We start from the raw sequence: 144179 nt of genomic DNA on the forward strand, positions 1-144179 counted from the left end.
ATTCATAGGCTACACGACCCACCTTGCGGATAATTTTATAGGGTCCAATGTATCTAGGACTTAACTTCCCTTTCTTTCCAAATCTCATCACCCCTTTCATGGGCGACACTTTTAAAAATACCCAATCATCAACCTGAAATTCCAAGTCTCGTCGGCGATTGTCCGCATAAGAATTTTGGCGATTTTAGGCTGTCAACAATCGGTTTAGGATCACCTTGACTTTTTCTACCGCTTGCTGAATCAATTCAGGGCCTATTAGCTATACCTCTCCTATTTCAAACCATCCGATTGGGGATCTGCATTTCCTTCCATATAAAGCTTCATACGGAGCCATTTGAATACTGGAATGATAGCTATTGTTGTATGCAAATTCAATAAGGGGTAAGTGACCATCCCAACTACCACCGAAATCCAGCACACATGCTCGTAGAATATCTTCCAAGGTTTGAATAGTACGCTCGGCTGGCCCATCAGTTTACGGATGGAATGTCGTGCTAAGCTTCACCTGGGTACCTAGACCTTCTTGAAAGGACTTCCAAAACTTGGCTGTAAACTGTACTCCTCTATCTGTGATAATGGATAGTGGAATACCATGGAGTCGCACAATTTCCTTGAGATACAACCTGGCATAATCTTCCGCTGAGTATGTGGTTCTGACGGGAAGAAAATGAGCTGCTTTCGTCAATCTATCCACGATCACCCATATATAATCATACCTGCCTCGAGAACGAGGTAATCCCACGATAAAATCCATATTGATCACTTCCCATTTCCAAGTAGGGATTTCCATGGCTTGCAATAATCCTCCTGGCTTTTGATGTTCGATTTTTACTTGTTGGCAATTTGGACATTGGGCTACGAATTCTGCTATGTCTCTCTTCATGTCATCCCACCAATATATGAATTTGAGATCATGATACATCTTGGTTGCACCTGGGTGAATAGAATACCGAGAATAATGGGCTTCTTCTAGAATTCGTCGGCGCAATTCTGCGACATTCGACACACATAGCCTGCCTCGGTGTCTAAGAATTCCATCTATGGAAACTTCAAATGGGGACTTCTCTTTTCTATGAGATGTATCTCTGTACTGGCACATTGAGAATCTTCATATTGCTGATCTTTCACTTCCATATCCAAGGACGAAACTGTGGGATCATTGATGTTGTATCCCGTATTTTTGCACGTTGGATTATTCGTAAGCTAATCGACATAAGTTCAAGGACAAAATTATTTTGAGACAAGGACTTTTAATCCCCAATTTTAATAAGTGCACGATTTGCTTGTAAATTACAATTAGTGTAGAAATATTAGTGGAGATTAGGGATTAATTAACCATGATTATATTATTAAGTGGGGATTAATGATTAATTAAGTTAATCAATGTACTAAATGGACGCTACTACAACATGGCCGAATCTGATTGGTCAATGCCATAGTGGGACACATGTCATTGTGGCTGGTGGCATATATAATCTTGGTGATGACTCATTTAATCAACTTCATCTTCACAATGTCATTTGAAGCAAGAATTTCAGATAGCCATGGCTGCTCTTGAAGCTCACGGCCAGCCCTCTTCAAGATAATTAAATTACTAATTTTCATCTTGGTTTGGAGGTTTTATTTATTAGAGTTTCGGGAAGGCTTATCTATAGTTCATCCTATTCTCCTTATTCAAAGAATTAAGGTAAGAATTCAACAATCTTTTTAAATTAGTTCATCTTCAACTTGGTGGAGATTTCACCTTAAGTTCTTCTTAGTGTAGAAATAAAGGTTCATGTAGTGTATTTGAGGATGATCTGGTTGTGTTGAAGGGATGGAAATATAGTTATAAGTATATGTATGTGTCGTTGTTCTTGTTGTTCATGGTGGTATTATACTCTTTTCCATGTATTTGTGATCTTGCGAAGTAAAGGTCGAAAATTGTATTTTCGATGTTGTAGTTCGGTGGACTGTTTTGAGCTTGTTATTAAAATGATATTGAAGTAGTTTTCTTGTATATGGATGGTAGTTGATGTTGTTGTCGTGTTGTTGTTGATATGGCTCATAAATTTGGAAGAAATAAGTGTATAAGGTATCGTATATGAAGCGTATGTTGGTCTGTTTGGTGTATAATCTTAGATGTTAATGATTTGAGTTGAAAAAGGATTAAGAGAGGTTATTGGGTTGTTGTTGGTTTTGTTGATTGAGTGGTGGTTATTAAATATTAGGGGAAATGCTTTCCGTTTCATTTTCGAACCGAATCATCATTGATGTACACAATATACGAAAGCCCTCTAAAGTTGTGTACGTATTCCTATGGTTATAGGTTTGGCATACTATTTGTGGAAAGTTCGTGATTAAGTTGAGTTCCTAGGACGACGTAAGGTATGTAAAGCTAACCCTTCTTTCTTTTTGGCATTATCCATGTGAGACAAACAGACGACGAATGTATAAACTCCAACGAAGCTCCTATTCTTAGAGACACTAAGATGGCTAATGTTCTTGATTTCCAGAAGCTATTTCATTATGTCCTGATGAGTGTCTATGATTCCTGAAGATCTATTTGATATAATCCATAGTGATATTCGAGGGGTACTTGACATGATTGTTGTCTTTGATTCTCAAGTGTTAGTTCATTCTAATTATTCTATTGAGTCTCAGATGATGATTTAGTTTGCATATGGTTGCTCATTATTCTGCTCGTGCATGTCGTTAATATATCTTTCACCGAGTCCCGGGCCGGGTATGTTTTCGTGCACAGTTTCACTGCATTGTTCACCGAGTCCCTCACTAGAGGGACGGGTACGTATGTGTATATATGATGATATGATTATGGCACCGAGTTGTCACGACCCAACCCCGTGAGCCGTAACTAGTGCCCGAGCTGGACACCCGTACACACTCACTTACCAGAATCGGCATACAAATGGCTAATCCAGATTCGGCATAGACTGACTTATACAAATACAAAGGTCAGATGTCGTCTTAAGCGGTCACATATAACAATGTATCGCACAGAAGCCTGTAAGGCTGTCGCAAGACACATCGCCCAAAACATATGCATCCGTATACATACATACAAGCCGTTAAGGCTGTCACAGCAAATGAAACCACTTAAGACGCAAATCACACAGACATAACTGAACAATATCGACCCATGACCCACATACATGTCTACAGGCCTCTAAGAGTAACAACAAAATTATATGACGGGACAGTGCCCCGCCGTACCCCTAAATAGTCATATACACATAAATATGTACAACAGAAAGATCTGTACCAAAAGTATGGGCTCCGGAACAAAGGAGCACTTCAACACAGCAGAATGAATATCCTAAGCTGGCGGGTCACTTACGTGCGCGTCTATACCTGCGGGCATGAAACGCAGCCCCCGAAGAAAGGGGGTCAGTACGGAATATGTACTGAGTATGTAAGGTATGAAGTACAATATAGAGGATCATAACTAAAATAGAACTCACCGGAACACGTATGACTGTTAAAAACATCAATACACTTGCCTTTTGAAATGAAAATCATGCATGTCATCATCATATGTCATATATACACATAACGTGCCCCGGCCCTCTAGGGAGGGACGCGGTAAAATCATGTATGTCATCATCATATATCGTATATACATATAACGTGCCCCGGCCCTCTAGTGAGGGACGCGGTGAATAAAATCATGTATGTCAATATCATGTATCATATATGCATGAATGTGCCCCGGCCCTCTAGTGAGGGACGCGGTGAATAGAGTCATCATATGCCGTCCTGGCCGCCGCCCAGTCATCATATCATCATGTCATCATATCATATATATATATATATATATATAACATGCCCCGGCCCTCTAGTGAGGGACGCGGTGAACTATGCAATGGAGTACGCACGAGAACATACCCTGGCCCGGGACGCAGTGAAAGATGCATTGAGGCATGCGCGAGCAGAGTAGTGAGAAACTATATGCACATAAATCAAACTTTAAGACTCGATGAATAAGTACTCAAGACGACACTTGAAGGATCACAAACACGTTTCGGGTCAATCCGAGTTAGTATAAGAAAGTTATGGACATTTTTACTACAGAACCTCTACGAACGTTTTCCAAAGCAATCCAAGACTGAATACAAAAGTTCGAGATATTAATGCTTACAGAACCCTTTAAGGGACGTGAACTCTTTATGCTTTACTCATTGTTCAACCATACAATAAGCTCAACCATACCGAGCGTATCCATGTCAAGAAGTGAATAAGAATCATAGACAAATTCGGAAACATATCAAATAGAGCTTCGGAATCATAGATATGTATCAAAACCATATGAAATAGCTCATGGAAATCAAGAATATTAGCCATCCTAGTGGCTCTAAGAATAGGAGTTTCTTTGGAATCATATATATACGTCGTCTGTTAGTTTCATAAGGATCATGCCAAAAGAAAGAAAGGGTAAGCCTTACATACCTTGCCCGCTTCCTATGCTAATCCGAACTTAAGTCTTTGGCTTCGCAAGATCTACAACAATATTAGTGTATACCAAACATTAGCTATAGATACTTAGAAGTTCAATCTTCAACCAACACTTTATTTGTAGAAATTTCGGCAGCATTTCCCCTGTAAATACAACTAACCCCGAGAATCCAACTCGGCCAAATCATCAACAACAAATTCGAGAATTCGACTCGGCCAAATTATCAACAACAATACCAACAGTCATTCTAACAATATCAACAATCAATTCAAAACGCATTCCAACGTTAACAACTTCTTCCTACAAACTTCGACGGCGTTTCATTCATGTTCAATTCATAATTGCTTACATATTCAAGTACTAATCCGAAACCATTCAAACAATATTCAAGAACGCTTCAAACAATCCGCACAAAATTCAAAATAATCTAACCAATATGCCACTCCACCCGAAACCTTCCAAATGCAACAAGAACAATAACAACACACTTCCTTCTTTCAAATTCATGAACTACACCAACAATTCACACACTAACAACATTATTTTCCATAAATACAAGAAACTACATTCAAATTACATTGGCTTCTAAAACAGCCCACAACAATTTCAACTTCAACTTCAACTTGAATCATTAAACTCTCATTTCCATCATAGAGTCCATGACAACAACAACCAAAATACTAAGTAAAATTGATTCATTCTCTTCTACACTACACAATATCCACACGGCCACAACACCATATATACACGGCCACAACATAGCACCCATATTTTCATGAATTTCATCCATTTCTACATACTACAACATACACAAATCATCCATAACATATAAAAAGAAGATTAAACCTTACGTTTTCCGCCACACTTCTCACTTGGCTAGGGTTATGAATTTGCAACAAGGAGTGGTTTAATTGCTCCAACAACTATCCCACGTTAAAGAGGACCTTCCAATTAGTAGAAATTCTAGAAGAAAATCATTTTTGATCAAGATTTTCAAGGGGTCAATTTCGGCATGGCTTGGCCGAATGGCCTTCTTTTGTTTTGTCTCCAAGTTTCTTGAATTTTCTTGAGTGATGAAGATGGTAAATGATCAAATGGGTCATCTTTATTTACTTATATTAAGCTCCCATGTGGGCCTTGGCCCACCCACCTTGGACGGCCACTTTGGCCCATTTATTCAAGACCAATTTTTTTTTTTGTTTTGTTTTGTGATTCATGAAAAATTATTTTCCTAATTCCAAATTTGCCCTTAGCCTTCCTCAATATTACCATGAATCACCTTGTGAATTTTCCTTTTTACCCCTAGCCTTCCTTAATATTCCATACTAATATTACTTACAAGCAACTTGTGCATTAAGGCAAAACCGGAATATAGCCTTGTCTTTAACTTATCGTAGTTAACTCGGAATGTCCCAATGTACAAAATACGGGATATAACACGAGTCCCATGGTGGGCCGAGTATGGTATATGATGACTTTATTCACCGAGTACCATAATGGGCCGGGTATGGTATATGATATAGACATGCATGATTCTCATCTCGTAAGGCACAGGTGCATTGGTGTTACACCTCGGAAAATTTCCCGTTGGTACGCAAGTAAATGAACTAATGATGTGTGCGAGGAGTGCGAGTGTATAATGTTTCATGGGAAATGTATGTGAAGGGATGTGGATGATTAGAATGAAAAGTCGATAAATGAGAAAAATTGAAAGTTGGCAAAACTGCCCAGTGGTCGTATATTGCAAAATACGGACCGTAAAGTGCAACACGGTCCATAAACTGGCAGTCATAAACTGCCATGCAAAAGCTTCAGCTTTCTGCCAGTGGTCGTAAAGTGCAAATACGGACCGTAAACTGGTATACGGTCCGTAAACTGCCAGGTCGTAAACTGGCATGCCAAACTTTAACTTTCTGCCAGCTGAGGAAAAGGTATAATACGACCTGGTGGACGAACCGTAAAGTGATTTACGGCCCGTAAACCATGGTCGTAAATCACCATGCATGCAGGCCAAAGTCTCTGGTCCTGCTTAAGCTTAAAGACGACCACGAGGGACGGTCCGTAAAGTGGAATACGGACTGTAAACCTCCATGGACGACCACTGTTCACCCAACACAGATTTTCCAATTCATTAAATATGAGGATCAAGACTTATTTTATTTCATTACAACCTTACACCACCTCTCTCTATAACTTCTCTCTACATTTATTATATGAGTTTTCAAGGATTATAAGCCATCAATAACATTAAGACAAGTGAATCAAGGATAAGAAAATCATCAAGGATCATCCAAGTCAAGAAATCCAAATGGAGAAAAACTAGGATTTTGCTCAAAGAAGAGTATTATCAACCAAAGCTTGTTCCTAGAACTTCTAAGGTAAGATTCATGATTTTTATAAGATGTTTAAGGTATTGGAGAATTAAAATACATGGATTGTAGAAAATGTGGTCAACTAGGTCATGAATGATGAATAGTGACATTTTGAGAAATAGTTTGAATTGAGTTATGAATGTTGTTGTGTTGTGATATGAATGTGTTATAAATTGTATTAAGATCATGAACTAAACACTTTAGACGAATGGACGAAGATGGGTGTTATGACCATGAATGTGGGTGAATTAGAGGCAAATTGAGGAATCTAGACAAGGTGGATAATGTGAATGACTAATGGCCATTGTTATGATATTAATGAAGGTATAAACGCTAGCATTGGAAGGGAACGTGCAAGTGTAGAATAGTTCGACGGAAAGGTATGTAAGGCTAACCCTTCGTTCATAAGGCATGGTTCTTGGCCAAATTCCTAATTCCTCTATATGAGTATGTTGTCTTCACATGGTTGACATTCCGAGCTCATAAGCTCACGACCCTTGATATGTACTATGATTATACTATGTTCCTCGTATGACGAGTTGTCACGACCCAACCCCGTGGGCCGTGACTGGTATCCTAACTGGATACCCGTACGTAATTACCTACCAAAGTTGGCGTGCCCAAAAAAACTAATTCACATTAGCTTTACACGGATCCATAATAAAATAAAATACAGCGCGCGAGAACATATACATACATAAGCATACATAGACTTACACTTAAGCCGTTAAGGCTATCATAGCAGACAGAATAGCAAACTCGTACATACCTACCTGAACAGTGACAACCCATAACCCACATACATATCTACAGGCCTCTAATCGGACATACAGAATCAGATGACGGGACAGGGTCCCGCCGTACCCCAAGTTACCATACATACAGAATATATAAATGTCAGAAGATATATACCAAAAGTACACGCTCCGGATCAAAGGAGCTCTCCCAAAACAGCAGAATCAGTGTCCTAGACTGGCGGCGTATCACCGGGTGCGTCTGTACCTGCGGGCATGTAACGCAGCCCCCAAAGAACCGGGGGTCAGTACGAAAAATGTACCGAGTATGTAAAGCGAAAATATAACAAATATAATGATAGTCTGAACCAGAAGCACAGAAATATAGCGGACAGAATCATAATCCAAACGGACGGGCAGAAATGTACCGGACAGAATCATAATCCAGCCGGACAGACAGAATCATAATCCAGACGGACGGACGGAATCATATTCCAGACGGACAGACAGAATCATAGTCCAGACGGACGGACGGACGGAATCATAATCCAGACGGACGGACGGAATCATAATCCAGACGGACAGACAGAATCATAATCCAGATGGACAGACAGAATCATAATCCAGACGGACGGACGGAACCATAATCCAGACGGACGGACGGAATCATAATCCAGACGGACAGACAGAATCATGCATGTAGAGTCATACAGAGTCATATGCTTATACAGATGCAGATAGCATATACATACATACATACAGATCCCGGCCCTCTCATGAGGGACGCGGTAACAGAACCCGGCCCTCTTAGTACGGGACGCGGTGGACAGACAGATCAGATCATATGCCATCCTGGCCGCCAACCCCATACACACATCATAATATCATATACAGATGTAAACAGATCCCGGCCCGCACATCGAGGGACGCGGTGAACAATGCAGTGGAATATGCACGATAACAGAACCTGGCCCGGGCACAGTGAAGGAAGCGTTGAGGCATCCACGAACAGATTAATGAGAAACCACATACATACAGATCATCATACAGACTCAATGGAACTGAAATAGGCCAAACGACAGGTCAAATCAAAGTATTCGGACAGTATTCAAAATACGCGTCTATATATCACTTGGGATGGCACGACAGATTATTACCAGGATCAGATTTCCAGATGTCAAAAATATTTTGTCAGATTTATGAAAATAGCCATAACGCTTGCCATATAACGGATAGAATATTAGTCCAGATGTTGTCTGAGAAAATCGGACAGAAACAAGGTAGTTAAAGTTATATAGAAAGTATCGGGCTTTGTGGGCCCACCTCGGACCAACTCGAGGCGGCGTACGTAAATTACAGATAATAGACCTTATGAGGTCGTCCATAATCATTTAGAAGCATACCGACTCCGTTTAGGAAAGTTGCATACATAAAGATTACTTTAAGGGCAAGTTATAAGAAAACTGATTCAATCTTACTGAAGGAAATGGAGCGGATTTCAATCTCGAATTCCGAAGAACAGAGTCGTATCTAAGGTTCGCTGCCGAACCTATTACGTCTCGAACATGCCTGAGAATGAAGGGGTAGGCTTTACATACCTTATTCGCTCCTTACGCCTTTCCAAATTCAAATCCCGTTTCGTCCGAAATCTGCATTTGGTCATGTTTACCAAATATTAATCATAGGGCCTAAAGGTTCAATTTTTGCCAATACTTGTCTACGGAAATTTGGGAAGTATCTCCCCTATACATACAACATCCCCGAGATTCAACTCGGCTCAAATAGCAACAACCAACCCAATCAACAATGCCAACAATATCAACAATCCATTAGAAATGCATTCTAACATAAATTGTCTTCTTTTTCAAATAATGCAACAACTTCCAAACCAACTTTACACTTTCAAGTCAATATCAACCTTCTCATATTCATTTACTAATCAAGATCATTACAATACAATTTGGAAATATTTCATATCATTTCCACAAAATATTCACAAGGTATACAAAATATACAAACTTTCCACCAAAGTCATAATTCATCCAAAACTTCTAATATTCAACCTACCTATCCATAACATATTTCCATCTTCCAATTTCATCAACCATAATCATAATTCACATCTTAACAACTTCATTTCCATAATATCACAAAATCATTCTAAAGTGACATAATCTTCTACATTCCAACTTCAACCAAAATTCATTCAACTTTCATTCCCAATATAATTTTCACCATAACCACAACTAAAATACAACATAAAATTAACTCATTTTGGCTATACAATATTCACATGCACACGGCTACTTACACACATATAAACACCATACAAACTTCCATACTTTCATGAATTCTAACCATTTCTACATACTACAACATAAATAAACCCTTCATACCACATAAAAAGGGATTAATTCTTACATTTTTCTCCTTACTTCTTCACTTGACCAAGGTGTGCATTTGATGAACCAAGGGTTCTATCTTCCAAAATAATTACACCAAGTTGTAGAGGACCCTTGAATTAGTGGGTATACAACAAGAAAATAATTTTTAGAACAATATTTCATGGGGGGAAAATTCCCCCATCTTGGCCGAAATGGCCATGGAGTTTTCTCCTTGTTCTTTCTTTTCTTTCTCTCAAGTTTTCTTGAAACTTCTATGCTTTATGACTCATCCAAGGCTCTTATATTAATTAGCACATGGAAATTTAATTAAACCATGGGTTGGGCCTCACTTGGCCGGCCACCCCTTAAACATTGGGCCTAATATTTTTTTTTCATTTTTTTTGGGCCAACTCGGTTGGTCACGAGTTGGGCCTAGCCCACTGACCGTTCAACCTTAAAACGTCCATATCACCTTGTACCGATGTCACCTATAGGCGCACGACCTACCGTTGGAAAGCTATTTCAATTATCTACAACTTTTATTTCTGGGCGTTTTCCAAAATTCCAAACCTATAATGCCGATTTTGTCCCTCCAAGTCAGGTCATCCGAAAACGTTTTCTTAAAAATATCCGTTTGGAGGGCTTCCACTTTGATTTGGCCCCAGGGCCCTTCACGAGTTGTGTTTAACTTTACATATGCGATTCATATAACTTGTCACATGTCCCAAAAAAATATTGACGTGTGGGCCCCACCTCGACTTACAAATAATCCAACGTTCGAAAATACAGAATATAACATCCTCCCCCATTTTAAAACATTCGTCCTTGAATGTTCGACTGTCCTTATGAAGTTTCATCATATTTCGGGGAGGTTCCTTTCTCTCCTTCAAAATTCTTTTCAATGTTACAATTACCATCAACATCTTTCACCCCTTGTCACACTTCTCGGTTACTTACAACGTTATCATAATCCCATGTCATATCGAACAGATTCATAACTAGGGTCAGACGCACAGAAGCATACCGGACAGATCCATAATCAGAGTCAGATGTATTGAACTATGGCGGACAGATTCATAGTCAAATTCAAACGTATGGAAGTATGTCAGACGTTCCGTGATCAAAATCAGATGTACAGAGATGTATCGGACAAATTCGTAATCAGAGTCGAACGTACAGAGGCATATCAGACAGAAACGTAATCAGATCCAGAAGTACAGTCAGAGGCATCATAGACAAAGCCTCATCAAAGTCAAAGGTGCAGAAGTACAGTCAGAGGCGCAGAAGTATAGCAGACAGAATCTTGATTAGAATTAGACCACTTCCACTAAGGCTTCAGTGATTTACAAAAATTTCCCTTGTCGACGTTTCATTACTCACCCTGATCGTTGTACCACGAGTTATTTCATCAAAGTATCCAATCAAATATAACAAATAAGTTTGTATCCTTATGGAACTCTACTCACCCTGTACAATAGCCCTTAGGCCCTTTCTTACTTTCTTATGCATACCACTTCCTTATCGTTGTTGCGCTGTTACAGAGGTACACTTACAATATTTTCCTTCACCATATTTCTTAGATTTTTATTTGGATCCCCTTCTTATGCCTTTGATACATAACATTCCCTTATTGTGTCTCATCGCAAAAGTGCAATCACAATATATCTATTCGCAATGTTTCCAGATCCTCATTCAGACTCTTTTCCAATTTTTTCTTACTCGATCTGCGTGACTCCTATAAGGGTACTGGCTACTCCACACATTCTCTTTTTCTTTAGGTTACCCCAAATTGCCATTCATAGCTTATACTTACATTTGTGAAAATTTGTATCCTTCCCAGGGGGTCACCCATCCCAGAATTGTTGTGGCTCCAGCACGCTTAACCCCAAAACATTCATGTGTTTTGATGCGTTAATGCTAATATAATTGCGTCGACTGCCCCACACGACCTTTGTCACGTAATTTAGGGCCGATCGGGGTCTTAGTAAATTTTCGGAAAGTTTTCATAACGGGTCCCACTCCGGTCTAAACCATACAATTACCATGTTGCCCTTCTGAATCTTCAATTTTCACTTTCATCTGGGATTTCTAGATTCACACTGGTGGCGGGGACATCTCAGTCGCCCTTGTTTTTAACCACTGGGTCTTTAATCCCTTTTTAATTTATTTTTTTCCGTTGTCGTCATTGAATAATATTCTACAGAAATCATACACACATAGGAAGCTCAAGGAAACTCATATACTTATAAATGATCAATCTCGGGTCTGACCTGGGGAGCTGCCGTGGGAAATGTGTCCATCATCATCATCGTCTGTCTGCCCCCCACTCGTCTGGCTCCCGCTATTACCTGCATCCGAATCGGAGGAGTATATGTAGCCCGGCAATTCCTGGTTCACTGATGGCCAGGACAAGGGACTGGAGTAGGGCGTAACACTCTCCGGGGAGGCCTGTCTGACATAGTGCTCCACCACGGGAGCTGCTGGCATGTCCTCGGAAACCTCCACCTCCGGCATCCCAGAGGAATGCTCTAGTGGATCTGTATCGTAGATATCCTCTTCTCTGGGAGTAAGGAACTCTGGAGGTATCGTCGCTGGATCCTCCGAAGGGTCTGTCTCAATCGAGTAGCTGGGGCTCTACTTACTCGGTCCTGGTAATATCCTGGGGGCCTTCTTAGCACCCCCATCCACAACGTCAGAAGCTTTCCTTTTCATTCTTTATCAATCCACAATCACCTGCAGGAAGAGGGTCAGAAACAATTTCCCAAATGCTGACACTGTTGCTCGTTGGAGCCTCGCCGTAGATACAGCAATTCGTAGGAAAAGAAACATCCTAACCATACGGCTCTATCGCACGATCTAAGATTCAAAGAAAGGGTAACATCCTAAATGTCCTATAGCCTCCTGTTTATATATGTGACGCACAACACACCGATAAACAAGACTCTACTAGACACGGCCTGTAGACATTCCGAGGACAAACCGCTCTGATACCACTTCTGTCACGACCCAACCCCGTGAGCCGTGACTGGTATCCTAACTGGATACCCGTACGTAATTACCTACCAAAGTTGGCGTGCCCAAAAAAACTAATTCACATTAGCTGTACACGGATCCATAATAAAATAAAATACAGCGCGCGAGAACATATACATACATAAGCATACTTAGACTTACACTTAAGCCGTTAAGGCTATCATAGCAGACAGAATGGCAAACTCGTACATACCTACCTGAACAGTGACAACCCATAACCCACATACATATCTACAGGCCTCTAATCGGACATACAGAATCAGATGACGGGACAGGGCCCCGCCGTACCCCAAGTTACCATACATACAGAATATATAGATGTCAGAAGATATATACCAAAAGTACACGCTCTGGATCAAAGGAGCTCTCCCAAAATAGCAGAATCAGTGTCCTAGACTGGCGGCGTATCACCGGGTGCGTCTGTACCTGCGGGCATGTAACGCAGCCCCTGAAGAACCGGGGGTCAGTACGAAAAATGTACCGAGTATGTAAAGCCACCCCGATTCTTCTTTTGGCATGTCCTAGATGTACTAGGATCGGATTCACGCCTCGGAGCATATTCTGCTCATCGGAATCCGCGTATGAAATTGTCACATTTTCGTTCAATAGAATTGAACCCTTTTAGTATGCTTTAATGAAAAATTATGCAAAATTTCTCCAAATCACTTAGGAAGTTATGGAATGCCCTAGGACCTCTGTAGGTGACCCCATAAGCTTAATACACGTAATTTGAGCCCGCCGCTTTGGTTGTCCCGAGGTGGGCCAGCTATTTCCGATTTTACCCTTATGTTCCTTTGTAACTTGATGTCAAGCAATTTTTAAGGAAACGTCTTATCTACTTTTCCAACTACTAATGATGCTTATTCGGGGTACTATATTGAGTCTCTGTAAAGGTACGATATTTTGTATTGCATTTAGTTCCACTATTCCCGCTTTGCTCTCTTATTGTACTATTGCCTTATTTTCGAACAATATAAAATAAAACGTTTTAACTATCCTTTTAACTACTAAGGAAAATTGTTTTAATGATTCCCTTGAGTCTGGTAAACTATTTTGGAATATGAGAATGACCCCAGAAGAATTATTCTTCCGTAACTCATTATGATATACGACATACACCTACTATGATTCTGTCCGACTTCATTGATTTGATTTGTCATTTTGATATGCCTCATTGAGTCTCTGGAAATCTGTGATATTTTTTGTTGCATTTAGTCTCTCACTACTCCATTCGTGGATGCCCCAATGTATCTCACACTGAGCCCGGGCCAGGATATGTTGTCAAGCATATTCCAATGCATTGTTCGCCGTGCCTCGATGTGAGGGGGCAGGTATATATGTACATGGGTTTTGGAGTATGTTGTGCCATGTACACACATTCTGATATGATATGATCTGATATGGCCATCTGATATGATATGATATGTTATGTTACGGGGTTATCCCCTACTCTGTTCCTTATGTATGGTGGCACCAGCGTCGGGGGGTGGCCACGTTCTGTTTCGCCGAGCCCTTGGCAGGGGCCGGACATGATATGGTATATGTTTCTGAACACACTCCTCATGTTTTGAAAATATGCATTTGATACTTCGGATGTCACACTCACTTCTCTGTAAGTTCTGTTTCGGTTATGATCTTGTTCCGTATTGGGACCAGGTACGACATATGTTTTCAACAAATACTATTTATAGTTTATGATCAGCACTTTGCTAATCTGTACATTTTGTCCATTTTCTGTACCTTCTACTTTGATTATGACTTTGTTTACTACGTTCCGTGCTTTACATACTCAGTACATATTTCGTACTGACCCCCTTTCTTCGGGGGCTGCGTTTTCATGCCGCGCAGGTACAGAAGACAGATTTGTTGATCGCCTGCCTAGGACATCTATTCTGCTATATTAGGAGCGCTCTTTTGTTCAGAGCCTGTATATTGGTACAGTCTGCCGCTATATTATATATATGTATGCGATTCAGGGGTATGACGGGGCCCTGTCCCGTCTTATGATTTTGTTATGATCTGTAGAGGTCTGTAGACATACTTGTGTGGGTTCTGTATATGTTTGGGTATGATATGATCTGTGACAGCCTCATCGGCTTCCATGTACGGTGTCGGTTCATTTATGGTTATTATTAACGCCAAGCGACTTCTATATTTTAAAATATTCTGTCGTTTGTTAATTTAGGTTATTGGGTACGTTTGAGTGTCCAGCACGGACACTAGTCGCGGCCTACAGAGTTGGGTCGTGACACGAGTAAGTCTATAATGTAAATGTAACGATAATGATGAGGATAGTAATGATGATAAGAGTAAAATGAGATTAGAGATGCTTACGAGCTATGATATATGTATATGTATGCCTATGAAGGGCTATGATAAGACCCCGAGCTTATGATGTCGGGTAAGACTATATGTATATGACTATGTATAATGTATGTATACGATTACGAAACGCGCGCACACCTCTGCAGATGGTACAGATAACCTTGATGCCTTGGTAGGGCCAGGTATGTATGGCCTTGAGCCTTGGTTGGCCAAGCATGTATAAGACACCGATCCTATGAGGTCGGGTATGCTATGTAAATGCTATGTATATGAAATGACTATGTATATAATATGAATATGAATGTGACAAGACTATGTATAAGAATACGAATAAGGACATGTATACGAATATGAGCACAAGTATGGTACGAGTACTATTATGGGATACGGATGATGACGTAGGTGTACTAATACGTATGAAAAATGGAAAGTCCTACGAAAGGCAGGTAAGTACTATGATGATGATATTACTGTCTCCCCTCCTATGTTATTTCATATGATATCTATTATGCTTCTATATTGATGTTGATCATGCTTTACATACTCAGTACCTTCTTCGTACTGACGTCCTTTTGTTTGTGGACGCTGCGTCATGCCCGCAGGTGCACAGGGAGACAGACTTGATCCATAGCTGCTTATTCAGAGATTGCATAGCAGAGCTCCATTTCTTTCGGAGCCGTAGTTTTTGGGTACTTATTCTTTTGTGTATATAATTATGGGCATAGTGGGGTCCTGTCCCGCTCATGCGATATGTCATACTCTTAGAGGCTCGTAGTCATGTGTATGTGGGTAGAGATGTTCGGCCATGTCGGCCCATGTTTTGTATATCTTTTGTTAGCCACGTCGGCCTTGTACTTATGATGTGGCACAGATTCCTATGATATGTTAAATGATGATGGTCGTCTAATGGGATCAATATGATTAACGATAAGAAAAGCACGAATTGACTTATGGTTCACCTAGATGTTATGTTATGTACGATAAGGGGGTGCTCGGGTGGGGTAGCACCGGGAGCTAGTCGCGGCCCCCTAGCTGGGTCGTGACAAAAAGTGGTATCAAAGCAGTTCAGTCCTAGGATGTGTCTACGAGCCGTGTCTAGTAGAGTCTTGGTTATGGGTGTGTTGCGTGCCACACTTATAAACGAGAAGCTGCGGACATTTTAGGAATATATGACCTTCTTTCTTCATAAGAATCGTGCGATAGAGCTATGATGTAAGAAATTCTTGTTCCTAAATCGTGTGTTGTGTATTTCAGAGATGCCTAAAAAAAAGGCTACAGCAGCCCAAAAGGGCAAGACGGTGGTAGAAAAGCGGGCTGAAAGAGCACCGCCACCGGTAGTAGAGGAAGATGAGTCCCAGAGTGCGGCTCAATCTCAGTCCTCCCAGACAGTGCCTATTACCGAGGAGCACATGGGAGCCTCAGCCCCAGCTCCAGCTCCTCCACCGAACTCTTCGGGCCAAGAAGTGAGAGAGGCCATTAATTTGTTGACTCAGTTGGTTGCGGCCCAGACTCAGAGGCCAAGCGCAGGGCAAGGTGACAGGGCTGTTAGTGCAAGGGCCCGTGACTTCATTGCTTTGAAACCCCCAGAATTCTTTGGGTCGAAACTGGAGGAGGATCCCCAGGAATTTATTGATGGTATTCTAAGGATGCTCCGGTTGATACATGCTTCAGACACCGAATCGGTGGAGCTAGCGTCATATAGATTGAGGGATGTCTCAATCCAGTGGTATATGAGAACGCTTGAGAAAGTGCTGGGAGTTCAGGACCAGTTTAACATTCGAGGACGAATGTTCTAAGGGGGGAAGGATGTTATACCCCGTATATTTATACGCCGAATTATTCGCAATCAAATCGACTCAAGTTAAAGGCAGAATCATTTTCGGACACGAAATAGAAATCTTTAATTTTCAATTTTAATTAGAACATAAATTGTTTATAAATTTTATTTAGTGTAAAAATATTATTGTATATTAGGGATTAATTAATTGTGATTAGATTACTAAGTAAGAATTAGTGATTAATTAATTTAATTAAATCTTGTGGGCCCCACACGAAAAAAATAATAATAAAGGGCTGCCACGTGGCACCAAGTAGGCTGCCATGTGGCACAAATTGGTCAATGATTGGTGGCAGCAATGTTTCCGCATGGGAGGCTTCTTATAAAAGTGAAATTGATGATTTGTTAAGTTGTGCATTTTATCTTCACTTTTAATTTTATTGAAAGGAAAGAAAAATATGAAGCATATGGCCATGGCTGCTACGGCCATGGCAGATCATCATAAAAAAAAAATGTTACTTTGAATCAATTCCAAGGTGATTTACAAGTTCAAGGAGGTAATAGCAACATTGGATATTGAATCGAGGAAGAAGAAATTGCGAAATTGGAGCAATTAAGAGTAGAAATTCCTCCGAGAAAAATAAGGTAAGATTTTCTTGTTTTATGGTGTAATTGTGTTAATAGTGTTGTAATGGAGTTATTAAAATTGGATTGGACGAAATTGGAATTAAGAAAATGCATGAAATCGATGTTATAGGGAATTGTGGGTTGAAATGAATTTAGAAAGGTTGTTGGGTTGTTAGAATTGTTATGGGCTGAATTGTGAGAATTACATATATATATATTTCTGTTGTTGGTATTTCTGTGTTAACAGGAGAATAATTGGAATTTCGGGTTAGGCGAATATATAGGGGAAATGCTGCCCGATTTTCATTAAATCCTTAATAATGAAAATCCCCTAACAAGGAAGTATAAGTTAAAGAATAAGTTCTATAGACGATGGGCTACGGACTTCTAAACTAGAAGGTGTAGATACTAACGATAACGTTACTCTTGTATTAAATAGGCTAAAAGAGCGACAAAGCGAACGGGGTTGCGAATAGTCGCTAACAGGTATGTAAAGCTGTCCCTTCTTTGTTTTGGCATGTCTTAGATTTAAGTGATAAATGATATGAGCTTTGGGTAATTCTATTCATAAGTTTTGAGTGTGATTCATGATTCTTATTCACTTCTTGATGTTAGAACTCTTAAAATGATTGAGCCTCCCTCTTCAGTTTTCTATACGTTGGATAGTAGTCGATACATATATAAGCTCCTATTCTTGGAAACTCTACGATAGCTAATGTCCTTGACTTCTATAAGCTATTTCATACTATATTGACATGTGTCCATGATTCCTAAGGTTCTTTTGATATTATTTATGATGACATTCGAGGGATATTTGATACGATTGTCGCTATTGATACTCAGGTGTTAATCCGTTCTTCTTATTCTGTTTGCGTCTTGATAATGTTTTAAATTGCATATGGTTTCTCACTACTCTGCTCGTGCATGCCTCAATATGTCTTTCACCGAGTCCCGGGCCGGGTATGTTATTGTGCACAGTTTCACTGCATTGTTCACCGAGTCCCTCACTAGAGGGCCGGGTACGGTATATATATATATATGATGATATGATGATATGATGATATGTTATGGTGGGCAGGAGGGCATATGATGACTTTATTCACCGAGTCCCTCACTAGAGGGCCGGGTACGGTATATATATGTATATAATGATGATATGATTATGTCACCGAGTCCCATAATGGGCCGGGTATGATATATGATATTGACATGCATGATTTATGTTCCAAAGGCAAGTATTTTGGTATTCTGGACATTGTACTTGTTTTCTGTACCCCTTATTTCAGTTATGATCCTTTTACTGTATTTCATGCTTTATATACTCAGTACATATTCCGTACTGACCCCCTTTTTTCGGGGGGCTGCGTTTCATGCCCGCAGGTACAGATAGTCGGTTTGGTGACCCTTCAGCATAGGACTTCTACTCAGCTATCTTGGAGAGCTCCGTTGTTCCGGGGTTTAGACTTTTAGTACAGATCTTATAATATATATATATATATATATATATATATATGTATATGTTATCCAGGGGTACGATGGGGCCCTGTCCCGTCATATTTCGCTATTCGTACTCTTAGAGGTCTGTAGACATATGTGTGGGTTGTGTATGAGTTCTGTTCAGCCGTGTCTATACGATGTGCTGTGGTATGATGTTCGTCTATAGTGGCAGCCTTGTCGGCTTGCATATGATATTGATATGTGATGGCAGCCTTGTCGGCTTGCGTATTATTTCATGATATGATCAGTTGTGACTCCTCAGGAGATAGTGTATCTGAACATGCATATATGATGACGCTATGAACCTTCAGAGTTCTTTTGTAAAGTTCCATATTGTTCGTAGTTTCAGTTTGACTATATTTGATAGGTACGTATACGGGTGTCCAGGTCGGGCACCAGTCACGGCCTACGGGGTTGGGTCGTGAAAAATATGAATAAGACTATGTATATGAATACGATTATGGACGGACGCAATGTAAATGAGTACGGATACGGATATGGATTTATGTAGAAAAATACGTGCTAGAAATGGAAGGTCCCCATGAGAAGAAAGTAAGTGCTTATGATGATGATACGATTATCTCCCATCTTATGCCTTTTCTTATGTTGTGTATTATACTTCTATATTTATATTGATCATGCTTTACATACTCAGTACATTCTTCATACTAACGTCCTTTTGTTTGTGGATGCTGTGTCATGCCCGCAGGTGCCCAGGGAGACAGACTTGATCCATAGCTACATTTCTCAGGGACTACATAGCGGAGCTCCATTTCATTCGGAGCTATAGCTTTTGGTACTTATTCTTTTGTGTACATATTATGGGCATAGCGGGGTCCTGTCCCGCCTATATGATATGATATACTCTCCTTAGAGGCTCGTAGACATGTGTATATGGTTAGATGTGTTTGGCCTTGTCAGCCTTTATTTTGGATTTCATTTTGTTAGCCTCGCCGGCTTATGTACATTGATACGGGCATAGATGTCAATGATGATATAAAGGTATTGTTGTCCAATGGGACTAGTATGATTGACAAATAGAAATGTATGATTTAGTATGTGGCTCACCTAGATATAAATGTAAATGTATGATAAGGGGTGCCCGGGTGGGATAGCACCGGGTGCCCGTCGCGGCCCTCCGGTTGGGTCGTGACATAATATGACGCTACCATCCTATCACAATAGCCCACAATAACAACGCCTCACAGGGCTACAACACAATCGCAAGAAAATATGGCCACACACGACCAAAACATTAAAAAGAAAGCATTACATACCTTAAGAAAACGGTGTCTCATCTTAAATCTCTTCCGGGGGTGGAAACAATTGCGGATACTTGGATATCATATTTTCTTCTGCCTCCCAAGTCATTTCTTCTCGGTTATTGTTTCGCGACACGACTTTAACTGAGGCTACCTCTTTATTTCTAAGTTTCCGTACTTGCCTATCTAATATGGCAATGGGTACCTCTTCATAAGTCATCTTTTCCGTCATCTTACAAGGTCCAATGTATCGGGGACTTAATTTTCCTGTCTTGCCGAATCTCATCACACCTTTCATTGGTGATACCTTTATGAATACCCAATCATCAACTTAGAATTCTAAGTCTCTCTGACGGTTGTCCGCATAAGATTTCTGGCTACTTTAGTTTGTCAGTAGTCGCTACCTGTCACGACCCAACCCCGTGGGCCGCGACCAGTACCCGAGCTGGGCACCTATACGTACCCGATACCCAAATTAGCATATTAACAGAATAATAATGTAATAATAGTATCAGTGGACGCTACAGAATTTAACAGAAAAGCAGACTTGGCACACATAGGCCGATAAGGCCATCATAGAACAAAGTATCCCAAACATATGTACAGAACCCACACAGATGTATCCACAGACCTCTACAGAACATATCATAATCATAAGACGGGACAGGCCCCGTCATACCCAGAACAAAGTACCTATCCAGATAGCAGTGACAGACTGTACCAAAAGATGGGCTCTGAAGAAGAGAGCGCCCCAAAATAGCAGAAATGGGATCCTAAACGTGTGGATCAGCGAACCTGTCATCTGTACCTGCGCGGCATGAAAACGCAGCCCCCGAAGGAAGGGGGTCAGTACGAAATATGTACTGAATATGTAAAGCGGAATCACAGAAGTCAAATCATAATGGTTACAGAAAATGAGTACAAAATCCAGAGTGTCAAATGCATATTTCCCAAAACAGACAGAATGTGTACAGAAACATATGTCATATCATATCCGGCCCCTGCCACGGGACTCGGCAGACAGAACGTGGTCACCCTCCCGACACTAGTGCCACAATACAGAGGAATCACAAAAAGGGGCGTGGCCCCGTATCGTATAATGTCATATCAAAATGGCCATAACAGATCAGATCAGAATAGGCGGACATGGCACATCATACTCCACAGACCCATGTACGCGTATACCTGCCCCCTCACATCGGGACGCGGCGAACAATGCAGAGAATTACGCTTGACAACATATCCTGGCCCGGGCTCAGTGTGGGAAACATTGGGACATCCACGAATGGAGTAGTGAGAGACTAATGCAATTTAAAAATATCATAAATGTTTTCAAAGACTCGATGAAGCGTAGCAAAGACAAACAAATCAAATGGAGTCGGACGGAATCATAATAAATGTATTTCGGATATCATAATAAATTACAGAAGTATAACTTTCCCGAAGTCATTCCGAGTGTCAAAATAATTTATAATATTTAACAGAATATTTAAAATAATATTCGTTAAGCGATTAGTAGGGTAATTAAAACATTTCTTTCAAAAATCGCTTAAAAAGGAAGCTTTAGCATATTAGGGGCAAAACCGTAAATAGCGGGCCCGCCTTGGGACAAACAAGACGGCGGGCTCAAATTGTGCCCTCTAAGCATATAGTATCACCTAAAAAGGTTATACAGACATTCTATGACTTTCTGAATCATTTAGAGCAAAATTGCATAATTTCAGAAAAAGCGTATCAAAATGGTTCAATTCTAGTCAAGGAAAAACTGAAATTTTGTCTTGCGGATTCCGAGGGCCAAGAGGTCCTTCGAGGCCCGGATCCGACCCTAACACACTAGGGGCATGCCAAGGGAAGAATTGGGTTTGCTTTACATACCTTTCACGCTCCTTAAGCCTTTCCAAACTCACTTCCCGTTTCGTCAAAAAACTGCAATTGGTCAAGTTTACCAATTGTAAGCTATGAATACCAAAGTTCCAACTTAATGCATATTTGGCTACCGAAATTTCGGCAGCACTTCCCCTATACACATAGCACCCCAAGAATTCAACTCGGCTATAATTCATCAACAACAACCCAAACAACAACATCAATATCAACAATAAACATTAAAAACACAAATATCCTTCAACTAGTCATTTTTCTCACAAGTTGACATAATCTTCAATTCAACCCAAACTTTCGAACTAACATCATGATTTCACATCCATTATCACTCAAGATCATCACAATATAGATTTAGAGACATTTCATATCATTTTCCTTAAGATATACACTCGATATACATAATATACAACTTTCCACCAAAATCATAACTTATGCAAAACACCAAATCTTTGGCATACAACTTCATAACAAGTTTCCAACTTCCAAATTCATCAATGATCATCTTAATTCACAACCAAACAACTTCATTTCCTTAATGTCGGAAAATCATACTAAAACGACATAAGTGTTTACATTCCAATTCAATACAAACTTATATCATTCTAACTTCATTTCCATGCCAAGCATTACAACAACACTCCAATACACTAAACAAACTTAATCCATTTCATTCCCAAGCCAAATATACCACACAGCCATATGCTTATTTTTCCATATCAACTAAATTCATCCAACTTTCAATTCCCATATGCATTTCATCACAATTACAACTAGAATATAACATAAATTCAACACAACTTGGCTATACAACATATATATACACACGGCTACAAGCCATATACCAAACCCACATTGCAAACTTCCATTTTTCCATACAATCAACACATTTCTATATACTACAACACAATCAAAACTTCATAACACAATAAAAAGGTAGAAATTCTTACCTTTTCTTCAAGTCTTCTTCACTTGAACTTGTGTTCACTTTGAGGAATCTAATGCTTCCCACTCCAAACCAACTATACCAAGATGCAAAGGAACCTTGACTTAGTAGTAAAACAACAAGAATTGAATTTTTAGAACAATATTTATGGTGGCTATTTTTGCACCTCAAACCCGAAATGGTCTTCTTTCTCTCCTTCTATTTTCTTTGTTGTTCTTATCTCTAATTTCTTAAGTCTTCTATGGTATATGTAGTTGAAGTGCTTGGTCACATGACCAAGCACATGACCAACTAAAATTGGGCTTGGATCATGGCCTAATGTGGCCGGCCATACACCCCTTTTTGGGCCTCACTTACAATTCAATTTATGAGCCCAATAACTTATGGATCGTATTTTATAATTCCCGAAACTAATTTCCAAAATTCCAAAATTACCCTTAACCTTGTCCCACACTTTCATGACTCTATTCTTTCATGCATAACTCCTACGTTCAACAAAATATCAAATTTGACCTCGTATCTCAAGAATCCATTATTTATCGAATTTTTCCAAATGTGTGAAAACACGGGATATAACATCCTCCCCCCCTTTAGAACATTCGTCCTCGAATGTAAAATTAATCTTATAGGGATGGAAAATACTTTGGGGGAGTTCATGCTTATAAACGACACATGTGACATACGATTGATATTGAAATGAAATTAAGCAGGAATTTAAGGTTACCTGTGGGCATAGGGAACAGATGAGGATATTTCTTCTTCATTTCCTCTTCGGCCTCCCATGTCATTTCCTCCCTATTCTCGTTCCGCCACAGTACCTTAACAGAGGCTACATCTTTATTCCGGAGCCTCCTTACCTGACGATCCAAAATAGATACGGGCTGTTCCTCGTATGATAGTTGCTACGACACCTGAATATCATCCGCAGGGAAAATTCTGGAAGGGTCACCAATGCATCTGCGGAGCATAGAGACATGGAACGCCGGATGTACCGCTTCCAAATCAGATGGCAAATCTAACTCATAGGCGACATTTCCAACCTTCCGAACCATCTGATAAGGCCCAATATAACGCGGACTGAGCTTACCCTTTCTGCCGAACCGCATCACGCCTTTCATAGGCGATACCTTCAGAAATACCCAATCGCCTACCTGAAACTCCAACGGTCGATGCCGTTTATCCGAGTATGACTTCTGTCGACTCTGGGCTGCCAACAGTCGCTCTCGAATAAGTTTCACCTTGTCCACGGCCTGCTGGACCATATCTGGGCCAATCAACTCTGTCTCGCCAATATCAAACCAGCCGATCGGCGATCTGCACTTCCTGCCATATAAAGCCTCGTACGGAGCCATCTGGATGCTGGAATGGTAACTGTTATTATATGCAAACTCAATCAACGGCAGGTGATCATCCCAGCTGCCTCTGAAACCAATAATGCAGGCCCGCAACATATCCTCCAGCGTCTGTATAGTGCGCTCGGCCTGTCCGTCGCTCTGAGGATGAAAGGCTGTGCTCAGACTCACCTGAGTCCCTAGACCCTCCTGAAAAGACCTCCAGAAATGCGCCGTAAACTGGGCGCCTCTGTCAGAAATAATAGATAGAGGAACTCCATGAAGCTTCACAATCTCCTTAATATAGAGCCTGGCATAATCCTCGGCGGAAAAAGTAGTCCTGATGGGAAGGAAATGGGCTGATTTCGTCAGCCTATCAACAACGACCCAGATGGAGTCATACTTCCGTGGAGTGCGAGGCAAACCTGTAATGAAGTCCATATTAATAACCTCCCACTTCCAAGTCGGAATCTCCATTTCCTGCAATAGTCCACCCGGCTTCTGATGCTCAATCTTGACCTGCTGACAATTAGGACATTGGGCGACGAATTCTGCAATATCCCGCTTCATACCGTCCCACCAGTATAAGCATCGAAGATCATGGTACATCTTCGTAGATCCAGGATGGACTGAATAGCGAGCATAATGTGCCTCGCTCATAACCTGCTGCCGAAGGCCTACAATATCCGGTACACACAACCTGCCTCTGTGTAACAAAGTGCCGTCCGGTGAAAACTCGAACGGAGTCTCCTCCTTATCATAGGCTGTGTCCCTGTACCGAGCTAAGACAGGATCTTTATATTGTCGCCGCTTAATATCGTCCCTGATGGACGACTCAGAAACCCCTCGAACAGAAATCCGTGTATCTCCAGAATCGGCCAGACGAACCCCGAGACTAGCCAACTGCTGAATATCACGTGCTATCTCTCTCCTGTCTGGCTGTAAGTCAGCCAAACTGCCCATACACTTCCGACTGAGCGCATCAGCAACAACATTAGCCTTACCCGGATGATACAGAATATCCACGTCATAATCTTTCAGAAGCTCCAGCCACCTCCGCTGCCGCAAATTAAGCTCTCTCTGTCTGAAAATATACTGGAGACTCTTATGATCAGTATAGATATCCACATGAACGCCATATAAATAGTGTCTCCATATCTTCAGAGCATGAATCACCGCTGCGAGCTCCAGATCGTGGGTAGGATAATTCTTCTCATGCTTTTTGAGCTGCCGGGAAGCATACGCTATAACTCTGCCGTGCTGCATCAATACACAGCCCAACCCCATGCCAGAAGCGTCACAATAAATAACATACCCGTCCGGTCCCTCTGGAAGAGTCAGGACTGGGGCTGTAGTCAGCTTCTCCTTCATCAACTGGAAGCTCCGTTCACAAGCGTCAGACCACTGGAACTTATCTCCCTTCTGAGTCAGGCTTGTCAAAGGCGCTGAAATCAAAGAAAACTTCTCCACAAACCTCCTGTAATAACCTGCTAACCCCAGGAAACCGCGTACCTCTGTGGGCGTCGTAGGTCTGGGCCAATTCTTCACGGCCTCAATCTTCTGTGTGTCAACCCGGACACCATCAGCTGCAATAATATGCCCCAAGAAAGCCACTGAAGACAGCCAAAATTCACACTTAGAAAATTTTGCATATAATTTCTGATGCCGGAGTACCCCTAATACCGATCTCAAATGATCTGCGTGCTCCGCCTCAGACCGAGAATAAACCAGGATATCATCAATGAATACAATTACAAACATATCCAAGAATGGCCTGAATACCCGGTTCATCAAATCCATGAATACTGCGGGGGCATTAGTAAGCCCAAAAGACATAACCCTGAACTCATAATGCCCATATCGGGTCCGGAAAGCTGTCTTAGGGACATCGGCCCCTCGTACTCGTACCTGGTGATAACCGGATCGAAGATCTATCTTCGAAAAACACTTAGCGCCCTGCAGCTGATCAAACAAATCATCAATCCTGGGGAGGGGGTATTTATTCTTTATAGTTACCTTATTCAGCTGCCGATAATCAATACACATACGCAGCGACCCGTCCTTCTTACGCACAAATAATACCGGGGCTCCCCAAGGCGAAGTACTGGGTCTGATGAAGCCCTTATCCAACAAATCTTTCAGCTGCTCCTTCAACTCCTTTAACTCTGCAGGCGCCATTCTATACGGAGGAATAGAGATAGGCTGAGTGTCTGGGAGTAAGTCAATAGAGAAGTCTATCTCCCGCTCTGGAGGAAGACCTGGAAGCTCGTCGGGGAAAACATCTGGAAACTCATTAATCACGGGGACTGACTGAAGTGTCGGCGTCTCTGCGTCCAAGTCTTGTACCCGTACCAGATGATAGATATAACCCTTTCTAATCGTTTTCTTTGCCTTAAGGTATGAAATAAACTTACCTTTCGGCGATGCTGTATTACCAGCCCATTCTATAGCTGGCTCCCCGGGAAACTGGAAGCGAACCACCTTATTCTGGCAGTCAACATTAGCGTAACAGGAAGCTAGCCAATCCATACCCATAATAACATCAAATTCAGTCATATCTAACTCTACCAGATCTGCCTTAGTGTCACGGTCACAAACAATTACGGAACAATCTTTATATACTTGTTTCGCTACAATAAAGTCCCCGATCGGTGTGGCTACCTCAAATGGCTGTATAGGTTCAGACATAATACCAATTTTTCTAGCAACAAGGGGTGAAATATATGATAAAGTCGAACCTGGATCAATTAATGTATACACAGACCGAGAGAAGACCAATAAAGTACCTGTAACGACATTAGGAGATGCCTCCTGATCCTGGCGACTAGCCAAAGCATAAATACGGTTCGAAGGACCGCTAATACCAGAAGCTCCACCACGGCCTCTGCCGCGACCCGCTGGCGCTGGAATACCCTGCCCCGTAGGGCGCATAGCCACTGACGAAGATGAAGACCCAGCGACTGATCCGGTAGGCTGCGCTGCACCACCCGAACTACCCTTATACGGGCAATCTCTCACAGAATGGCCCTGACGACCACAAGAAAAGCATGCACTGGTGGCTCTGTAGCACTCTCCCGTATGGTATCTGCCGCAAAAAGAACACTGAACCCTGGGTGGCCTCATCTGACCAGAACCCCTATCTGTCCGTGAACCTGAAGCCCTGGAGCTCTGGCCTGCTCCTGAATACCCTGGGCTATCAAATCTGCGACCGGTAGGCTAGGGAGGTGCGCTCTGCGCTGGCTGAGATGAAAATCTGCTAGGCTGTTGCGGCTGTTGGGGCTGTCTGCCCCGAAAATCACCCGATGACCTGGCCCTCTTGGGCTGTCTCCGATCCTGGCCCCTGTCAGGCTGGTGTCCCCCTCTGCCCCGATCCTCCATGCCCTGGGCGTGGGCCTGAATACGGGCAATGTCCATACCGGGCTGAGCAGCCAATACTAAACAGCTATTAACAAAATACCGGTCTAGCCCCATAATATATCTGTGCATCCGGTCCGCCATAGTAGTCACCACAGTAGGTGCATATCGGGCCAAAGAATCAAACTCCAAACTATAGTCCCGGACACTGCGGCCCTTTTGCCTCAATAATAAGAATCTATCAGATCTGGCTCGTCGCAACTCTGGGGGCAGAAAATGTCCAAGAAATGCCTGAGAAAAATAGCCCCAAACCGCTGGGGGAGCGCCGTCCCCTCTGGATAGCCCCCATGACTCGTACCAGTTTGCCGCCACATCATATAACCGGTACGAAGCTAACGCGACTGACTCTGTCTCGGAAGCATTAATCAAATCTAGAGTGCGCCGCATCTTCCTGATAAACTCCTCAGGATCCTCCTCGGGCTTTGTCCCGAAGAACTCTGGAGGACTACAAGTCAAAAACTCACGGGCTCTCGAACTATCACGCCTGACTGCCCGGTCACCTCCCAGTCCATGCCCCTGAACCTGCCCTGCCACAAGTCTCGTCAGCAACTGGACTGCCTCCCTCATAGACTGATCCTCAGTGCCTGGCCGTGGAGCTGGAGGCTCAGGTACTGGAACTGCGGGAGCTGGCGGTGGAGCTGCCCCCGATCTGCAGCTACGGCTGCCCCTATCTCCTCCACGAGTGGCGGTGTAGAAGAGCCCTCTGTCTGGGGCAAAGCCTCCGGAGCAATATGTGCCTGGGCCCTGGTAATCCTCTAGACCCGGCTAGTCTCTCCCAAGGCTGCTGACTTGGCCTTTTGGGCCGCTGTTGCCTTTTTTGGAGGCATATCTGCAAATATAGCCACTCGTTAGGGAGGGGTCATCCTGATAACACAGCTCTATCGCACGATCTAAGATACAAAGAAGGGTAGTATCCTAAATGCCTTGTAGCCTCCTGTTTATAGGTGTGGTGCACAACACACCGATAAACAAGACTCTACTAGACACGGTCTGTGGACAATCCGAGGACGAACCGCTCTGATACCACTTTTGTCACGACCCAACCCCGTGGGCCGCGACCAGTGCCCGAGCAGGGCACCTATACGTACCCGATACCCAAATTAGCATATTAACAGAATAATAATGTAATAATAGTATCAGTGGACGCTACAGAATTTAACAGAAAAGCAGACTTGGCACACATAGGACGATAAGGCCATCATAGAACAAAGTATCCCAAACATATGTACAGAACCCACACAGATGTATCCACAGACCTCTACAGAACATATCATAATCATAAGATGGGACAGGGCCCCGTCATACCCAGAACAAATTACCTATCCAGATAGCAATGACAGACTGTACCAAAAGATGGGCTCTGAAGAAGAGAGCGCCCCAAAATAGCAGAAATGGGATCCTAAACGTGTGGATCAGCGAACCTGTCGTCTGTACCTGCGCGGCATGAAAACGCAGCCCCCGAAGGAAGGGGGTCAGTACGAAATATGTACTGAATATGTAAAGCGGAATCACAGAAGTCAAATCATAATGGTTACAGAAAATGAGTACAAAATCCAGAGTGTCAAATGCATATTTCCCAAAACAGACAGAATGTGTACAAAAACATATGTCATATCATATCCGTCCCCTGCCACGGGACTCGGCAAACAGAACGTGGTCACCCTCCCGACACTGGTGCCACAATACAGAGGAATCAGAAAAAGGGGCGTGGCCCCGTATCGTATAATGTCATATCAAAATGGCCATAACAGATCAGTTCAGAATAGGTGGACATGGCACATCATACTCCACAGACCCATGTACGCGTATACCTGCCCCCTCACATCGGGACGCGGCGAACAATGCAGAGAATTACACTTGACAACATATCCTGGCCCGGGCTCAGTGTGGGAAACATTGGGACATCCATGAATGGAGTAGTGAGAGACTAATGCAATTTAAAAATATCATAAATGTTTTCAAAGACTCGATGAAGCGTAGCAAAGACAAACAAATCAAATGGAGTCGGACGGAATCATAATAAATGTATTTCGGATATCATAATAAATTACAGAAGTATAACTTTCCCGAAGTCATTCCGAGTGTCAAAATAATTTATAATATTTAACAGAATATTTAAAATAATATTCGTTAAGCGATTAGTAGGGTAATTAAAACATTTCTTTCAAAAATCGCTTAAAAAGGAAGCTTTAGCATATTAGGGGCAAAACCGTAAATAGCGGGCCCGCCTTGGGACAAACAAGACGGCGGGCTCAAATTGTGCCCTCTAAGCATATAGTATCACCTGAAAAGGTTATACAGACATTCTATGACTTTCTGAATCATTTAGAGAAAAATTGCATAATTTCAGAAAAAGCGTATCAAAATGGTTCAATTCTAGTGAAGGAAAAACTGAAATTTTGTCTTGCGGATTCCGAGGGCCAAGAGGTCCTTCGAGGCCCGGATCCGACCCTAACAGACTAGGGGCATGCCAAGGGAAGAATTGGGTTTGCTTTACATACCTTTCACGCTCCATAAGCCTTTCCAAACTCACTTCCCGTTTCGTCAAAAAAACTGCAATTGGTCAAGTTTACCAATTGTAAGCTATGAATACCAAAGTTCCAACTTAATGCATATTTGGCTACCGAAATTTCGGCAGCACTTCCCCTATACACATAGCACCCCGAGAATTCAACTCGGCGATAATTCATCAACAACAACCCAAACGACAACATCAATATCAACAATAAACATTAAAAACACAAATATCCTTCAACTAGTCATTTTTCTCACAAGTTGACATAATCTTCAATTCAACCCAAACTTTCGAACTAACATCATGATTTCACATCCATTATCACTCAAGATCATCACAATATAGATTTAGAGACATTTCATATCATTTTCCTTAAGATATACACTCGATATACATAATATACAACTTTCCGCCAAAATCATAACTTATGCAAAACACCAAATCTTTGGCATACAACTTCATAACAAGTTTCCAACTTCCAAATTCATCAATGATCATCTATTATCACAACCAAACAACTTCATTTCCTTAATGTCGGAAAATCATACTAAAATGACATAAGTGTTTACATTCCAATTCAATACAAACTTATATCATTCTAACTTCATTTCCATGCCAAGCATTACAACAACACTCCAATACACTAAACAAACTTAATCCATTTCATTCCCAAGCCAAATATACCACACGGCCATATGCTTATTTTTCCATATCAACTAAATTCATCCAACTTTCAATTCCCATATGCATTTCATCATAATTACAACTAGAATATAACATAAATTCAACACAACTTGGCTATACAACATATATATACACACGGCTACAAGCCATATACCAAACCCACATTGCAAACTTCCATTTTTCCATACAATCAACACATTTCTATATACTACAACACAATCAAAACTTCATAACACAATAAAAAGGTAGAAATTCTTACCTTTTCTTCAAGTCTTCTTCACTTGAACTTGTGTTCACTTTGAGGAATCTAATGCTTCCCACTCCAAACCAACTATACCAAGATGCAAAGGAACCTTGACTTAGTAGTAAAACAACAAGAATTGAATTTTTAGAACAATATTTATGGTGGCTATTTTTGCACCTCAAACCCGAAATGGTCTTCTTTCTCTACTTCTATTTTCTTTGTTGTTCTTATCTCTAATTTCTTAAGTCTTCTATGGTATATGTAGTTGAAGTGCTTGGTCACATGACCAAGCACATGACCAACTAAAATTGGGCTTGGATCATGGCCTAATGTGGCCGGCCATACACCCCTTTTTGGGCCTCACTTACAATTCAATTTTTGAGCCCAATAACTTATGGATCGTATTTTATAATTCCCGAAACTAATTTCCAAAATTCCAAAATTACCCTTAACCTTGTTCCACACTTTCATGACTCTATTCTTTCATGCATAACTCCTACGTTCAACAAAATATCAAATTTGACCTCGTATCTCAAGAATCCATTATTTATCGAATTTTTCCAAACGTGTGAAAACACGGGATATAACACTACCGAATAACCTTGATCTTTTCCACCTCTTGTTGATTCAACTCCGGACCTATAAGTTGTCTCTCTTCCACTTCAAACCACCCAATTGGGGACCTACACTTCCTTCCATACTGGAATGATAGTTGTTGTTGTAAGCGAATTAAATAAGAGGCAAGTGATCATCCCGGCTACCTCCAAAATCTAGTACACATGCCGTAACATATCTTCCAAGGTCTGAATGGTACGCTCAGCTTGTCCATCAGTTTGTGGATGAAACGCTGTGCTAAGTCCTACCTGAGTACCCAAACCTTCTTGAAAGGACTTCCAGAATTTAGCAGTAAATTGTGCTCCTCTATCTGTGATAATAGATATCGGGAAACCATGAAGTCGGACTATCTCCTTAAGATATAACCTTGCATAATCTTCTGCTGAATATGTGGTTCTAACTGGAAGAAAATGAGCTGATTTCGTAAGTCTGTCAACAATCACCCATAAGGAGTGTCACGACCCGTCTAGAGGGCCGCGACGAGCACCCGGTGCTAGCCCACCCGGGCACCCCTTAACTTACTTTTATGCTTACATCTAGGTGAGCCATACAGTTAAACATATAAATCTATTCATTCATCATACTAGTCCATTTGGACGACAATGCCTTTATATCATAATTGGCATCTAGGTCACCTCAAATGTACATAAGCCGACAAGGCTACCAAAAGATATACAAAATATAGGCCGACAAGGCCGGACATGTCTAATCATATACACGTGGCTACGAGCCTCTAAGAAGGGTATAACATATCACATGAGCGGGACAGGACCCCGCTATGCCCATAATTATGTACACAAAAGAATAAGTACCCAAAAGCTATGGCTCCGAATGAAATGGAGCTCTGCTATGTAATCTTCGAGAAAGCAGCTATGGATCAATCCTGTCTCCCTGTGCACCTGCGGGCATGACGCAGCGTCCATAAGCAAAAGGACGTCAGTACGAAGAATGTACTGAGTATGTAAAGCATGATCAATATCAATATAGAAGCATAAATAGCAACATAAGAATTAACATCTAATGGGAGATAGCAGTATCATCGTCATATGCACTTACTTGCCTTTATTCACATTCATATACATAGTCATATCATATTCGTATTCATATCATATACATAATCTGTACATAGCATTTACATATACTTAGCATATTCGTAATCATATTGATGTCATATACATATCTTTTATATAGCGTACCCGACCATGCAGGATCGGTGTTTCATACATACTTGTCCAACCAAGGCTCAAGGTTTCTCATACCTAGCCCTACCAAGGCTTCAGGGTTACATCTACCTAGCCCTACCAAGGCTTCAGGGTTATCCGTACCCTCTGCAGAGGTGTACGCGCGTTTCGTAATCTTATACATACTTATTTACATATCATACCCGGCCTTATGGGCTCGGGTTCCATAATGGTCATACATAGATACATACACATATTAGCTCATAAGTATCATCACTATTAACATCATTATCATCATCTTCATCATTATCATTATAGTCATCATCTACCTTAATAGGACTACTCGTCATACGAGGAACTTAGTACAATCGTAGCGTATCAAGGATCGTGAGCTTACAAGCTCGGAAGATCAAATCATTTGAAAGAAAACATACTCGTATAGAGGATTTAGATGTTTGGCCAAAGAACCATGTCTTATGAAAGAAAGGTTAGCCTTACATACCTTTTCGCCCAACTACTCTATCACTTGTACGTTCCTCTTCAAGGCTCACGCTCTACCTTCATTGAAGTCATACTATCATTAGAATCAATAGCTAGCATATATGACTAAAGCTAGAAAACATCGGACAGCATCTCCTCTATTTATACGACATTCCTCCATATCGTAATTCAACTACCAAACGTCAACAATACATTCACCATATCACAACAATAGCCTTTAGTCACCTACATTATCCATATTCTCAATTCACTTACAATTCTCCATATTCAAGATCATAACACATGATTTCGTCCATTTACAAACAATGTCTAATTCATGATCTTAACGTCATTTATAACCCATTCATGTCACAACACAACAACAATCATGATTCAATCCAAACTATTTCTCAAAATGGCACTATTCAACATTCATGACCCGTTTTACCATATTCTTCTACAATCCAAGTATGTCAACTCTCCAATACCTTAAGCAACATATAATTATCATGAATCTTACCTCAGATGTCGTAGGAACGAGCCTTAGTTGATAATACTCCACTTCGAGCAAAACCCTAGTTTATCTCCATTTGGATTTCTTGACCTTGGATGATCTTTGATGGTTTTCTTACACTTGATTCCCTTGATTTATGTTGTTGATCACCAAATATCCTTGAATTCTTGTGGAATATATGTAGAGATATGTTTTATAGAGTAAGCGTGTGAAGTGGGAGTGAAATAAAATGAACCTTGGTCCCCTTATTTAATGATCCATTTTCAGCCCCGACCAAATATACGGACCTACATACAGTCCGGTCCGTATATATTGTACGAACCGTATGTTTGGTTGTACCTTTGGTCTAGAGACTTGAGCCATTCTGGGCTGATTATACGGTCCCAAACATACGGCCCGTATAATTTATACGGTAGTATGTTTGGCCGTATAATCCCCAGTGATCCCGAAATTCGTTTCGTCGATTCGTTTGATCTCCAATCCTTGTGGAACCTTCTTAACACTTGTTCAACACTTCAATACCAATCTAAGTGACATTATCACACTTCTCCAAGACATCATTAAGTTCTTGTTAACTCATTACTCACATTTCCTTTCCAATACTTATCAAATACTTTGCCTTATCTTAGCCAACTTTCTCGTCTTACATCGGATGCCTTTAAAATCTCACTTAGGGTCATTAAACGTCATTTCTTACTCATGGAAACATCATACACTCGTACTCGTCACCAGTTCATCTACTTGCGTACCAACGGAGGATTTTTTGAGGTGTAACATGGAGTCATATTTTTGCCGAGACTGAGGCAAACCCACAATGAAATCCATGTTAATCACTTCCCATTTCCAGGATGGAATTTCCATCGCTAGCAATAACCCTCTTGGCTTTTGATGCTCAATTTTGCACTTGTTGGCAATTTGGACATTGAGCTACAAATTCTGCTATGTCTTTCTTTATTCCATCCTACCTGTCACGACCTAACCAGAGGGCCATGACAGGTACCCAGTATTGGCTACCGAGCACCCCTTATCATACTATCTATCGTTCAACCTGTACTGTCACGACTCTACCAGATGGACATTTATCATACTTGCGTTTAGCATATTAAGGGATTTTATAAATGCAAGACAAAACGTTGCCTCAAACTGTTGCGTATAATATCACACGCAAGTCGGTCAGGCTATCGTAGTGTAGTTTAATGCCAAACGTAAACCATACTAACATAACTGGACAATAACCACCCATGACCCACATACATGTCTACAGGCTTCTAAGAGTAACAACATTGTCATATGGCGGGACAAGGCCCCGCCGTACCCCTAGATAGACATATATATACAACATAAGGATCTGTACCAAAAGTATAGGCTCCGGAGCAAGGGAGCACTTCAAAGTAGCAGAATGGATATCCTAGGTGTTATATCCCGTATTTTGTACATTCAGATATTTTGAGATAATCGCGATAAGTTAAGGGCAAGACTATTTTTTTTCCGATTCTATTCTAATACACAAGTTGGTTATTAGTAGTATGGAAATATTGAGAAAGGCTAGGGGTAAAAAGGAAAAAAACTTCAAAGAAGGTTCATGATAAGGCCACATATGGCCGTGTAGGTCCCACCCATGGCTTGGCCAATTAACTCAAGCCATGAGTGGGGGCATGTGTCCACCTTGTATTTGTAGGAAATAAGTATATATATATATATATATATATATATATATATATATAGAGGATTGATAAGCAAGACATATTCATCTTCTTTCACAACTTAAGAAACTTCAAGAAGAAGAGGAGAAGTGTTCGGCCATGGTTGGCCGAATTTGGTACCCTTGGAGTTGATAAAAAAAAATAATTTTCTTCTAGCATTTCAACCAATTGGAAGGCCCTTATTAACGTGCAGTAGTTGTTGGAGCAAGCAAAGCATTCATTTGTGCAACTCATAAACCCTAGCCAAGTTGAGAGGTTAAAGGGTAAAAGTAAGGTTTAATCTCCTTTTCTATGTGATAGGGATGAGTTGTGAGTGTTGTAGTAAGTAGAAATGGATGAAATTCATGAAATATATGTGTGTGGGTTGTGGCCGTATAGGGGCTGCCTTGGTAAGATGTGATGAATTGATTTTATTTAATATTTTTGGTTGTTGTTGTTGTGGATTCCATGATGAAAATGAAGGTTTGATGGCTTGAAATGAAGTTGTAAGCGTTGTGGGTTGTTGTAGAAGTTAATGTGACGTTAGCATGGTTTCTTATATTTGTATGAATGATGTTGTTAACGTGTGGTTGTTGGTATAATTCATGAACTTGGAAGCGAGGAATGTGTTGTTGTTGTTCTTATTGAGTTTGGAAGATTGTAAGTTGGGTTGTTGTGGTTAACTTGAAGGTAAATGAAATGCCGTCGAATTATGTAGAAAGGGTTGCTAACGTTATAATGCATTTTGAATTAATTGTTGAAGTTGTTAATGTGGTTGTTGGTATTGTTGTTGATGATTTGGCCGAGTTGAATTCTCGGGGTTGGTTGAAATTATAGGGGAAATGCTGCCCAAATTTCTGTAGGTGAATTGCTAGCTTGGAATCAGATTCCTAAATATCTATAGCTAATGTTTGATATCTTCTGACGTTGTTGTAGATCTTAGGAAAGCCGAGAATTAAGTTCGGATTAGCTTAGGAAGCGGACAAGGTGTGTAAGGCTTACCCTTTCTTTCTTTGGCAAGTCCTAGAGGTAAGTAAGATACAGTATGCAACTTAGGGTAACTCTACTCTTTAGTTCCGAGCTTGTTTACGATTCTTATTCACTTCTTGACACGAGCATACTTAATACAGTCGAGCTTATTGTAAAATTGAATAACGAGCAAAGCATAAAGAGTTCCTATTCCTAAAAGGGTTCTATAAGGATTAATGTCCCTAACTTTCATAGGCAGTCTCGGATTGCTCTGAAACGTTCATAGAGGTTTCTGTAACGAATAACGTCCATAACTTTCTTATACTAACTCAGATTGACTCGAAACGTGTTTATGATCCTTCAAGTGTCGAGTAGTGTACTTACCTATTGAGTCCCAAAAGTTGATTTATATGCATATGGTTTCTCACTACTCTGCTCGTGCATGCCTCAATATGTCCTTCACTGAGTCCCGGGCCAGGACACGTTCTCGTGCGCACTCCACTGCATTGTTCACCGAGTCCCTCACTAGAGGGCCGGGACACGTTATATGTATATGTATATGATGATATGATGACATGATGATATGATGATACGGGGATGGCAGCCAGGACGGCATATGATGACTCTATTTACCGAGTCCCTCACTAGAGGGCCGGGACACGTTATATATATATGATACATGAAGTTGGCATGCATGACTTTATCTACCGAGTCCCTCACTAGAGGGCCGGGACACGTTATATATATATATATATATATGATATATAATGTTGATATGCATGATTTTCATTTCATAAGGCAAGTGTATTGATGTTTTTAACAGTCATACTTGTTTCTGGTAAATCTCCATTTTAGTTATGATCCTCTTTACTGTATTTCATGCCTTACATGCTCAGTACATATTCCGTACTAACCCCCTTTTTTCGTGGGGGGGGGGGGGGGGCTACGTTTCTTGCCGCGCAGGTGTATACAGATGAGTAGAGGGTATTGCTAGAAGATGTTCCGGCTGGATTAACGAGCTCCATTCTTTCCGGAGTATTGTCGAGTCAGAGTATCTACGTTATGGTGTATAGCATGTTAGAGACTTTGCAGACGGAATCACGTATATAGGATGTCAGTCTTGTAAGCGGCTCTGCAAGCCGACGTACCATTATGCATTATGTTACAAATTCCATATGATTACAGATTTTACTTGACTTGAGAACTACGAAAAGAATGGTTTTGAGAAGTTTTTATTATTCATTTCATTTCGTAACTTAAAAGTCCAGTGAGGTTATGAACATAACGAGAACTAATGGGGTTCGCTCGGCTCTGTGTAAGGAGTCTGGTGCCCATCATACCCTATCAGGATTGGGGTGTGATAAATTGGTATCAGAGCAGTTCGTCCTAGGGGTTGTCTGCAAAGTCATGTCCGGTAGAGTCCTGTTTATGGGTGTGAAGCCGGCCACACTTATAAACAGGATGCTGCAGGGCATTTAGGAATTATTGACCTTCTTTCTGTCTTAGATCATGCGATAGAGACAAGTCATAGGAAATGAGATTCCTTGCACTAACCTTTGATCTCAGCAGAAGCACAGTATCGACTGGAGAAGGTGAGTGATGATATGGAAAGTCACAGGGGTAAGTTTTGATATTTTTATTCTTTTACCTGAAATTGGGAGCCCTGGGTGGCTGGGATATGTCGTATATATATATGCCCGGTGAGGCATTGCTGGTAATTGCTGCAAGCAGGTTTTGGATAGTAAGAATTGTAAAGGAGACTCTTCCAGAATTTTTCAAAATCAGGTCAATTAGTTTGGTACACCTAACAGGAAGAAGCGTGGAAAGGAAATTTCGTAAATAGACAATAAGTGGGATGCGTTGTTTTAGAAGAGTTATGGACTTGGTATGGCATGAAGAATAATTGCGAGAAAGACGATTAGCAGTCCGAAGGATTAAAATGGGTTACATTCGAGGTTTAGTAGGAGCAAGGTCTGTTGGGGGATTCAGGGAAAGTCGACAAATGAGTTTTATTGTAGATTATTATATAGGAATGATAAGTGGAAATCCAAACAGGCTGATACCCGAGTATTTATAAGTAATGGCGACGAAGGTGTGTTCCCTACCATCAGGAATCTGGAAATCCAGGATGAAAGGTAGCCATACACACAGGCGAAAGGTGAATATTGGGGATTGAAAAGGCTAAAATAGTAATTGTTAAAGGAGAGAGATGTGTTACGAGAATGTCTCGGAATATGTTAAGACTTCAACTTGCTCCAGATCATGTAATAAAGGTCATGCGGGGAGGAGGATGCGAGTATATCGGCATTAATGCACTGGATTTCATCGAAGTTTCAAGGTTAAGCGTTTTAAGGTGAGAGAAATATTAGGATGGGTGACCCCCCTGGGAAGTGTACTAAATGTCCTATAGATTTAGACATAAGAGGCAAATGAGAAGCTAGAGTAGCCTAAGGGAAATTAGAGTATATGGAATGGTTGGAAACCTTAAGAGGTCGCGTAGGATGAGGCAGACTAGACCGGTGAAGAGAAAAGAAAGTGCATCACAGCTCTGGAATTAGGATGAGTTTGAATAGCGTTTGGAAATATTTTGTAGGCGAGATGGTAGTAATTATATACATATATGAATGCGTATGATATACCATATATGATTGTATCAACGGGTATGGGTACCCCAGCAACCGGCGTAGTGGTATATTGAAGGCATTGATCGAACAGGGTGATAAAGTTCAAGTGACAAAAGAACGTTACCAGGTAGGCTGATGTTATCATCATCACAGGTGAGAACTGCAAAGTCCTAAGGTAATGACATCTGGAAAAAGGGTAAAGTGAGTATAAGGAAGCTAAGGAGATCAAATGTCGGAAAAAGGTGAAAAGTAAGAAACATCCGTGAGTGAAGCCTCCGAGAGGGACGACGGGCAAAGCACGAGACTTTTTGGAAAAAAAATAATCGAAAGTGGGCATGTGAAAGGGATAAATGTGTAGTCATATTGACACGGTTGCCTCGGACATGGAGAAACCCTCCAAAAAGATGACTTAAGAATAGAACGGATTTGCATGTTTAAAGGAATATTTCACGAACTTCGGAGCTGATACTGCAAATAACAAGAGAAGAAAGGTGTTCGAGGAGAAAAAAACCCAAGGAAGGTGAAGGATGAAAGTAGGAAAGGTATACTAATAGGTTGGTCAAAGGAAGAGGAGAGCATTTAGGCGTAGAGTAACTAGAAATCTTTAACCATGAGAGTAAGAAGGATACTTTAACGAATTAGCAGTAGGAAACCGATTACTCACCGAGATAAGAACAAAGATGATGAGTCAACACGACTGATTAGAAAACTAATGGCATAGAATGAGAATTCATGTGAAGACCGAGGGATTTGATCTTAGAGGAAATGGAATGAAATACAAGGAACGAGGATAGAAATAAAGGTTCGATGAACGAGGACAGAGAGAGTGTAAACGGTAAGAATTCTGTGCCAAGAGCAAAAGTAGCAGGACGCTCGAAAAGCATGGATGCACAACTGCAACACAAACACGTAGTTAAGAAGAATTACAAGTAAGTGAGCTAAATGGGCGAAAGGACTAATAGTGGTTGGAAGGGTATGGAAATGTTGTTAAAATGATGATATAGACATAAATTGAAGGAGAACTCAAGATAAGAAGAATTCTAGATATGTCATAAGCAAAATCTGGAATAGAAAGACAAGGAGTAAGGTATAATCGAAGACTTCATAAAGGACGTGGTGAATCTCGGTGTCCCCATTAACTTGTAGGTCTGAAAAACCGTTAGTCATAAAAGGACAGAGGTGTGAAAAGACGGAAAAGGAGGCATCGTAATCGGATACCCTTATGAGTATTCCAATTGAATGCAAGAGTGTGACTATCAAAAAGGATAAATGAGGCAGACCATACGATGACGGAACCCTGGCCTTAAGAAGATAGTGAAGGGCGGTAGATAATTACCGAAGACGATGAGTACTCGAAGACTATTGGCGTATAAGGATCTCCTTAATAAGGGGGGAAGAACATATTATATTAGACTTAAAAGGAATCACGACATTTTCAAGCTCCAGAAGAGGAGATTTATTAGCTCGGGGCCAGAGTGCAAAACATATCGGCACATCAGGGGGATACCTAAAAGAAGTAAAAACGAATTGACAATGAGTGTACCATGAGGCAGACATAAGGGGAAAGTATGGAAGACACCTTAAGAGAATGTCCCATGCCGACATGAGCTACGACATTTCTAGATCAGGGGTTGAATCCCCTGTATCGAGAAAAATTGCGCAGTACCTAAGTATGCAGCGACGTGTTCTAAAGGGTAATAAAGAGAGAAAAAAAGGTCTAAAAGCTAAGTTCACAAAGGATAATGGAGAGGATGACAAAATTCAAAGGATATTTCGGATGACAATGACTATTATAACGAAAGTACCAACGATTGGTAGTCTGGAAATTTTTGAAGGAAAGAAAGAACGCAGCTCCTATGAATGGAAATAAAAGAGCCCATCGGATATTAAAATAATAATAGTTCATGGACCATTAATTATACTGAACATGAGAGTATACGCTATGGAATTATATGAACCATCGACGTGAAGCTATGCCCAATTATATTTGTAAGAAGTCCACACCGGAGAGCCAACAAGGAATAACGATTGACAAAATGATTGCCAATACAAGGAAATCAAAGACAAGTATACTTGTGTCGAGAGATTTAAGGGAAGGAAGTAAAGAAAAAGTTGTAGCAAGAGCTCAAAGATGTTGCGAGCTAAGAAATTGATTGAACTCGGATCATAAGTTGCCATAAGTGTGACTGGACTGCGAAGGATAATAAATGGCGAAGAAACATTACGTATATACGTTTTTGGATATTGATATAACTGGCCTTGGAAAGGAACATAACCATTATACCCATTAGCGACAAAGTCATGATTGGATAAATATTTAGAATGCAAGATTAAAAGGGATAGTGACATGGACGTAAAGGAACAGGGAGTCAAACTAATGAACTACAGGGAGTCGATGCAGGGTACGTCTAAGATCAACAGGTATAAAAAGGATAGCCCCAGATGGTACCGAAGAGATAAACACAAAGAGTATACCGTGTATAAGCAAGGCAATTGGACACTAGCAAGGAAACAAGGAGCGAGGAAAAGAGAATACTTAAAGGCCAATGAATATTTATAGCATGGTAAGCAAGACTACAATACTGTAGACAAAACGAGAGCGAGGTGCTAGTTAATTTCCGACCATGTACATGAGGACAAAGAAGTGGAAGAAACTGACTGGAAGCAATGAAAGAGTTAAGGAGGGATGTTACACCCTGGAAAAATTTTGCGTTATCAAGACTGTGGACGGCTTAGTAGGAGCTTAGGGGAAAGCAGAGTTATACAAGGATTAGGGATGGAGATTATATTACCTGAGCATAAGAACATATATATCACATTTGGAGATCATTTCAAGAAGGATTGGGGACCCAGGTAAGTCTTAGTACCGCATTCCACCCGTAGTCTGACGGACAGGCCGAGCGTACTATTCAGACGCTAGAAGATATGTTGCGGGCCTGTGTTATTGACTTCAAGGGTAGCTGGGATGATCATTTACCACTTATTAAGTTTTCTTATAATAATAGTTACCATTCTGGCATCCAGATGGCGCCGTATGAGACCCTGTATGGCAGGAAGTGCAGGTCACCAACCGGTTGGTTCGATGTTGGCGAAACTAAGCTAATCGGCCCAGATATAATTCAGCAGGCAGTTGATAAAGTGAAACTCATTCAGGAACGGTTACTGGCGGCCCAGAGTCGACAGAAATCATATGCCGATAATCGACGTCGACACTTAGAGTTCCAGGTTGGCGATTGGGTATCCCTGAAAGTGTCTCCCATGAAGGGTATAATGAGGTTCGGCAGGAAGGGAAAGCTCAGTCCGAGGTATATTGGACCTTATCAAATTGTCCGTAGGGTTGGCAAGGTCACCTATGAATTAGAGTTACCATCTGATTTAGAAGCAGTGCATCCAGTCTTCCACGTGTCCATGCTTCGTAAATACATTGGGGACCCTTCCAGAGTGTTTCCCATAGATGATATCTAGGTGGCAGAGGAGCCATCCTACGAGGAACAGCCTATAGCCATACTGGATCGTCAGGTCAGAAGATTACGCGCCGAGGTGTGGCTTCTGTTAAGGTATTGTGGCGAAACAATAACAGAGAGGCGATAACCTGCGAAGCCGAGGAAGAGATGAAGAAGAAGTACCCCTACTTATTTCCTATGCCTACAGGTAATCTAAATTTCTAAAGTGGTTATGTTGATTGATTAATGAATTGTATGTGATAGCTATAAAAGAGATCTCCCCGAAGTGCTATAAGACCCCATAAGACTAGTTCAACATTCGAGGACGAATGTTCTAAAGGGGGGGGGAGGATGTTACATCCCGTATTTTGTACATTCGGATATTTCGAGATAATCACGATAAGTTAAGGGCAAGACTATTTTTTTCTGATTTTATTCTAATACACAAGTTGGTTATTAGTAGTATGGAAATATTGAGAAAGGCTAGGGGTAAAAAGGGAAAAAATTCAAAGAAGGTTCATGATAAGGCCACATATGGTCGTGTGGGTCCCACCCATGGCTTGGACAATTAACTCAAGCCATGAGTGGAGGCATGTGTCCACCTTGTATTTGTAGGAACTAAGTATATATATAGAGAGAGGATTGATAAGCAAGACATATTCATCTTCTTTCACAACTTAAGAAACTTCAAGAAGAAGATGAGAAGTGTTCGGCCATGGTTGGCCGAATTTGGTATCCTAGGAGTTGATCAAAAAAAATAATTTTCTTCTAGCATTTAACCCAATTGGAAGGCCCTTATTAAAGAGGAGTAGTTGTTGGAGCAAGCAAAGCATTCATTTGTGCAACTCATAAAACCTAGCCAAGTTGAGAAGTTAAAGGGTAAAGGTAAGGTTTAATCTCCTTTTCTATGTGATAGGGATGGGTTGTGAGTGTTGTAGTAAGCAGAAATGGATGAAATTCATGAAATATATGTGTGTGGGTTGTGGCCGTATAGGGGCTGCCTTGGTAAGATGTGAAGAATTGATTTTATTTAATATTTTTGGTTGTTGTTGTTGTGGATTCCATGATGAAAATGAAGGTTTGATGACTTGAAATGAAGTTGTAAGCGTTGTGGGTTGTTGTAGAAGTTAATTTGACGTTAGCATGGTTTCTTATATTTGTATGAATGATGTTGTTAACGTGTGGTTGTTGGTATAATTCATGAACTTGGAAGCGGTGGAATGTGTTGTTGTTGTTCTTATTGAGTTTGGAAGATTGTAAGTTGGGTTGTTGTGGTTAACTTGAAGGTAAATCAAATGCCGTCGAATTATGTAGAAGGGGTTGCTAACGTTAGAATGCATTTTGAATTAATTGTTGAAGTTGTTAATGTGGTTGTTGGTATTGTTGTTGATGATTTGGCCGAGTTGAATTCTCGGGGTTGGTTGAAATTATAGGGGAAATGCTGCCCAAATTTCTGTAGGTGAATTGCTAGCTTGGAATCGGATTCTTAAATATCTATAGCTAATGTTTGATATCTTCTAACGTTGTTGTAGATCTTGGGAAAGCCGAGACTTAAGTTCGGATTTGCTTAGGAAGCGGGCAAGGTATGTAAGGCTTACCCTTTCTTTCTTTGGCATGTCCTAGAGGTAAGTAAGATACAATATGCAACTTGGGGTAACTCTACTCTTTAGTTCCGAGCTTGTTTACGATTCTTATTCACTTCTTGACACGAGCATACTTAATACAGTCGAGCTTATTGTATGATTGAATAACAAGCAAAGCATAAAGAGTTCCTGTTCCTAAAAGGGTTCTATAAGGATTAATGTCCCTAACTTTCATAGGCGGTCTCGGATTGCTCTGAAACGTTCATAGAGGTTTCTGTAACGAATAACGTCCATAACTTTCTTATACTAAGTCAGATTGACTCGAAACGTGTTTATGATCCTTCAAGTGTCGAGTAGTGTACTTACCTATTGAGTCCCAAAAGTTGATTTATATGCATATGGTTTCTCACTACTCTGCTCGTGCATGCCTCAATATGTCCTTCACTGAGTCCCGGGCCAGGACACGTTCTCGTGCGCACTCCACTGCATTGTTCACCGAGTCCCTCACTAGAGGGCCGGGACACGTTATATGTATATGTATATGAAGATATGATGACATGATGATATGATGATACGGGGATGGCAGCCAGGACGGCATATGATGACTCTATTTACCGAGTCCCTCACTAGAGGGCCGGGACACGTTATATATATATGATACATGAAGTTGGCATGCATGACTTTATCTACCGAGTCCCTCACTAGAGGGACGGGACACGTTATATATATATATATATATGATATATGATGTTGATATGCATGATTTTCATTTCATAAGGCAAGTGTATTGATGTTTTTAATAGTCATACTTGTTTCTGGTAAATCTCCATTTTAGTTATGATCCTCTTTACTGTATTTCATGCCTTACATGCTCAGTACATATTCCGTACTAACCCCCTTTTTTCGTGGGGGGGGGGGGGGGGGGCTGCGTTTCATGTCGCGCAGGTGTATACAGATGAGTAGAAGGTCTTGCTAGAAGATGTTCCAGCTGGATTGACGAGCTCCATTCTTTCCGGAGTATTGTCGAGTCAGAGTATCTACGTTATGGTGTATAGCATGTTAGAGACTTTGCAGACGGAATCACGTATATAGGATGTCAGTCTTGTAAGCGGCTCTGCAAGCCGACGTACCATTATGCATTATGTTACAAATTCCATATGATTACAGATTTTACTTGACTTGAGAACTACGAAAAGAATGGTTTTGAGAAGTTTTTATTATTCATTTCATTTCGTAACTTAAAAGTCCAGTGAGGTTATGAACATAACGAGAACTAATGGGGTTCGCTCGGCTCTGTGTAAGGGGTCGGGTGCCCATCATACCCTATCAGGATTGGGGTGCCTTATGAAATGAAAGTCATGCATGTCAACATCATATATCATATACATGTATAACGTGTCCCGGCCCTCTAGTGAGGGACTCGGTGAATAGAGTCATCATATGCTGTCCTGGCCGCCACCCCCATATCATCATATCATCATGTCATCATATACATATACATATACATATAACGTGTCCCGACCCTCTAGTGAGGGACTCGGTGAACAATGCAGTGGAGTACGCACGAGAACGTGTCCAGGCCCGGGACTCAGTGAAGGACGTAATGACAGCATGCACGAGCAGAGTAGTGAGAAACCATATGCATGTAAATCAATTTTTGGGACTCAACAGATAAGTACACTAATCGACACTTGAAGGATCATAAACACGTTTCGAGTCAATCTGAGTTAGCATAAGAAAGTTATGGACATTATTCACTACAGGAACCTCTACGAACATTTCAAAGCAATCTGAGACCGCCTATGAAAGTTAGGGACATTAATCCTTATAGAGCCTTTTTAGGAACAGGGACTCTTTATGCTTTGCTCGCTATTCAATCATACAATAGGCTCGACTATACTAAGTATGGTAGTGTCAAGAAGTGAATAAGAATCGTAAACAAGCTCGGAACTAAAGAATATAGTTACCCCAAGGTGCGTGTCATATCTTACTTACCTCTAGGACATGCCAAAAGAAAGAAAGGGTAAGCCTTACATACCTTGCCCGCTTCCTAAGCTAATCCGAACTTAAGTCTCGGCTTTCCCAAGATCTACAACAACGTCAGAAGATATCAACATTAGCTATAAGTATTTAGGAATCCGATTCGAAGCTAGCAATCCACCTACAGAAATTCGGGCAGCATTTCCCCTATAAATTCAACCAACCCCGAGAATTCAACTGGGCCAAATCATCAACAACAATACCAACAACCACATTAACAACCTCAACAATTAATTCAAAATGCATTCTAACGTTAGTAACCCTTTCTAAATAATTCGACGGCATTCCATTTATATTCAATTTAACCACAACAACCCAACTCACAATCTTCCAAACCCAATAAGAACAACAACAACACATTCCTCGCTTCCAAGTTCATGAATTGTACCAACAACCACACGTTAACAACATCATTTATGCAAATATAAGAAACCATGGTAACGTCACATTAACTTCTACAACAACCCACACGATTACAACTTCATTTTAAGCCATCAAACCTTGATTTTCATCATGGAATCCACAACAACAACCAAAAATATTAAATAAAATTAATTCACCATATCCTACCAAAATAGCCCCTATACGGCTACACCCATACACACATGTTTTCATGAATTTCATCCATTTCTACATACTACAACACTCATAAATCATCCCTAACACATAGAAAAGGAGATTAAACCTCACCTTTACCCTTTAACTTCTCAACTTGGCTAGGGTTTATGAGTTGCACAAATGAATGCTTTGCTTGCTCTAACAACTACTCCACGTTAATAAGGGCCTTCCAATTGGTTGGAATACTAGAAGAATTTTTTTTTATCAACTCCAAGAGCATGAAATTTGGCCAACCATGGCCGAATACTTTTTTTTTTCTTCTCCATGCTTCTTGAATTAAAAAGATGAATAATTTTCTTGCTATGTCATCACTTGTCCATAAATATACATAGCTCCTACTAATAAAAAGTGGACACATTCCCCCACTCATGGCTTGAGTTAATTGGCCAAGCCATAGGTGGGACCCACACGGCCATAGGTGGCCTTATCATGAACCTTCTTTTGAATTTTTCCCTTTTTACCCCTAGCCTTTCTCAATATTTCCATACCACTAATAAACAACTTGTGTATTAAAATAAAATCGGAAAGAAGATAACAGCCTTGTCCCTACCTTACCGCGATTATTTAGAAATATCCGAATGTACAAAATACGGGATATAACACTACCAATACATTAACTTAAGATTGTGATACATCTTTGTCGCTCCTGGGTGGATGGAATACCAAGAGTAGTGAGCTTCTTCTAGAATACGACGGCGTAGTCCTGCAACATTTGGAACACATAGTCTGTGTCAGTACCTAAGAACTCCATCTGTAGAAAGTTCAAATGGCGACTTCTCTTTCTCGTAAAATGTATCTCTGTAGTGACCCAACTGAGGGTCTTCATATTGGTGCTCTCTAACCTCCATATCTAAGGACGAAATAGCTGGGTTGTGAATACCAATTCTTGCATCGCTTGAATCAATTAAACGAACTCCAAGACTGCCTAGCTGGTGAAGCTCGCGGGTTAATTCTTTCTTCTCCAGAGAAACCTCACATAGACTACCCATTGATTTGCGACTAAGGGCATCAACTACTACATTCGGGTTTACGGGGTGGTATAAAATACTCACATCATAATCCTTTAATAATTCTAACCACCGCCTCTACCGAAGATTCAACTCTTTCTGTTTGAAATATATTGGAGACTCTTGTGATCTGTATAAATATCGACATGAACACCATACAAATAGTGTCTCCATATCTTTAGCGCATGAATAACCGCAACCAATTCGAGCTCATGAGTTGGATAATTCTGCTCATGCTTCCGCAATTGCTTTGAAGCATAGGCAATGACTTTTCCGTGCTGCATCAACATATAACCCAACCCAACACCATAGGCATCACAATACACAACATAACCATCTGGTCCTTCTGGAAGTGTCAGGACTGGGGCTGAAGTTAATCTATCCTTCAATTCCTCGAAACTGCGTTCACAAGCATCGGTCAACTGGAATTTTGTCGATTTCTGTATTAGCTTCATTAATGGTGCTGAAATGGAAGAAATTACTTCCACAAACCTTCTATAATAACCCGCTAATCCTAGAAAGCTCCGAACCTCTGTAGGTATTGTAGGCCTCGGCCAAGTCTTCACAGCCTCTATTTTTTGAGTATCAACTCGAATGCCGTCAGCTGAAATGATATGGCCCAGAAAAGTTACAAAATTCAGCAAGAACCCACATTTAAAAAATTTAGCATACAACTCACGAGTCCGAAGAATTCCAAGGACAATACGCAAATGGTCTGCGTGCTCCGATTCTGACCGAGAATATACTTAGATGTCATCAATGAACACGATCACAAATAGATCTAGAAAGGGCTTGAATAAATTATTCATCAGATTCATAAACACCGTCGGAGCATTAGTCAACCCAAATGACATCACCCTAAATTCATAGTGGCCATATCTCGTCCTGAAAGTTGTTTTAGGGATGTCTTCTTTTCTAACTCTCACTTGGTGATACCCCAATCTTAGATCAATTTTGGAAAACCATTTAGCACCCTGTAATTGGTCAAACAAATCATCAATGCTTGAAAGCGGATATTTATTCTTTATCGTCCCCTTGTTCAATTGCCTATAGTCAATACACATCCGTAGGAAACCATCTTTATTTCTCACAAATAGGACAGGTGCTCCCCACGGTGATGAACTGGGCCTAATAAATCCTTTCTCAAGCAAATCTTTCAGTTGTGCCTTTAGCTCTTTCAATTCTACAGGAGCCATTCGGTAAGGAGGAATAGATATAGGCTTGGTGTCCGGCAACACATCGATAGCAAAATCAATCTCTCTTTCCGGAGGAAGGCCTGGGAGCTCATCTAGAAAATCATCCGGAAATTCATTTACTACTAGGACGGATTGAAAGATCGGTGGCTTTGCTTCGGTATCATGAACTCGGACTAGATGATAAATATGGCCTTTAGCGATCATCTTCCTCGCCTTGAGATAGGAAATAAACCTCCCTCTTAGGGATGTTGTATTACCTTTCCATTCAAGCACTGGTTCTCCTAGAAATTGAAATCGAACCATCTTTTTCCGGAAATCCACATTATCATAACAAGAAGCCAACCAATCCATGCCCATAATCACATCAAAATCTAGCATTTCCAGCTCAATTAAATCAACAATAGTGTGATGATTAGATACCACCATCACACAATTCTTGTATACTTGTCTAGCTATTACGGGATCACCAACTAGAGTAGATACCTCCAAAGGTTTAATTGGCTTGGGTTTCACCCCAATGCGGCCAACAATATAAGGAGAAATATAAGACAGTGTAGAACCCGGGTTAATCCATGCATAGATGTCATGAGAAAATATAGATAGTATACCTGTAACCATATCTAGAGAGGACTCAAGATCCTGACGTCCGGCTAAAGCATAAATACGGGGCTGGGTGCCACCTGAACTGGATGCTCCCCCTCTGCCCCTACCACAGCCTGTTGGAATCTGGGGAGCCTGCCCTATCGGGTGCACAGACGAGGAAAAATCAACTGCTGATCCTGTGGGCTGAACCCAACTCTACCATACCTCGGGGGACAATCACACATCACTTGCCCAGTCTGTCCACAAACATAACAAGCATCTGAACCTTGGCGACATGGGCCCAAATGTAAATTTCTACACTGACTACATCATGGAACCGGTGGTCTTCTCTGACTATAATCACCTCCAAATTGAGAACCTAAGACCCCCAAACTTTGACCTAGACTAGGATAAATAGGGCGATCAAGTCTCCTGCCCGTAAATCGAGGAGGCGTACTCGTCGCGGACTAGCCCGAATATCTGAAATACTATTGCCGCTGGCCCCTCTATACTCACTACTAGCACCGGCCGAGTTGGCTCTCTTACTCTGTCCTTTATCGATATCATGCTCACCCCTCTGCGGCTGTTGCTGCTCCTCTAAATTCTGGACGTGGGCCTGAATATGGTAGATGTCCATCCCCTCTTGGAGTGAAGCTGGCAAACAGTCTTTGAACAAATGTGGCCTCAAGCCACTCACAAACCTATGTACTTTATCTCCCATGTCAGCCACCATAGTCGAAGCATACCTAGCCAATGAATTAAAGTGAAGGCTATACTCCCGGGCACTCATATTCCCTTGCTTAAGATTTAAGAATTTATCAGCTCTCGCCGGACGAAACTCGGGTGGAAAATACTGGCGGATGAAGGAATCTACGAATTCTTGCCAAACTGGGGGAGGTGCGTTTTCCTTTCTCGAAGATATCCAGTTATTATACCAAAGAACCGCTACATCCCGGAGTCTATAAGATGCCAACTCCACGAATTCAGTGTCGGAGGCATGGATGATTCTTAACGTTCTTAGCATCCATCAATAAAACCTTGTGGGTCTTCGTCCGGCTTTGACCCAAAAAATTCTGTAGGATTTAAACTCATGAAGTCACGGTCCCTTGCACTAGTGACCCTATCACCGAGACCCGCACTTTGGCGTTGAGCCTGAGCGGCAACCAACCGATTCAATAATTGTATGGCCTCGGTCATCTGTTGACCCGAAGCACCCGGTGGAGGAACTGGAGGCATAGGAGCTGAAACTGAAGCCCGCTCTTGTTCTTCTAGAATAGGCAGAGTGTGAGAGGTATTGGATGGAGCCTCATTATGAGATTCACCTTCTTCTATATTTGTGGGTGGCTCCCTTTCCATCCGCCTTTCTGTCGTAGCCTTGCCCTTCTGGGCAGTTGTGGCTTTTCTCTTTACCGACATCGCTGAAATCATAGCGCACAATTAGGGAGGAGAAAATCTTATAACATGGCTCTACGGAATTTGTCACGACCCAAACCCCGTGGGCCGCGACTGGTACCCTAACTGGGTACCCAGACGTACCTACCTGACCGAGTTCGAATCATACAGAAATTTTTTTTTTTTTCAAAACAGAAGTACAGAAATAGGCCGGTACAAATACGGCGTGCGCGTAACATACATATATATACATATACCTGAACACACAGACATTTTCAGATAAGCCGATAAGGCTAACATACAGACGGAACCCGTAACCCACACATCTATCTACAGGCCTCTATAGACATACAGAATCATATGACGGGACAGGGCCCCGCCGTACCCGGAACATACATACATACGGAATACACAGACGACAGAAAATATATACCAAAGATATGCTCCGGGTCAAAGGAGCTCTTCAGATAGCAGAGTCGGAAACCTACGCTGGCGGCGTCTCACCTGGTGCGTCTGTACCTGCGGGCATGTAGCGCAGCCCCCGAAGAACGGGGGTCAGTACGGAAAATGTACCGAGTATATAAAGCAGAAACGTAACAGATATAAACATAGTCCGAACTAGAGTCACAGAAATATAACGGGCAAAATCATAAGTCAAACTAACGGACAGAGTTATGATCCAGACAGCCATACAGAATCGTGTTACACACAAATGAACAGAATTATAGTTCGGACAGACAGACGGAATCATAATACGGACAGACGAGCAGAATCTGAATCCATACGGACATACAGAAGCAGAAGCCATACGGACATACAGAAATAGTTGTACCACAGACGGACAGACAGTAGTATGACGGACAGAATTATGCATGCAGAGTAGCACAGAGTCATACAAAATCATACAAAGGCGTGTGCTTTATAAATACAGATGGCACACGCATATATTCATACAGATCCCGGCCCTGTCTGGGGGCGCGGTAACAGAACCCGGCCCTCTTAGTACGGGACGCGGTGGACAGAAAGAATCAAATTAGATCATATGCCATCCTGGCCGCCATCCCCATACACAGATCATACAGACATACAGATCCCGGCCCGTACGCCGAGGGACGCGGTGAACAATGCAGAGAAAGTATGCACGATAACAGAACCTGGCCCGGGTTGCAGTGAAAGAATGCATTGAGACAGACACGAATCGATAAATGAGAAACCACCTACCTACAGACTCAACATACAGACTCGATCAATCAGAAGGGTGCCAAACGGCGAGCCAAAATCAGAATATCCAGATAGTATGCATAGCACGCGCTCATATCCTAGTTAGGAAGGCACGACAGATTATCAGAATGGGATGCTCGGATGTTCGGAAATAATATTGTATAAATTACACAAAAATATCCATAATATTCACAAAATAATAGTTCAGAAGTTTTTGGAGAAGATCGGACCAAAACAGAAGTATTTTAAAAATCGTACCGGAAGTATCGGGCCTTGTGGGCCCACCTCGGACCAACCCGAGGCTACATACGTAAATTACTGATGATTGACCTTATGAGGTCACCCATACTCATTCGGAAGTGTTCCGACTCCGTTTGGGGAAGTTTTGTGCAAAATCTCACTTTAAGGGCTATTTGTAAGAAAATAGGTTCAATTGAACTGAAGGAATTAGAGCGGTTTTCCGTCTCGAATTCCGGGGAACGGAGTCGGACCTAAGGCTCGCGGCCGAGCCTACCACATCCAGAACATGCCTAGGAACGTAGAGAAGTGCTTCACATACCTCGATGGCGCCTTATGCTCGCTCGGCGTCAATCCAAATTTCGTCCAAAATCTGGAAATGGTCAAGTTTACCATTTGGTTAGTTTCATTCTTTCAATACCCCAAGCTTACACATACTTGCCTACCGAAATTTCGGCAGCATTTCCTCTGTATATACGACATCCCCAAAAGTTAAAACACAGCCAACAACCAACACAACAACCCAGAGAATGATATCAAACAACAACAAACATCAAGACATACATTAAGGCATCATTAGCCATCTTCCAACATAACGAAACATTTTTCGTTTCAAACTTACATTTCCAAACCAAACTTATTATTTTCGCATCTATTATCCATCAAGATCATTATAGCATACGTCGGAGGCATATCATACCATTTCCACACAATATACACACGATATACAAACATACAAACTTTCCATTAAAGCCACTACTTATCCAATTTTTCCAACCTTCCACATACACGTTCATCAACACATTTTTACATTCCAAATTCATTATCATCAATCACAATTTTAAGACATTAGGCTAAAGCGACTCACTTTCCGACAACGACTTAACAAACAATTCCTCGTTTTTAGCTTAACCATTATCCCTCAATCTACTTCACAAAGCCATAACACAATTAACATACAACCAAAATCAAATTCACATTCCATACTACACATAGTACCACACGGCCAACATACTATATTTTCCAACTCTCACTAATTCATCCCACTTTCCTTTCTAATATAATTTCCACCATACTACAACTAACTTACACAAGAATTCAAACCATTACAATCATGCAATACATACACATGCATTCGGCCACCACCCATATTTTTCAACATACAAAATTTCCATGTTTTTCCTTCATTCACACATACTACAACATACCTATATCATTTTTAACACAACAAAAGCATGGAATCCTTACCTTTCTTCAAGTTCTTCACTTGGGGTTGAAGTTGTTTTCTTGCCAAAATCTTTATATCAACTTGTAGATAATCTTGTGCTTAACAATAATCTCTCAAGGGATGAACTTTTTAAACCTAAGAATTGGCTCAAAAAAATTTTCTTTCTTTTCCTTTTCTTTCTCTCTTGAACCCGAACCCTCTCTCTCTTTTCTTCTTGATTTTTCTTTGATTTTTCTTGAAGGTTCCACAAGATAAGGCAACTTATATTGTTTTTTTTTTTCATCACATGGGAATTGGTTTGCCCATGGACTTGGGCCTTTGTTTGGCCGGTTGGGCCATTCCCATTTGGGCCTAATTCTTCTTATCATTTTTTTTTTTTTTGCCCAAAATTGTTGGTTAAAGATGGTAATTATGGAGCAAGTTTCCAAAATTCCAATTTTGCCCTTGGCCACCTTTCGTAATCCCATACCATTGAATTCATAGCTCACACATTCATACCAAGTAGTGTCCAATAGTGGCCTTATTCATCACAAGTCAACCCACCTTGAATTTTTCGAATAAACAAAAATGTCGGATGTAACATCCTCCCCCCCTTTAGAAACATTCGTCCTCGAATGTTAACTTGACCCCATGGGCATCTTACTACTTCGGGAGGGTTCTCTTTATAGTCGTCCTTTACCGACTTTCCGACATGGCTTCTTTACCAGCATTATGAGGTAATTTTTCACATCACAGATTCAGATGCCCTCATAATATATCTTCTCGTACCCCACGCAATCGTCGAACCATAAGCTATATTCTTGTAACTGACGAACGCTTTCCAGACGTCATAGTCCGTATCATTTCTTGTTACACTCCGGAGATTTCTACCACATCAATATAATCCCACTTCATACCAGACACTTCTTACCAACAGATTCAGGACTGGAACCGGACGCGTAGAAGCATATCGGACGGATTCGTAATCGGAAGCAGACATGCCAAACTATGGCGGATAGATTCATAATCAAAAGAAGAGATACGGAAGTATGTCAGACAGATCTGAGATCAGAGTCAGATGTATAAAAAGGTATCGGACGGACTTCGAAATCGGAATCAGGCTTACAGAAATGTATCATACAGAGTCACACTTAGAATCAGACATGCGGAGATGTATCAGACAGATGCGTGATCAAAATTAGACGTACAGAGGCACACCAGACGGATTTATATCCAGAGTCAGACATACAGAGGTGTGTCAGACAGAGTCGTAATCGGAGTTAATCGTATAGAGATATTTCAGACAGGCACACATTCAGAATCAATCATACAAATCGTCTTGGGTGTCGCTTATTGACTTTTTCAAAGATTCTTCTTATTCGCTCTACTTATCTCTCTCCTTCCCTACTATCCATACTCTTTTTCCTTTTACAACTATCGTCATACTGGACTAACTTATGATGTAATTGGGCGTTTTCTATCCCCTGACAACATTCGGGTCGTCGCTGACTGTTATCCAGATTTGCTAAATTTTCCGAGTGGTATCGGACCTTTCCTTTTTGCCCCTTTAACCCGCGTCGGTCTGTGTGGTATCTGTAAAGGCGCTAATTACTCCATACATTCTCTTTTCCTTTAAATTACCCCAAATTTTCATTTATATCAGTCATACCTGCACTTGTGCAAAACTTTGCATTACTTCCCAGGGGGTCACCCATCCCAGAATTGCTCTGGCTTGAGCACGCTTAACTCCGAAACTTTGATGCATTTTGACGCGTTAGGGCTAATATAATATCGCCGATTGCCCCTCACGACCTTTGTCACGAAATTTTAGAGTAACTCGGGGTCTTCGCAGATTTTCTGAAAAAAATTTTTTGGTAGCGGGTCCCACCCCCGGCTAAGTCATACCATTACCATATTGCTTTTCTAAATCTCGGTATCCACCAAATTAACATTTATCTTACTATTTCCAATACCCAGAAGTATAAGATCACGTAATTCAGCAAAATACAAACTTATCCATACATACATTTCTCAAAAAGGATTGGCTGGCGTACCTGGGCGTGCACTCGAAGACGCTCCTGGGTCCTGCCGGCCGGTTAAAGCAAACACGCGGTTCGAAGGACCGCTGTAACCAGAAGCTGCACCACGTCCTCTGCCACGACCCGCTGGCGCTGGTGCGGGTGCTGGTGCTCCTCGCCCCGCAGGGCGCATGGCCGCTGAAGGAGAAGATGAGCCTGCAACGGACCCAGCAGGCCGGGCTGAACCCGAACTGCCCTTAAGTGGGCACTCTCTGACTCGATGGTCTGGGCTCCCACAAAAATAACAAGCGCCCGTAGCGCGGTAACACTCCCCCGGGTGGGGCCTCCCACAATAAGAACACGGGGGTATGGGTGGCCTCGACTGACCGGGACCTCTGGAGCTCTGTCCTGCGAACTGTGGGGGCGTACTGTAGGCTGGCTGGGACGAATACCTATTTCTCTGCCGCTGGGAAGGCTCGCTCTGAAATCCCTCTGAATACCCAGCCGATCTGGCTCTCTTAGGCTGGCCCCTGTCGTAACCCCTATCAGGCCGACGTTCCCTACGTCGGTCCTCCATGCCCTGGGCGTGTGCCTGTACCCGGGCTACATGCATCCCTGGCTGAGCAGCCACAGCCAAACAACCATCAATCAGATAAGAGTCCAGTCCCATCACATACCTGTGCACCCTGTCGGCCATCTCAGCCACTATGGTGGGTGCATACCTAGCCAGTGAATCGAACTCTAGGCTGTACTCGCGAACACTTCTACCATTCTGCCTCAAATTCAAGAACCGATCAACCCTAGCTCTTCGTAGCTCTGGTGGTAGAAAATGGTCAAGAAAGGCCTTAGTAAATTCGGCCCATACTGCTGCTGGGGCATCGGCACCCCTGGAGAGCTGCCAAGACTCATACCAATTTGCTGCCACCTCATACAGTCGATACGAAGCCAACTCCACAGACTCAGTCGGCGAAGCCTTAATCAATCGCAGTGTGCTCTCCATCTTTCTGATGAACTCCTGGGGGTCCTCCTCAGATTTTGTCCCGGAGAATTCTGGAGGACTACATGTCAAAAACTCGCGAGCCCTGGAGCTCTCATACCTGTCCGCACGACCACCCCCAAATCCATGCCTACGAACCTGTTCCGCCATTAGTGTGGTTAATAACTGAACCGCATCTCGCATGGCCCTACTTTCCGCCCCTGCCGGTGGAGCTGGAGGCTCGGGCGCTGGAACCTCCGGAGCTTGCGGTGGAGCCGTCTCCCGATTAGCAGCTCCTGCTGCTCTGATACCACTTTTGTCACGACCCAAACCCCGTGGGCCGCGACTGGTACCCTAACTGGGTACCCCGACGTACCTACCTGACCGAGTTCGAATCATACAGAATTTTTTTTTTTTTTCAAAACAGAAGTACAGAAATAGGCCGGTACAAATACGGCGTGCGCGTAACATACATATATATACATATACCTGAACACACAGACATTTTCAGATAAGCCGATAAGGCTAACATACAGACGGAACCCGTAACCCACACATCTATCTACAGGCCTCTATAGACATACAGAATCATATGACGGGACAGGGCCCCGCCGTACCCGGAACATACATACATACGGAATACACAGACGACAGAAAATATATACCAAAGATATGCTCCGGGTCAAAGGAGCTCTTCAGATAGCAGAGTCGGAAACCTACGCTGGCGGCGTCTCACCTGGTGCGTCTGTACCTGCGGGCATGTAGCGCAGCCCCCGAAGAACGGGGGTCAGTACGGAAAATGTACCGAGTATATAAAGCAGAAACGTAACAGATATAAACATAGTCCGAACTAGAGTCACAGAAATATAACGGGCAAAATCATAAGTCAAACTAACGGACAGAGTTATGATCCAGACAGCCATACAGAATCGTGTTACACACAAATGAACAGAATTATAGTTCGGACAGACAGACGGAATCATAATACGGACAGACGAGCAGAATCTGAATCCATACGGACATACAGAAGCAGAAGCCATACGGACATACAGAAATAGTTGTACCACAGACGGACAGACAGTAGTATGACGGACAGAATTATGCATGCAGAGTAGCACAGAGTCATACAAAATCATACAAAGGCGTGTGCTTTATAAATACAGATGGCACACGCATATATTCATACAGATCCCGGCCCTGTCTGGGGGCGCGGTAACAGAACCCGGCCCTCTTAGTACGGGACGCGGTGGACAGAAAGAATCAAATTAGATCATATGCCATCCTGGCCGCCATCCCCATACACAGATCATACAGACATACAGATCCCGGCCCGTACGCCGAGGGACGCGGTGAACAATGCAGAGAAAGTATGCACGATAACAGAACCTGGCCCGGGTCGCAGTGAAAGAATGCATTGAGACAGACACGAATCGATAAATGAGAAACCACCTACCTACAGACTCAACATACAGACTCGATCAATCAGAAGGGTGCCAAACGGCGAGCCAAAATCAGAATATCCAGATAGTATGCATAGCACGCGCTCATATCCTAGTTAGGAAGGCACGACAGATTATCAGAATGGGATGCTCGGATGTTCAGAAATAATATTGTATAAATTACACAAAAATATCCATAATATTCACAAAATAATAGTTCAGAAGTTTTTGGAGAAGATCGGACCAAAACAGAAGTATTTTAAAAATCGTACCGGAAGTATCGGGCCTTGTGGGCCCACCTCGGACCAACCCGAGGCTACATACGTAAATTACTGATGATTGACCTTATGAGGTCACCCATACTCATTCGGAAGTGTTCCGACTCCGTTTGGGGAAGTTTTGTGCAAAATCTCACTTTAAGGGCTATTTGTAAGAAAATAGGTTCAATTGAACTGAAGGAATTAGAGCGGTTTTCCGTCTCGAATTCCGGGGAACGGAGTCGGACCTAAGGCTCGCGGCCGAGCCTACCACATCCAGAACATGCCTAGGAACGTAGAGAAGTGCTTCACATACCTCGATGGCGCCTTATGCTCGCTCGGCGTCAATCCAAATTTCGTCCAAAATCTGGAAATGGTCAAGTTTACCATTTGGTTAGTTTCATTCTTTCAATACCCCAAGCTTACACATACTTGCCTACCGAAATTTCGGCAGCATTTCCTCTGTATATACGACATCCCCAAAAGTTAAAACACAGCCAACAACCAACACAACAACCCAGAGAATGATATCAAACAACAACAAACATCAAGACATACATTAAGGCATCATTAGCCATCTTCCAACATAACGAAACATTTTTCGTTTCAAACTTACATTTCCAAACCAAACTTATTATTTTCGCATCTATTATCCATCAAGATCATTATAGCATACGTCGGAGGCATATCATACCATTTCCACACAATATACACACGATATACAAACATACAAACTTTCCATTAAAGCCACTACTTATCCAATTTTTCCAACCTTCCACATACACGTTCATCAACACATTTTTACATTCCAAATTCATTATCATCAATCACAATTTTAAGACATTAGGCTAAAGCGACTCACTTTCCGACAACGACTTAACAAACAATTCCTCGTTTTTAGCTTAACCATTATCCCTCAATCTACTTCACAAAGCCATAACACAATTAACATACAACCAAAATCAAATTCACATTCCATACTACACATAGTACCACACGGCCAACATACTATATTTTCCAACTCTCACTAATTCATCCCACTTTCCTTTCTAATATAATTTCCACCATACTACAACTAACTTACACAAGAATTCAAACCATTACAATCATGCAATACATACACATGCATTCGGCCACCACCCATATTTTTCAACATACAAAATTTCCATGTTTTTCCTTCATTCACACATACTACAACATACCTATATCATTTTTAACACAACAAAAGCATGGAATCCTTACCTTTCTTCAAGTTCTTCACTTGGGGTTGAAGTTGTTTTCTTGCCAAAATCTTTATATCAACTTGTAGATAATCTTGTGCTTAACAATAATCTCTCAAGGGATGAACTTTTTAAACCTAAGAATTGGCTCAAAAAAATTTTCTTTCTTTTCCTTTTCTTTCTCTCTTGAACCCGAACCCTCTCTCTCTTTTCTTCTTGATTTTTCTTTGATTTTTCTTGAAGGTTCCACAAGATAAGGCAACTTATATTGTTTTTTTTTTTCATCACATGGGAATTGGTTTGCCCATGGACTTGGGCCTTTGTTTGGCCGGTTGGGCCATTCCCATTTGGGCCTAATTCTTCTTATCATTTTTTTTTTTGCCCAAAATTGTTGGTTAAAGATGGTAATTATGGAGCAAGTTTCCAAAATTCCAATTTTGCCCTTGGCCACCTTTCGTAATCCCATACCATTGAATTCATAGCTCACACATTCATACCAAGTAGTGTCCAATAGTGGCCTTATTCATCACAAGTCAACCCACCTTGAATTTTTCGAATAAACAAAAATGTCGGATGTAACAGAATTACTCTGATACCACTTTCGTCATGACCCAACTAGGGGGCCATGACGGGTACCCGAAGCTGACTACCGAGCACCACTTGCTATGCCAATCATCTAACCAACTAGAACATACACAACTCCAAAGCGACATATATATATATATACTTGTTCTCACGGCTGTAAAAATAATATACAAAAATATGCACTGATGTATCCATGAGACAACTACTACCCACGTATCCGTATCTACGAGCCTCTACCAGAGTACTAAGACATGAGGATGGGACAGGACCCCGTCATACCCAAAACATATATACAAAAAATAATATTACCATAGGTAGCACTTCGGAGTAATGGAGTGCTCCTGAGAATTCGCTGATAAGATAAGCTCCTATGGAACTGCACCGTCTCCCTGTCTACCTATGGGCATGAACACAGCATCCAAAAGAAAAGGATGTCAGTACGAAAAATGTACTGAGTATGTAAGGCATGAATAGTAATAGCATAATAAAGAGGCAATGAAACATGAGGTGAAGATATAACCTGCTTAACCTTTAAAGGAAAACACATGTATGCATATCAAAAATACCATCATCGTTAACCCGCGTCCGGGTAACTATCACACGCCACCCACTAGTGGTGTCATGTCCGGCCCTCTAGGAACAGTGTAATCATAAGCCGCCTGCCTTCGCGGTGTCATGCCAGGCCCTTTAGGCTCGGTGTAATCATAAGCCGCCCGCCTTAACGGCGTCATGCCCGGCCCTCTAGGCTCGGTATCATCATAAGCCGCTCGCCTTCGCAGTGTCATGCCCGGCCCTCTAGGATCAGTGTAATCATAAGCCGCCCGCCTTCGCGGTGTCATGCCCAGCTCTCTAGGCTAGGTGTAATCATAAGCCGCCCGCCTTAGCGGTGTCCTACCCAGCTATCTAGGCAAGGTGTTTTCTCATCATTATATACTTATCATAAAACATGCATTAGAAATCGATTAAATACTATAATTCTATCGGGCTGACATAAGGTCGAGAGCCCCCGATTCCATTATGGAGTAATCGTGATCCTCATGTCTCACCTTGAAGGAACTAGCATTATAAGATGAGTCTAGCAACAATGAATAACATCAAAGAATCGTATAAGGACCATTAGCTTCGTAGAAATATCATATCATGAGCTGTAGAATCTCTAGGCTTAGAATCATCATCATCATTATCATATTCATAACATATCTCTTATCTTTATCTCATGAGAAGCTCTTATTAATCATGGACTCATAGTTTTCGGAATATGAGAACATCATGGAAAGTTAAAGGGAGTTATATTATAGGAGTCATGCCTTAGAAAAGAAGGGACTAGCCTTACATACCTTGATGTCTCTCTAACTTTATCAATTAAGCGCTTTCCTCCAATGCTCACGATTCTACATTCAAGCGAATTCGTACTAGAATTAGATAATCGAAAATATACTTAAGCTTAAGCTAAAGCTAACGAAAATTGGACAGCATCTCATTTGTTTCTACAACTTCCTCCATATGCTATAACAACTCCCAACATCAATATCAACATTCATAATATCATAATCAATAACTTTGTCAAGTTCGACATTATTCAATTCTTACAATTCCCTCTCAAAGTCATCCATAACCATGGTTATCTCCCAACGTCGTATTCATCCACATATAATGCTTCTCCATCATTCTTAATATTATTTATAACAAGATTATAATCATAATATCTCAAGAATTGTGGTTCATGTGAAACTATTATTTAAGAACACCATTATTTCACATTTGGGCTCCATATTCTACTTTCTTCCATAATTTAAGTCTTTCAACCCTTCAATATTCTAAATAACATGAAATGATCATAAAACTCACCTTTGATTGTGTAAAAATGGGTTTTGGATGGAGTTGCTTCACTTGGAGAAAACCCTAACTTCAATTCAAAGAGAGTTCTTGACTTCTAGCAACCCTAGAGAGCTTCCTTGCATTTAATTTCCTTGAATTGATGATATTGATCTTTGATTTCCCTTGAATTCTTGTAAATGCAGTGTGTGGAATATTTTAGAGGTTTAGAGAGAAGTGGAGAAGTTGGAAAGTGAGAAATTAGAAGTGGGATCACATTTTTATACTTGAAAAATGCTCAGCCTGTCGGGTATTATACGGACCCTTATACGGTCCGTATAATCTTATACAGTCCATATAAGTGTCCGTATTTCACCATCAAGAAAAACATCTTTTTTGTTGGGTTATACGGACCCTTGTACAGACCGTATAAGTGGTCGTATATCTCCACTTTTTTTAAATTGTTCCTGTCATTTCGCTTGATCTCCAATCCTTATGGAACCTTCTTAGCACTTGTTTAGCACTTCATTAACAACTTAAGGAGCGTTATAACCTTTCCTCAAGACATCATTAGATTAACATTAGCTTGGTACTTTGCAAACCCTCTTTCCAAACACCACTTATGATTGACATTCTTCAACGAACTTTCTTCTCTTGCTTCCAGTGTCTTTGGAATCTTAATTAGAACCGTTAAGAACTACTTCTTACTTGTAGAAACGCCATGTACTTCTTATCCCGCGTTGGTTCATCTACCATGTGACGACATGAAATTTTCTGAGGTGTAACAGTGTGATGACTTGTGGTTATGAAAATTTTCTAGATAGTGAAAGTTTCAAAGGTTACGTAGTATCTATCCAACCGGGAAAGCAAGGGACTTTTCCAACCTTAGGGAAATGTATTACAGAGCCTTATTTGGATTTCCCACTAGAACATCAAATTGGTTTTTAAAAGGTGTGATAAAAGACCATGCAGCAATAAAGAGGACGGGTATGATCCTTATAAGATGATTTACCTTGAATTTTCCGACAGATGTGGTGAAGGTCACTTGACAACAGAAAAATAAGAGCGATGTCGGCTTATGAATAGAAAGGAAGGAAAACTAGGTGTTCGAGTGGAGATCATTCATTAAATCTTTATTGCTAGAGATTCATAATCAGGGCTTAGAAAATATGTTAAGAAGCCCTACAGATTCAGACATATGAAAATACGAGGAACTAGAATAAATCGAGGAAAATTAGGAGCATATGAGCTTCGATTAGAATTTTAAATGATCGTAAGGTATGAGTCTGGCTAGCTAGGCAAAAAGAGGGAAGATGTGTTAAAGCCATAGATTCATGACAATTCTAAATAAGCATTTGGATATTTCGTAAGTGAGGTGTTAATAAGCGATATAAACGATAACTCATGTGTGGCCACATTAAATAGTATGCGTGCCCGCATGATCGATCTTACGAGGTGCTAAAGGTATTGATTGAGCTGGGTATTGAAGTTAAGGTAGCAAGTGCTACAGGGCAGATTGATATTGTTTTCTCCGAATGTTAAAGTTGGATAATCATGATGTAATAATATCAGGGAGAAGAAGAATATGTGTATATAAGAGTAAGGAGACTATGATTTCATGAGAATAAGAGAAGTGTAAGCAAGGGAAGTATGTTGCCAGTAAGGGTCAAGTAAGGTTTCCAAGAAAAGGGTTATGGCGACGGTAGAGGCGAAGAGCCATCTGGATGAATTTCTAAAGTAAGTAAGCAGGAAGGATAGAGTATGGCAATACGGGGTAAAGGACGAATGCGAAGATCCCAGAAATAGATCTTCATAAATAGGATTGAAGTGTAATAACGATGGGTGTGGATATAACCTGAGAGGGAATAATTAGATTTTATGAAAGATGTCAAGGGATTTCTGACTCTTAAAGTACATCCAAGAGGATAAATATGAAGCCATATTTATACGGTCACTTAGAAAGTGGAAATCCCCCCCCCCCCCCCCCCCCCCCTAAAAGATGATCTTAGGAGTAGAAAGGATTTGTACTTCTAATATAATATTGTACGATAGGTGTGGATATAACCTGAGAGGGAATAATTAGATTTTATGAAAGATGTTAAGGGATTTCTGACTCTTAAAGTACATCCAAGAGGATAAATATGAAGCCATATTTATACGGTCACTTAGAAAGTGGAAACCACCCCCCCCCCCCCCCCTAAAAGATGATCTTAGGAGTAGAAAGGATTCGTACTTCTAATAGAATATTGTACGAAATTCCAGGCCCAATGCTATAGAATGGCAAGTGGGGAAGAGCACTTTATAAACAAAAGAAGTCAAGAAAGACCCTAAGGGCGGAAGTAAGAAAAGTTGACTAATGAATTGGTTAAAGGAAGTTGTGTAACCATCAAGGACAAGAGGAAGGATAATAAGCTAACATGTCTAGCCAAGAGGCAAAACATCGATAACATGAGTTAAGAATCTTGATAAGGAGTACAAAAATTTGATCATAAAGGAAATTGAAAGAATGTACCAGGGATATGTATAAATATGAACAAGTTATGGTATTGAAAGGGAAGATAAGAAAGGGACAATGATCGACAAGATATTAGAATAACTATGATGCCAAACTATAGTACAACCACCTAGTAAAGAAAGACTACATAACAATATGAGCTGGGCAAATGAAAGAGTGGGTCATGGAAAATAGATGCGATAGTACATCAATTTACGATAGTATAAAAAAAAACACAAATTTGGTTGGTTAAAAGATAAGATCAGTATAGAAGAGGGAAGAAACAAAAATCTGCAACAGTAAGAAGGTAAATGGAGGAAATAAGTATTTAAAGACTTTGAATATCTGTGCAGCTGATAAACTCAAACAAAAAATAGGGGATACCAGACTATAGGGAAGATTAATCAGGTAAGAATCAAGCGAAGGCCAAGAGTCCAAGAAGAATTTCAAAGGAAGTAATGAAGTCATGATGCGTCTGATTGGAACAAAGTTAGTGGCAGTAAAAACACATGGGACAAGTAAAATAATAGTTCTGCTAGATATCCGTGATTGAAAAACTGTAGATAGAGAAAAGAGTGAAACGATTTAAGTTCACCGCATAGTAAGGAACCTGGTTCACATTTCGGCAAATTTCCAAACTTATCCCTAATTTATCAGTCTAACTAAGGATTAGCAACTTCAAGGATAAATTGAAAGGAGAGGATCACTGAAGAAGAGATTCGAGATATTCTTGATGTAGGTACAAGAATTACCGATAGCCCAGACCGAGCATAAGAAGCTTTATTAGAAAGGAGAGAGAAAATCAAGTAAAGTGTATGGGTGGAAGGAAGTCTCGATGTTAAATTAGCAGGAAAATAAAATACCGCGAGGATCGATTCAGTTGATACAAGAAAGCAAGGGATACTATATTATCAGTTTCCGAGATTATCCTAAAAGGGGAAAGAATAAGTTAAACTCCAGGAAGATGAGAGCATGGAATATCTGTGAAGTGTAAGAAGGATACATGAAGGTCAAAGGAATAAGAATTTCTGACATACTAAAAGAGAATAAAAAGGAAGATGGTACCAAAAGTGAATAAGGATATCTAGTAAGTACTGGGTAAGCGAGCATATAAGGGTGTAAACGACAGAGGTCGAAGAGACGACGAAGATGATAAGTTATGAACTAGTAGACAAACAGGTGGTAAGGAAAAGGGATGACCGTGAGTACGAGCATAAATTTTAGCCACAAGAGAAGGAGAATAATATTCAAGAATCAATTGGGCAAGAAAGGAAGTGAATTCGAGAGTATACATTTTAGTAGTAAAACAACAGTAATCAAGAAATACCATAGAGGTTGTGAAGCCATGAATATAAAGTCTACATGAATATGAGAACGATGAGCTAGTAATTGTACGAGGACGAACTGCATATGTTAAGAAGAGATCATGTTATTGCTTATATAAAGAAACCAAGGAATCCAAAAAAAGATTAATCGTCTGAAACTAAGGAACTACAATGTGACGAACTATCGAATACTGCTGTAGTGAGACTGTGAATGACAAAGATTCAGTGTGAGAAAACCCAAAAGGGTTAAAGAAAAAATTAACTAGTTGAGCAAAATCAATCAGTACCGGCACAACTAACGGTATGCAGACAAGAGATGGAGTAACATTTCAGCAAAAGAGCTCCAGATAGAACTGTTAATCAACTGAGAAATGGAGGGTAGAGCTCATAAGGGTAAAACAAGGAAGGAAAAACAAAATATCAAGTTGCTCACTATTCGTATGAATGATGAAGTTAATGAGTAAGTTCTCAAACGTCGCTAGCAGAATATGAGGAAAGATTGAATGGACCATTAACTTAAGGTATATAGTTTCCAAGGAATCGCGGGGAAGATCGTAAGTTGGGTAGTTCGAATGAGTTCAGTTCCGAATACGTGAGTAAAACTTTAAGTAAGTAAAGTAAATACTAGCAGATGCAGGTGAGAACATTGACATCAGCATCAAAACGAGTCCTACTTCAACATTCAAGGACGAATGTTCCTAAGAGGGGAGGAATATTACATCCTATACTTTTAGAGAAGCACTTATCCAATTCTAACGTAAGTATGTTGAGCGATGGCTAAGTAAAACAACTTGGGAATACAAGGAGCAGAGTATTATTGAGTATATTCTGGAAATAAAGGATGCACATAAGGAATACCAGGAGGTCCTATAAGGAAATAAGTTGAAGAAGTTGAGTTAGTATGGCTTGGGAAGAAGATGAGTGCTACTTTAAACGACAAAGTATGAGCCACTTGGGAAAAGAATATCTTCTAGCATATGATGAGTTTTGAAGTGAAACAAAAGCCTAAATTGAAGTTCATGGAGTCTATTTTCCAACATAACAAACCGCTCGACTATATGCCATCGAAATAAAGAGCTATGGACGTTACAAATCTGGCTGGCAGGTCAGGGATTTGGTCTGCGCGAACGCGCCACCACTGGGCACCAACTCATAGGAGGGTGACAGCTAACCCAGCACGAACGCGCCACCTCCCAACGCAAACGCACAGGGATAATTCCTAGGTCAGTGGAACCGACCTTGGCAAGTATAAAAGGACCCTTTGGGTCATTTTTCTGGTCATTTTTCAACTTTAGACGATTCCACAACATATATTCATGTTCCTACAAGTCCATATGCCAATTTTGGTCATAAAGTGTTGAAGTTAGCCATCAATGAGGCTGGGGAAGCATATAGGGTTTTGTAGTTCTCCTTCTAAACATCAAATCTTGACGGAACAAAGGAATCTATTGAAGATAAACAAGATTTCAAGCTCTTCCAACCATGATTGAGGTAAGAAAACTCTGTACTATTGATATTATGAATTGTATTGTGGAGACTTAGTTGATAAAGCTTCGTAAAGTCAATTAATTGGTTAAGAAATTGAATAAACATCGCGTTGGATATTTTATTGAGTATGTTTGTATGGATGATGATGTTGCTGATGTCAGTGTTGCTATTGTTGTTGTTTTGTTGGTATTGTGATTTCGGGCTAGGGATATAAACTAGGGAGATGCTGCCAGAATTTTGGCAAATTTGAAAAGGATTTAATTTGAAGCTTGAGACAAGCATATGATGATGAGTCTAACAATAGTATGAATTCTCTTAAATGTATATTTATGAGCTTGAGAGGATAAGCGTTAAGTAATAGCGGAAGAAAGTAGAATAACGTAAGTCTCACAATATAATATAATATCAACGAATGCGGAAGTAAATGAAATCCACCCCAGTATCTAGTCTGGTCATACAACAACATCTAAATCCAAATACTAAAAGTCTGAATAATAATACATAAGTAGTCTCAAATCATGTCTCAGAATAGAAAGCAAGACATAAGTAATAGGAGAGTATTCAAGATCATCGGATGCCATGCTCACCCTGGAAAACTCGAGCGGAAGCTAAATAGTCTATCAACCACGGGTCAGAGAAGTAGATCCGACCTGGTACTCTATATTGATAAAAGAATGCAGCAAGTACAGGTCAGTACAATTAACAGTACTGGTAGGCATCATCGGCCGACTAAGTGTAGTCAACACAATTCAGAAGATAAAGTAGATAAATAAGGAATCTAGCAAGTATAAGTCAATATAATCACAATTAGATATCCATCATCGCCTATGTAAGCATCTAAACCCAAATCTGTCAAGTCCGAATGTACCCGATCCAATCCAATCACCACATAAGAATTATCACGATCCATCATCATAACAGAATCATCGCAATCCAGTCATCACAGCATCTCAATCAAGTCATAAGGCAATGGAGTGCAATAATGGTATGAATGTGATGTCATGCCATGCAAATGAGGTGTACACATGTACTCCGGACGGAAATATCGGCGTCTCGGTAGCACAACCCAGTGTGACTCACGAAGTCTAAGTGTCACCCATCCCGGATCTTTGCCCAATAGACAGACGAGACCCTGGCTAATTGCTCATATGGGGAGTCTCACCAGCACCACCCTGGGGGACCCGCGGAGCCCATGCACTAATAACGATTTTGGGATAACATCAGAATCAGCAATGCAACAACGATGCTCAAATATAACCATCGAAAAACGGCTTCCTCACAGTCACTAAAAAAAAGTCTATCAAATATCAATTTCACATATCAATGATTCCGGAATTGAACCTCAGACATCGGCCTCACACAATCACTCAATTAGAAGTGTTTATCAAATATCAGTATCATATAAACAATAATTCCGGAATGGATCTTCCAACATCGGCCTTTTTACAATCACTCAAGTAAAAGAGTTTATCAAATATCAATTTTGCTCAATCAACGATACCGGATTATCACCGGGCATCGGCCATGCATGAAAATGAGAGAATGCATGCAATGCATATGCCAACAATCAACAATCAGGTTTAATATCACAAGTACCATAACGAGGTACGCCAACAACGCATCACATCACAATACCAACAATGGGTATGCCAACATATATCAATTCAAGTACCAACAGTGGGTATGCCAACATATATCTATAACTCAAGTACCAACGGTAGGTACGCCATCATATATTGAGCACAAATACAAAAAACTGTATATCAATTCTATTCAAAATAGGACAACACACAGTTAAACAACCAAGTACACATAACGGGGTGGCTAGTCCCAAAACATATCAGGGCCCAACCTAAGGCAATATCCATCCCAGCTTCATACCCGAAGGTTCACATGTTGTCTCCTACCTCATAATCTAAATATGTGATTCACTATACGAAGTCTCATCAAAAGTAAACCATAAACTACCTGGATTGCCGAACCGCAACACCAACAAGTCACTCTATTGCCTCGTACTTCCTCTGAAGCTCAGAACCAAAGTAGTCTAAGCATAATTGAATTCTATATTAGAAATTATGAATAATGATACTAAGATTGCTATGATATCAACTAGGTCCATTTTAACCGTAGAAATTGGGAAAACGGGCCCACAAGGGCAAAACAGGAAATTCGCAGGCAAAATACCAAATTAAGTACTAAGGAATCATAACCCAACCATTAGTTGTTGATTTAACTCAAGAATTGGTCTAAATCTAATTTCAAGTACAAACCCCCAAATTGGGTATAAACCCTAAGTCTCCAAATCTGAAATTCAATGTTAAAATTGGGAGATATATGATCAATAAGCTTAGATTCATCAAATTTTGGCATTAACATCACCAATTTATTATACATGACCCTAAGGAAAAGTTTCCCAAAATCCTCCTCTGAATTCCATCTCTAGGGAAATGTTAAAGGGAAGGGAAGAATCTAGAATGATTGTGATTAAGGAAGAGTAAAGGATTAGGCAAAGTTTACCTCCAAGAATTTCTTCAATTTATCTCCAAGAACAGCTTCTCTAAGCTCCAATATCGAGATATGAAATAATGAGGGTCTAAGACTTATTTAAGACACATTTATTGAAATATAACTTCCCGTCACCGCCACAGCGGTTGGAATGCCGCTACGGCAGCTAAGTCACCGCCATAGCGATTTGGCCAACACCACATATGGCCGCCCAGCGGTCATCACACCGCCACAGCGCTCTGCTGGGGTGGCACTGGTGCCGCCGTTGCGGGCACCAGATAGCAGAAATCTCCAAAATTCCTAAGTCTCCAATTGAAATCCTGGGTTATTCCTGAGGTCATTTGCTCACAACTCGACCACCTAAATCCATACAAAAATAAACTGCGAACGCGCTCGTGGTCTCAAAATTTCAAACGGAGGCCTCGTTCACCGAGTCAACCCTCGATGTCTAATTCCAATCTCCCATCCTATGTCCCGAAATGCATCCGAATGCATTAGGAGTTGAACCAAATACACATACAGGTTCTAAATGACCATCCGGACCTCTCAGACTCGATAAAACTCCGAAAAAGGTCTGTTTGTCCAAAAGTCAACTCTGGTCAACCCTTTTCACGTAAAGCCCATATTTTCACCAAAGTTACCTGAATTCGGTCTAGGCACCCCGGGAAGCATAACAGCGGTCCCCTCAAGTCAGAAGCGAGCTAATCAAAGCTCGGGAACGGGCAAAAATGCCGAAAGAACTATAACGACCAAGCGGGTCGTTACATCAATACCAATTGAACCGTTGCTCGTCCTCGAGCAAAGAAAAGAAGGAAAGTAGGGAAAGACCTGAATCAATGAACAACTGGGGATATCAACTACGCATATCGGACTCAGTCTCCCAGGTAGCCTCCTCAACAGGACGGTGCTTCCATTGAACCTTCACAGAAGCAATCTCTTTTGACCTCAACTTTCGAACCTGCCCATCCAAGATAGCGATAAGCTCCGCCTCATAAGTAAAATTCTCATCAAGCAATATGGAATCCCAACGAACAATGTAGGTACCTTCGGCATGGTATTTCTTCAGCATCAAAACATGAAAGACCGGGTGAACTCCGGCCAAGCCTGGCGGCAATGCTAACTCATAAGCTACATCACCGATACATTCTATAATCTCAAACGGGCCAATGTATCTAGGGCTCAACTTTCCCCTCTTACCAAACCTCATAACACCCTTCATGGGTGCGACCTTCAATAGAACTTGGTCACCAATACCAAACTTCAAATCCCGGACCTTCCGGTCTGCATACATCTTTTGCCGACTCTGACCTGCCACGAGTCTGGCCTGAATAACCCTCACTCTATCGAGGGACTCTCTCAATAGATCCGTACTCCCAAGTCGAGCCTCGAACCCAACGAACCAACCAATCGGAGATCTACAACTCCTACCATATAAGGCCTCAAAAGGCGCCATACCAATACTAGAATGATAATTGTTGTTGTATGCAAACTCTACCAAGGGCAAGTGCTGATCCCAATAACCACCAAAGTCAATGACACATGCTCTTAACATGTCCTCGAGCACCTGAATGGTCCGCTCGAACTAGCTATCGGTCTGGGGATATAAAGCCATAAAAAAGTCCAATCGGGTACCCAGCTCGTCATAAAATGCTCTCCAGAATTGGGAAGTGAAGATAGTACCCCGATCAGATACCACAGAAATAAGGATCCCATGTAATCTCACAATATCCTGAATATACATCTTTGCTAACTTGTCCGCGGTATAAGAAACTTGAACCGGAACAAAGTGAGCGGACTTAGTCAATCGATCCACTGTCACCCAAATAAAATCAAACTTGCCAAGGGTCTTCGGAAGACCCGCAACAAAATCCATGGTAATTCTCTCCCACTTCCACTCAGGAATGGGTATCCTCTGAAGCACCCCACCAGGTCGCTGGTGCTCATACTTTACCTGTTGACAATTTCCACACTTAGCCACAAAATCAACTATATCTCTCTTCATACGGCGCCACCAATAATGTTGCCTCAAGTCACGATACATCTTAGTCATCCCGGATGAATGGAATAGCGATACCTATGAGCCTCAGATAAGATCAACTGAATCAGATCACCAACACGAGGAACGCAAACGCGTCCTCTAATCCTCAGAATGCCCTTAGAATCAATCACGGCCTCCTTGGCCTTCCCTTTCGACACCTTATCTCAGATCTTCCTCAACTGAGAATCTTCAAACTGATGAGCCTTGATCCGATCCAATAACTATGATCTCACCTCTATACAAGCTAAAATCCTTCCCGGGGCCGAGATATCAAGACGGAAGAAACTGTTGGCCAGAGTCTGAACCTCTATGGCCAACGGACGCTCAAAAGCAATCAATCGAGCTAAACTCCCCATATGCACCGCCTTGCTACTCAAGGCATCAGCTACCACATTCGTTTTACCAGGGTGATACAGAATAGAGATATCATAGTCCTTCAGGAGTTCCATCCATCAGCGCTGCCTGGAATTAAGATCTCTCTGGGTAAACACATGCTGAAGGCTACGGTGATCAGTAAAAATCTCACAATGGATATTGTAGAAGTAATGCCTCCAAAGTTTTAAGGCGAAGACTACGGCCAACAACTCCAAATCATGGATAGGGTAATTCTTCTCGTGAACTTTTAACTGGCGGGAAGCATAAGCTATCATTTTACCCTCCTGCATCAATACCGCATCCAAACCCATACGGGAAGCATCACAGTAGATCACGAAATCCTTACCTTTCACAGGCAAGGCTAGGATCGGGGCTATAGTCAAAAGAAGCTTGAGCTTTTGGAAGCTCTTATCACAATCATCCGTCCACTAGAAAGGAACATGCTTTTGAGTCAATCTGGTCAAGGATGAAGCAATGGAAGAAAAGTCCTTCACAAAGTGATGATAATAACTGGCCAGACCCACAAAACTACGAATTTCAGTAACATTAGTGGGCCTCGCCCAACCCCTCACAACCTCAATCTTCTGTGGATCAACCATAATCCCCTTCTTAGACACCAAATGGCCCAAGAATGCCACAGACTCTAACCAGAACTCACACTTAGAAAATTTAGCAAACAAACTATGTTTCTTCAACAACCTAAGGACGGCACGAAGATGGCTCTCATGCTCCACTCTACTCTTAGAATATACCAAGATGTCATCAATAAACATAATCACAAAAGAATCAAGGAACGCCCTAAATATTCCATTCATCAAAGTCATAAATGCAGCCGGGGCATTGGTAAGCACAAAAGATATCACTAAAAACTCATAGTGGCCATATCTCGTCTGAAATGCTGTCTTCGGAATATCGTGCGCCCTAATTTTCAACTGGTGATAGCCGGAACGCAAATCAATCTTAGAAAACACTGCAGCACCCTAAAGCTGGTCAAATAGATCATCAATATGAGGCATAGGGCAACTGTTCCGGATGGTGACCTTGTTCAACTGGAGGTAATCAATACACATCCTCATGGTCCCATATTTCTTCTTCACAAATAACACTAGAGCACCCCAAGGGAAGACGCTCGGTCTAATGAACCCCTTGCTCAACAAATCCTGCAATTGTTCTTTAAGCTCCCTCAACTCGGCAGGAGCCATCCGATATGGTGGGATGGAAATGGGGTGAGTGCCTGGGTCCATGTCGATACAGAAATCAATGTCGTGATTAGGTGGCATACCCGGCGAATCAGACGAAAATACCTCTGTGAACTCGCTCACAATAGGGATAGACTCAAGGGGTGGAGATGCAACAGTCGTATCACGATCACGCGCCAAATACGCTAAAAACCCCTTACTTACTAACTTCTTCGCCCGAAGGAAAGAAATAATCTTCTTCGGAGCAGAAATAGAAGTACCTCTCCACTCAATCCTAGGAATGCCCGGCATTGCTAAATTGACTGTCTTGGCGTGACAGTCCAAGATCGCATGGTAAGGAGAAAGCCAGGACATACCCAATATAATATCAAAGTCCATCATATAAAAAATGATCAAATCTACCCAAGTGTTGTACCCCGTAAAAGTAACCAAACAAGACTGGTAGACTCGATCAACAACTACAAAATCTTAGACCGGAGTAGACACATGAACAGGAATATCTATGCTATCACAAGGTAAATCCCAACCAACGGCATGAAATGTTGATACATACGAATAAGTAGATCCAGGATCAAATAACACAGATGCTGCTCTATGACGGACAGAAATGGTACCTGAGATCATAGCATCTGAGGCCTCTACCTCGGGCCTACCAGAAAATTAGTAACAACGGGCTCCATCTCGCCCAGTCTGGGATCTCTCTCTCGCACTCTGAGTACCACCTCTAGCTAACTGGGACCCCCTCTAGAACCATGGGAAGTACCGCGGCCTGACTGAACACCACCTCTATGAGAAGTCCCTCCTGGACCACCGGATGATACAGGAGTCCTCGACAGCTGATAATCCCGCCTCGGTCGGGGACATCTCCTAGAAACCTACCCAACCTCTCCACAAGATAAATAAGTAAGAGGAGTCGAATGCTGAAACACAAAAGCTGAAGTCCCGGATGAAGCAACCCTGTCCACTATCCTAGAGAACAAACTCTCAGGAGCTCTCTGGCTAGGTAGCTTACTAAAGCAAGTCGATAATGCTGAATGCACGTGACGATCGGAATAAGGCTGAGGTGACCTCGAAAATGATCGGTGCCCCTCGTACCAGACCCCTAAAAATGCTAGTTTGATGTGGCCTCTTGTCACCACCACTAAAAGCACAGGCCTTGGCGCCCTCAACCATAGAATCATGCTCAATAATGGACTAGAAGAAAGCCCCCATAGACTCCATCTGAAGGCAAGGAATCTGTAAAGAGTCCACTAGTCCTCCCATAAAGCGTTGGATCCTATCGGCCTCAGTAGGGATCAACCGAGTAGAAACACAGGCCAAGTAGAAGAAACGGGTCACATAGGACTCCAACGACATGCCTCTCTGCTCAAGGTGTAAAAAATGCTCCCTACGAGCCTCTGTCAAAGATCGGGGCACATACTTCTCAAGGAAGGCCCGGAAGAACTGAGTCCAAGTCAAAGGAGGAGAACCCTCAGGTCTGCACGCCACGAAATACCTCCACCACCTATTCTCGTAGCCGCAAAACTGGCAGGACACATAATCAATGTCGTGGGTCTCCACTATCCCTATACGGTGCAGCAGATCATGCATATCAAGAATAAACTCATAGGCATCCTCAGACGAAATACCAGAGAACCTCGATGGCTCTAACATTCTGAACCTCCCCACTAGGTCCTGATGAGCAGCGGTCATAACGACGCCATCCATAGGCCTAAAATCCTCACCAGGGGCGGTTATAGCATCAATGCGAAGAGCCATAGCAGTGGCAGGATGTGCAACCCGTGTAGGTTCCTACTCAGGGGTTTGCGCCCCAACCCTATGTTACACCCCTCATTTTCGTAGTGGTAGAACCTACGGTTTCCTAGTCGATTATGCCCATGGAATAGAGACCCAAGCCTGAGTTTGGAGATAGAAAGTGTCTTGCCCCGTGTATAAGGGTACCAACAGGTATTCCTGGCAATTTGCAGGATTAGAAGTTGAGTGAATCGAATTGCCATGATCTGAACTGAATTTGAGAAAATGTACAGACACCAGTCATCGTCAACCGGTCGTCGACACGGTCGACGGACCGTCGATGTGCAGCGTCGATAGGGTTCCGTAGCTGGTAATCTGTAGGTGCAGGTCGAAAGAGCAAGTCGATGGACCATCAACACGTCGTCGGGTCGTCGACCCGCTCGTCGAACCGGACCGCTATAACTTTTTAGTTTCCAAGTATAAATATGTAGTTCACGACTTATTTCTCATTTTCCTCCATTCCAAGTCAGAGAAAAGCCCTAATATTTCTCTCCTAATATTTCTTATCATATTAGTGAAGATTTGGTAAGATCCAAACCCCGTAAACCTGTGCTGTGAAGATAAAGATTGTTTCTAGGGTTTCTTCAAGGTCGTGAAGCTTAGAAAGTTGGAGTTGAAGTGATTCTTGGGATCTTAGACCCCCTCAAGGTATTTAAATGATTTCTACCCTTGTATTTGATTTTATTATCAAGAGATTTAGTGATTTTAAGTAAAGAGAAGGTATTTGTGGAAGTAGTAAGTTGATGAAGGGGAAGGTAGTGACTTGAGGCTATTTTAAGAGATGATTGGGGGATAAATTTGAGTATCTATTTATATATAAGTGTTTTTATTGTTATTGTGGTTAATTTTGGATTGAATGGGAAGTTGAAGGGTTGTAAGCTTACGAGGGAAATTATTGTCAATCATTCGTTAAGCTCTATATGTGTTTAAAGATGGTTAGTAAGCGAGCCAAATAGCCTAATTAAGGCCTATGTTATCTTAATTGTAGACTTACAAGTTCGAGAGGTAGAAGTTGGACGATTGGGTATACTTCAAGGTATGTTAAGGCTATCCTTTCTTTCCTTTGGCATGATCCTATGATATGAGTCAACAAGCGAGCTTCCATATTACTCTACTCTTAGAAGAATCAGAAGTTCTTCAGTCTTTGATGTTCATGTACCTAGTTTATGAGCGTTCCTTCTGTTCATGGGTCCAGTCTTATGTAGCCAGTTATATGTATACTGTTCACCCATGCATTACATTCATTATATATTTATGTACACTGACCCGTCACCAGAAGGCATTATATACGCGAATATTAGATATATGTGAAGCATGACAAGAGATATAGGTATTATATACACATTACCACTATGATGATGATATGAGAATCAGGCAGAGAGGCCGATATGATATGAGAAAAGAGACAGGCATTATATACGCACATATATCAAGCGTTATATACGCACATATATATATTTGTATGACCATCATTGATAGGCATGAGCATGCAATTATGCGCCCACAGAGGCATTGTCAGTTATACAGATTTATGTAGACACAGACAGATACTAGTTCATACAAGTACATTCAGATAGTCATTTCAGCTTATGATTTCAGATCTTCTTCATGAATCTTGTATATATATATGTTGTTCTTATGCCTTAAATACTAGTACATTATCCGTACTGACTCCCCGTTGCTCGGGGGGCTGCGTTCATGCCCGCAGGTACAGGTAGACAGACAGGTGGTCCAGCTTAGTAGGACTTTTATCCAGCAGTGATCAGTCCACTCCATTTGATCCGGATTTGCAGTCTATTTTGGTATGCCATTCCTTTGAGATGTATATAGATGGGTATGACGGGGCCCTGTCCCATCCTTTCTATAGCTTTTATTCCAGTAGAGGTTTGTAGATAGCTGTATGTATTAGTCAGATGATGTAGCCTTGTCGGCTTCTATTCTTTTGTGTACAGTATATGTAGCAGCCTAGCTGGCTTGCGCTGTTCTTTCCACATGTTTATGTACATACAGATTGTTTAGTGTTCATGATGTCGCCTATTTATAAGATCATTTTAAGTTATATATGGTCCCTAAACGAGAGGTCAGACACTCGACATGACTCATCGGTTTGGGTCGTGATAGAAGTGGTATCAGAGCAGTTCTGTCCTAGGGTTGTCTACAGACCGTGTCTATTAGAGTCTTGTTTATGGGCATGTTGTGCACCACACTTATAAACAGGAGGCTATAGGACATTTAGGATGATGTCATTCTTTCTCTCTTAGATTGTGCGATAGAGCCATATGTTAAGCGTTCGCTTCTGATGAATTGTTCTGATTTCAGCGATGCCCCACAAGATAGCTACAGCTGCCTAGAAGGGCAGGAGAGCGACAGGTGTGGCCACTAGTCCCACTTGACAGGCTACGAAGGCCCAGGATGATATTCAGAGTGAGGGGTCGTCTGAGAAATCGAGTACCCCGCCCCTAACACCTACCCCAGTTACTCAGTCGGATACACCGAGCCAGGATGTAAGGGATGCTATACAGTTATTGACCAGATTAGTAGCTGCCCAGGCTCAGCGGCAGGGAGTTGGTGTTGACCAAGCAGATAGGACTGGTAGTTCGAGGGTTAAGACCTTCCTTGGGTTAGTTCCTCCAGAGTTTTCCGTGGTAAAGCAAAATTTAGACCTCCAGGATTTTATTGATAGTATGCAGAGGACCTTGAGGGTTATGCACGCGGATGAGGTCGAGTCTGTGGAGTTGGCTTCGTATAGGCTCCGTGATATTGCAGTACAGTGGTATCAGACTTGGGAGTTATCTAGGGGAGAGAATGCCCCTCCAGCTGTTTAGCGAGAGTTCTCGAATGCTTTCATTTGCCATTATCTACCTCCTGAGGTCAGGCGAGCCCAAGCAGATAGATTTATACGTATTGAGCAGGGCAGTATGAGCGTCCAAGAGTACTGTGTATATTTTGATTTTATGGCTAGATATGCCCCAGCCATGGTGGTTGAGATGGAGGACAGAGTTCACCGTTTTATGGCTGGTCTAGGGCCACATTTGATAGATGCTTGTATGACTGCTGCATTACAGCCAGGCATGGATATCTCCTACATACAGGCATATGCACAGAATCTGGAAGATCGCAAGCATCAGAGGAGGACAGATCGTGACCGTGACCAGGGCTATGGTAAGAGGCCCAGATCTTTAGAGATAGGAGGTTAGCCTAGGGGAGGACAGAGATAGCAGTATCCCTGCTATCCATTCCATTCAGCAGGGAGTGCACCTCCACGGTTTCCAGGTCCGAGGTTTGATCAGTCTTCTTATTCCGGAGCGTCCCAGAGTTCTAGAGCATCAGGCTCTCAGTACAGACCGAAATCAAGCTAGGCGAGGCCACCCTTTTCGCGGTGTACTCAGTGTGGTAGGATACACACTGGGCAATGTCGATTGGGGTTGGATTGTTGCTATGCTTGTGGTCAGTCTGGCCACAGGATGAGGGAGTTCCCGACAGGGGTTGGTACAGGTATGGTTCAGCCTACTGGGTCTGAGGCTAGTTTCTCTTCTGTAGTGCACCCTTCAGGGCAAGTTTTTCTGACGCCAGCAGGGTGAGGTAGAGGGAGGAGTGGAGCATCCAGCTCGAGCGGTCCTCAGCACTGCGTATATGCATTGGCTAGTAGACAGGACCGCGAGACGTCTCCTAATATTGTTATAGGTATATTATCAGTTTCCTCCCATGATATTTATGCACTGATTGATCCAGGTTCCACTTTATCATATGTTACGCCTTTTGTTTCCGGCAAGTTTGGGATAGAGCCAGAGTTGATCAAACCTTTTGAGGTGTCGACGCAAGTTGGTGATCCGGTTATAGTTAAGCGAGTATACCGGGGCTGTGTTATTTTAGTTTTTGACCGCCACACCGTAGCAGATTTGATTGAGTTAGATATGATTGATTTTGATGTTATTATGGGCATGGACTGGTTGGCTTTTTAGCTAATGTTGATTGTAGAACAAAGATAGTTTGATTTCAGTTTCCCGATGAGCCAGTTCTAGAGTGGAAGGGCAATGCTACTTCGCCTAGGGGTAGGTTTATTTCCTACCTTAAGAAGGGTCCATAAGGATTGGAGATCAAACGAGTCAACGAGAACGATTTCGGATGAACTGGGCATTATACAGCCCAACATACTGGTTGTATAAATTATACTGGCCGTATGTCTAACCATATAATCAGCCCAGAATAGCAGACCTCACTGGACCAGATCTACGGCCAGACATACGGTCAGTATAAATTATACGGACCGTATGTTGGTCCGTAGAATCTGGTCGGGACAAATTTTAAAACGATATAAGGACCTCTCCCTCATTTATTTCATTTCATATTCCACTATCCACACTTCAAGAATCCTCTAGAATCCTCTCCACCATCCACAAGAACCTAAGAGAAATTGATGATCAACTTGATCAAACTCACAAAATCAAGTGTATGAAATATATCAAAGTTCATCTAAGCCAAGAAATCCCAAGGGAAGTGAACTAGGGATTTTGTGCAAGAAGAGAATTCCCACTCAAGGCTTATTCTTCCATTATATAAGGTGATTTTTATGATCATTCCTTGTTATTTAAGGTGTTAAAAGTTAAAACACTTGGATTGTAGAAAGATATAGAAAATGGGTCATAAATGTGGGAATAGTATCGTTGTTGAGTAAAGGCTTGGATTGAGTCATGATTATCGATATGTTGTGATTATAATTATGTTATGAACGATATTTAGAACATGGAATGAGTATTATATGTGAGAAAATACAATAATGAATTATGACCATAACTATGGAGAAATTGGAGTGAAATTGCGAAATGTGGGTAATGTATGCGAAAGATGATTATTGCTTGTGATATTGTGAATGTTGTTATCAATGTTGGGAGTTGATATGGAATATGGGGAAAATTTTATAAACAAAGGAAATGCTGCCCAATTGTCTTTAGCTTTAGTAAGCACGTTTAAGTTACCGATTAGCTAATGTTAATGCGAATTCTCTTGAAGGTAGAAACGTGGGCATTGAAGGAGAACAAGCAAGCGATAGATTAGTTAAAGGAAAAACTTATGTGAGGCTAGTCCTTTCTTTATAAGGCATGAGTTTTCCTTCTTCTGCATGAATCTCCTACATCCCGGAAAACTAAGAGTTTATGTTCATGAATAGCCACATGAGATAAGAGATACATTATGAGTCCAATAATGATGATGATGAGCTTAAGTCTAAAGATTCTAGAGTTCATGATATGATGTTCCTACAAAGTTAATGATGTTGTTATTGTATACACTCACCTTATATTCTATTTTCTTCAAGGTGAGGCAGAATGCTTATAAATACTCCATAATGGAATCGGGGGTTCACGACCTTATATCACCTCGATAAAGTATAGCTGTCTTTGAGTTTCTATGCATGCATTATGATTAGTACATGTTGATGATATTACACCGCGCCTATATGGCCGGGCAGACACCGCTAAGGCGGGCAACGTATACACCATGTCTAGATGGCATGGGCAGACATCACTAGTGGGCGGCATGAGATGGTACCCCGGATGCGGGAGGCCTGGATGCAGGCTAACGATTATCACACCGTACCTATATGGTCGGGCAGCTTATACATATATGCATACATGATATCATGATAATTATGAAGTAAGTTAGCATGCACTATTTTAGTTTTAAGTGACATTCAATTACAGGTCACTCTTTATTCGATGCCTCCGTGTTACATTGATATATCATTATTTTTTATGCCTTACATACTCAGTACAATATTTGTACTGACGTCCGTTTTCTTTGGATGTTGTGTTCATGCCCATAGGTAGACAGGGAGACGGTGCAGATCCATAGAGGCTATCAGCAGATTTACAAGAGCACTTTGTTATTCCGGAGGTGCTATTTGGTTGATTCTTTTGTGTATATATATATATATGTATGTATTTTGGGCAAGACGGGGTCTTGTCCGGTCCATATGTCTAGTACTCTAGTAGAGGCTCGTAGATACGCATGTGTGGGTAGTATGGTCTCACGATGCTACTTACGTGCATGTATTATTATTTTCATAGCCGAAGGGCTTATGTATATAAAAGTAATTATGTTTCCTAACGAAAAATGATTTTTCTATAATTTGAGTATGAATTTGATAAAAGAACGCTTAATGGGTATGATGAGTAGTAGAATGAGTGGTGCTCGGTGGTTAGCCCCGGATACCTGTCACAGCCCCTAGCCGGGTAGTGACAAAAGTGGTATCAGAGCAGCTCAGTCCTAGGAAGTGTCTACGAGCCGTGTCTAGTAGAGTCTTGTTTATGGTGTGTTGCACGCCACACTAATAATAGGAGGCTATAGGGCATTTAGGAAAAATGACTATCTTTCATCTTAAGAGATCGTGCGATAGAGCTGTATTATAAGATTTTCTCCTCCCTAATAGTGTGCTATGATTTCAGAAATGCCGCCAAAAAGATAAGCTACAGCCGCCCAGAGGGGCAAGACTACGATGAAAAGGCGGATAGAAAGAGAGTCGCCAATGAATGTAGAAGAGGGCAAGTCATATAATGACGTCCCATCTAATACTTCTTCCACACCGCCTAATGTAGAAGAACAAGGAGGAGCTTCAGCTCCAGTTCCCCCACCGGCTACTTCGGGTCAACAAATGACCGAGGCTATCCATTTATTGACGCAGTTAGTTGCCGCCCAGGCACAGCGGCAGACTGCGGGTTCAAGTGATCGGACAGCTAGTACCAGAGCCCGTGATTTTATGAGTTTGGATCCTCCGAAGTTTTTCTGGTCAAAGCCGGATGAAGACCCGCAAGGTTTTATTGATGAGATGCTGAGAACATTGAGGATTATTCATTCCTCCGAAACTGAATCTGTGGAGTTCGCATTTTATAGACTCCGAGATGTGGCGGTATTTTGGTACAATAATTGGCTAGCATCAAGAAAAGAAAATGTGCCTCGTCCCGTGTGGAAAGAATTTGTAGATGCTTTCATCCGCCACTATTTGCCACCCGAGGTCCGCCGAGCTAGAGAGGATAGGTTCTTAAATCTAAAGCAAGAAAATATGAGTGCCCGGGAATATAGCGTTCAATTTAATTCGTTGGCTAGATATGCCCCGACTATGGTGGCTGATATGGGCGATAGGTTACACCCGTTTGTGAGTGGCTTAGGGCCACATTTATTTAAGGATTGTTTGACAGCTTCGTGGCAAGATGGGATGGATATTTCCCGAATACAAGCCCATTCCCAGAATTTAGAAGGACAACAACCTCCGCAAAGGGGTGATCGTGATATCGATATAAGGCAAAGTAAAAAGGTCAGATCTATGGGGGCAGGAAGTGATTATAGAGGGGGATCAAGGCAGACACATTCTAGACACTCAGGCCAATCGGTGACTAGTGCACCTCCACGGTTTGCAGGTAGGAGATTTGATCGTTCCTTTCATTCAGGACAGGGTCAGAGTTCGAGGGCCTCAAATTCTCAGTTTAGGGGAGATTATAGTCAGAGGAGACCCCCAATACCGCGATGTAGCCAGTGCGGTAGACTACATTCTGGACAGCGTCGCCAAGGTTCAAATACTTGCTATGCCGGTGGCCAGGTTGGGCACATGATGCGAGATTGCCCATCGATGAGTGGTAGAGTTGGGACTCAGCCCACAGGATCAGCGGTTGGTTCCTCTTCAGTGCGCCCAGTAGGGCAGACTCCCCAGATTTCAGCAGGTCCAGGTAGAGGCAGAGGGGGAGCATCTACTTCAGGTGCCACTCAGCCCCGTGTGTATGCTTTAGCCGGACGACAGGATCTCGAGTCCTCCCCGGATGTAGTTACAGGTACATTATCTGTATTTTCCCATGATGTGTATGCATTGATAGATCCGGGTTCTACCTTGTCTTATATTATTCCATATGTTGCTGGTTGTATTGGGGTGAAACCTGAGCCGATTAAACCTTTTGAGGCAACTACTCCGGTTGGTGATCCCGTGATAGCTAGACAAGTGTATAAAAATTGTGTACTTGTGATATGCAATCGCCAGACCAAAGCTGATTTGATTGAGCTGGAAATGTTAGATTTCGATGTGATTATGGGTATGGATTGGTTGGCCTCATGCTATGATAATTGTTACATCCGACATTTTTGTTCATTCGGAAAATTCAGGATAAATTGACTTGTGATGAATAAGGCCACAATTGGACCTTACTTGGCATGAATGTGTAAGTTAGGAATACCTTGGTGTGGAATTACGAAAGGAGGCCAAGGGCAAAAATTGGAATTTTGGAAACTTGTTCCATGAATTACAAAAATTAGCCAAGTGGGCTCAAAAAAAAAATAATAAGAAAAGAGGCCCAATTGGGAATGGCCCAACCGGCCACAAGGCATAGCCCAAGCCCATGGTTGTTATATAATTACCATGTGATAAATATATGCATCCTTATCACAAGATCATTCAAGAAACAAGATCAAAACAAGAAAAGAAAAAAAAAGAGGGTTCGGGTGAGAGGAGAAAGAAAAGGAAAAGAAAGAAAAAAAATTTTGGAGCTAATTCTTGGGTTTAAAAAGTTCCTCTCTTGAGAGATTATTGCTAAGCACAAGATTATCTACAAGTTGATATAAAGATTTTGGCAAGAAAACAACTTCAACCCCAAGTGAAGAACTTGAAGAAAGGTAAGGATTTCATGCTTTTGTTGTGTTAAAAAATGATGTATGTATGTTGTAGTATGTGTGAATGAATGAAAAATATGGAAATTTGGTGTGTTGGAATTTTTGGGTGGTGGCCGAATGCATATATATGTATTGCATGATTGTAATGGTTTGAATTCTTGTGTAAGTTAGTTGTAGTATGGTGGAAATTGTATTAGAAAGGAAAGTGGGATGAATTAGTGAGAGTTGGAAAATATAGTATGTTGGCCGTATGGTACTATGTGTAATATGGGATGTGAATTTGATTTTGGTTGTATGTTAATTGTGTATGGCTTTGTGAAGTAGATTGAAGGATAATGGTTAAGCCAAAAACGAAGAATTGGTTGTTAAGTCGTTGTCGGAAAGTGTGTCGCTTTAGCCTAATGTCTTAAAATTTTGATTGATGATAATGAACTTGGAGTATGAAAATGCGTTTATGAACTCGTATGTTGAAAGTTAGGAAAGATTGCAAAGATAGTGATTTGATAGAAAGTTGAATGTTTGAGTAACTTGTGAATGTTATGTGAATATGGTATGGATGCCTCCGATGAGTGTCGTAATGATTTTGGTAGGTAATGGATATGAAAATAATAAGTTTTGGTTGGAAATGCAAGTTTGAAACGAAAGATGATTCGTCGTGTCGAAAGGTGGCTAATAATGCCATAGGGTATGATTTAGTGTTTATTGATGTTTGTTGTTGTTTGGATGTCTCCTCTGGGTTGTTGTGTTGCTAAATTGAGCCGAGCTAAGTCTCGGGGATGTCGTATATACAGAGGAAATGCTGCCGAAATTTCGGTAGGCAATTATGTGTAAAGATAGAGTATTGAAAGAATGAAACTAACCAAATGGTAAACTTGACCATTTCCAGATTTTGGACGAAATTTGGATTGACGCCGAGCGAGCATAAGGCGCCATCGAGGTATGTGAAGCACTTCTATACGCTCCTAGGCATGTTCTGGATGTGGTAGGCTCGGCCGCGAGCCCTAGGTCCGACTCCGTTCCCCGGAATTCGAGACGGAAAATCACTCTAATTCCTTCAGTTCAATTGAACCTATTTTCTTACAAATTGTCCTTAAAGTGAGATTTTGCACAAAACTTCCCCAAACGGAGTCGGAACACTTCCGAATGAGTATGGGTGACCTCATAAGGTCAATCATCAGTAATTTACGTATGTAGCCTCGGGTTGGTTCGAGGTGGGCCCACAAGGCCCGATACTTCCGGTACGATTTTTAAAATACTTCTGTTTTGGTCCGATCTTCTCCAAAAACTTCTGAACTATTATTTTGTGAATATTATGGATATTTTTGTGTAATTTATACAATATGATTTCTGAACATCCGAGCGTCCCATTCTGATAATCTGTCGTGCCTTCCTAACTAGGATATGAGCGCGTGCTATGCATACTATCTGGATATTCTGATTTTGGCTCGCCGTTTGGCACCCTTCTGATTGATCGAGTCTGTATGTTGAGTCTGTAGGTAGGTGGTTTCTCATTTATCGATTCGTGTCTGTCTCAATGCATTCTTTCACTGCGACCCGGGCCAGGTTCTGTTATCGTGCATATTTTCTCTGCATTGTTCACCACGTCCCTCGGCGTACGGGCCGGGATCTGTATGTCTGTATGATCTGTGTATGGGGATGGCGGCCAGGATAGCATATGATCTAATTTGATTCTGTCTGTCCACCGCGTCCCGTACTAAGAGGGCCGGGTTCTGTTACCGCGCCCCCAGACAGGGCCGGGATCTGTATGAATATATGCGTGTGCCATCTGTATTTATAAAGCACACGCCTTTGTATGATTTTGTATGACTCTGTGCTACTCTGCATGCATAATTCTGTCCGTCATACTACTGTCTGTCTGTCCGTCTATGTTACGACTATTTCGATTTGTCCGTATGGCTTCTGCTTCTGTATGTCCGTATGGATTCAGATTCTGCTCGTCTGTCCGTATTATGACTTCGTCTGTCTGTCCGAACTATAATTCTGTCCATTTGTGTGTAACACGATTCTGTATGTCTGTCTGGATCATAACTCTGTCCGTCAGTTTGACTTATGATTTTGCCCGTTATATTTCTGCGATTCTAGTTCGGACTATGTTTATATCTGTTACGTTTCTGCTTTACATACTCGGTACATTTTCCGTACTGACCCCCGTTCTTCGGGGGCTGCGCTACATGCCCGCAGGTACAGACGCGCCAGGTGACACGCCGCCAGCGTAGGTTCTGACTCTGCCATTCGAAGAGCTCCTTTGACTAGGAGCATATCTTTTGGTATATATTTTCTGTCTTCTGTGTACTCCGTATGTATGTATATTCTGGGTACGGCGGGGCCCAGTCCCGTCATATGATTCTGTATGTCTGTAGAGGCCTGTAGATAGATGTGTGGGTTACGGGTTCCGTCTGTATGTTAGCCCTATCGGCTTATCTGTAAATGTCTGTGTGTTCAGGTATATGTATATATATGTATGTTACGCGCACGCCGTATTTGTATCGGCCTACTTCTGTACTTCTGTTTTGAAAAAAAAAAACAAAAAAAAATCTGTATGGTTCGGATTCGATCAGGTAGGTACGTATGGGTACCCAGTTAGGGTACCAGTCGCGGCCCACGGGATTTGGGTCGTGACAAAAGTGGTATCAGAGCGGTTAGTCCTCGGTATGTCTACAGGTCGTGTCTAGTAGAGTCTTGGTTATCGATGTGTTGTGCACCACATCTATAAACAGGAAGCTACAGGGCATTTAGGATGTTACCCTTCTTTGAATTCTTAGATCGTGCGTTAAAGTTGTATGGTTAGGATGATTCTCCCTTGCGAATTGCTGTATCTACAGCGGGGCTCCAAAAGAGCAGAAGTGTCGGTATTCGGGAAAATGTTTCTGACCCTCTCCTTGCAGGTAGTTGTAGGTTGGTGACGAATGAAGAGGACGGCTTCCGACGATGAGGATGGGGGTGCCAAGAAGGCCCCCAGGTTGTCACCAGGGCCGAGTAGGCAGGGCCCCAGTTACTCGATCGAGACGGATCCTTCGGAGGATTCCCCGGAGGATAGCTACGATACGGATCCGTCGGAGGACCCATCTACGACTCCTCCAGAGTCCCCGAACCCTGGAGCAGAGGATCCCGTGGAGGATGGCTACGATACAGATATCTCGGAGGATTTGGCGATGACCCCTCCGGAGCTTCTGACCTCCGAGGAGGAGGATAGTCATGAGGCAAGCCCGTCGGAGCATTCTTCTGGGATGACGCAGGAGGAGATTTTCAAGTATGCACCAGCTCTTATTATTAGGGAGAACCTTGATAGCCCGGCCACCTCGGAGAGTGCTATGGATTTCTCCTGTTCTTGGCCTGGGTCACCAGTGGGCCAGGATTTGTTTGATCGTCCATACCCCTCCGATTCAGATGCGGGTGGTAATGGAAACCGGGTAGGTAGGGAGCAGACAGGCGTGGATGATAGTGGGCATACCTCTCACGGCAGCTCCCCAGGTCAGACTCGATATTGATTATTTATAAGTGTATGAGTTTTTAGAACTTCCTATGTGTGTATGATTGTTATATCCCGTGTTCTCGTACGATTGGAAATCGAGAAATAATTATGACTCGGGTGTTAGAAGGACCTAATTTAATTTTTGTGAATATGACTATGTTGGTTGTGAAATCTTTAATGCTAAGCCCTCGGGAAAGGCCAAGGGTAAATTTGGAACTTCGTAAATTAGTTTCGGGAATTACAAAACGGGACTTTTATGAATTGGGCCAAGAAAGTTGAAAAAAAAAATGAAAAATGAAGCCCAAGAGTTGAAGGGTGGCCGGCCCCTTTGCCAAGCCCAAACCCACTTTTAAAGGGTCATGTGCTATGCACATGACCCCTAAATGGATATATATGTAAGACCCTTAGTAGTATTCAAGAGCAAAAATCACAATCAAGAACATCAACAAAGAAAAGGGGCATTCGGCCGTAGCTAGAGGAGAAAGAAAAACAACTCTCCAAGCTTGGTAGTTGATCAAAATTCTTGTTCTTCCCATAATTGTGAAGTACTCAAGGCCCTCTTCAACGGGGTATAATTAGTTTGGCACGAGATCGACGTTTGCGACAAGTCGGGGTTTCAAGGAAAGGTAAGAATTTTGCCCCTTTTATGTTATAGAATTGATGTGAATGTGTTAAGCATTGGAAGTAGATGGAGATCCCGTAATTTTAACGTAAATAGAAAGTCGTGGGTGTGTGTGTGTAGTGTGTTTGGCCGTGAGTATGGAAGGAAAGAAATGGCTTGAATTGATCTTGTTTAAGTTGGCATAATGTGTTGTTGTGATCCTTATATCGTAAATGATTGATTGTTGAATTAGATTGGCGGTGGAAAACGAATTCGGATGTTATCGGAAAGTGTATATCCTTGGTATCTTTATGTATATCAATGTATATTTTGGGTACTAGAGACTTTAGATATGACTTTTTAATGATATGGATGAATTCGGAATGAAACGACGTTAGTTAGAATGTTCGTCGTGAAATTTTGATATTTTGAAGAACTATGGAAATTTATTGATTTTGGTGCAATTTCGTGTATGGCTTAGATTGAATTTGGAATGTGTTTGACTAGTGTTGGATGGGTAAATGAATACAATTATGTGAATATAGAATTGGGATTTTGAAAGTTTGAATGGAAGTTGCCAACTTAAGAAATCATGTAGAATTTTGAAGCTAGGGTGACTTGATTGTTGTTTATATTGTTTGGTTGATGTGTGGGCTGTTGTGGTTGGTTAATTTGAGCCGAGTTACGCCTCAGGGATGTTAGATTTATAGGGGAAATGCTGCCGAAATTTCGGTAGGCAAATATGGAGTTAAAGGCATTTTTGAGCCTAAGAATCTCATTTGGTAACTTTGACCATTTGCAGATTTTTGACGAAACGGGACGGGACTTTTGGAGGAGCTTACGACATCTGTGAGGTATGTAAAGCTTCCCAATTCTTTATTTGGCATATCTTAGTTTGTTGGTTGAATATGAGACCTTCCGGAGCATTTCTGCTCCTCGAAACCCGATCCACAGGAAAGTTACTATTCATTCAATTCGATTGAAGCCTAAAGGCTCCCTTTTGGCTAGAATGCCATTATTCGTCCGAAACCTATCGAAATGTGGTCGGGTAACCTAGAAATGATTATGTATGACCTTTGGCATATTACTGCTCGAAAAAGAATATGTTCGCCACCTCACTTCGACTCGAGGTGGGTCCGCTACCCCAAAATGCCCGATTTGCCCTTCGGGCCATCTTTGAGAATAGAGTTGAACGTACCACTTCTGATCTTTGGAACATCCTTCCACGGGGTATGTTTGGACTATTCGATGCACTAATCCAGGTTTTGAACTATATGGACCATTTTGGAATTGTTTTGCAAAATGAAACCTTATGTCGACTAAGTATTCGACTATTTTGTAATAGGATATGATTTATGAGTTTACTTTGTTTTGAAACACTATTTTGAAATACGATTTGCATTTGTTTGCTCACGACTCCGCTCGTGCCTTATTATGACTTCGTTCACCGGTTCCCGGGCCGGTTTTGATTCGTGCGTTGTATGATAAATTCGGCCGTATGCTGTGTTACGGTTCCCGAGGCTTCGCCATAGGGCCGGGTTCCGTTTGGAGTTATGCTGTGATATGGCTCGTGATGCGATACGCTCATCGATGATTATGATTATGTTCGGGGATGTACGGAGATTTGAAACCTTCTGGTGTTATGCTGTGTGTGGCGCCAGCGTCGGAGTGGCGACCACGTTCTTAAGCGTTTGCATGATTTTGTTTGCATAAAATACATGTATATTATTTCGATACAGATTTTGACATACCAGTTGTACCCCACTTTGACATTTGATTTGCTTTCGGTTTTGATCTATAATTCTGTACTCCGTGCTTTACATACTCAGTACATATTTCGTACTGACCCCCTTTCTTCGGGGGCTGCGTTTTATGCCCGCAGGTGCAGATATCAGTGATCCTCCACAGTAGGCTTCACTTCTTGCTTTTCGGAGTACTCTTACTGGGTCCGGAGTCCACTCTTGGTACAGACTCCTCTACTCTGTATATCCTTTGTATATTTGACAGTTTGGGTACGGCGGGGCCCTGTCTCGCCATATGTTATGTTTTGAATTCGTAGAGGCCTGTAGTCATATTTGTGGGGCGAGGGTCCTATGTGTATGTTGTCTGATTTTGCTTTCGGGTCTTAAAGCGGTCTGTTTGATATGATGGCCCCAAATGGCCCTTCTGTATATATTTGTATTTTGACCGGTGATGCCTATTCCGCCGCTTTGTTTGAGTTTGATTTGATATGACCGCTTAAGACATATTTTCGATATAAATTATGTGTGATATAACTTTTTGAAAATTCTGAAATAAGTTTGGATTCGGAAATGAATATGCGATTTGGTCTGGGTACCCAGGTAGGGTGCCAGTCGCGGCCCACGGGGCTGGGTCGTGACAAAAGTGGTATCAGAGAGGTTTGTCCTCGGAATGTCTACAGGCCGTGTCTCGTAGAGCCTTGTTTATCGATGTGTTGTGCACCACATCTATAAACGGGAAGCTACAGGGCATTTAGGATGTCACTTTCTTTGGAATCTTAGATCGTGCGATAGAGCTGTGCTATTAGGGTGATTTTGACCTGACTCGCCTTTGTGTTTGCAGTGATGACTCCGAAGAAGGCAACGGCGGCCCAGAAGGGCAAGGCGAGGATTGGAGAGACTAGCCAGGCACAGCGAGCTACCCGGGCTCGTGTATATGATATGCCTGAGGATGTGCCACAGTCTGAGGGGTCTGCTACACCCCCACTAGTACAGCCTGGAGCAGGACCTTCAGCAGCTCCAGAGGTCCGTGTACCCGCACCTGAGACTCCAGCTCCTCAGCCAGGGGCGGAGGATAGGACCCTGAGGGAGGCTGTACAGCTGTTGACTACACTGGTAGCAGGACAGGCTCGCAGGCGCGGGCGGAGGGACGACGATGATGATGACAGGCGGGACAGCCTGAGAGTTCGGGAGTTTTTGTTATGTGGCCCTCCTGAGTTCTTCGGGTCTAAGCCCGACGAGGACCCCCACGACTTTATTCGGGGGATGCGACGCTCACTGGACTTGGTCAGGGCTTCTGAGACCGAGTCAGTTGAGTTGGCTTCGCACCGGCTTCGAGATGTGGCTACCCACTGGTACGAGACTTGGGAGCTGTCTAGAGGAGAGGGTGCCCCTCCAGCCACTTGGGATCAGTTTGTGACAGCATTCACCCGCCACTTTTTGCCCCCAGAGTTACGGCGGGCACGGACTGATCGATTCTTACGTCTGCAGCAGAGGGGTCGGAGTGTTCGCGAGTATAACCTTGAGTTTGATTCTCCGGCCCGATATGCACCGGCCGTGGTAGCAGATATGTCCGATCGGATGCACAGATATGTTATGGGATTGGACCGGTATTTGGTTGATAGTTGCATGGCAGTGTCATTGCAGGCAGACATGGACATTTCCCGACTTCAGGCCTATGCGATGCGTATGGAGGACCGTCGCAGGTCTGATCCGGCTGGCAGAGATCGAGATAGGAGGCCGCCCAAGAGGGCTAGGTCCGCAGGTTATTCTGGAGATTCTCGAGGCGGACAGCCTCAGCAGCAGCAGTCAGATAGGCATTTTCCTTCGTCCGGCCGGAGTACGCAGTCAGGCAGCCGGAGATTCGATAGTACAGGACCGTCTGGGGCCGGTCAGAGCTCCAGAGTAGCAGGTTCACAGGTACCCAGGGGTCCCAGCCAGGCCAGACCACCCAGGCCCCGTTGTCCTCATTGCGGGAAGTCTCATCCCGGGGAGTGTTACCGAGCGACTGGAGCTTGCTTTTCGTGTGGTGGTCAGGGCCACTTTATGAGAGATTGTCCATTGGCTAGCGGTTCTGGTAGTGCTGCTCAGCAGACAGGGTCAGCCGCCGGTTCTTCTTCTGCTCCATCAGTTGCACGCCCTGGAGGGCGAGGTATTTCAGCACCGGCAGGACGCGGTCGAGGCCGCAGTGGCACTTCAGGTTCTAGCGGTCCCTCGAACCGCATATATGCTTTGGCCAGCCGCCAGGATCAGGAGGCTTCGCCAAATGTCGTCACAGGTACATTGCTGGTTTTCTCCAGATCTGTATATGCATTGATTGACCCTGGCTCTACTTTATCATATATTTCCCCGCTCGTTGCTAGTAAGATTGGGATAGTGTCTGAGCCTATAGAGCCATTTGAGGTAGCTACGCCAGTTGGGGATTTTATTGTAGCGAGACAGATCTATAGGGATTGTTCTGTGACCATTTATGATCGTAGCACTAAGGCTGATTTGATAGAGTTAGACATGCTTGAGTTTGACGTCATTATGGGCATGGACTGGTTGTCTTCCTGTTATGCTAATGTCGACTCCCAGAAAAAGGTAGTCCGTTTTCAGTTTCTAGGGGAACCAGTCATAGAGTGGTTCGGATCTACAGCATCGCCGAAGGGTAAGTTTATTTCATACCTCAAGGCTAAGAAGATGATCCAGAAGGGGTATATCTATCATTTGGTTCGTGTGCGCGATACTGCCGCGGAGGCACCTACCCTTCAGTCTGTTCCGGTCGTCAGCGAGTTTCCAGATGTTTTTCCTGACGAGCTTCCTGGCCTTCCGCCTGAGCGGGAGATTGATTTTTCTATTGAGTTGATGCCGGATACGCAGCCTATATCTATTCCTCCGTACAGAATGGCACCAGCTGAGTTGAAGGAGTTGAAGGAGCAGCTGAAAGATTTGCTGGATAAGGGTTTTATCAGGCCCAGTACATCACCCTGGGGGGCGCCGGTATTGTTTGTCAGGAAGAAAGATGGGTCATTGCGGATGTGTATCGACTACCGGCAGCTGAATACGGTGACTATTAAGAATAAATATCCCCTCCCCCGGATTGATGACTTGTTTGACCAGCTGCAGGGTGCTAGACATTTTTCAAAGATAGATCTGCGTTCTGGTTACCATCAGGTGCGAGTACGGGAGTCAGATATCCCGAAGACTGCTTTCAGGACTCGGTACGGGCATTATGAGTTCAGAGTTATGTCTTTCGGGCTGACTAATGCTCCAGCAGTATTTATGGATCTGATGAACCGGGTATTTCGGCCTTTCCTGGATATGTTTGTTATTGTGTTTATTGACGATATTCCGATTTACTCGCGATCAGTCGAGGAGCATTCAGATCATTTGAGGACGGTACTTGGCATCCTCCGTCAGCAGAAGTTATATGCTAAATTCTCTAAGTGTGAGTTCTGGTTGACTTCTGTGGCATTCTTGGGCCATATTGTCGGCGCAGATGGTATTCGGGTTGACACGCAGAAGATTGAGGCTATGCAGAATTGGCCCAGGCCTACTACACCGACAGAGGTGCGTAGTTTTCTTGGATTGGCTGGGTATTACCGCAGGTTCGTGGAGGATTTCTCTTCTATTTCAGCACCACTGACGAGGCTTACCCAGAAAGCAGCAAAATTCCAGTGGACAGATGCTTGCGAGCGCAGCTTTCAGATGCTGAAGGAGAGATTGATTACAGCACCAGTTTTGGCTCTTCCAGAGGGATCTGACGGGTATGTTGTCTATTGTGACGCCTCTGGTATTGGGATAGGATGTGTATTGATGCAGCACGGTCGAGTCATAGCCTATGCTTCCCGACAGCTCAGACCGCACGAGAAGAACTATCCCACTCATGATCTTGAGTTGGCTGCGGTGATTCATGCTTTGAAGATTTGGCGGCATTATTTATATGGGGTCCATGTTGATATCTATACGGACCATAAGAGTCTCCAGTATATTTTTAGGCAGAAGGAACTAAATTTGCGGCAGCGGAGATGGCTTGAGTTACTAAAGGATTACGATGTTGATATTTTGTACCATCCGGGGAAAGCCAATGTGGTAGCTGATGCGCTTAGCCGCAAGTCCGTGGGCAGTCTGGCTGATGTTCCATCTGATAAGAGAGATTTGGATCGTGATATTCATCAGCTGGCCAGCCTCGGAGTTCGTTTGGTGGATTCTGGAGATTCTGGGATTTCTGTTCGTCCAGTTGCTGAGTCATCTATTATTCAGGAGGTAAAGCAGCGCCAGTTTGAGGATCCTCTTTTGATTCAGTACAGAGATGTGGCCCTTAGTAAATCAAAGACTCAGTTTGAGATCTCGCCTGACGGAGTATTATTATATGACGGCAGATTCTGTGTACCGGACGTTGCGGGCTTACGGCGGCAGATTATGGGCGAGGCCCATAATGCACGATATTCTGTCCATCCTGGTTCCACTAAAATGTACCGGGACCTCAGGTGTTTGTATTGGTGGGACGGCATGAAGAAAGATATTGCTGAGTTTGTTAGTCAGTGCCCGAACTGCCAGCAAGTTAAGATCGAGCATCAGAAGCCCGGTGGATTATTGCAGGAGATGGAAATTCCAGCCTGGAAATGGGAGATGATTAATATGGATTTCGTTGTTGGATTACCGCGCACTCCACGCAGGTACGACTCTATCTGGGTTGTTGTTGACAGGCTGACGAAATCAGCCCATTTCCTTCCGGTTCGGACTACTTATTCGGCTGAAGACTATGCCAGATTGTATATCAGAGAGATAGTCAGACTTCACGGAGTCCCTATATCTATTATTACTGACCGAGGTACCCAGTTTACAGCAAATTTCTGGAGGTCATTTCAGGAGGGATTAGGGACTCAGGTGAGTCTCAGTACAGCTTTTCACCCCCAGTCCGACGGGCAGGCCGAGCGCACTATTCAGACGCTCGAAGATATGTTGCGGGCCTGCGTTATTGATTTCAGGGGCAGCTGGGATGATCATTTGCCGCTTATTGAGTTTGCCTATAATAACAGTTATCACTCCAGCATCCAGATGGCTCCGTACGAGGCCCTTTATGGCAGGAGATGCAGGTCTCCTATTGGCTGGTTTGACGTGGGCGAGACTAAGTTGATTGGCCCAGACGTGATCCAGGAGGCTGTAGATAAGGTAAAGCTTATTCGAGAACGATTATTGGCTGCTCAGAGTCGACAGAAAGCTTATGCAGATAGACGACGTCGACCGTTAGAGTTCCGGATTGGCGACTGGGTATTCCTGAAGGTGTCGCCCATGAAGGGTGTCATGAGATTCGGTAAAAAGGGTAAGTTGAGCCCCCGGTACATTGGACCGTATCAGATCGTGCGAAAGATAGGCGAGGTCGCCTATGAGCTAGACTTACCATCCGACTTGGAGGCCGTACACCCGGTGTTTCATGTGTCTATGTTGCGGAAATGCATTGGTGATCCTGCCAGGATATTCCCAGTTGACGACATTCAGGTGACGGAGCAGTTATCTTATGACGAGCAGCCTGTATCTATTCTGGATCGACAGGTGCGGAGACTACGCACTAAAGAAGTGCCCTCCGTCAAAGTCCTGTGGCGCAACAATAATCGGGAGGAGATGACTTGGGAGGCGGAGGACGAGATGAAGAAGAAATATCCCCACTTGTTTCCGACATCCACAGGTAATCTAATTTCTTTTTTTCAGTTTGTTGTGTTGATTGCTAAAATAAATTACGTATGTCATTATTAAAAAGGGACACCCCTGCCTTGATCATAAGACCTTATAAGATTAATCTAACATTCGGGGACGAATGTTCTTAAGGGGGGGAGAATGTTATATCCCGTGTTCTCGTACGATTGGAAATCGAGAAATAATTATGACTCGGGTGTTAGAAGGACCTAATTTAATTTTTGTGAATATGACTATGTTGGTTGTGAAATCTTTAATGCTAAGCCCTCGGGAAAGGCCAAGGGTAAATTTGGAACTTCGTAAATTAGTTTCGGGAATTACAAAACGGGACTTTTATGAATTGGGCCAAGAAAGTTGAAAAAAAAAATGAAAAATGAAGCCCAAGAGTTGAAGGGTGGCCGGCCCCTTTGCCAAGCCCAAACCCACTTTTAAAGGGTTATGTGCTATGCACATGACCCCTAAATGGATATATATGTAAGACCCTTAGTAGTATTCAAGAGCAAAAATCACAATCAAGAACATCAACAAAGAAAAGGGGCATTCGGCCGTAGCTAGAGGAGAAAGAAAAAAAAATCTCCAAGCTTGCTAGTTGATCAAAATTCTTGTTCTTCCCATAATTGTGAAGTACTCAAGGCCCTCTTCAACGGGGTATAATTAGTTTGGCACGAGATCGACGTTTGCGACAAGTCGGGGTTTCAAGGAAAGGTAAGAATTTTGCCCCTTTTATGTTATAGAATTGATGTGAATGTGTTAAGCATTGGAAGTAGATGGAGATCCCGTAATTTTAACGTAAATAGAAAGTCGTGGGTGTGTGTGTGTAGTGTGTTTGGCCGTGAGTATGGAAGGAAAGAAATGGCTTGAATTGATCTTGTTTAAGTTGGCATAATGTGTTGTTGTGATCCTTATATCGTAAATGATTGATTGTTGAATTAGATTGGCGGTGGAAAACGAATTCGGATGTTATCGGAAAGTGTATATCCTTGGTATCTTTATGTATATCAATGTATATTTTGGGTACTAGAGACTTTAGATATGACTTTTTAATGATATGGATGAATTCGGAATGAAACGACGTTAGTTAGAATGTTCGTCGTGAAATTTTGATATTTTGAAGAACTATGGAAATTTATTGATTTTGGTGCAATTTCGTGCATGGCTTAGATTGAATTTGGAATGTGTTTGACTAGTGTTGGATGGGTAAATGAATACAATTATGTGAATATAGAATTGGGATTTTGAAAGTTTGAATGGAAGTTGCCAACTTAAGAAATCATGTAGAATTTTGAAGCTAGGGTGTCTTGATTGTTGTTTATATTGTTTGGTTGATGTGTGGGCTGTTGTGGTTGGTTAATTTGAGCCGAGTTACGCCTCGGGGATGTTAGATTTATAGGGGAAATGCTGCCGAAATTTCGGTAGGCAAATATGGAGTTAAAGGCATTTTTGAGCCTAAGAATCTCATTTGGTAACTTTGACCATTTGCAGATTTTTGACGAAACGGGACGGGACTTTTGGAGGAGCTTACGACATCTGTGAGGTATGTAAAGCTTCCCAATTCTTTATTTGGCATATCTTAGTGTGTTGGTTGAATATGAGACCTTCCGGAGCATTTCTGCTCCTCGAAACCCGATCCACAGGAAAGTTACTATTCATTCAATTCGATTGAAGCCTAAAGGCTCCCTTTTGGCTAGAATGCCATTATTCGTCCGAAACCTATCGAAATGTGGTCGGGTAACCTAGAAATGATTATGTATGACCTTTGGCATATTACTGCTCGAAAAAGAATATGTTCGCCACCTCACTTCGACTCGAGGTGGGTCCGCTACCCCAAAATGCCCGATTTGCCCTTCGGGCCATCTTTGAGAATAGAGTTGAACGTACCACTTCTGATCTTTGGAACATCCTTCCACGGGGTATGTTTGGACTATTCGATGCACTAATCCAGGTTTTGAACTATATGGACCATTTTGGAATTGTTTTGCAAAATGAAACCTTATGTCGACTAAGTATTCGACTATTTTGTAATAGGATATGATTTATGAGTTTACTTTGTTTTGAAACACTATTTTGAAATACGATTTGCATTTGTTTGCTCACGACTCCGCTCGTGCCTTATTATGACTTCGTTCACCGGTTCCCGGGCCGGTTTTGATTCGTGCGTTGTATGATAAATTCGGCCGTATGCTGTGTTACGGTTCCCGAGGCTTCGCCATAGGGCCGGGTTCCGTTTGGAGTTATGCTGTGATATGGCTCGTGATGCGATACGCTCATCGATGATTATGATTATGTTCGGGGATGTACGGAGATTTGAAACCTTCTGGTGTTATGCTGTGTGTGGCGCCAGCGTCGGAGTGGCGACCACGTTCTTAAGCGTTTGCATGATTTTGTTTGCATAAAATACATGTATATTATTTCGATACAAATTTTGACATACCAGTTGTACCCCACTTTGACATTTGATTTGCTTTCGGTTTTGATCTATAATTCTGTACTCCGTGCTTTACATACTCAGTACATATTTCGTACTGACCCCCTTTCTTCGGGGGCTGCGTTTTATGCCCGCAGGTGCAGATATCAGTGATCCTCCGCAGTAGGCTTCACTTCTTGCTTTTCGGAGTACTCTTACTGGGTCCGGAGTCCACTCTTGGTACAGACTCCTCTACTCTGTATATCCTTTGTATATTTGACAGTTTGGGTACGGCGGGGCCCTGTCTCGCCATATGTTATGTTTTGAATTCGTAGAGGCCTGTAGTCATATTTGTGGGGCGAGGGTCCTATGTGTATGTTGTCTGATTTTGCTTTCGGGTCTTAAAGCGGTCTGTTTGATATGATGGCCCCAAATGGCCCTTCTGTATATATTTGTATTTTGACCGGTGATGCCTATTCCGCCGCTTTGTTTGAGTTTGATTTGATATGACCGCTTAAGACATATTTTCGATATAAATTATGTGTGATATAACTTCTTGAAAATTTTGAAATAAGTTTGGATTCGGAAATGAATATGCGATTTGGTCTGGGTACCCAGGTAGGGTGCCAGTCGCGGCCCACGGGGCTGGGTCGTGACAATGATATTTGTAAGACGTTGTTCTATGAAGACGACGGAAATTTAAAGGAATTAGAGACCTAGTGACCCAAGGCAAGGGCGACGGAGATGTCCCCACCGTCAGTGTGAGTCTAGAAATCCTGGATGAAAGTAAACAGGAAGGTGCCTCCGATGCTGTTTGAGTTGGGCACGTGTGGTAAGTGTCGACGACATTATAATTCTCATTTGAAGTTATCAGCCCCGTGTGGCTGCGATACGACATGATATGATATGTATGTATGTGTATATGAGTTGGCCCTGTGAGGCATGATTGGTATTTCTGGTGTACAGGTTTTGGATAGTAAGAAATGCAGAGGAAACTCTGCCCAAATTTTTCCAGGAATATGGAGGTTAACATGTAGATTAAGTACAAAAAGGTCCCGCGATACTTGTCAGACTTTAGTTCCTTCTGTCGGTGGCCGAAGAACACCTTGCGGTGACATTTTATCAGATTCCACCGATTATTTGGAGGCGGAATTCGTGTGACGAAGACTTAGATCCGTGGGTTATCTGTCATCATATGTATATGTGTATGAAAGTGAATGTTTAAGATTCAGAAAGGCGACATGGTAGTGGTACGACTTAGCCGGGGGTGGGACCCGCTACAAAAATTTTCCGAAAATTTGCGAAGACCCCGAGTTACTCTAAAATTTCGTGACAAAGGTCGTGCGGGGCGATCGACGAAATTATATTAGCCCTAACGCGTCAAAATGCATGAAAGTTTCGGAGTTAAGCGTGCTCAAGCCAGAGCAATTCTGGGATGGGTGACCCCCTGGGAAGTAATGCAAAGTTTTGCACAAGTGTAGGTATGACTGATATAAATGAAAGTTTGGGGTAATCTAAAGGAAAAGAGAATGTATGGAGTAATTAGTGCCTTTACAAACACCACACAGTCCGATGCGGTACATGGGCAAAAAGCCAAGGGTGCGATACCACTCGGGAAATTTAGCGAATCTGGATAACAGTCAGCGACGACCCGAATGTTGTCAGGGGATAGAAAACGCCCAATTACATCGTAAGTTAGTATGGTATGACGATAGTTGTAAAAGGAAAAAGAGTATGGATAGTAGGGAAGGAGAGAGATAAGTAGAGCGAGTAAGCAGAATCTTTGAAAAAGTCGATAAGCGACACCCAATGCGATTTGTATGATTGACTCCGAATACGTTTCTGTCTGACATATCTCTGTACGATTAACCCTGATTACGAATCTGTCTGACACACCTCTGTATGTCTGACTCTGGATGTAAATCCGTCTGGTGTGCCTCTGTACGTCTAATTTCGATCGCATGTCTGTCTGATACATCCCCGCATGTCTGATTCTAAGTGCGGCTCTGTATGATACCTTTCTGTAAGCCTGATTCCGATTTTGAAATCCGTCCGATACCTTTCTATACATCTGACTCTGATCTTAGATCTGTCTGACATATTTCCGTATCTCTTCTTTTGATTATGAATCCATCCGCCAGAGTTTAACATGTCTGCTTCCGATTACGAATCCGTCCGATATGCTTCGACGTGTCTGGTTCCAGTCCTGAATCTGTTGGTGAGAAATGTCTGGTATAAAGTGGGATTATATTGATGTGGTAGAAATCTCAGGAGTATAACAAGAAACGATATGGGCCATGACGGCGGGAAAGCGTTCGTCAGTTACAAGAATATAGCTTATGGTTCGACGATTGCGTGGGGTACGAGAAGATATTATGAAGGCATCTGAATCTGTGATGTGGAAAATTACCTCATAATGTTGGTAAAGAAGCCATGTCGGAAAGTCAGCAAAGGACGACTATAAAGAGAACCCTCCCGGGGTAGTATGGCGCCCCATAAGGTCAATTTAACATTCGAGGACGAATGTTCTAAAGGGGGGGAGAATGTTACATCCGACATTTTTGTTCATTCGGAAAATTCAGGATAAATTGACTTGTGATGAATAAGGCCACAATTGGACCTTACTTGGCATGAATGTGTAAGTTAGGAATACCTTGGTGTGGAATTACGAAAGGAGGCCAAGGGCAAAAATTGGAATTTTGGAAACTTGTTCCATGAATTACAAAAATTAGCCAAGTGGGCTCAAAAAAAAAATAATAAGAAAAGAGGCCCAATTGGGAATGGCCCAACCGGCCACAAGGCATAGCCCAAGCCCATGGTTGTTATATAATTACCATGTGATAAATATATGCATCCTTATCACAAGATCATTCAAGAAACAAGATCAAAACAAGAAAAAAAAAAAAAAAAAAGAGGGTTCGGGTGAGAGGAGAAAGAAAAGGAAAAGAAAGAAAAAAAATTTTGGAGCTAATTCTTGGGTTTAAAAAGTTCCTCTCTTGAGAGATTATTGCTAAGCACAAGATTATCTACAAGTTGATATAAAGATTTTGGCAAGAAAACAACTTCAACCCCAAGTGAAGAACTTGAAGAAAGGTAAGGATTTCATGCTTTTGTTGTGTTAAAAAATGATGTATGTATGTTGTAGTATGTGTGAATGAATGAAAAATATGGAAATTTGGTGTGTTGGAATTTTTGGGTGGTGGCCGAATGCATATATATGTATTGCATGATTGTAATGGTTTGAATTCTTGTGTAAGTTAGTTGTAGTATGGTGGAAATTGTATTAGAAAGGAAAGTGGGATGAATTAGTGAGAGTTGGAAAATATAGTATGTTGGCCGTATGGTACTATGTGTAATATGGGATGTGAATTTGATTTTGGTTGTATGTTAATTGTGTATGGCTTTGTGAAGTAGATTGAAGGATAATGGTTAAGCCAAAAACGAAGAATTGGTTGTTAAGTCGTTGTCGGAAAGTGTGTCGCTTTAGCCTAATGTCTTAAAATTTTGATTGATGATAATGAACTTGGAGTATGAAAATGCGTTTATGAACTCGTATGTTGAAAGTTAGGAAAGATTGCAAAGATAGTGATTTGATAGAAAGTTGAATGTTTGAGTAACTTGTGAATGTTATGTGAATATGGTATGGATGCCTCCGATGAGTGTCGTAATGATTTTGGTAGGTAATGGATATGAAAATAATAAGTTTTGGTTGGAAATGCAAGTTTGAAACGAAAGATGATTCGTCGTGTCGAAAGGTGGCTAATAATGCCATAGGGTATGATTTAGTGTTTATTGATGTTTGTTGTTGTTTGGATGTCTCCTCTGGGTTGTTGTGTTGCTAAATTGAGCCGAGCTAAGTCTCGGGGATGTCGTATATACAGAGGAAATGCTGCCGAAATTTCGGTAGGCAATTATGTGTAAAGATAGAGTATTGAAAGAATGAAACTAACCAAATGGTAAACTTGACCATTTCCAGATTTTGGACGAAATTTGGATTGACGCCGAGCGAGCATAAGGCGCCATCGAGGTATGTGAAGCACTTCTATACGCTCCTAGGCATGTTCTGGATGTGGTAGGCTCGGCCGCGAGCCCTAGGTCCGACTCCGTTCCCCGGAATTCGAGACGGAAAACCGCTCTAATTCCTTCAGTTCAATTGAACCTATTTTCTTACAAATTGTCCTTAAAGTGAGATTTTGCACAAAACTTCCCCAAACGGAGTCGGAACACTTCCGAATGAGTATGGGTGACCTCATAAGGTCAATCATCAGTAATTTACGTATGTAGCCTCGGGTTGGTTCGAGGTGGGCCCACAAGGCCCGATACTTCCGGTACGATTTTTAAAATACTTCTGTTTTGGTCCGATCTTCTCCAAAAACTTCTGAACTATTATTTTGTGAATATTATGGATATTTTTGTGTAATTTATACAATATGATTTCTGAACATCCGAGCGTCCCATTCTGATAATCTGTCGTGCCTTCCTAACTAGGATATGAGCGCGTGCTATGCATACTATCTGGATATTCTGATTTTGGCTCGCCGTTTGGCACCCTTCTGATTGATCGAGTCTGTATGTTGAGTCTGTAGGTAGGTGGTTTCTCATTTATCGATTCGTGTCTGTCTCAATGCATTCTTTCACTGCGACCCGGGCCAGGTTCTGTTATCGTGCATATTTTCTCTGCATTGTTCACCACGTCCCTCGGCGTACGGGCCGGGATCTGTATGTCTGTATGATCTGTGTATGGGGATGGCGGCCAGGATAGCATATGATCTAATTTGATTCTGTCTGTCCACCGCGTCCCGTACTAAGAGGGCCGGGTTCTGTTACCGCGCCCCCAGACAGGGCCGGGATCTGTATGAATATATGCGTGTGCCATCTGTATTTATAAAGCACACGCCTTTGTATGATTTTGTATGACTCTGTGCTACTCTGCATGCATAATTCTGTCCGTCATACTACTGTCTGTCTGTCCGTCTATGTTACGACTATTTCGATTTGTCCGTATGGCTTCCGCTTCTGTATGTCCGTATGGATTCAGATTCTGCTCGTCTGTCCGTATTATGATTTCGTCTGTCTGTCCGAACTATAATTCTGTCCATTTGTGTGTAACACGATTCTGTATGTCTGTCTGGATCATAACTCTGTCCGTCAGTTTGACTTATGATTTTGCCCGTTATATTTCTGCGATTCTAGTTCGGACTATGTTTATATCTGTTACGTTTCTGCTTTACATACTCGGTACATTTTCCGTACTGACCCCCGTTCTTCGGGGGCTGCGCTACATGCCCGCAGGTACAGACGCGCCAGGTGACACGCCGCCAGCGTAGGTTCTGACTCTGCCATTCGAAGAGCTCCTTTGACTCGGAGCATATCTTTTGGTATATATTTTCTGTCTTCTGTGTACTCCGTATGTATGTATATTCTGGGTACGGCGGGGCCCTGTCCCGTCATATGATTCTGTATGTCTGTAGAGGCCTGTAGATAGATGTGTGGGTTACAGGTTCCGTCTGTATGTTAGCCCTATCGGCTTATCTGTAAATGTCTGTGTGTTCAGGTATATGTATATATATGTATGTTACGCACACGCCGTATTTGTATCGGCCTACTTCTGTACTTCTGTTTTGAAAAAAAAAAAACAAAAAAAAATCTGTATGGTTCGGATTCGATCAGGTAGGTACGTATGGGTACCCAGTTAGGGTACCAGTCGCGGCCCACGGGGTTTGGGTCGTGACAATAATGTTGATTGTCGGATGAAAATAGTTCGATTCCAATTTCTAGGAGAGCCCGTGCTTGAATGGAAGGGTAATACAACATCTCCAAGAGGTAGGTTTATTTCCTACCTTAAAGCAAGAAATATGATAGCTAAGGGTTATTTTATCACTTAGTCCGAGTTCATGATACCAAAGCAGAGTCACCAACTTTCCAATCCGCTCCGGTAGTGAATGAATTTCCGGATGTATTTCCAGATGAACTTCCAGGCCTTCCTCCAGAAAGAGAGATTGACTTCGCTATTGATATGTTGCCGGACACCAAGCCTATCTCTATTCCTCCGTACTGAATGGCTCCGGCAGAATTTAAAGAGCTAAAAGCACAGTTGAAAGATTAGCTTCAGAAGAGGTTTATTAGACCCAGTTCATCGCCGTGGGGAGCACCAGTCTTGTTCGTGAGAAAGAAAGATGTGTCACGACCCAACCCCGTAGGCCGTGACTAGTGCCCGACATGGACACTCGTACATACATGCTAACCAAATTTCACTTGTGCCTACATATTATGAATCTCGTGCGTCCCAGATTATAAACATATCATTTAAACCATTATTTATATCATAAAATATAGATCGAACATATTAACGTAGCGTAGGGGTAAACCGAGCACAAACCAAGCAAACATCACAGACCAAACACGACCCATGACCCACATACATGTCTACAGGCCTCTGATATATAGACAACAGAATCATATGGCGGGACAGGGCCCCGCCGTAACCAAAAATAACCATAAGCACGAAACCATAAACAACAAAGAGTTCTGTACCAAAAGTATGGGCTCCGGATCAAAGGAGCACTCCAAACAGCAGACTGTGTACCCTAGCCTGCCGGATCACCACAATAAGCGTCTGTACCAGCGGGCATGAAACGCAGCCCCCGAAGAAAGGGGGTCAGTACGGAATATGTACTGAGTATGTAAAGCATGGAACACAAAAAAAATCAGAACTATAATCGAAACAAGCGGTAAAAGAATAAGTACATGGTCCAGAATATCAAAATCACTCACTTCCCAGGCCCAGGTCATACAGATCATCACATATCATATAAACCGATATAATCTGTCAGAAGGGTTGCCAAACGTACAGGGTTTCCAGATGCAACTTATGCCTACCTAGCTCATGTGTCAGCCGGAACGTATGACATACAGAATACTCAGATGACGTCATATATAAAAAGGGATACGGGACTTACAGAGTATCAGAACTTACTTTCCAGACGCAGATCACACATAGTGCACATTATAGTCATATGCCATGTCAGAATGTCGTAGCGTATTGGATCAAACACTGCAACTTGGGAATCATATGATGTTTACAAGAAGTGTGCCACCTCGAGCTCAGCCCAGTACAGTGGTCACACCATACATAAACGTATCGTATCAGGCGGCGTATAGCCGGAGTATATCATATCAAATCATATCATATCATATCAGAACACGCGTCTACAAAGGGTATGCCACCTCGGGCTCGGCCCAGTACAGTGGTCATCCCATGCAGAAACTGCCCGTTTTTCCCGCTCGAGCTCTGCCTAGTACACGGGTCACGGATCAGTCTCGGGAGCTCGAGCTCTGCCCAGTACACTCTCAACGCGTCCGCCTGGTATCAGATTATGTAGCGCAGATACTGTTCGCTTTGGGGATCGAGCTCATCCCAGACCACCCCTCACGGTTTTATTTCAGAACACAGTAGACAACATAGGGGAACAGCGCACGATAACATATCCTGGCCCGGCTCAGTGAATAGACATGCTAAGGCTCGCACAAGCAGAGTAGTGAGAAACCAGATGCACATGGAAACCAAGACTCGCCAGACAAGCGTCCTTATCGATACCTGGAGGCTCGGAACAGATTTCAGGTCAATCCAACGTAGTATGAGAAAGTTACGAGCGTTTGAAGTACAGAACGCTTCGTAAGCGTTTCAGAAGGCTTTTTCGGAGAATCAGAGTCATAGTCATACCAGGCACCTTCAGATGTCCTTACGAATCAAATCAAACAGAGATTTTGGAACCATATGTACATACAGAAAGATCATGAGCGTTTTTGGTACCGGAACCTCTTCGGGCACTTCTAAGCAATCCGATGTCGTATACGAAAGTTGGAGACGCTAAGGCTTACAGAAAACATTCATATTGGATACTCACATCAGAGTACTTGTATCAGAATACTCATAGTAGAATACTTATAATAGAACACTTACATCAAAAATCTTGTTTCAGAATGCTTATGTCGAATACTTATTTCAGAAGACTCATATCATAATACTTTATCCGGATACTTATATCAAAATACTTACATCAGATTACTTACATCAAAATATTTATATCGGAATACTTATATCAAAATACTTCTAGCGGAGTACTTGTATCGGAACACCTATGCCCGGATACTCATGTCAACAAAAGGGCATACGGTCGAATTGTCATAGTGCGCGTGATCAATAACCGGCCCGGGAACCGGTGAACGATATCGTAATAAAGGGGCATGAGCAGAGTCATGAGCGACTAATACAATTTATAAATCGAAATAGTTATAAAACTTGATATAATCATATATCAGCCCATTAGTCAAACTAGTTCGAACAATTGGTCAATACAGGATTTAATTCACGAGATTACTTTCAAAGTTACATTTATAGTTCGAAATGTAATTTAGAACGTCAGGGACAGTCAAGACATTATTCTATGATAGCCAAAGTCATAAACAATAGTCTTTTTCCGACACTATACAAAAATACGCCTATTAGAACAAACAAAGGAGTCTCGGGATTAGTGGGCCCACCTCGGGTCAAGTCGAGTTGGCGGACCTGAATCACAAGTATTAGGATCTATGTAATCATCAATGGAAGTTTCGAAGCGATTCTATTACATTTACAAAAGTTTCGGACGTTTGATCATTTTCCAACAAAATGTGAAGTTTTATAATTCAATTGGATTGAATGAATAGTACTCAAATTCAAATTTGAATTTTTCCATGAACGGAATTATCCCCGAGGCTCAAGTATCGACCTAGTATACTTAGGACATGCCAAAAGAAGGAATGGGTTAGCTTTACATACCTTACGTGCGTCTTTCGCTCGCTTAAACTCAAATCCCGTTTCGCCCGGAATCTACAAATGGTCAAAGTTACCAATTGTAAGTTATGGATTCTAAGGATTCAACTTAAAGTTATAGTTGTCTACCGAAATTTCGGCAGCACCTCCCCTGTAAATATAGCACCCCCGAAAATCATCTCGGCTCAAATAGTAGCAACAACAACCCAACAACATCAACAATGTCACAATCATCACAAAAATGCATTATATCCTCAATAGTCTACTTTTCTATATAGTTTACAACTTCCATCCCACTTTCCATTATCCAACTAACATCAACATTTTCCATATTCATTAGCTAGTTCAAGATCATCCAAATACATTCAATAGCATTCCAAACAATATTCATGAATTCAAGTATTCCCGCTAATTTCATATTCCATCCGATGTTTCTACAAACGTAACGAAACTTCCAACTCACATTGTTTTCCTTCCTAACTTTTTGACAACAACCAAAATTCACATTTGAATCTTACTTCCATACTTATATAAAAATCTTACAAAATTTACATAATTTCTCATAATTACCTACAAGCAAATTCAAGGCTAATTCAAGTCATTAAACCTTAATTTGTGTCACAATGGTCACAACGACGCAATTAACGAGCTAAATAAAATTTAACTCACCGCTTTCTACCAACACCATGGCACACGGCCATACACCACCCTACACACACACACACGGCTTCACACACATATCATAACTCCACAATTCTCATCAAATTCTAATCATTATAACATATATACTTATTGCATAACATAAAACATAGAATTCATACCTTCCCTTCAAATTCCAACTTTCCCGCAAACGTGGTTCTTTCGCTAAACTAATTATACCACGTCGAAGAGCGTATTGAGCTTGTTAATAATTCAAGAAAGACAAGATTTTTGGAATGAAATCAAAGGCTAGGAATTTTTTTCTTTCCTCTTTCTCTAGGGCCGAATGCCCTCTCTTTTTGTGGTGTTCTTCAATTTTTGTGTTTGTTCTTGAATTTTCTTGAACATCAACCCCTTTATATTAATTTGTCACATGACTTAGTCACATGACAAATTAATAATATGGGCTTGGGCTAGCTTCATGGCCGGCCACCCCTATAAATTTGGGCCTCAATTTTTTATTTTTTTTTGAGCCCATGTTAGAATTCTCATTTTGAAATTCCCGAAACTAATTTCTGAAATTCCAATTTTTGCCCTTGGCCTTCCCCGATGTCTCCGCGTCACACTTTTCATAAACAACAACATATATGTCAAATGAAATCAAAATGTGGCTTTATTCTTTCCAAGTCACAATTATTCCAAATTTTCCGAACACGCGAAAACACGGGATATAACATCCTCCCCCCCTTTTGAACATTCGTCCTCGAATGTTAAATTAGCCTTATAGGGTTTTACAAGCATTTCGGGGGAGTTCTCCTTATTTCCTTCAAAATTCTGCCAAACGTCACAATTACTATCCCCTTTTACACACTCGCCTTAGTTCTATTCTCGAATATCATTACGCTAAGACTTTCCGGCTTTAACTAGTGGTTAAACCGACATTAGTCTACTTATAACAGTCATATCATGTCTTTCGCTTTGTCCCTTAGGTTCCGTTCAGTCAAAGTTTTCATATATCATAACACTGACTGTTGGGGCCCACCTGTCAGTCAAAACAGTCGTAACTGGGATGTGATCTGCACACATATACATTCATTACCATTTCCCTTACAATACATTTTCAAACGCCATTTAAATTGTTTCTAATTCTAGGACTGTGTCACACTTTCCTTTTCTTCGACGGCCGAGTTCGCCTTAGCCCACCTGACCTATTTAGGGTTTCTAACCCTTCGGTACATTCTAATTTATTTAGGTTACCCCAGACTTTCCATTAGTCTCTTATATCTACGTTTATGAAAATTTTGTACACTTCCCAGGGGGTCACCTATCCCAGAATTGCTCTGGCCCCAGCACGCTTAACCTCGAGACTTTAGTACATTTAGACGCGTTAATGCCGGTATAGTTGCATCAACCACCCCGTACGACCTTGGTCACATAATTTAGGACAAGTTGGGGTCCTGGCAATTTTGGAAAGTTCTCGTAGCGGGTCCCGCTCTGATATAGAGAGGGCCCCTTTATTTTTCCGATTATGAAACTACTGCGTTAGCCCTTTTTAACTTTTCGACTCTCACTTTTTATCCACATATATCATTACCTCGGACGATTTTATCAATTCGGGCCTTATCTCAGTTCTACTAGCAATCGGGGAGGAATACGTGATGAAACAGAATCTGGACCTACCAATGCGTGTGTGTATATATATATATATATATATATATATTCAGAAAAAGTGGACAATATACCTGTAAACACATCTGGTGACGCCTCTGGGTCCTGCCGGCTAGCCAAAGCATATAAGCGGTTCAAAGGACCGCTAGAACCGAAAGCTGCGCCACGACCTCTACCGCGGCCCGATGGTGTCGGCACACTCTGCCTCGTAGGGCGTACCGCTACAGAAGGAAAAGGTAAATCAGCAACTGACCCGCTGGGCTGGGCTGCACCACCCGAACTGGTCCTATACGGACACTCTCTCATAATGTGGTCTTGACGGCCACAGGAAAAACAAGCATCTGCAGCATAATGACATTCTCCAGAGTGGCGTCTCCCACAATAAGGGCACCGTGGTCTGGGTGGCCTCGACCGACCAGAACCTCCGTCCACCCGCGAGCTCAAGACTCTGGAGCCCTGACCTGCCCCGGAGTACCATGTGTCACCAGACCTCTTGCCCAAACTCTGTGGAGGGGTATCCCATGCTGGCTGGGAAAAATGTCTATTGTGCTGCTGCTGAGACTGTCTGTCTAAGAGTTTCCTAGAATACCCAGCCAATCTAGCCCTCTTGGGCTGTCTCCTGTCACAACCTCTACCCGACTGATCCTCTCTGTGCCGATCCTCCATCCCTAGAGCATAAGCCTGTAATCGGGCGATGTCCATGTCAGTCTGCGATGCCATCGCCATGCAGCTGTCAACAAAGTAGGGGTCTAACCCTATCATGTACCGGTGCATCCGGTCAGCCATATCAGCTACTATCGCGGGTGCATACCTAGCCAGAGAATCAAACTCCATATTATACTCACGAACGCTCCGACCCCTCTGCTGCAGATGCAAAAATCGGTCAACCCGCGCCCGCCGTAACTCTGGGGGCAAAAAGTGACGGGTAAAAGCAGCCACGAACTCGTCCCAAGTAGCTGGGGAAACACCCTCGCCCCTGGATAGCTCCCAGGACTCGTACCAGTTAGCAGCAACATCCCGCAATCTGTGCGCGGCCAACTCGACAGACTCGGTCTCTGAAGCCCTGACCAAGTCCAATGAGCGTCGCATCCCCCGAATGAAGTCATGGGGGTCCTCGTCGGGCTTAGACCCAAAAAACTCTGGGGGGCCACATAATAGAAACTCTCGAACCCTTAGGCTATCACGCCTGTCATCATCATCGTCATCTCTCTGCCCGCGTCTGCGAGCCTGCCCCTCTACCAACGTAGTCAACAACTGCACGGCCTCTCTCAGTGTCCTGTCCTCCGCCCCTGGCTGAGGAGCTGGAGGCTCGGGCGCTGGAGCCTCTGGAGCTAATGACGGAGCCGCTCTAGGATCGTCTGCTGATGGTGGCGTAGCAGAATCCTCTGACTGGGGTGCAATATCGGGCATAATCTGAGTATGAGCCCGGGTGACTCTCTGTATCTGACTGGTCTCTCCTGCTTTGCCCTTCTGGGCAGCCGTCGCCTTCTTCGGAGGCATCACTGTAAACATAACAATCTGTTAGAAAGGAGCCACCCTAATAGCACAGCTCTATCGCACGATCTAAGATTCAAAGAAAGGGTAACATCCTAAATGTCCTGTAGCCTCCTGTTTATAGATGTGGTGCACAACACACCGATAAACAAGACTCTACGAGACACGGCCTGTAGACACTCCGAGGACGAACCGCTCTGATACCACTTTTGTCACGACCCAACCCCGTAGGCCGTGACTAGTGCCCGACATGGACACTCGTACATACATGCTAACCAAATTTCACTTGTGCCTACATATTATGAATCTCGTGCGTCCCATATTATAAACATATCATTTAAACCATTGTTTATATCATAAAACATAGATCGAACATATTAACGTAGCGTAGGGGTAAACCGAGCACAAACCAAGCAAACACCACGGACCAAACACGACCCATGACCTACATACATGTCTACAGGCCTCTAATATAGACAACGGAATCATATGGCGGGACAGGGCCCCGCCGTACCCAAAGATAACCATAAGCACGAAACCATATACAACAAAGAGTTCTGTACCAAAAGTATGGGCTCCGGATCAAAGGAGCACTCCAAACAGCAGAGTGTGTACCCTAGGCTGGCGGATCACCATAATAAGCGTCTGTACCTGCGGGCATGAAACTCAGCCCCCAAAGAAAGGGGGTCAATACGGAATATGTACTGAGTATGTAAAGCATGGAACACAAAAAAAATCAGAACTATAATCGAAACAAGCGGTAACAGAATAAGTACATGGTCCAGAATATCAAAATCACTCACTTCCCAGGCCCAGGTCATACAGATCATCAAATATCATATAAACCGATATAATCTGTCAGAAGGGTTGCCAAACGTACAGGGTTTCCAGATGCAACTTATGCCTACCTAGCTCATGTGTCAGCCGGAACGTATGACATACAGAATACTCAGATGACGTCATATATAAAAAGGGATACGGGACTTACAGAGTATCAGAACTTACTTTCCAGACGCAGATCACACATAGTGCACATTATAGTCATATGCCATGTCAGAACGCCATAGCGTATCGGATCAAACGCTGCAACCTGGGAATCATGTGATGTTTACAAGAAGTGTGCCACCTCGAGCTCAGCCCAGTACAGTGGTCACACCATACATAAACGTATCGTATCAGGCGGCGTATAGCCGGAGTATATCATATCAGATCATATCATATCATATCAGAACACGCGTCTACAAAAGGTATGCCACCTCGGGCTCGGCCCAGTACAGTGGTCATCCCATGCAGAAACTGCCCGTTTTTCCCGCTCGAGCTCTGCCCAGGACACGGGTCACGGATCAGTCTCGGGAGCTCGAGCTCTGCCCAGTACACTCTCAACGCGTCCGCCTGGTATCAGATTATGTAGCGCAGATACTGTCCGCTTTGGGGATCGAGCTCAGCCCAAACCACCCCTCACGGTTTTATTTCAGAACACTGTAGACAACATAGGGGAACAGCACACGATAACATATCCTGGCCCGGCTCAGTGAATAGACATGCTAAGGCTCGCACGAGCAGAGTAGTGAGAAACCAGATGCACATGGAAACCAAGACTCGCCAGACAAGCGTCCTTACCGATACCTGGAGGCTCGGAACAGATTTCAGGTCAATCCAACGTAGTATGAGAAAGTTACGAGCGTTTAAAATACAGAACGCTTCGTAAGCATTTCAGAAGGCTTTTTCGGAGAATCAGAGTCATAGTCATACCAGGCACCTTCAGATGTCCTTACGAATCAGATCAAACAGAGATTTTGGAACCATATGTACATACAGAAAGATCATAAGCGTTTTTGGTACCGGAACCTCTTCGGGCACTTCTAAGCAATCCGATGTTGTATACGAAAGTTGGAGACGCTAAGGCTTACAGAAAACATTCATATTGGATACTCACATCAGAGTACTTGTATCAGAATACTCATAGTAGAATACTTATAATAGAACACTTACATCAAAAATCTTGTTTCAGAATGCTTATGTCGAATACTTATTTCAGAAGACTCATATCATAATACTTTATCCGGATACTTATATCAAAATACTTACATCAGATTACTTATATCAAAATATTTATATCGGAATACTTATATCAAAATACTTCTAGCGGAGTACTTGTATCGGAATACCTATGCCCGGATACTCATGTCAACAAAAGGGCATACGGTCGAATTGTCATAGTGCGCGTGATCAATAACCGGCCCGGGAACCGGTGAACGATATCGTAATAAAGGGGCACGAGCAGAGTCATGAGCGACTAATACAATTTATAAATCGAAATAGTTATAAAACTTGATATAATCATATATCAACCCATTAGTCAAACTAGTTCGAACAATTGGTCAATACAGGATTTAATTCACGAGATTACTTTCAAAGTTACATTTATAGTTCGAAATGTAATTTAGAACGTCAGGCACAGTTAAGACATTATTCTATGATAGCCAAAGTCATAAACAATAGTCTTTTTCCGACACTATACAAAAATACGCCTATTAGAACAAACAAAGGAGTCTCGGGATTAGTGGGCCCACCTAGGGTCAAGTCGAGGTGGCGGACCTGAATCACAAGTATTAGGATCTATGTAATCATCAATGGAAGTTTCGAAGCGATTCTATTACATTTACAAAAGTTTCGGACGTTTGATCATTTTCCAACAAAATGTGATGTTTTATAATTCAATTGGATTGAATGAATAGTACTCAAATTCAAATTTGAATTTTTCCATGAACGAAATTATCCCCGAGGCTCAAGTATCGACCTAGTATACTTAGGACATGCCAAAAGAAGGAATGGGTTAGCTTTACATACCTTACGTGCGTCTTTCGCTCGCTTAAACTCAAATCCCGTTTCGCCCGGAATCTACAAATGGTCAAAGTTACCAATTGTAAGTTATGGATTCTAAGGATTCAACTTAAAGTTATAGTTGTCTACCGAAATTTCGGCAGCACCTCCCCTGTAAATATAGCACCCCCGAGAATCATCTCGGCTCAAATAGTAGCAACAACAACCCAACAACATCAACAATGTCACAATCATCACAAAAATGCATTATATCCTCAATAGTCTACTTTTCTATATAGTTTACAACTTCCATCCCACTTTCCATTATCCAACTAACATCAACATTTTCCATATTCATTAGCTAGTTCAAGATCATCCAAATACATTCAATAGCATTCCAAACAATATTCATGAATTCAAGTATTCCCGCTAATTTCATATTCCATCCGATGTTTCTACAAACGTAACGAAACTTCCAACTCACATTGTTTTCCTTCGTAACTTTTTAACAACAACCAAAATTCACATTTGAATCTTACTTCCATACTTATATAAAAATCTTACAAAATTTACATAATTTCTCATAATTACCTACAAGCAAATTCAAGGCTAATTCAAGTCATTAAACCTTAATTTGTGTCACAATGGTCACAACGACGCAATTAACGAGCTAAATAAAATTTAACTCACCGCTTTCTACCAACACCACGGCACACGGCCATACACCACCCTACACACACACACATGACTTCACACACATATCACAACTCCACAATTCTCATCAAATTCTAATCATTATAACATATATACTTATTGCATAACATAAAACATAGAATTCATACCTTCCCTTCAAATTCCAACTTTCCCACAAACGTGGTTCTTTCGCTAAACTAATTATACCACGTCGAATAGCGTATTGAGCTTGTTAATAATTCAAGAAAGACAAGATTTTTGGAATGAAATCAAAGGCTAGGAATTTTTTTCTTTCCTCTTTCTCTAGGGCCGAATGCCCTCTCTTTTTGTGGTGTTCTTCAATTTTTGTGTTTGTTCTTGAATTTTCTTGAACATCAACCCCTTTATATTAATTTGTCACATGACTTAGTCACATGACAAATTAATAATATGGGCTTGGGCGGCCAGAATCAGAACATGCAGATCATTTACGTATTGTCCTTGGAATTCTTCGAACCCGAGAATTATATGCAAAAATTTCCAAGTGCGAGTTTTGGCTGAATTCTGTAACATTTCTGGGTCATGTTATTTCGGATAATGGCATTCGAGTTGATACTCAAAAAATTGAAGCTATGAAGACTTAGCCAAGGCCTATAACGCCTACAGAGGTCCGTAGTTTTCTGGGATTGGCAGGGTACTATAGAAGGTTCGTAGAGGGATTTACCTCTATTTCAGCCCCATTGACGAAGCTAACCCAGAATTCAGCTAAATTTCAATGGAATGATGCTTGTGAACGTAGTTTCCAAGATTTGAAGGACAGATTAACCTCAGCTCCAGTCTTAACACTTACAGAAGGGCCAGATGGTTATGTTGTGTATTGTGATGCTTCCAGTGTTGGGTTAGGATGCATGTTAATGCAGCACGGTAAAGTCATTGCTTATGCTTCGAGACAGCCGCGGAAACATGAAAAGAACTACCCAACTCATGATCTTGAATTGGCTGCAGTTGTTAATGTGTTAAAGATGTGGAGACATTACTTGTATGGTGTGCACGTCGATATCTACACAGATCACAAGAGTCCTCAATACATTTTCAAACAAAAGGAGTTAAATCTACGGCAGAGGCGGCGGTTAGAATTACTGAAAGATTATGATGTGAGCATTTTATACCACCCCGAAAAGGCAAATGTAATAGCTGATGCGCTTAGCCGCCGATCAATGGGCAGCCTATATGAAGTTCTCCCGGAAAAGAAAGTATTAATTCATGAGCTCCACCAACTAGCTAATCTTGGAGTACGTGTAATTGATTCGGGTAGTGCAGGGATTGGTATTAATGATCCTACAATTTCGTCCCTGAATATGGAAGTGAAAGAGCGTCAGTATGAAGATCCTCAATTGTGCCATTACAGAGACACATTTCATGCAAAAGAGAAGTCTCCATTTGAAATTTCCATAGATGGGATTCTTAGATACCGAGGCAGGCTATGTGTTCCGAATGTCGCAAAATTGCGCCATCGAATCCTAGAAGAAGCTCATTATTCTCGGTATTTTATTCACCCAGGTGCAACAAAGATGTATCATGATCTCAAGCTGATATATTAGGGGGATGGCATGAAGAGAGACATAACAGAATTTGTAGCTCAATATCTAAATTTCCAGCAAGTGAAAATCGAACATCAAAAAGCCAGGAGGATTACTGCAAGCAATGGAAATCCCTACTTGGAAGTGGGAAGTGATCAACATATATTTTATCGTGGGTTTACCTCATTCTCGAGGCAAGTATGATTCTATATGGGTGATTGTGGACAGATTAACGAAAGCAGCTCATTTTCTTCCAGTCAGAACCATATACTCAGCAGAAGATTATGCGACGTTATATCTCAAAAAAATTGTACGACTCCATGGTATTCCAATATCCATTATCGCAGATAGAAGAGCGCAATTTACAGCCAAGTTCTGGAAATCTTTCCAAGAAGGTCTAAGTACTCAAGTGAAGCTTAGCACGATATTTCATCCACAGACCGATGGACAAGCCGAACGTACTATCCAGACCTTGGAGGATATGCTAAGAGTATGTGTTCTAGACTTTGGTAGTAGTTGGGTTGACCACTTACCTCTAATTGAGTTTGCATACAACAATAGTTACCATTCCAGTATCCAAATGGCTCCGTATGAAGCTTTATATGGAAGGAAGTGCAGATCCCCAATTGGATGGTTTGAATAGGAGAAGTACAGCTAATAGGCCCTGAGTTAATTTAGCAAGCGGTACAAAAGTTCAAGGTGATCCGAGATCGATTGTTGACAGCCCAAAGTCGCCAAAAATCGTATGCGGACAACCGCCGGCGAGACTTGGAATTTCATGTTGATGATTGGGTATTCTTAAAGGTATCACCAATGAAGGGTGTAATGAGGTTTGGTAAGAAAGGTAAATTAATTCCTCGATACGTTGGACCCTATAAGATTATCCGCAAAGTGGGTCAGGTAGCTTACGAATTGGACTTGCCTACAGAGCTTGAATCGGTCCATCCAGTTTGCCATGTTTCAATGCTCCGCAAGTGTGTTGGAGATCCTACGAGGATTGTCCCAATAGATGATGTTCAAGTGACAGAAAAGCTAACATATGAAGAAGTGCCCATTGTCATTTTAGACAGGCAAGTACGAAAACTTCGAAATAAGGAAGCAGCTTCAGTCAAAGTCTTGTGGCGAAATAACAACCGAGAAGAAATGACCTGGGAGGTGGAAGAGAAAATTAAATCCACATACCCGCACTTGTTTTAGCCCTCAGGAGAGATCCAAGATGAAACATTAACATTATGAGGTATGTGTGCTTTCTTTTCATGATTTTGGTCGTGTGTGGACAACTTATATGGTTAATGTGTTGTGTCCCTGTGAGGCAATATTATTATGGGTTGCTGTGACAGGATGGTAGTGCCATATTACAGGGGAAACTCTGGCAAAATTTTCGTAGAATTCCCGAGTGTTTAACATTCGAGGACGAAAGTTCCAAAAGGGGGGAAGAATGTTACACCTTGAAAAATCTCCCCGTTAACGTACAGTGAATAGGCTAGCGAAGGGTACGACGTATATGATGTTTTGATAAGTAAGAGATAGCATTTGATGAACCTAATCGAGATTCAAAGACATTTGACGTAAGGGAAGAAGGTGGTCAAGGAAAGCAAGGGATATGTTGCGTGTCAGGTAAGAATTATGAGCGACAAGTTAATGGTGGCTTAAAGATGTTTCAGAGAAGAGTGATAATGTCCCTTAGATTGGTATTGAGGTGTTAATCAAGTGTCAAGAAGGGTCCATAAGGATTGGAGATCAAACGAGTCAACGAGAACGAGTTCGGATGAACTGGGCATTATACGGTCCAACATACTGGCCGTATAAATTATACTGGCCGTATGTATGGCCGTATAATCAGCCCAGAATAGCACACCTCACTGGACCTGATCTACGTCCAGACATACGGTCAGTATAAATTATACGGACCGTATGTTGGTCCGTAGAATCTGGTCGGGACAAATTTTAAAACGGTATAAGGACCTCTCCCTCATTTATTTCATTTCATATTCCACTCTCCACACTTCAAGAATCCTCTAGAATCCTCTCCACTCTCCATCCACAAGAACCTAAGAGAAATTGATGATCAACTTGATCAAACTCACAAAATCAAGTGTATGAAACATATCAAAGTTCATCTAAGCCAAGCAATCCCAAGGGAAGTGGACTAGGGCTTTTGTGCAGGAAGAGAATTCCCACTCAAGGCTTATTCTTCCATTATCTAAGGTGAGTTTTATGATCATTCCTTGTTATTTAAGGTGTTGAAAGTTAAAACACTTGGATTGTAGAAAGATATAGAAAATGGGTCATAAATGTGGGAATAGTATCATTGTTGAGTAAAGGCTTGGGTTGAGTCATGATTATCGATATGTTGTGATTGTAAGTATGTTATGAACGATATTTAGAACATGGAATGAGTATTATATGTGAGAAAATACAATAATGAATTATGACCATGACTATGGAGAAATTGGAGTGAAATTGCGAAATGTGGGTAATGTATGCGAAAGATGATTGTTGCTTGTGATATTGTGAATGTTGTTATCAATGTTGGGAGTTGATATGAAATATGGGGAAAGTTGTATAAACAAAGGAAATGTTGCACAATTTTCTTTAGCTTTAGTAAGCACGTTTAAGTAATCGATTAGCTAATGTTAATGCGAATTCTCTTGAAGGTAGAAACGTGGGCATTGAAGGAGAACAAGCAAGCGATAGATTAGTTAAACGAAAAAGGTATGTGAGGCTAGTCCTTTCTTTCTAAGGCATGAATCCTAAGGCATGATTTTTCCTTCTTCTGCATGAATCTCCTACATCCCGGAAAACTAAGAGTCTATGTTCATGAATAGCCACATGAGATAAGAGATACATTATGAGTCCAATAATGATGATGATGAGCTTAAGTCTAAAGATTCTAGAGTTCATGATATGATGTTCCTACAAAGTTAATGATGTTGTTATTGTAAACACTTACCTTATATGCTATTTCCTTCAAGGTGAGGTAGAATGCTTATAAATACTCCATAATGGAACCGGGGGTTCACGACCTTATGTCACCTCGATAAAGTATAGCTGTCTTTGAGTTTCTATGCATGCATTATGATGAGTACATGTTGATGATATTACACCGCGCCAATATGGCCGGGCAGACACCGCTAAGGCAGGCAGCGTATACACCATGTCTAATTGGCATGGGCAGACACCACTAGTGGGGGGCATGAGATGGTACCCCGGACGAGGGAGGCCTGGACGCAGGCTAACGATTATCACACCGTACTTATATGGTCGGTCAGCTTATACATATATGCATACATGATATGATAATGATTATGAAGTAAGTTAGCATGCACTATTTCAATTTTAAGTGACAGTCAGTTACAGATCACTCTTTATTTGATGTCTCCATGTTACATTGATATATCATTATTGTTTAAGCCTTACATAGTCAGTACAATATTCGTACTGACGTCCGTTTTCTTTGGACGTTGTGTTCAAGCCCACAGGTAGACAGGGAGACGGTGCAGATCCATAGGGGCTATCAGCAGATTTACAGGAGCACTCCATTATTCCAGAGGTGCTATTTGGTTGATTCTTTTGTGTATGTGTATGTGTGTGTGTGTGTATATATATATATATATGTGTGTGTGTGTATTTTGGGCACGACGGGGTCTTGTCCCGTCCATATGTCTAGTACTCTAGTAGAGGCTCGTAGATATGCATGTGTGGGTAGTATGGTGTCACGATGCTACTAACGTGTATGTATTAATATTTTGATAGCCGAAGGTCTTATGTATATAAAAGTAATTATGTTTCCTAACGAAAAATAATTTTTCTATAATTTGAGTATGAATTTGATAAAAGAACGCTTAATGGGTATGATGAGTAGTAGAATGAGTGGTGCTCGGTGGTTAGCCCCGGGTACCCGTCGCAGCCCCTAGCCGAGTCGTGACAAGATGAACTAAAAAGGGTATATTTTTCACCTAGTTCGAGTTCAAGATGTGCAAGCAGAGCCGCCGACTCTTCAGTCTGTTCCTGTGGTTAATGAGTTTCTGAAAGTGTTCCCAGATGAGCATCCAGGCATTCCCCCAGAAAGGGAGATTGATTTCACTATTGACCTATTGCCAAACACTCAGCCAAGATCTACCCCTCCTTATAGGATGGCGCGTATGGAGTTGAAAGAATTGAAGGAGCAGTTGAAAGATTTGCTCGAGAAGGGCTTTATTAGGCCTAGTACATCGTCATGGGTTGCGCCAGTGTTGTTTGTAAGAAAGGAGGATGGCTCTTTGCGAATGTTTATTGATTATAGGCAATTGAATAAAGTGACTGTAAAGAATAATTATCCGCTCCCGAGGATCGATGATTTATTTGATTAGTTGCAAGGCGCCAAATATTTCTCAAAAATAGACTTGAGGTCGGGGTACCACCAGGTTATAGTGAAGGAGGAAGACATTCCAAAGACGGCATTCCGGACTAGATATGGCCACTATGAGTTTCGTGTTATGTCGTTCGGGCTAACTAATGCCCCAGCCGTATTCATGGACTTGATGAATCGTGTATTCAGACTCTTCCTAGATTTGTTCGTGATTGTGTTTATAGATGACATTCTGGTTTATTCGCTGTCAGAGGCTGATCATGCAAAACATCTACGAACAGTGCTTGGAATTCTTTGAGGTAGAGAGTGGTATGTCAAGTTTTCCAAGTGTGAGTTCTGCTTGAACTCTGCTGCTTTTCTGGGTCACATTATTTCAGAAAAAGGCATTAGAGTGGATGCCCGAAAGATTGTGGCCGTGAATAATTGGCCAAGGCCTACGATACCAACAGAGATACGTAGCTTCTTAGGCCTTGCAGGGTATTATAGAAGGTTCGTAGAAGGATTTTCCTCTTTTTCAGCCCCATTGACTAAGTTGACTCAGATATCAGCTAAGTTTCAATGGACAGAGGCTTGTGAGCAGAGTTTTTAGACATTGAAGGATAAGTTGACTTCAACACCAGTTTTGACTCTTCCAAAAGGAACAGATGGCTACGTGGTATATTGTGATGCTTCAGGTGTTGGATTGGGCTGTGTGTTGATGCAGCACGGTAAAGTTGCCGCTTATGCTTCTAGACAGTTGAGAAAGCACGTGAAGAATTATCCAACCCATGATCTTGAGTTAGCGGCAGTGATTCATGCCTTGAAGATATGGAGGCACTACTTATACGGTGTCCATGTTGATATCTATATTGATCATAAGAGTCAGTGTATCTTTAAGCAGAAGGACTTGAACTTGCATCAAAGGCGATGGCTAGAGTTGCTAAATGATTACGATATAGATATTCTATACCATCCTGGGAAAGCTAATGTAGTAGTCGATGCCCTTAGTCATAAGTCCATGGGTAGCTTGTCATATGTGTCGCTAGAGAAAAGAGAAATGGTCTGTGAAGTTCATTAATTAGCTAGCCTCGGGGTTCGATTGATAGATTCAAGTGATGCAGGAGTTACTGTTCAAGACACAATGGTGTCATCTTTGGTAGTAGAGATAAAAAAGCGTCAGTATGAAGATCCTGTTTTAGTTCATTATCGAGATACAGCACCTAAGAAAGAAAAGACACCCTTTGTGATTATGGGTGATGGAGTACTCAGGTATCAAGGTAGGTTATGTGTTCCTGATGTTGCAAAACTACGTCAACAGGTTATGGGGGAGGTATATTACTCCCACTATTCTATTCATCCCGGCTTAACAAAGATGCACCGTGATCTCAGCGAAGTTTATTGGTGGGATGGTATGAAAAGAGTTACAGCTGAATTTGTTGCCTAAAGTCCAAATTATCAATAGGTCAAGATAGAGCACCACAAGCCCGGAGGTCTATTGCAGGCTATGGAGATTCTGTCATGTAAGTGGGAGGTAGTTAATATGGATTTCATTAAAGGCTTGGCCCGTTCTCCGCGGAAGTATGATTCCATATGGGTTGTAGTTGATAAGCTCACAAAGTCAGCCCACTTTTTGCCTATCATAACCACTTATGCAGCCAAGGACTATGCGAAGCTTTATCTCTAGGAAATGGTATGACTTCATGGTGTTCCTACGGCCATTATTTCAGATAAGGAAGCACAGTTCACAGCTAAATTCTGCAAGTCTTTTCAGCAGGGATTAGGGACTCAGGTGAGTCTTAGTACTGCATTTCATCCACAGACAGATGGACAGGTGGAGCGTACCATATAGACCCTTGAGGATATGCTTAGAGCTTGTGTACTTGACTTTCAAGGCAGTTGGGATGATCATTTGCCTCTTATCGAGTTTGCATACAACAACAGTTACCATTCCAGTATTCAGATGGCTCCGTATGAGGCCTTATATGGGCGGAGATGCAAATCACCCATAGGATGGTTTGATGTCAGAGAGAATCAGTTAGTAGGCCCAGACTTGATTCAGCAAGTAGTTTATAAGGTCAAAGTGATTAGGGAGAGATAGCTAACAGCTCAGAGTCGACAGAAATCCTATACGGATAATCGGCGACGTAAGCTAAAGTTTGAGATAGACGATTGGGTGTTCCTGAAAGTTTCTCCTATAAAGGGAGTGATGAGGTTTGGCAAGATGGGTAAGTTGAGCCCTCGATATATTGGGCCATATAAGATCATTCGTACTGTGGGCACGGTGGCATATGAGCTAGAATTTCCTTCTGGGTTAGAGTTGGTACATCCGGTATTTCATCTATCTATGCTTCGTAAATGTATCGGAGATCCTTCGAGAGTTGTACCAGTGGATGATATCCAGGTGACCAAGCAGTTATCCTACGAAGAAGTTCCAGTGGCTATATTGGACAGACAGGTCCGGCGGTTGCGAACCAAGAATGTAGCTTCAGTTAAAGTTTTATGGAGGAATAAGAATGTTGAGGAGGTGACTTGGGAAGCGGAAGAAGCGATGAAGATTAAGTACATGCATTAGTTTCAAGCAGTACAGGAGGTTCAGTTTGAGGCATCATCACCCCCAAGTATTATTCCATTTTCAGTCATCGTGATTGGTCGTGTGAGGCCTTAGTATTGTATGCTATAGTATGTGGCCCTGTGTGGTATTATTTTGGCTTGCTGTGTGCAAGACAGATTGGTATAAGTACAGGAGAAACTCTGCCAAAATTTTTATAACCCAATATTGTTCGAAAAATCGAGGATGAATGTTCCTAAAGGGGGAACAATGTTACACCTCTCATTTTCGTAGTGGTAGAACCTATGGTTTTCTAGTTGGTTATACCCTTGGAATAAAGACCCGAGCCTGATTTTGGAGGTAGAAAGTGTCTTGCCCCATGTACAAGGGTACCAATAGGTATTCCTGGCATATTGTACGATTAGAAGTTGTGCGAATCGAATCGACGCGATCTGAACTGAATCTGAGAAAATCTGCAAACATCAGTCATCGTCGACGGGTCATTGACATGGTCGACGTACCGTCAATGTGCGACATCGACAAGGTTTTGTAGCTAGTAATCTGTAGGCACAGGTCGACGGAGCAAGTCGATGGACCGTTGACACGTCGACGGGTCGTCGACCCGCTCGTCGAACCGGACCGCTGTAGCTTTTTGGCTTCCAAGTATAAATATGTGGTTCAGAACTTATTTCTCATTTTCCACCATTCCAAGTCAGATAAAAACCCTAATATTCCTCTCCCAACATTTCCTATCATATTAGTGAAGATTTGGTAAGATTTGAACCCCTCAAACCCGTGCTGTGAAGAAAAAGGTTGTTTCTAGGGTTTTTTCAAGGTTGTGAAGCTTAGGAAGTTGGAGTTGAAGTGATTCTTTGGATCTTAGACCCCCTCAAGGTATGTAAATGATTTCTACCCTTGTATTTGAGTTTATTATCAAGTGCTTTAGTGATTTTAAGTAAAGAGAAGGCAGTTGTGGAAGTAGTAATTTGATGAAGGGCAAGGTAGTGACTTGAGGCTATTTGAAGAGATGATTGGGGGATAAATTTGAGTATCTATTTATATATAAGTGTTGTTATTGTTTTTGTGGTTAATGTTGGATTGAATGGGATGTTGAATGGTTGTAAGCATACAAGGGAAATTCTTGTCTATAATTCGTTAAGCACTATATGTGTTTAAAGATGGTTAGTAAGCGAGGCAAATAGCCTAATTAAGGCCTATGTTATCTTAATTGAAGACTTGCAAGTTCAAGAGGTAGAAGTTGGACGATTGGGTATACTTCAAGGTATGTTAAGGCTATCCTTTCTTTCCTTTGGCATGATCCTATGATATGAGTCAACAAGCGAGTAAGCGAGCTTCCATATTACTCTACTCTTAGAAGCATTAGAAGTTCTTCAGCCTTTGATATTCATGTACCTAGTTTATGAGCGTTCCTTCTATTCATTGGTCCAGTCTTATGTGGCCAGTTATATGTATACAGTTCACCTATGCATTACATTCATTATATATTTGTGTACATTGACCCGTGACCAGAAGGTGTTATATACGCGAATATTAGATATATGTGAAGCATGAGAAGAGATATAGGTGTTATATACGCATTACCACTGTGATGATGATATGAGAATCAGGCTGCAAGTACCGCAGCAATGTATATGATGATGGCCGCAGAGAGGCCGATATGATATGATAAAAGAGACAGGTGTTATATATGCACATATATCAGGCGTTATATACGCACATATATATAGATGTATGACCATCATTGATAGGAATGAGCATGCATATTATGCGCCCCCAGAGGCATTGTCAGTTATACAGATTTATGTAGATACAGACAGATACTAGTTCAAACAAGTACATTCAGATAGTCATTTCAGCTTATGAGTTCAGATCTTATTTATGAATCTTGTATATATATGTTGTTCTTACGCCTTACATACTCAGTACATTATCCGTACTGACTCCCCGTTGCTCGGGGGGCTGCGTTCATGGCCGCAGGTACAGGTAGACAGACAGGTGGTCCAGCTTAGTAGGACCTTTATCCAGCAGTGATCAGTGCACTCCATTTGATCTGGAGTTGCAGTATATTTTGGTATGTCATTCCTTTGAGATGTATATAGATGGGTATGATGGGGCCCTGTCCCATCTTTTCTACAGCTTTTATTCTAGTAGAGGTCTGTAGACAGTTGTATGTATTAGTCAGATAATGTAGCCTTGTCAGCTTCTATTCTTTTGTGTACAGCATATGTAGCAGCCTAGCTGGCTTGCACTGTTCTTTCTGCATGTATATGTATATACAAATTGTTCAGTGTTCATGATGTCGCCTATTTATAAGATCATTTTAAGTTATGTATGGGTCCTAGACGTCCAGTAAGATTCAGATATGAGTATAGGGGTGTTTGGTCGCTAGAGATCAGACACTCGTCACGACTCACCAGTTTGGGTCGTGACATCCTAGTCTGTGAACCCCCACCGAAAGTAGTAACACCAGCGGCCGCCTGCTGGGCATCAAGGTGAAGTAGAATCCTAGCCATAGTGTCATGCTCGGCCTATTCAGAAGTAACCTCAGGCTATATCCGTGCTGGGGCCATGCCATCCTCTGCGGTCTGGTCTCTACCCGACTGATACTCGAGCTCGGAAGATGGAGACCTCTCTCGTCGCTGGCCCACTGCAGAAGCTCTGCCCCTAGCTAGGGTAGCCCCGCAGCCTCTCGCTCAGCCCCGTCCTCTGACTGTAGCACGCCTTTGGGTGCCAGTCACAGCTGCGAGCTCTAGCACCTGACCTCGGTCCATCGTAGCTTGAGTCCTCACCATCTGTGAGAGGGGAGATAAGATTCAGATACTTATTTGATCTTTCTAGATACCAATTTGAATAAATTAGCACGACGGAAGGAAAGAAAGTGAGATTTCCTAAATGTCCAATAGCCTCCCGCAGATAAGTATGGAGCTCATCATACCGATCCACGAGACTCTACTAGACACGCTCTTGTATTAAAGATCGAGTAACCTAGGGCTCTGACACCAACTTGTCACGACCCATTTTAACTAAGTCGTACGGGCACCCACCGTTTCCCCCTCGGTAGGCGAACCCTTTACTCAACATTCAAATAATAGAAAATATCGGAAGAAAGTAGAATAACGTAAGTCTCACAATATAATATAATATAATATAATATAATATAATATAATATCAACGAATGCGGAAGTAAATGAAATCCACCCCAGTATATGGTCTGGTCATACAAGAGCATCTAAATCCAAATACTAAAAGTCTAAATAATAATACATAAGTAGTCTCAAATCATGTTTCAGAATAGAAAGCAAGATATAAGTAATAGGAGAGTCTTCAAAATCAGCGGACGCCGTGCTCACCCTGGAAAACTTGAGTAGAACCTAAATAGTCGATCAGCCATAGACCAGAGAAGTAGATCCGACCTGGTACTTGTCACGACCCAGCTAGGGGCCGCGACGGGTACCCGGGGCTAACCACCGAGCATCGCTCGTCCTACTACTCATCATGCTCATTAACTTCTCTTTTATCGAATTTTATCTTCAAACCATAAGAAAGTCATGTTTCATTTGTAAACATAAATAGTTTTATATACATAAGCCCCTTTAGGCTGTCAAAATAACATATATACAATTATACCATAGTGACTTTATCCGACCACATAACCCACACTGTGTATCTACGAGCCTCTACCGGAGTATAAAACGCATAGACGGGACAGGACCCCGTCGAGCCCAACATATACAAATATACACAAAAGAATAATCAAGCACCTCCGGAACAAAGGAGTGCTTTCAATCGGTTGACAGCTACTACGAATCTGGCTGAAGCTCGCCTCCCTGTCTACCTGTGGGCATGAACACAGCGTCCAAAGAAAACGAACGTTAATACGAACATTGTACTGGGTATGTAAGGCAAGAATGAAATAAATATAATAGGAGGATCATGAGCCATAAGAGAAAGATATAACCTATAAGAGTGTCATAAGCAAACATATTTCGTACATATATCATATTTTGCATAATCATGGTACATATGTCATCACGTCACATATCTCGTCACATCACATATCTCGTCACATCACATAACATATCTCATCGTTATCCCGCGTCCGGATAACCATCATATGCCGCCCACTAGTGGTGATCATGCCCGGCCCCGCCTTAGCGGTGACATGCCCGGCCATCTAGGATCGGTGTAACATCGCATCCCACCTTAGCGGTAACATGCCCGGCCATTCTGGCGCGGTGGAATCATATCATCACGAAATCAATCATTACCCATCACTATTGCATATCTCATGAACGTATCATAATCTTATCATAGCTTGGCATATTCATGCATAATATAGGCATATTATAAACTAGCATCATTAATCGCCTTATAGACATATCATGCCTTAGCATTATTTCACATTTAGCATTAGGAGTATACGTTAGATTTTGAAGACAACCATAGCTATGTCGGGGTGACGTAAGGTCGTAAACCCCCGATTATATTATGAACATTTAGGAGTATCTTGCCTCACCTCGAAGGAAGTAGTGCATAAGGTGAGTGTTAACAGTAATAACATCATTAGCGTTATGAGATCATCATATCAAGAATTATCGAATCTCTATACTTTAACTTATCATCATTATTATCATGCTCGTATGTAATTTAGTATATTAAGGACTCATAAGTTCCACCGTATAGGAGGATCATGGAAAGCTTGAAATATTCATTCCTTTGAAGGAAGGGATAACCCTTACATACCTTTGACATTTAGCTAATCTATCGCTTGTGTTTTCTCTTTTAATGCACACGTTCTACCTTCAAGAGAATTTATATCGTCATTAGCTAATCAATTATAAGAACGGGCTTTCTAAAGCTAGGGAAAATTGGGCAGCACTTCCTTTGTTTATACTACTCTCCCTATATTCTATATCAACTCCCAAAACTCACAACAACAATCACAATATAGCAATCAACAATCATCATTCATATACAATGACCATAATCCAACATTTCCCTTCATTTCTCCACATTCATGGTTTTAGCTTGCTATCGCGTTTTCTCTTATATAATACGTATTTCATGGTCTACATGTCATTTATGACGTATTCATAATCATAACACACCAACATTTATGATTCAATCCAACTACCATCCAAACATGGCACTATTCACTCATTAATGACCCATTTCCTATGTCTTGCTACAATTCAAGTATCTTAATCTTCCATTACCTTAAACAACATGATTTAGTCATGAAAATTACCTTAGATGATGGTTGAACAAGTCTTCAGTGGAGTTTCTCCTCTAGCACCAAAACCCGATCTCACCTCTTCTGGTTTTCTTTGAGGAAGATGAACTTTACTTGGGTTTCATACACTTTGATTCATGGATTCCTCTTGATTTTCTTGTGGATGGATGTTGGAGAATATTCTAGAGTGTTCTTGTCTTGTGGAGTGGAGAATGGAATGAAAATGAAATGAAAAGGGTCCCTTATATTAAAATACAAAGGCTGGCCGAACCACTTTATACGGACGAACATACGGTCCGTATAATTTTTACTGACCGTATGTTGGGACCTTATATTTGGTCCAGTGAGCCATGTTGTTTTGGACTGGATCTACGGACTAGACATACGGTCCGTGAATATTATACTGCCAGTATGTCTGACCGTATGTTGTCTAGTTCTCCGGAACTTGTTTTCGTCGACTCGTTTGATCTCCAATCCTTATAGAAACTTCTTGGCACTTGTTTAACATCTCAATACCAATCTAAGGGACGTATTTACTTGTCTCCAAAACATCATTATGCCATCATAGACTCGTTCCTCGAAGTTCATATCCGATACACAACATATGGTTCGCTTTCCTTGGCAACTTTCTTTCCTTGCGTTATATGCCTTTGAAATCTCATTGAGGGTCATCAAATACTATTTCTTACTCATCAAAATATCGCATACGCTATGTCCTTTGTTAGCCTATTCATTGTACATATACAGGGGATTTTTCCAAGGTGTAACTGTACTATGCATTGATAAAGAATGCAGCAAGTACAGGTCAGTACAATCAACAGTACTGATAGGCATCATCGGCCGACTAAGTATAGTTAACACAATTAAGAAGATAAAGCAGATAACCTAGGAATCTAGCAAGTATAAGTCAATATAATCACAATCAGATATCCATCATCTGCCTACGTAAGCATCTAAACCCAAATCTGTCCAGTCCGAGATCCAATCCAATCACCATAATAGAATCATCACGATCCATCATCATAACAGAATCATCACAATCCAATCATCACAACATCTCAATCAAGTCATAATGCAATGCAGTGCAATAATGACAGGAATGTTATGCCATGCCATGCAAAGAGGTGTACACATGTACTCAGACGGAAATATCGACATCTTGGTAGCATAAGCCTGCGTGACTCGCGAAGTCCAAGTGCCACCCATCCCGGATCTTTTCCCAACAGACAGATGGGACTCTCGCTAATTGCTCATAGGGAGACTCTTACCGGCACCACCCTAGGGGACCCGCGGAGCGCATGCACTAACAATGATTCCGGGATAGCATCGGAATCAGCCATGCAACAACGATACCCGAATATAACCATCGGACATCAGCCTCCTCACAGTCACTCAAAAAAAGTCTGTTAAATATCAGTTTCATAAATCAACGATTCCGGAATTGAACCTCGGACATCAGCCTCTCACAATCACTCAATTAGAAGAGTTTATCAAATATCAGTTTCGCTCAATCAATGATACCAGATTATCACCGGGTATCGAGCATGCATGAATATGAGAAAATGCGTGCAATGCATATGTCAATAATCAACAATCAGGTTTAATATCACAAATACCATAACAACGCCAACAACACACGCCAACAACGCATCACATCACAATACCAACAATGGGTATGCCAACATATATCAAGTCATGTACCAACAGTGGGTATGCCAACATATATCTATAACTCAAGTACCAACGGTGGGTACGCCATCATATATTGAGCACAAATACCAATAATGGTATATCAATTCTATTCAAATCAAGGCAACACACAGAAATCGGTATCTACTAACTACACATGGCGTCAAGCCAACACAGTTAAACAACCAAGTACACATAATGGGGTGGCTAGTCCCAACACATATCAGGGCCCAACCTAAGGCAATATCCATCCCAGCTTCATACCCGAAGGTTCACATGCTATCTCTGACCTCATAATCTAAATATGTGATTCACTATACGAAGACTCATCAAAAGTAAACCATAAACTACCTGGACTACCGAACCGCAACACCAACAAGTAACGCTATTGCCTTGCCCTTCCTCTGAAGCTCATAACTAAAATATTCTAAGCATAATTGAATTCTATATTAGAAATCATGAAGAATGATACTAAGATTGCTATGATATCAACTAGGTCCATTTTAACCCTAGAAATTGAGGAAACGGGCCTACAAGGGCAAAACAGGAAATTTGCGGGCAAAATACCAAATTAAGTACTAGGAAATCATAACCCAACCATTAATTGTTGATTTAACTCAAGAATTGGTCTAAATCTGATTTCAAGTCAAAACCTCCAAATTGGGTATAAACCCTAAGTCTCCAAATCCGAAATTCAATGTTAAAAGTGGGAGTTATATGATCAATAAGCTTAGATTCTTCAAATTTTAGCATTAACATCACCAATTTATCATACATGACACTAAGGAAAAGTTTTCCAAAACCTTCCTCTGAATTCCATCTCTAGGGAAATGTTAAAGGGAGAGAAGAATCTAGAATGATTGTGATTAAGGAAGAGTAAAGGATTAGGCAAAGTTTACCTCCAAGGATTTCTTCAATTTATCTCCAAGAACAGTTTCTCTAAGCTCCAATATCGAGATACGAAATAATGAGGGTCTAAGACTTATTTAAGACACATTTGATTAAATATAACTACTTGTCAACGCCACAGCGGTTGGAATGCCGCTACGGCGGCTAAGTCACCGCCACAGCGGTTCGGCAAACATCACACATCGCCGGCTCAGCGGTCATCACACCACCACAGCGGTGCCGCTGGGGCGGCTCTGGTGCCGCCGTTACGGGCACCAGATACCAGAAATCCTCAAAATTCCTAAGTCTCCAATTGAAATCCCGGGTTATTCCCGAGGCCATTTTCTTATAATCCGACCACCTAAACCCATACAAAAATATGATGTGAATGCGCTCGTGATCTCAGAATTTCCAACAGAGGCCTCGTTGACCGAGTCAACCCCGATGCCTAATTCCAATCTCCCATCCTATGTCCCAAAATGCATCCGAATTCATTGGGAGCCGAACCAAAAACACATACAGGTTCTAAACAACCATCCGGACCTCTCGAAATTGAATAAACTCCAAAAAAGGTCTGTTTGCCCAAAAGTCAACTTCGGGTTAACCCTTTTCACTAAAATCCTATATTTTCACCGAAGTTACCCGAATTCAGTCTAGGCCCCCCGAGAAGCATAACAGCGGTCTCGTCGGGTCAAAAGTGAGCTAATCAATGCTCGGGAACGGACGAAAACGCCGAAATAACTATAAAGACCAAACGGGTCGCTACAAGAGATTACAGAGTTTATGGTTTTGATGCTATTATGAGATTGTTGAGTTTATTTCATGACTTTCTTGATTTTATTCATTGTTGTCACTCCGATAAAGTTAGAGCTTTTATTTGGGCTCTCATGCATGCTACTTATATTATATACGTATATATGGGATCTGGTAAAAGGGTGAGGCATTATATACGCATAACCACCTGATCAGTTGGTATACTATGATATCGTCCTGGACACGGGATGCGCGGACGCGAGATATATCGTTATGGATCTGGTTGCACGTTCTGCAGCACTATTATGTTATGTATGTAGGAAAAATATTTTCTTTAAAAAGCTAAGCATGCATGGTATTTAACTTATGGGGCAATCAGATGTACAGGTTATCTTTATCTCATGTCATGTTCCATATCTCTTATTTTGTTGTTACTCATGCCTTACATACTCATTACACTGCTCGTACTGACATTCTTTCTCGTGGACGCTGCGTTCATGCCCGCAGGTTCAGGTAGCTAGACAAGCGATCCAGCCCAGTAGATCTTCCACTCTGCTACAGTCAGTGCGCTCCACTTGGTTGGGAGCTGCAGTCCTTTTTGGTATGCTATTTTGGCATGTATATATATATATATATATATATATATATATATATATATATATATGGGTATAAGAGGGCCTTGTCCTGTCTTTTCTACAATTTATGTTCCATAGAGGTCTGTAGACAGTTGTATATAGATGGGATGTTTGTTGTATAGCATATGTAGCGGCCTAGTCAGCTTGCACTGTTATCCTCAATATATATATATATATTCTGGTTGTGAGTTCTTGATGCATACATGAGTTAGTATAGCTCAGTTATAAGCTAGATATGGGCCACCATGTTGCTCAGTGAGATGCGAGTATAAGTTTAAGGGTGCTTGGTCAGTAGTAGTCGGCCACTTGTCACGGCTCATTGGCTTGGGTCATGACACTACTAGACACGCTCTTGTATTATAGACCGAGTAACTTAGGGCTCTGATACCAACTTGTCACGACCCATTTTCATTAAGTCTTGCGGGCACCTACCTTTCCACCCTCGGTAGGAGAACCCTTATCCCAACAATTATAAAGCATATGTAAAGCCGAAGAAAATAGAATAACGTAAGTCTCACGATAACGATATAAAGAAATGCGGAAGTAATGAGAATCCAACCCCAGTATCTGTCTGGTCATACAAGAGCATCTAAACCAAAGTACTACCAGTCTGAATAGCGATAATAATACATAAGTAGTCTCAAATCAAGTCTCAGAATGAAAATTAAAACATAAGTAGTAGGAAGAGTCTTCGGGTAGCGATCGTCCTCATGCTCACCCTGAATAGACTCGAATCAGCAACCTCGAACTATCTGCCACGAGGGGTAGAAGCGGATCCAAATGGTACTCTACATTCATAAAAGAATGCAGCAGGTGTAGGTCAGTACAAACAACACGTACTGGTAGGTATCATAGGCCGACTAAGACTAGCTAACGTATATATAGACAACAAAGCAAGATAAACACGTAAAACAACAAGGTACAAGTCAACACGAATCAATAACCACGGTAAAAGTCATCATCTATGGTATAACATCTAAACCCAATTGTGCCAAGTCTCAGTATAACCAAGCCGAACCAGTATATGACAATCATATCATAACCATATCACAAAAAACCAAGAGGTACAATCCAATGCAATGTATCAATGATGAATGCAATGCATATGCACCGTACACATGTACTCTGACAATGGAACATCACATCTCGCCAGCACAACCCATAAGGGACCCGTGAAGTCCATGTACCAGTCACTCCGTACACAGCCCAGAGATGACTCCATATCCAACCAATTAGCCACATATCAATCATTCCGCACACAGCCTAGAGATGACTCGATATACAATAAGTCTCAAAATAGTACCGGTCACTCTGCACACAATCCAAAAATGACTCAATACACTATAAGTGTCAGAATAGTACAGGTCACTCCGCTCACAGGCTAGAGATGACTAGTATCAAATGTGTCTCGATGCATCTATATTTCCTTCTCACTTTCCATTCTCAGTACCATCACAAGGCAATATCAATGTATCATGGAAATGAGTATGAATACGATGCAATGCAATATCAAATAACTAATTCAATCCCAAATAGTACCACACATGGCACATAAGTAATATCATTAATAAGGCTACACAATAAGCTATAATGGAATCACAATTCTCATCACAATATCAAATCAAGGTAAGGTACCGCAATACCTTAATCATGATATATCACTAATCACCAATATCCAATGTCTCAACGTGGCAACGAGCCAATAAGAAAATAGAACAAGATAAGTCAACTACGCAACGAGGTGGCTAGCCCCCAAATCATTCAACAAGGCCCAACCTAAGGCAATATCCAACCCAACTTCATACCCGAAGGTTTACATGCATTCTCCGACAATATCATCTAACATACGTTTCGCTAATCGAAGTCTCACCATAAGGTAAACCGTAACCTATATGGAAAGCGGAACAGCAAATCTCCAACAGTCAAACCTTAGTCTTTCCCTTCCTTTGAGCCTCGATATAATGAAAGTCTAGTCATATCTGGATTAGAAATTAGAATCGAGATGAATCATTATTCAAACCTTACTTCTATTCAAGACCTAATCCCAACCTATGGAATGGGGTTTGTGAACTAAAAAGATGAAATTAGGAATCTATAGGTCTCAACATGAAATTAATGTTCTAGGTGATAAATTCCCATCAATTATAAGCTAGAAGCACTAACAAATCACTTAAACTTGGATTCTAGGCAAAAAACCCCAAATTTGGGTATGAACCCTAACTTCCAATTTCATAAATTACACACTAATAATGAAAAAATCATGAAATAGTAGACTCTAATCATCAATCCCATGCTTAAAAGAGCTAACCCAACCATTAATTCGAGATTTAATACCCTGGAATGAAGAACCCAAAAAACTCTCTTTCAATCCACCATTTCTTAAGGAAACTAGCATGTTTAATGAATTCTTAAGGTGATTAATGTAACATGGAATGGAAACGAAGGTGAAAGAACTTACCACGTTGATTTTCTATGAAGAACAGCCTTGAATGATCCTAAAAAGCTCTAAAGTTGGATTGGTATTAAATGAACAACTTAGGGCTTTTAATACACATTTGATGAATCTAACTGCCTGTCACCTGCTCCCGCGGTCCATTAGTCGCTCCCACTTCTGCGGTCCCCTGACCGCTTCTGAGATCCTGCCCAAAATACAAAAGAACGCTTTAGCGGCAGGATCACCGCTACAGCGGTATCGCTGTCGCGGTCCTAGTGCCGCTTATGCGGTGCACCAGACACTAGAAAATTACACAAGTTCCGCTAATTCAACCCGAAATCCCGACTATCAGCCGAGACCATCTGCTCACAAACCATATATGTAGACATATATAAAAACACGCTATGAACGCATTTGTAGCCTCGAAATTCCCAACGGAGATCTCGTTGACCGAGTCAACTCCCGATACCTCAAAACTAATTTTCAAACCCAAGTCCCAAAATGCACCCGAGTGCATTAGGAACCGAAATGAATATACACATGAGTTCTAAAAGAACATCCGGACCTCTTGGAATCGACGTATTCCCGAAACAGGTCTGTTTACCAAAAAATCAACTTGGAGTCAACTCTTTTTCTCTTTAAGCCTAAATTTCCCACAAAGTCACACAAATCATATCCAAAGACCTCGAAAAATGTGTCAACGGTCCCCTCTGGTCAAATGTGAGCTAAATTAGCTGGGAAATGGGTCAAAAGCACCAAAAAGGCTATAACGACCAAACGGGTCGTTATAGTTGTTTATTTGACTTACAGCTTGTATAATTAGACATTTACGTAGTTTTGCTTGTACGAATTATACCAATTCTTGGGGATTGTATTTGTATTTTTGCACGTATCTTTACTTATGTTTTAGACTTATATTCTACCATCTTTGTTACTTTACGGCGTTTTAGTTGATGATTGGGTTGTCCTACCATGGTGGGAAATGGTAGGTGCCCGCACAACAAGTGATTTGGGTCGTAACAGTTGCAAACAAAGCACACGAACGAAGTCTGCATACATGTTCCAACACAGAGCTGATACAAGGTTGAAGACATGAGTTATTCCGGCAATGAATAAATCTGATTGAAGAATACAGACACAGAGCGAAGAGTATGATGCATGAAACAGGTCTGTCAACATGTTCCATCATCTATCATAAAAGCAGGCTCAAGATAGAGTTGCAGGAACGAACGAGAAGGGGATGATGAAATAGGTTTGTGAACATGTTCCCCTCAGACAGTGCAGAGATTCAGAGGAAGGCGAACCAGCTAAATGAAACAGGTTTGCAAACATATTCCAGCGCAAGTCCTAAAGCAACTAGGATTTGCAGATTTATGGTAAAGATGTGGCGGTAAAGTATGCAGATTTCCTTGCCATATTTGTTGTGACTTGATGCAATATGGATGTAGAAATGGAAACAAATAAGAATCAAAGGTGAAAAATCTAGACACAAGAAAGGGACTAACTGAAAAACAATTACTATATTAAAGTCAAAACCTCCAATTAAGAACACCAAACAAGCACCTAAAACTATAAATTAAACGTCAAGGGAATTATATTCCCAAGCAATTCACCCTTCTAAACAATGTTCAACCAAAGACTTCAACAAGCACTCATAAGCTCTCAAAAGAGTATTTTCTAAATTCAACATAAATTAATGGCTAAAGGGGTACTCCCAGCTATTTATAGTGTTAGAACACTTATTACAAATATGGCCAAAAGTGACATATAAGATTTATAAAAATAGTCACTTAGTGGATTTACAGTCTAATTTTACGGTCCGTAAAAGGTTTTACAGCCCGTACTTCTCTACCGTAAATCAGTAACAGACAGGGTCACCTCGGCATCTTATTTTACGGTATGATTTTACGATCCATAAAAGTTTTTACGGCCCATACTTATCTACCATAAATTGGTAACAGAGAGGGTTGCCTTGGCATCTTGATTTATGACCTGATTTTAAGAATTGTACATAGTTTTACGGTCCGTACTTCTGGTCAGCGTCTCCGTTATTTTGATCGACACTTGGATACTCTTCCACGGCTATCTCCATGATGTGACATCCCTTGGTAGGTGCTAAAGTGAGTTTGAGAACCTCCATCTTCATGAATAATCCTTGTAATGTTTGGAGATCTCGAGCTTGGCTTCGAGTGAATGGCCTTGAGGAGACTCGGGTTGCAACATTCTCCCCTTATTGAGAAGAATTTGTCCTCAAATTCAAAGTATCACCATCATTCATATCAAAGAGAGAAAGATCACAAACATTGAAAGTGTTGTGAACTTGATATTCCGAAGAAAGGTCAATCTTGTAAGCATAGTCATTAAGCCTTCAAGCACTTCAAAATGATCATCCCCTCTCGGTATCAAATTGGTTTTCCTCTTGTTGGGGAAACTCTCCTTGCAAAAACGTACGCACACCTAATCTCCTGATTCTAGCACAACCCTTTTACGACGCTTGTTTGTGCTTTTTGCCATTTCTTGATTCTTTTTCTCAAGGTGAAGTCTCACCTTCTCATGCAATTTCTTCATGGCTTCGGCCCTTTTGTTTCCATCTAAACTCAAAACAACATCTTGAGACAAAGGGGTGAGATCCAGAGGGGTTAGTGGGTTAAAACCATTAACAAATTCAACTAAAGGAAATTGGTCCTCCAAGATGTTAACTTCCCCTTAACCATGGCCCTAAGCATAGAACCCAAAGTCCTATTCACAACTTCGGTTTGGCCATCGGTTTGGGGGTGACAAGAAATAGAAAATAACAATTTAGTTCCAAGTCTACCCCAAAATTCTTTCCAAAAGTGGCTATGGAACTTAGAGTCCCTATTACTCACCATGGTCTTAGGAATACCACATAATTTGATCGCATTTTCAACAAACAAATATGCAACATGAGACACTTCATCACACTTATGACATGCAATAAAATGAGCCATCTTTGAAAATTTGTCAACAACAACAAAAATGCTATCTTTCCCCTTTTTGGACCTTGGTAAACCCAATAGAAAGTCCATTGAAATGTTAAACCAAGGCTTTTGAGGGGTAGGAAGAGGGGTATACAATCCATGGGGAAGAAGCCTCGATTTAGCACTCCTACATTTAAGACATTGGCCACAAATCTTAACAACATCACGACGTATTGTTTGGCCAATAGAATTGCTCTTCAAGGATTCCCATGGTTTTGTCAATTTCAAAATGACCCATTAAACCCCCATTGTGTGCCTCCCTCACAAATAGTTCCCTCCAAGAGCTTATAGGTGCACATAGTCGCTTGTTCTTGAACAAGAAACCATCAAATTTTGAATAGGGAGTAGAGGACCTATCCCTAAGCCATCTTTCCCTTTCCCATTCTTCAGAACCTTGAAAGATTTGTGCAAAGTTAGGGTCCTTGGGATGCAATGTTTTTAGCCCTTCAAATCCCATCAATTTAGAAGAAAAAGTATTAATCAAAATATGTTTGCGGGATAAGGCATCTGCCACTACATTTTCCTTTCCCTTTTTATATTGGATTACATAGGGGAAAGTTTCGAGAAATTCAACCCATTTGGCATGTCGTTTGTTCAACTTCCATTGGGCCCTAAGGTGCTTCAAGGACTCATGATCGGTCTGAATTACAAACTCTTTAGGCCACAAGTATCATTGCCAATTACCCAAGGCTCTAATTAAAGTATACATTTCAAGATCATAGGTGGCATAGTTCAAAGTCGCCCCTTTAAGCTTTTCACTAAAATAGGCAATGGGTTTTTGGTCTTGCATCAAAATGGTACCAGTACCTACTTTGCTGGCATCACATTCCACTTCAAATATTTTATCAAAATCGAGCAATTGCAGCAAGCTGAGCTAAGCATTTATTTCAAGGTCTCAAAGGTATTTGCTTGCTCCTCACCCATCGAATTACCTCGGTCAAGGGAGCAGCTATGGTGCTAAATCCTTTAACAAACCGCCTATAGAAACTAGCCAATCCATGGAAACTTCTTACATCACTAATGGATTTAGGAGTTGGCAAATTTTTAATAGCGTATATTTTGGATTCATCAACTTCAACGCCCCTCGAGCCCACAACAAATCCCAAGAAAACAACTTCATCGACATGAAAAGAGCATTTTTCTACATTAGCATAAAGTTGTTCTTGTCTAAGCACTTCAAACACACATTTCAAATGATCAACAAGCTCATTCATGGTCTTACTATACACTAAAATATCATCAAAGTACACAATCAGAAATTTCCCAATAAAAGGTTTCATTGCATGATTCATAAAACACATGAAAGTACTAGGAGTGTTAGTAAGACCAAAATGCATCACCATCCATTCATATAGACCAAATTTGGTCTTGAATGTCATTTTCCACTCATCACTGGGTTTCATCCGGATTTGGTGGTATCCGCTTCTAAGGTCAATTTTAAAGAATATGTAAGAACCATTTAACTCATCAAACATGTCATCAAGATGGGGTATGGGATGGCGATACTTTACAGTAATTTTGTTGGTGGAAAGACAATCAATGCACATTCACCATGTCCCATCCTTCTTTGGAACCAAAATGATCGGAACCGCACATGGGCTCATGCTTTCTCTCAAAACTCCCTTTTCAAGGAGTTCCTCTACGTGCCTTTGATGTTCCTTAGTGTCTTCTGGGTTGCTTCTATAAGCCGCTTTGTTTGGAAGTTGGGATCCCATAATAAAGTCAATTTGGTGCTCAATCCCCCTAAGGGGTGGCAATCCCTGTGGGAGCTCTACAGGAAATACATATTCAAATCCTGGAAGAGACAAGAAATAGAACTAGACAAATAATAGGTTATTTCATTTGTACGTAATGAGTAATCCCTATGCGTGATAAGGATCAACGCACAATATTCCTCCATTTCCTCCCTAGCCTCCTTAAAACATACCAAGAGAGTCACTATTACTTGCTCCCATATCTTTTCCCTTCTGTTTTAACTCCTTCATCTTTTGATACACTTCATTAACTTGTAAAGGAGTAATGAGTTGAAGAATGAATATTTGGTCATTTAACGTTAAGGAGTACCTATTATTACTTCCATCATGCTTGGTTGCATGATCATATTGCCAAGGTCTACCAAGAAGAAGGTGACAAGCTTACATGGAGACCACATCACATAGAATTACATCTTGATATTTCCCGATCTTGAACTTGATTAACACTTTTCGATTCACCTTAAACTCTCCACATTCATTTAACCATTGGAGCTTGTAGGGGAGAGTATGTTTGGTGTTTGTAAGTTTCAAGAATTCAACCATGGCAGTGCTAGCAACATTCATAACACTCACACTATCAATGATCATGGAACACATATTTCCCTTTATGAGGCATTTGGAGTGGAAAAGATTCTCCTTTTGACTTGGATCATCCATGGCCTTGCTTATCATGACCCTTCGTACCACGTAGTTTGGAAAAGCAAGCACCCTTTCTTAAGACGAAGCTATACTTGCCAAAACCCTTTGTAACGATCCGCTAGGTCGTTATAGGGGGTGACATAGAAAACTAGACGTCCGTTGGGAATTTTAAGGCCGCGGGTGAGTCCATAGCATGATTTTTTTCAACGCCGCGGGTGAGTCCATAGCGTGATTTTATGTGTTTGTACATGTTTGTTTTGCATCAATAGGACTTTGGATTGGTGTTGGGATTTTTGGGTGAAAACTGGTGTAAAAACTCGAGCTACTGGTCAAAATAGACCGCTGTAGTGGGTGTAGGACCGCTGCAGCGGGTGTGGGATCGCTACAGTGGGTCCTTCATAGCCTGTTGTGGGTCTCCGCAGTAGGAGGCGGGACTTTAGTGAGGTCTGCCATCACGGGAGCTTTCCCGCTATAGCAAGACTACTGCAGCGAGACACCGAAACAATTTCCAAGAACTGTTGTGGCAAAAATTTAAGGCTAGGGCTAAAGTGTTCTCGAAAGGTAAGTCTCAACCCTTGACTTTGTGAATTCCATCATCATGATAGATTCCATGAGTAGTTAAAGTTACATTAATGGTGAATGAAAGGGCTAAAACCCTTGATTAATGAATGGTTTGTTGAATTTATCGTTGTTTAATCATCTAGTATAGATTACCACTTCCTAGGATGAGAACTTGTCTATTAATGATGGGACTTGTTGAATAAGACCTAGGGTTTTATAAAGATGATAACTTTGGCATAAAAACTACTCGAAAAAGGGTAGAAGTAGTTGGGTTCTTTTCCCCAAGGTGTTGTATTGTTGAATCGATGATTTGAATACTCATATAGTTATATATTTCTAGACTTTAAATGTTCGGAAGCTTTGTGAAAAGGGAAAGCTATCGCGGAGTGATTACATTGTTCCAGTTCTTCTTTGAGGTAGGTTACGATCTACTTGAGTTAGACTTTGAATAGTTGATTGTATGTATTACAAAATTGGTAGAAGAAGCACGATTAGGGCTTCAGACATAAAGTATGGTTGGTAATTCCTACAGTTTGATATTGATTGATTAATTATGTGATGAACTGATATGAAATGATAAAGAAGGAGTTCATAAATACTCTTCTTGTTGACTTGCAGAATTCCCTTATTCATGTTATTGATTGTTGATTCTTGATATCACTTGTGACATGGTAACTTGTGTTCCCTGATATTGATTTATTGATTGTTCCCATTACTGGTTTGTTTGTGAAACGGAAATACATTGTGATGAGGAAGTTATTATAAATATGAAAAGACACATTTGATAGGGAGTGGGGATGTGGCCTAAGTTAAAGGCACGTGATCCGAGGTAAGATTCCGGAGTAAGGGTACATGGATACCATGGGTCCCCTGCAGGTCATGGTTAATGGGTCAAACACTACCATTTAGCATGTGTGTACGGATATCTGACAGAGTTGAGATGATTTGTGTTTTACGATTGTGTTTGGTGACTATGTGGGTTGAGTTACTCTTATTAATTTCTATTTGTGTGGATTTATTTTATCCCTGTGTTGGCGAATACTTCGGCGTTAGATATTCTTATTGATGATTTCGTGTGGTTATATGTTGTTGTGCCTATCTGTCTATTTTATTGATTTTATGATTGTATGCATGATACTAATGTTAGTCGGCCTATGACATCTACCGGTACTTAGTGTTTGTACTGATACTACCTTGCTACATTCTTTTGAGTGCAGATTGTGATCCAGAGACTTCTCCAAGACCTCATATTTAGCTTGAGGCCAATTTCTGACAGATTCGAGGGTGAGCTATTATCCATGCGAGGCCGCCTGAAGATCTTTCTTATTTTAGATGTCTAATTCATTTCAGACATTTATGTTATTTTTAAATAGTGGTTTTTTCTTAGACAGTTATGTTAGAGTCCTTATATGATGACTTTCAAATTTTGGGGTTGTAATAGTTTAGACTTCTGCAGATTTTATTTATTTATGGCATGACTAGACTTTTAGAGATATTTATATTTGTTATATCCTTGAATGCTTTAAAATTGGCTAAGGAATTTGATAATGATGTGGATGGATGGTTAAGTAGATGGTTCGCTCACTAGGGGATTTGGGTGGGTGCCACTCATGACTGTTTGGGTCGTGACAAAATTGGTATCAGAGCCCTAGGTTCGTCGATCTTGTTGCACAAGGACATGTCTAGAGTCTTGCGGATCGGTAGGTAGATGTCTGTACTTATCTTCGAGAGGCTATGGGACACTAGAAAAATTCAATTTATTTCTTTCTTTCGTGCTACTTGATTCCAATTTGTATCTAGATGATTCAAATTGGTATCTGACTTTTCTCTCTATTCTCTCACAGATGGTGAGGACTCGTGCGGCAGCAGCAGTAAATGAGGCACCCGCGTCGATCGCTAGGGCCGTAGCTCACAGGGGAGGTCATGCTGCTGGGGCCGCGGTTACTGGAGGAAGACAGGCCAGAGGTTGTGGTCGTGGTAGAGGCAGGGGAGCAATAGCATCAGCTAGGGGCGGGGCTCCTGCTGCTGGTCAGCAACGCACTGAGTCCTCTGAGCCTTAGGAAATTCCAGATGAGGTGGTAGAGTTTGCAGCAGCACCGGCACAGCCAGATATTAGAGCTCATCTAGTGTTGTCAGATGTGATGGTCCGAGTGTTGAACCTGCTGAAAGGTTTGACAGAGACAGGTGTTTTACCAACTGTTCCAGGTGCACAGAGTGCCAGAGTGGGTGGTCTAGGTCCGGGCGGAGTTCGTGCTCCGGAGTTACAGCACGCCGCAACTGTGGCTCCTAGTTTGGGTGAGGCTACAAAACTAGGTGTATTTCCTAGGCCAGTGAGAGGTCAGGTGTTGATTGGGGATGAGCATGATTTGTTTTGGAGGTTCACAAAGATGAAACCTCTAGAGTTCTTTGGCACTGAAGTTGAGGATGCTTACGAGTTCATTATGGACTGCCATGAGAGGCTCCATAAGATGGGGGCAGTGGAGAAATATGTTGAGTTTGTGACCTTCTAGCTCTTGGGTGATGCCAAGTTATGGTGGAGGGATTTTGTGGAGTGCAGGTCAGCAAGATCACCTCCATTGACTTGGACTCAATTCTATCAGGTGTTTCTAAACAAGTAAGTTCCTCGTACTTTGAGGGACCGCAGGAGTGATGAGTTCAGCAATATTGAGCAGGGTAATTTGTCTGTGGCTGATTATAAGACTCGGTTTCATTCATTGTCTCGCTATGCTCTCCAGCTTGTGCCTACTGAGGAGGAGATGGTTAGGACATTTATGAAAGGATTGAACACTACCCTTCAGCTGTTAGCTCTTCAGCTTTTAGTGACAGGCGCTTCCTTTCAGGAAGTGGTGGATCATTTTAGGACTGTCAAGGGAGTTCGGCAAGAGGGTTACCATAAGCACGCGGAAAAGAAGACCCGAAAGGATGGTGGTTACAGTGGATCTTTCGCCAAGGGATAGAGTTCCCAGTTTTATTTGGGACGCCCTATTTAGTCGGCTATGCAGATTTCAGTTGCCAGCAGGTATCACGCCCTAACTCCGGAGTGACGTGACCGGCACCCGAAGTCAAACCAGGCCCGAGCGAACCACTATAAATCTGAAACTCTGGGGAGTAATCCCCAACTTAAACTGAATGTCTAATCTGGAGATATACATAAATAACGACTATCTTGTCTGAAATGCGCATACACATCCAAAATATATATATATATATATATATATATATATATATATATATATAACTGAGCAAGCCGAGGAGGCTGCTTTGTATATCTAACAGACATATACAAGCCGACAAGGCTATCACACTTACATACTAGGCATAGGACTCATCTACAAGCCTCTAGGAGCAATGTGACTGTACCATACAATCAAAAATCAAGGAGAGACTCCAAGGACCTGGCAACTCCGAACAAAAAGGGAGCTCATCAACGGCTGATATCCGATCCTATCTCATGGGGTGCTTTGTCGAACTGTCGCTCTGTACCTGCAGGCATGAATGAAGCGCCCCCAGACAAAGAGACTCAGTATAAATAATGTACCGAATATGTAAGCCAAAGTAACAACTGAAATGAAATAATAGGCCATACTCTAGATATTTCAAGAAAACATCTAGAAGTTCTCTGCCTAGGTTGCCTTTCATCATAGGCAAGATAACTCAACTATGTAGATATAACTCTGTGACCCGAGGGTCAGGCATAGATAACTCCATGACTCATAGGCCATGTATAATCAACGCCATGACTCGTAGTTCAGGTAATAACTCCATGACCCGTAGGTCAGGTAATAACTCCATGACCCGTAGGTCAGGTAATAACTCCATGGCTCATAAGCCAGGTAATAAC

This window comes from Lycium barbarum, chromosome 6 (assembly GCF_019175385.1).
Source record: "Lycium barbarum isolate Lr01 chromosome 6, ASM1917538v2, whole genome shotgun sequence".
In the NCBI taxonomy this organism is placed as follows: Eukaryota; Viridiplantae; Streptophyta; class Magnoliopsida; order Solanales; family Solanaceae; genus Lycium; species Lycium barbarum.